Source organism: Jaculus jaculus, chromosome 3 (genome assembly GCF_020740685.1).
Source record: "Jaculus jaculus isolate mJacJac1 chromosome 3, mJacJac1.mat.Y.cur, whole genome shotgun sequence".
NCBI classification, from domain to species: Eukaryota; Metazoa; Chordata; class Mammalia; order Rodentia; family Dipodidae; genus Jaculus; species Jaculus jaculus.
This window is the reverse complement of record NC_059104.1, coordinates 30749683-30893861: the sequence shown is the minus strand read 5'-3', so window position 1 is coordinate 30893861 and position 144179 is coordinate 30749683. Positions and strand designations below refer to the sequence as shown.

Genomic DNA, 144179 nt, shown 5'->3' with positions numbered 1-144179 from the left:
TTGTCTGCAAAGCCAAAGGACCTAGGTTCAATTCACCAGAACACATGTAAGCCAGGTGGCGCATACATTTGCAGTTTGTTTGCAGTAGCTGGAGGTCCTTGCATGCCTAATCTCTATCTGCCTTTTCTTTTCTGTCTCTCAAATAATAATAAATAAAAATAATTTTTAAATGATGTCTTATTAAAACAGCTCCAGTGGACCAAGACAGGTGTGGTGGCAATAGCTTTGTCATTGTCCCTGCTAAGATCTTGTTCCATCAGGGCAGGTCTCCCATTGGAGCAAGACATATTTTAACTTGAACTTCGGGATCTCTTCTTCACATGGACCATTCCCAAGACCTTGAGAGAGACCACAGAAGCTTGAATTTACCTGTTTTATTTCTTTTTTTTTTTTTCACTTTATTTATTTATTTTGTTGTTTTTTTTTTTGAGGTAGCTCCCCGCCCCGCACCTCATTTCTTCTTAATTAGGGCCCTCTTCCCAAACGGCTCAGGCCCTGCACAATCTGGATCCCTGTTTCTCTTCTTACTAAGACATATCCTTATCCTTAACCTCTAAGCCATCTCTTAAGCCCTTTCAAATTCTTTAAAAACTATTTTTATTTATTTATTTATAAGCAGAGAAAGAGAGATGAATGCAGAGAGGGAATAGGTGTATCAGGGCCTCTACCCTGCAAATAAACTCCAGATACACATGACATTTTGTGCATCTGGCTTTACATGGGTACTGGGCAGCAAATCCTGGTCATCAGGCTTTGCAGGCAAGTGCCTTAACAACTGAGCAGCCCCCAAACGTATCTCTATATATTTTTCAAGGTTGAGTCTCGCTCTACTCCAGGCTGACCTGGAACTCACTCTATACTCCCAGGCTGGCCTTGAACTCACAGTGATCCTCCTACTTCTGCCTCCTAAGTGCTGGGATTAAAGGCATGCTTACCATGCCCCGCTTATTTTTTAAAAGTTTTTAAAAATATTTAAAAAAATATTTTATTTGTATTTATTTATTTTATTTATTAGGGAAAGAGGCAGAGCAAAAAGAGAGAGAGAGGGGGGGGGGGGAATGGTCACACTAGGCCTTCCAGCCACTGGAAACAAACTCCAGATGCATGCACCACCTTGTGCATCTGGCTTATGTGGGTCCTGGGAAATCCAACTGAGGTCCTTTAGCTTTGCAGGCAAGTGCCTTAACTGCTAAGCCATCTCTCCAGACCTTTTAAAAGTTTTTAATTAGCATATATATTAATTATACATAATAGAGTTTCATTATGACATTTTAATGCATGTATATGATATACTTTAATCATGTTCACCACCCACCCTCTCTTGTCCCTCTCCTACTAATGATTTTTTTTAACAAATTAAAACAAAATTAAAATTATGTGTGTGTGTGTGTGTGGGTGTGTGTGTGTGTGTGTGTGTGCGTGTGCACTCACTCACATGCGTGTCTTCTACAGCATGTAGGTGAAGGTCAGAAAACAACTTCAGATGTCTGTGTTCTACCTTCTTTGAGACAGGATCTCATGCCTTTGCAACAAAGTGCAAAGTGTCACACTAGCTGGTCCATAAGCAAATTCTCCTTTGCCTCCCATTGTCCCAGGCATGCTGGGATCACAGGTGCATCTGGCTTTGTGTGAGTTCTGGGGAACAGAGCCTGTGGCAGGCACGCTTTTCAAGCAGCGCCTTTAACAGTGGAGCCACCTGTCAACCCTGTGCACCTTCAAGGGCTGGCCCATTTACCCAGCCGCCACAAAGTCCTTTGTGATTCCCAGTTGGCTGCATCTGTAGCTAACGTTCTCAAAACTCACAGAAGTGGAGAACCAACTCTGTGTCTGTATTATAAGTAATACAAACCATGAAGTTTTAATTTTGAGATACCAAAAAGCTCACTCTAGTATCTAGAAGTATACAAACTCAGCATTAATGTGTGTCTTGATGTGATTTCAATTATAGGAAAAATATATTTCTGGATTTTCCATTCTTTTGCATCACATAGGATCCATAATTTTTTACTCCAAACTTCTTGAAAATATACTGTCAAAATTGAAAAATTGCATCCTACTTAGATTTTACAATTCCTAAAAGTAGATGATGTCCATCATTTCTCTCCATACTTATTGCAATATCTAAAATGATTATTTATTCATTTATTTATTTACTGGGGGGATAGGTTCAAGGTAGGTTCTCACTCTAGCCCAGGCTGACCTGGAATTCACTATGTAGTCCCAGGGTGGCCTCTAACTCACAATGATCCTCTTACCTCTGCCTCCTGAGTGCTGGAATTAAAGGTGTGTGCCACCACGCCCGGCTAAAATGATTTTTTTTAAAAATTTAAGTTGTTTAGTACGGTCTCCCCCATATCATCTCCTGCCATTCCCACCTTCACTCCTTATGTTCTACCAACCCTGGAATATTTACAGTTCTCTAGTCCAATTAACTCCAGGGTTAGGGATACAAACTAAATCATACCCCAAACCACATCTCTTCCATAATTCATCTATATGGGCTCTCCAATTGTTAATAATCATACCAATAATTCTAACTTATAAAATAGTGGTTAAGGAGATTTTTAAATTCTAAATGATGTATTACAAGTAATTATAACAATATAATAAAGAGAAACAAATATACTATAAATTGAGGTTACTTATTATTTTAACTACATTTATGGGCCAGGCGTGGTGGCGCATACCTTTAATCCCAGCACTCGGGAGGCAGAGGTAAGAGGATCGCTGTGAGTTCAAGGCCAACCTGAGACTACACCGTGAATTCCAGGTCAGCCTGGGCTACAGTGAGACCCTACCTCAAAAAACCAAAAATGAAAAATAAAATATTTTTTGTGCATTTATTTGCAAGGGGAGAGAGAATGAAAGAGAGAGAAAATGAGCATTCAAGGTCCTCCTGGTGCTGCAAAGGCGTTCCAGACACATGTGCCGCTGTGTGCATCTAGCTTTATATGAGTACTGGGAAATTGAACCTGGGCCAGCAGGCTTTGCAAGTAGGCACCTTTAACCATTGAGCCATCTCTCCAACCCATGAGGTTATTTTTAAATTACTAGTGCAGAATGATACAGATTGGATGCTTCAACTTTGCATGCATTGGTAAAACTTACTCCAGGAAGAGTATTATATGAAAAGCTATGAATAAACAGATCCTAAGTAGGACTCCTAGGATTGCAGCTCTATTCCTTGCGTTTGACAATTACTGATAACATTATTGGGAATCGGAATCTTGACTACCTCATAGGAAATAAGAGCCCCTTGCACTTTTTTTTTTTTTTCCAAACGGCAAGGAAATATTTTAGCTGGGAAACAGAATAGAGAGATAACTTTATATAAATGGTATAAAATCAAATTTACTGATTGAATTTAATTATGGCATGTGTCTGAGTAAAATTTTAAAAAGCCTACTAGAGAAATTACAAAAATAAATAAATAAATGCAGGTAATGACTTCCCCTTTAAAAGGTCACAGAAGAAAAGAGAGGATGAGTCATGAACCAACTCGGCAGAGCTGAAAATTGAGGCAATGAGGCGATTCCCCAGAACTCTGTGTGGAGGATGTGGGGTGGGGGTGGAGAGTGTAATTAGTAAGCAAATCGGCAGCCAGCAACAACAGGGCCTGGCTTAGGGCCGGGCAGGGAGGCTGCCACCAGACAGGAAGTGGTTCTGGCGCTGTAAGAAGCTGAGGGCTCTGTCTGTCCTCGCAGCGCAGGATGGTCTCCTGCCTTCTCATGAACGTTCTGACTGCCTCTCCCTTATTAGTTGGTTTGTTTTTTTTTTTCTTTACTATTTTATTATTTATTTATTTATTTATTTGACAAAGAAAGAGAAGGAGAGAGAGAGAGAGAATGGGCACCTCTGGGCCTCCAACCACTGTAAACAAACCCCAGACTCATGCTCCACATCAGGACCTTGTGTGTCTGGCTTATGTGGGTCTTGGGGAATCAAACTTCGGTTCCCTGGCTTTGCAAGCAATGCTTTAACTGCCAATCCATCCTTCCTGCTTCCAAGTCTACTTTCTGATACCACATGTCTCCATCATCAGTGATTCATATTTTTTAAGATTTTATTTTTATTTATTTATTAGAGATGAAGAGAGAGGGAGTGAGGGAGAGAGACAGACAGAGACAGAGGGAGTGAGACAGAGAGAGAGAGAGAGAGAGAGAGAGAGAATGGGCATGGCAGGGCCTCTAGCCACTGCAAACTCCAGACACATGCACCCCCTTGTGCATCTGGCTAACATGGGGAATCTAACCTGGGTCTTTTGGCTTAGCAGGCAAACACTTTAACTGCTAAGCCATCCCTCCAGCCCTCCTTTGTTAGTTTTAAACAACACTCCAGTTGCCCCAACTCTTCACATTAAGGCAAATCCATCCCCAGTATAATAATGGTATTTGACCAGTTGGAGGGAGGGTCTGGGTGTGTGGTCAGCTGAATGTGAAATGTCCCCCATGGCCTCCTGTGTTTGTGATTAAGCCTTATCATGAATCCTCAGCTGGTGAAGACTTTGCAAGTGGGACCTTGCTGGAGGAGGTGTGTCACTGCAGGCGATCTCCAGGTTTATTGTCTGGCCCACTGGGTATTCAGAGCTCCTCATTTGTCTGTTACTTCTCCATAGCCTAAGTGGCAAGATGCGGTGCCCAGCCTCTGCTCATGTCATGCTTTCCCCACCATGATAAAACGTCTTCTCAGCCTGGTGTGACAGTATAAACCTTTAATCCCAGCACTCGGGAGGCAGAGATCAGATGATTGCTGTGAGTTCAAGGCTTACTAACCTGGGACAACAGAGTGAGTTCCAAGTCAGCCTGGACTAGAGTGAGACTCTTAAAAAGAAAAAAAAAAAAAACAAACAATTCCTCTCAAAACTGTAAGCTAACCCTTTCCTCCCATATAATATGCTTTTATTCCAGCAAAGAGAACGTATCTTAACACAGATGTCTCTAGAACTTACAAAAAGAAAATGTGTGAAGCTTGGGAGATGACTTAGTGGTTTAAGGCACTTGCTTACGAATCCTGAGGACCAGGGTTTGATTCCCCAGTACCCAAGACAGCCTAATGCACAAGGGGGTTCATACATTTGTTTGCAGTGGCTGGAGGCTCTGGTGTGCCCATTCTCTCTCTCTCTTTCTCTGTTTCTCCCTCCTAAATAAATAAATAAAGTGTTAAATTGTTTTAAAAGTAAATTTAATGGCATAAGTGAGGTCAGGGGAAGAGACTGAGTAAAGGAAGGGTGGGAGAGGCAAAATTTAACATGTAGTCGGGCATGGTGGCACACACCTTTAATCCCAGCACACAGGGGGCAGAGGTAGGATTGCTGTGAGTTCAAGGCCACCCTGAGACTACATAGTGAATTCCAGGTCACTCTGGGCTAGAATGAAACCCTACCTCAAAATACAAAAAAAAAAAAAAAAAAAAAAAAAAATTAAGATGTTATAAATAAGCCATATGGAAACCTATTTATTTGGATAATGGCACAGCCAGAAGTCATAGATTGCTACTAGAAAATTTTCAGTGTCAAAGATGGGATACCTTCCAGTGAGTTGTTGGCCATGGAGGTCCTTGATGCCCCTAAGACATTATAGGCCATTGCCAAGTGTGCCGGCCTGCAGCACAAAGGTCGAAACAGACCCCGGAGGAGGGAGTGGGAATGGATCTGAGACAAGAACACAAGGAATGGAGCCAAGACAAGTTCTGATCAAGGCTCGGATTTATTCAGGCAGACACAGGCTTATATACAGAAGACAATGCCCTCATGCCCAGGGCCATGTGGTAACACCCCTTTATCAGGTGCCTATGCCTCATGTTAAATGATGGCTGGCGTTATTTCAGCTGGGCTGCCTTCTCACCTAGGCTGTAAGATAAGAGATTAAAGACCACCTGTAGCTCAAAGTCAAAGAGCAACTGCAGCTCCCCTGCGGCTCCAACAGCCAAGGCCCTTGGTTTCCCACCAGAAATAGATGGCAAGACCCTATTGCTGAAGACTCCACATGCTTCGGCTGCAAGGTCACTGAGAAATCCTTCTGGAGCTGAGCTGAATACCTCCTCCCTGTAGACCAGCTGACAGAAAGCTGGAGAAAGCTATGCTGCATGCAGCCCTATGGGAGAGAAAAGCCATCAGTGGTGATAAACAATAGTGGACACTATAAGCCTTAAGTTTGACAAGCTAGTCCAAATGACCCAGCAGGTGCAATAGTGGCACGTCTGTTATGGGGGAAAACCAGCTGCTCTCTAATTGGACTGGAGGCCTGCTCCACAGGAGGGAATACGTGCCTGGTACTGAAAACCTAGTCAAAAGCCTTTGGTGGGGAAGGTCATGAGCATTAGAAATGTAACGCCTGCTCTTGTCTGGCTAAATGTATATACTATGCTCACCAAACTGCCCTGTAAGCACTTTTCTTGCCCATGTATTAATGCTACCCTCACTTTTAGTTAGAGAAGCTTTTCTTTTCAGAGGGCAGTTACCACTGGGATGACTCAAAAGGCACCATGGTGCTGAGAAGACATGATGGAGCAGTGTTGAGCACTGAAACATCTCTATCACACCTGCTAAGGCTCAGGGTCCATTGCAGAAGAGGTGGCAGAAAGAATGTAAGAGCCAAAGGAAGGGTGGGACTGCTTACAATGCAATTGACCAGACAGAAATTGGTTTTGGTACCCTTGACCTTGCAGTGCCTGACACTACCTACACAAGAACCTCATAATAGGAAGAAAAGATTATGACATCAAAATAAAAGAGAGACTGATTGAGAGGAGGAGATATGACAGAATAGATTTGTGAAGGGGAAAGTGGGGGAAGGGAGGAAATTATCAAGGTTTATTTTCTATAATTATGGAAGTTGTCAAAAAAGTTTAAAAAATAATAATAAAGGAAATGTGTACAGTTAGATCATTTCGGAAGTGGAGGAGGAAAATGCCACTCCAAAGACAGTTTGACAGCTGAAACAGTACAAAGATTTCTGAGTATATGGCTGGTTGTTTGGGAGAAATCTAAAAACCAAAAACAACACAAAACAAAAAGAAAGAAAAACCCTGAGAGAACTACACAAGAATGAGTCGTAATCAAGAAAGGAACTGGGAGAAATCAGTGTGCTGTAATACATTTGCATGGCTGGCACAAAGCACCTCACCGAAAGCAGTTCACAGGAAAGGATTTATTCTGGTTTACATTCTTAAGGGCAAGCTTCATGACAGCAAGGAAAAGATGGTAGAGGCCATCACCTCTGCCCCAGCAGGTGGACAACAGCAGAAGGAGAGTGAGCCAAGTTCTGGCTAGAGAGAGCTGTCTATAGCACCTCTAAGTTCCCCCCAAACATACCTCCTCCAGCAAGGCTACACCTCTCAAGTTGCCACGAGCTGTGGAGCAAGCATTCAGAACACATGAATTAATGGGGGACACCTGATTCAAACCACCACACATGTAATAAAATTTGTCTATCTTCAGTTATAGTGCGCATTTAGGTGCCCCCTAAGGCATAAAACAGTAAATGTGTTTATCATCTCAATAAAGAAATACATCATTTCTGAACCTGAGGAATCAACCAAAAGTTAGATCTCAAATTTAATTTACGGGGATCTTCTGGTATTGGGGAGCTTGAATAATAGAGAAGCAAATCTTTTGTTGGAAGTTATTGTCAGGGGTTGGAGAGATGGTTTAGCACTAAGGTACTTGCCTGCAAAGTCTAATGAACTCAGTTTGATTCCCCAGTACCCACAAAGTGGCATGTGCATAAGGATGGCATTACTTTGCAGTGGCTGGAGGCCCTGGAACACCCACTCTTTCTGTCTGTCCTTCTTCTCTCTTCTCTCTTCTCTCTTCTCTCTTCTCTCTTCTCTCTTCTCTCTTCTCTCTTCTCTCCTCTCTCTCTCCCTCCCTCCCTCCCTCCCTCCCTCTCTCTCTCTCTTTCTCTCTCTCTCTCTCTCTCTGCTTGAAATAAATAAAAATTGAGGCCAGAGAATGTTGCTGTGTATCACCGTGTCTCAAAAGAAAAAAAAAAAAAAAAAACAATCAAAACAACAACAAAAAACATAAAAAGAAAAGAAAAATTTCCCAATCATTATTCTTCCCTAACCTGGGTGCTACCAATGAATATGTTCAATTCATTTCTACAAAGTCAGCTTCTGTGGAAAACTAAGGTTCACAATAATGAAGTTCTCCAAAACATTTTCACAAAGGAATGCCTGCTTGTTGAACACTTGTTTCCTCTTAGTTAGGAGTATGATTCCTTCTAACTCTGAACACTTAAGAGCTAGGTTTCTCAGGATAGCTTGTCTGAGTTCAAGTCCCCACATGACTACTGCCTACTTGGCTAGTACAAATGAACTCAAGAGTGCTGGAGAGACCGCTCAGCAGTTAAAGGCTCTTTTTTTTTAAAAATTATTTATTTATTTATTTGAGAGTGACAGAGAGAGAGAGAAAGAGACAGAGAGAGAGAGATTGAGAACGGGCATGCCAGGGCTTCCAGCCACTGCAAACGAACTCCAGACGCGTGCGCCCCCTTGTGCATCTGGCTAACGTGGGTCCTGGGGAACCGAGCCTCGAACTGGGGTCCTTAGGCTTCACAGGCAAGTGCTTAACCGCTAAGCCATCTCTCCAGCCCTTAAAGGCTCTTGCTTACAAGTAAACTCCAGATGCATGTGTCACTTTGGGCAGCTGGCATTCTGTGGGTACTAGAGAACTGAACCTGGGCCAGCAGGCTTTGTAAGCAAGTGTCTTTAACCAGTGAGCAATCTCTTCAATTCCCAAACTAAGATTTTTGAGTTCTGTAAGTAAGAAAGGTTGCCAATCATTTGTGTTTTGTATTTAGTATACAAATATATACAGATATGCACACATACCTTTTTGTTGTTGTTGTTGTTAGTCAAGGTAGGGTCTCACTCTAGTCCAAACTGACCTGGAATTCACTATGTAGTCTCAGGATGGCCTCGAACTCATGGCTATCCTCCTACCTCTGCCTCCCACGTTGTGGGATTAAAGGCGTGCACCAGCACACTGAGCCATACATAACCTTTTCATTCTTCAAATTCATGGATCATGAGGTATCTCCAAGTTAGTATTTAAGGAATCAAGTTGGCCTATATACATAGATCAACTCTTGCTTTGAGTCAGCCATTTTAAGGTTGCATCACCAATGACTAGCCCAGAAAAAATTATCATCTTCTAATTGACCTTCCTTTCCTACAGCAATGTTTTAAGGACTAAAATGTCATGTGACATAAAGAAAGATGAATGTACTTTTGTAAAGTCTTACCTTTAAAAATTTATTTATTTATTTATTTATTTTTATTTATTTGAGAGTGACAGAGAGAAGGGGAGAGAGAGAATGGGTGTGTCAGGCCTCCAGCCACGGTAAACAAATTCCAGACATGTGCGCCCCCTTGTGCATCTGGCTAACACGGGTCCTGGGGAATCGAGCCTTGAACCGGGTCTTTAGGCTTCACAGGCAAGCGCTTAACCACTAAGCCATCTCTCCAGCCCAAGTCTTACCTTTTATGTAAAAGAAAATTTAAATTTTAGGGTTTTTGGTTTTTTTTGGAAGGGGAATAATTCACTGGTGAGGATTCAAGCCTCGCTGAACACGAGAATGTCCGTGGCATGAAGGACTCCACCATGGAGGAGGTAGAGTGGGACAGGAGACACTGGCTTCGCAGTCGGCGGTGGAGGTGGATGCTCTGGGCGCTGGGCAGGAGCTGGTGGGAGACAAGCCAGCTGTAGCCATGACCTAAGTCGTCTTGTTATCCGTTGCTGCTAATAAGTACAGCCAGGCGTGGTGGTGCACACCTTTAATCCCAACACTCGGGAGGCAGAGATAGGAAGATCACTGTGTGTTCGAGGTCACCCTGAGATTACAGAGTGAATTCCAGATCAGTCTTAGCTAGAGCGAGACCCTACCATGAAAAACAAAACAAACAAAAGTATAAATACAGCAAGATGCTTTGCATCATAAATTGCAAACGGCACTTAAAAAGTATTAGGTCACAATCCTCTCTTCTGATTTGTTCAAGTTCTCACGGAGAGATGTCAGACATAATACATGGTGGTCAGTTACATTTAAATTTCAAATAAAGGTGCTGAAGAGATATGGCTCAGTGGTTAACGTCCTTGCCTGCAATGCCCAAAGACCTGGTTCGAGTTCTCATAACCACTGAAAGCCAGATGCACAAGGTGGAGCGTGCATCTGGAGTTCATCTGCAGCAGCTGGAGGCCCTGACCCGCCCATCCTCTCTGTCTGTCTCTCTCCTATTCTCCCGGCTTGCAAATAAATAAATAAAATTATGTTTTAGAATTTCAGATAACCAAATGCTGCGTTTAAGTATGTCCCCATTACTGTGAAGGACATATTTATTGTAAAAAAAAAAAATCATTACTTGAAATACAAAATTTAGCTGGCTGTCCTGGCAATCTTTCATGAAGAGAAGGACCCAGTTGCACCCAGTGGTAGCGGTCTGGACACAGCCTCTTACCTCCCTAGTGTCCTGTCCCTCCAGTGCGTCACCAAGCAGCCCCACCTCATGATCTTTATCAGTGCTCCCAAGCACTGTGGCTTTTGTTGGGAAGCATCTGGCTTCTTTCTCACCACCGGACTCACTGAGAAATGGGGAGGGGACAAGAACTCCCTCAACCTGGGTCCCCAGCCCTCTCTCTGCAAGCCCCTGTTTCCAGCCTTTCTGCCATTTCCGATGAAGTCCTTTCCTTGCAGGAAGTGCAGGATCTCCGCTCCTGAGTTTAGTCCCTCCACTGAAGTCACTGTCTCCAATTGTCACTTACTGCTGATTTATTTTTTTCCCTTTGGCATCTTTATTGCTTTGGAACAATTAAGGCACTTTGATGTTTAATCAAAGGCTTCTCTTTGGTTTTCTTTCTTTTCTTTTTTTATTTTTTTTCAGTAGGGTCTCAATGTGGTCTAGGCTGACCTAGAATTCACTCTGTAGTCTCCGGGTGGCCTTGAACTCTCAGCGATCCTCCAACCCCTGCCTCCCGAGTGCTGAGATTAAAGGCATCTGCCACCATGCCTGGCTCTCTTTGGCTTTCTGACTGCCATCCTCTGTCCTGCCCACCCCCCTTTTTTCCTTTCTTTTATTTTATTTTTTGGTTTTTCGAAATAGGATTTCATTCTAACCCAGACTGACCTGGAATTCACTATGTCATCTTAGGGTGGTCTCGAACTCACCACGATCCTCCTTCCTGTGCTTCCCAAGTGCTGGGATTAAAGGCATGCACAGTGGGCGCCCAACTCTCTCTCCCCTTTTCTTTGACATTCTATCTCTTTGATAAAGGGGTCTGCACCCCAAACCTGACTTACCACTAACCCTTTTTTTTTTTTTTTTGAGACAGGCTCTCACTGTACAACCCAAACTGGACTCCCAGTTCTCCCGCCTCCACCCCATGAGGGCTGGTATTATAGGCATGGACCACCACACCTGGCCTAATTATTCGCTTTACTGCAAAGTTCTGTTTAAGTGATTACTTTCAAGGACCCTCTCCAGACGTGCTAAGTCCAGGGGAGGTCTGTTCTAAGTTGAGCCACTTCCTTCCTGAGTATCTCTCTATGCTCTGCCTCTGTCTCTGAGCACCCCTTCACTTTCTTGCCTTGGTTCCCATAACCGAGAGTCCTGCGGGGAGCATAGTGGGTCTCTTCAGTTGCCCTGTGCACTTAAGCTGTCCTTCAAGGCTCTCTCTCCCACATGACCCTCCAATACACTGTTGTAAATTTCTTATTTTGTCTTGTCACATTTCTATTTTGAGTTCTTGCCTTCAGGATAAAAAACAAATTCCTTAGCGTGGCCACTCCTAACCATACATCCAAATCACTCATCACTCTTCCCTCAAGAATGCTTAACCACACGTAATTCCTCCAGGCTCTGTTCATTCTTGTTTCTCAGGTTTTATTTGTGCCACTTTGAAGCTCTTCCATGGAATACAGCTTTAGCCCACCTTTTTAGCCCACCCCTTACCCTTAAGATGTAGGAATTAGCAGTGTGCCTGTCTGCCCTTGCCATTGCTCCCAATTTCCTTGAAGGCAGGCAGGGAATTGGATTCATTTTTGTGGCATTTGCTGTATACCACAGGCTCAATAATAGATTGCATAGGGGCTCTTCAAAGGAAGTCTAGATTAAATCACTGAATGATTGAATTAAAAACATGTAGGGGGCTGGAGTGATGGCTCACTACTTAAAGACGCATGCAGGCCTGACAGCCTGGGTTTGATTCCCCAGAACCAATGTAAAGTCAGATGCAAAGTGGCCCAACCATCTCTGGAGTTTGTTTCCAAAGGCCCTGGCATGCCTATGTTTTCTCTGTCAATACCCCTCTCTCAAATAAATAAATAAAACATTAAAAAATAAAATAAAAATATTTGGGGGGATTGTGGAGATGGTTTAAGTGTTAAAGGTGCTGGCTTGCAAAGTCGGCCTGCCCAGGTTCAATCCTCAGCAATCCAGGTAAAGCCGGACGCGACAATTGTCCTAAGTGTCTGACATTCAGTTCACAGTGGCAAGAGACCCTGGCATGCCCTGCCACCAACACGTGTAAGTAAAATAAATACATTTTTTAAAAATTTGAATTCAACATATCATACATCCTGGGAAGCAGCATTAGAATGTAAGTTAAGGGCTGGAGAGATGGCTTAGCGGTTAAGTGCTTGCCTGTGAAGCCTAACGACCCCGGTTCGAGGCTCGGTTCCCCAGGTCCCACGTTAGCCAGATGCACAAGGGGGCACATGCGTCTGGAGTTCGTTTGCAGAGGCTGGAAGCCCTGGCGCGCCCATTCTCTCTCTCTCCCTCGATTTGTCTTTCTCTCTCTGTCTGTCACTCTCAAATAAATAAATTAAAATTTTTTTAAAAAAAGAATGTAAGTTAAAATTTCAAAATTTCCAATATTTTATTTTCAAAAGTCCATTATTTTTTTTACTTGTTTTTTTGAGATAGAGTCTCCCTCTAGCCCAGGCTGACCTGGAATTCACCATGTAGTCTCAGGGTGGCCTTGAGCTCACAGTGATCCTCTTACCTCTGCCTCCCAAGTGCTGGGATTAAAGGTGTGTGCCATCATACCCTGCTCAAAAGGCCACTTTTAAGTCTAATACTTTAAGTTTCATTTCTTTTGGGAAGTGGACAAATTTTCAGAGTTCATAAATTCAGTTTGCAAATGACTTCAGACTAAAACATAAAATATAGTGGGGGACTAGAAATAGGGCTCAACAGTTACAGGCACTTGCTTGCAAAGCCTGAAGGCCTGGGTTTAATTCCCCAGTACCCATGTAAAGCCCTACGTTTAAAGTGGTGCATGTATCTAGAGTTCATTTGCAGTGGCAGGAAATCCCAGCACACCCATAGTCTTTCTCTCTCATACATGGATAAACATGTTATTTATTTATTTATTTTTATTTGAGACAGGCAGAAAGGGAGGGAGAGAGAGAGAGAGAGAGCAAGAATGGGTGTGCCAGGGCTTCTAGCCACTACAAACGAACTCCAAACACATGCGCCACCTGTGTCCCTGGCTCACGTGGGACCTGGAGAATTGGACCTGGGGGTACTTAACCATCAAGCCATCTCTTCAGCTCTGGATATTTATTTTTTAAATGTTATTTATTTATTTTTATTTGAGTCAGACAGAAAGGGAGAGAGAAATGAATAAACATATTTATATAAAAAAAAAAAACTATAACTCAGGTTTATATGCACACTTCATGAAGACCGAGTCTGAATTGAGCTGTTTCTTGCTCTGGTTTTGTTGGGTACCCTTGGCTCATAGGAGTTTCCTTTCTTTATTTTTCTCTTTCCAATGCATACAGTAAATCCGCCCTGTCCCCCATGGAATAGAAAGTCTTCTCTGCCCATCCTTGCTGCTGAACTTTTGTGCTAAGTAGGTCGAAAGTTTCACAATCCATCGTCCCTCCGTTCTTCTGTTGGTACTTCTGACCTGTGAACAGGCTGAGTCAGTTGATTCCCTCCCAACGGAGCAGATATTTATCCACAACCTTTTTATGTTTTCATGATCATTTTGAAAATAATTTTATTAATTTATTTTCAAGCAGAGAGAAAGAAGAGAAACAGAGAGAATGGCACAAGGCCTCTAGCCGCTGCAAATGAACTTCAGGTGCATGCACCACTTTATAGATCTGGCTTTTAATGTGGGAAACGGGGAATTGAACCTGGATTGTTAGGCTTTGCAGGCAAGTGCCTTAACCACGAAGCCCATGATGATTTTTTTAAAACATTTTTAAATTGGTAACTTCCAAGGTTATAGATAATAAACCATGATAATTCCCTTTCCTCCCCACTTTTCCCTTCAAAAATCCACTCTCCCAGCATATCCCCTCCCTCTCTCAGTCTCTCTTTTATTTTGATGTCATCATCTTTTCCTCCTATTATGATGGTCTTGTGCAGGTAGTACTAGGCACTGTGAGGTCTTGAATATTGAGGGCAGTTTGTGTCTGGAAGAGTGCATCGTAAGCAGTCCTACCCTTCGTTTGGCTTTTCCATTCTTTCCACCACCTCTTCTGCAATGGGCCCTGAGCCTTGGAAGGTGTGATAGAGGTGTTTCAGTCCTGAGCACTCCTCTGCGTTCTCCTCTCAGCACCGTGGTGCCTTCGGAGTCATCCCATTGGTCACCAGCATCTGAAAAGACATGCTTCTCTAACCAAAGGTGAGAGTAGCATTAATATGTATGTATGAACATTAACATAAGTGTTTACTGGGCAGTTTGGTGAGCATAAAGTATGCATTTAGCCAGACAATATGAGACCCCTAGGACTCATGACCTCCCCCACCATAGGCTTTCAGTACCAGGCACGTATTCCCTCCTGTGGAGCCGGCCTCCAGTCCAATTAGTGCTTGGTTTCCCCCATGACATATGCCACTGTTGCACTCATTGGGTCATTTGGCTTGGCTGGCTCAATGGAAAACTTGCAGTGTCCACTGTTCTTACTGCTGATGACTTCTGCCTCCCATAGAGCTGCATGCAGCATAGTTTTTTCCAGCTTTCTGTTACAAAAAAAGATGTGAAAACCTTATTCTTCCAGATATGCTGGGATTTACTTGTGCATTCACACTGGATTTGCAAACAAGTATACTAAATATATATATATATTTTGAGGTAGGAACTCACTTTAGCCCAGGCTGACCTGGAATTCACTATGTAGTCCCAGGCTGGCCTCCAACTCACAGTGATCCTCCTACCTCTGCCTCCCGAGTGCTGGGATTAAAGGTGTGCACCACCATACCTGGCCAAGTGTACTAAATCTTTATTAACCTATTTTGTCTTGTCCTTTATACAAAAGGCTTGTTTTCTGTTGCAAATTGTACTTTTTTCCCTCCAGTTTTTTATTGTGCTAAAAGACGTGTAACATACAATTTACCATACTAAGTGTAGAGTTCAATGGTCTTAAGTACATTCGTATTGTGCAACTATCACCACCATCCTTCAGCAGAACTTGTTACACAGCCAGGCTCTATTCTAATGAATAATAACTCCCTTCCCCTTCTCTCCCTGCCACTCCTGGCAGCTGCCATGGCCCTCTGTCTCTATGACTTTGACTACTTTACCTCATATAAATGGAATCATGCAGTATTTGTCTTTTCATGTGTGACTGATTTCACTTAGCGTCTTGTGCTCAGTGTTCAACCATGTTGTAGCATGTGACAGAATTTTCTTCCCTTCAGGCTGTGTAATATTGCAGCATGTATTTGTATATATGAAATGTATCTGTACACAATATGGAGGAATATATTTGAATTTTGCTGTCTTGAACATAGGTGTAGGTTCTGCTTTCATTTCTTTTGAGTATATACCGAGGATTGCATAATATGAACATTGTATTTTTAATTTTCGAGAAGCTGTATACTGTTTGCCACAGCAAGCTGTTCTACTTTCTCATCCCAGCAGTAACACACAAGTGATCCAATGTCTCCTAATCCTGGCTAAGATTTGTTATTTTTGTTTTGTTTTAAAATTATATGAATATCCGTTTTTATTACCAAATACTTTTGCATACAGAACATTCTCTAGTTTTTAACAGGTAAGGTAGGTAGGTGTTCCCTAAGGTGTCAGTGGGTTATGTGCCATTTTCTTTTTCTGCCATTTCCCACTGGTGAACTGTGCCTTGTGCTGCTAGCTGCATTTTCTCCAGTTTCTCCAGAGTCAAAGATTGTAAGGGCAAAAGTTTGCGTTAACACATCACCATTGTGGTTACATCTCCCACAGACAACTGCCCTTGTTTTGGAAGAACTTCCTGGAACATTGACCTCACTCCTGCCATATGTAGACTGTTGGATATAGCACTTTTTCCTGAAAACTCTGGTCTTTTTCTTGCAGCATTTAGAATCCAACTTGGATTATCAGGATGATTGAGATCTTGACTCCAACCTACAGAGGGAACTCTCTGGGCAACTTGGGTGCAGAGAGCACCCTGGGGTGTAGACCACGGAGACTATTCTCACCTCCTAGCTATCACTCTTTGTTTTATTTTTATAGTAGCCATGCTGATGAATAGCTTGATTTAATTTGCTTTTTTTCCCCTTACAATTACTTGGCCTAGCGATTAAAGTCATATGAGAGGTGGAGAGATGGTTCCACAGTTAAAAGGCTCTTGTTTGCAAAACCTGGAAGTCTGGGTTTGATTGCCCAGTACCCACATAAAGCCAGATGCACAAAGTGGTACATGCATCTGGAGTTCATTTGCAGTAGCAGGAGGCCCTGGTGTACCCATACTCTCTCTCTCTCTCTCAAATAAATAAATATAAATAAAGCTATATGAAAGTATTATTGCTTTTATTGATATTTTGTAGTTTGTTTCTAAGAGAATTTGGAGGTTAGTAAATAATAGGTAAAACATATTGCTCTCTTATTCTTTTTTTAATATATTGTTAATTTATTTTTGAGCACAAAGAGAGAAAGAGAGGGAAATAGAGAGAGAGCAGGCATGCCAGGGCCTCTTGATCAACTATAGATGCATATAGCACTTGGTGCATCTGGCTTTATGTGGGTACTGGGGAAATCAAACCCAGACTGACAGGGTTTCCCAGCAGTGTCTTTAAATGCTGATCCATCTTACCAGGCCAGTCTACTTCTAACAAGTTTCAAATGTCTTAAATCAGAAAGATGTTTCTTGCCAGGCTGGAAAGATAGGTATGCATTTAAGGCACTTGCCTGTGAAGCCTAAAGACCCAGGTTTAATTCCCCAGTGCCCACGTAAGGCAGATGCACAATAGGGTGCATGATTTTGAAGTTCATTTGCAGCAGTTGGATGTCCTGATGTGCATATTCTCTCTATCTGCCTCTCTCTCACTTTCTCTCCCAAAATGGATAAATAAAATAAATATAAAAATGAATATTTTTTAAAAGAATGATATTTATTATAAATTCTAGCTATTAGTACTATAAAGTATATTTAAAAATTCTTTTGGCTCATATTGGTATTTTATATTATAGACATTCTAAATTTAATTTGTCTTAATAGTTCATTCAAAAGAGAAAGGAAGGGAGGAGGGTACTTAGTAGGTTGATATTGTAGATACGTAAGTACAATGATTGAGATGGGGAGATAATATGAGAGAGAATGGAATTTCAAAGGGGAAAGGGTTGGGGGGAGGGAGGGAATTACCATGGGATTTTTTTTATAATCATGGAAAATGCTAATAAAAATTTTAAAAAATTCTGAAAAGTTTGGCCATTTATTTTCCCAATTAGTTTAATTTGTTCAAGCCCCTCGTGGACCAATCAGTCTCTTATGGCCTTGGTGGTCAGCATTTGTGCAGGTCCTTGGGTGGGAGTAGCAGAGTGTGGTACCAGTCTCCTATGACCTTGGAGGTCAGCATTTGTGCAGGTCCTTAGGTGGGGGTAGCAGAGTATGGTATCAGCCTCCTATGACCTTGGTGGTTTGAGGCAGGCTGCTACAGCTTATGGTGCGAGCTACTAAGGCTTACGGTGTGGGCTATTAAGGCTTATGGTGCAAGCTATTTATAGAAACCAAATAAGTGGTTCACTTCATTACTCATTTCCCATCCTTGAGGGCTATCTCATGCCCTTTTTACCTAGTTTTATATTAGGAGCGGGCTCTGATATAATGAGAAGAGGGATTCTTTACTTGCTTCCAACAGAGAGTAAAGCCTGGAGTTTGAGGTATGCAGGGGCCCGCTTAAGCTCCCTTTGGAGCGTGATAGTATTTCTGGGCTTCTGAATTCTTGGGCCTTTCACATCCATATTTCTTTCTTTTTTTTTTTACTTTTTATTAGCATTTTCCATGATTATAAAAAAAAAATCTCATGTTAATTCCCTCCCTCCCCCCCACACTTTCTCCTTTGAAATTCCATTCTATGTCCATATGTCTTATTTGTTATTTGCTAGACAAAGAGAAACATTTTTCTCCAAAGAGGCAGAGCATCAACATTCCATAAAAACAGACTTTTGAACTGATATTTTAACTTCTCTGAGGTTGGCAAATAGATTGTGGGTGGAAGAAAAAGTACATGTTTCACAAATTTTCCCTGTCTTCCTTCAATGACTTTTAGTAGTTCAGAAACCAAAAATAACTTTGAATTATGTCATATATATTTGACCTAAGATGACTTTTCACAAAACAAGAGACATATTGCATCCATTACTCTGGGTGTCTTCTGAGGTGTATGGAACAAATTCTTTTAAAAAAGATATTTATTTGGTTTGGAGAGATGGCTCATCATTAAGGCACTTGTCTGCAAAGCCTTCGACCTGGTTTCAAATCCCCAGGACCCAAGTAAGCCAGATACACAAAGGACACATACATCTTGAGTCCATTGGCAGTGGCTGGAGGCCCTGGAGCACCCATACTCACTCTCTCTCTCTGCTTGCAAATAAACTTTTTAAAAAAAAAAAAAAATTTATTTATTTGAGAGAATAAATGGACATACCAAGGCCTATTGTCTCTGCAAATTAACTCCAGATGCATGTACCGCTTTGTTCATCTGGCTTTATGTGGGTGGGTACTGGGGAATCAAACCTGGGCCAGTGTAGGAGACAGCCTCAGGTCACCTTAATGAACCTCCAGACCAGACACAGTTTATGGGAGGAAGATGGATTTGAAGCTTACAGATTCAGGGGAAGTTCCATAATGACAGAGTTCCCCGCCCCCCACCCCTTTTCAGATTCAAGCAGAGAGAAAAAGCCAACATGAAAAGACAAGCAAGCCCTTTTCAGGAACTCCAGGCAAAGCACAAGCATTTTGCATATCTTTAGAGTGGAATTCCAGATTCATCCCCACACCTTAGGGTTGGACCCTAGGACCCACCCTCAGTGACACCTCCTCCAGCCAGGCAGCTGGATTTCCAAATCACAAGCTTTACCCCTAAATCAACTGGGGGACATCCATTCAAAGGACCATAGTCAGCTTTGCTCCTTTAACAGCTGAACCATTTTCCAGCTTCATGAACAAATTCTTGGAAAATCTGCTATTAACAGGAATTTTTTTTGTTATTTTATTTCTTCAAGGCAGGGTCTCACTCTAGCCACAGGCTGACCATAAACTCACTCTATCTCTATAGTACCAAATGTACCTCAAACTCCTGGCAATCCTCTTTTTTTAATTTTTTATTAATTAGTTTTGTATTCAGCAAATACAGTCAATTTGGTACCATTATTAGGCTCATCCGTGACCTCCCCTCTCCCCTTGGCCCCTCCTTGTTGAGGTATATGGGTCATGCATTGTGGAGTTAGCCCACAGTTATGGGTAGGAGAAATGTCTCTGCATATCATGACCCAACATGTGACTTTAACATTCTTTCCGCCCCCCTCTTCCGCAAAATTTCCCTGAGCCATGTTGGGTTCATTTTTGGTCTGCTTCAGTGATGAGGTGTTGGGGGCCTCTGGGTCTCTGGCCCTCTGATTTGGTAGGAATTGATTTTTCTCTGTGTTGATCTTCACCTTTGTGCTGGTACCGGTTCACCAGGAAAACAGCACCCTTGCTTGTTTCACTAATTGTTCTTAGTTTCAGCTGGGGCCCTTTTGAGGTATGATGGGGTGGTTCTCTCCTTAGAATCTAGATCTTCTCCAACAGAGAGTAAGTTAGCACCAGGACAAATGAGATAACCCTTACTTTTTTTTTTATATATAGAGAATTTAATAGGTGTAGGCCCTCCTGTAGCCCACGATTGATGGTAGCTTGGAGAGCAAGCTTATGTTTGGATATGGTTCTGACTTGTTTCCCAGCTCCAGCTATGGTTCCTGTACCACTGAGGGGATCAGTTTGCTGAATCAAGAGCAGTTGGTTCCCCACCATGGCTGTTTGCCAGTATTGCACTTGTGTGGGCATCACAAGTTATTTGCTGCTAAGTAGGGTGGACCATGAATTGCTTGGACAGATATTGGTCATTTCCCCCAGTTGCTCATGTAGCACCTTCTGGCACTGGATGCGCTGACTGTCTGGGGACTGACTCTCTGCCAGCTTCCAGCCATGCCTGGCAATCCTCTTATCTCAGTCTTCCAGTCTTGGGATTAAAGGCTTGCACCACCAAGCCTTGCCACAGGAATTTTTTTTTTTTAATTTTTTGATTGACAACTTCCAGAAATATAAACAATGTCATAATTCCCTCTCACTATCCTTATTTCCACTCCCCTTCCAAAATCTCCTATACAATAAATCCCTTCTTTCCAATTAGTCTATTTTCTATTTTGAAGCCATCATTTTTTCCCCTTCTATTATGTAAGATTTGTGTAGGTAGTAGCATCAACCACTTTGAGGTCGTGAATATCTAATCCACTGTGCCTGGAAAACAGTATTGTCAGCACTGCTCCCCTTCCTTTGGCCGGGAGCCTGGGAGGGTTTGATAGAGATGTCTCATTTGGTGTGTGTAGCAGACAGCTTCAGGTTCACTAAGATGAACTTCCAGACCAGGCACAGTTATGGAGGAAAGGATATTTATTGAAGCTTATAGATCCAGGGAAAGTTCCATAATGGCAGAAGAAGCTGGCCTGCCTTCACAGGACCAAGCAGAGAGAGAGAGAAGTACTTTTAAAGGCCAAAAGCCACAGCACACTTTAGGAACTCCAGCTAGCACACTTTGCATATCTTTAGATTGAAATCTGAAACCCACCACCACATATAAAGATCCACCCAGTGACATTGCCTCCAGCCAAGTAGCCAGCAGATGCAAACTACAAACAATAAAGAACTGAATTACTGGGGGCCATCTATTCAAACCACCACAGTGTGGAACACTCCACTATCACTTCTCAGCACTTTGGTGAGTGTTGATTTGCTCCGTTGGTCACCACCATCTGAAAGAGAAGCCTCTTTTACCAAAAGTGAGAGTAGGGCTGGAGAGATGGCTTAGTGGTTAAGCACATGCCTGTGAAGCCTATGGACCCAGGCTCGAGGCTCAATTCCCCAGGACCCACGTTAGCCAGATGCACAAGGGGGCGCACGCGTCTGGAGTTCGTTTGCAGAGGCTGGAAGCCCTGGCGCGCCCATTCTCTCTCTCTCCTTCTCTGCCTCTTTCTCTCTCTCTGTCTGTTGCTGTCGAATAAATAAATAAACAAAAAAATTTTTTTTTAAAAAAGACATTTTTTTTTAAAAGTGAGAGTAGAAGCTGGCGGTGGTGGTGCACGCCTTCCCAGCACTCAGGAGGCAGAGGCGGGAGGATCGCTGTGAGTTCAAGGTCAACCTGAGACTATGCAATGAATTCCAGGTCAGCCTTGGCTACAGCAAGACCCTACCTTGAAAAAAAATGACAGTAGAATTAGTATATAGGCACATTGTTGCAGTCAGGTTCACATTGCTGGCAGAAATCAGCCAACTAAGAGCAGCTTGTGGGGAAAAAAGGGTTTATTTTTGGCTTACAGGCTCAAGGGGAAGCTCCATGATGGCAGAGGAAATGACGGCATGAGCAGAGGGTGGACATCACCCCCTGGCCAACATAAGGTGCACAACAGGAGCAGGAGTATGTGCCAAACACTAGCAGGGAGGAGCTGGCTATAACACCCATAAGCCCGCCCCCAACAATACACCGCCTCCAGGAGGCATTAATTCCCAAATCTCCATCAGCTAGGAACCTAGCATTCAGAACACGTGTTTATGGGGGACACCTGAATCAAACCACCACATACAAACATACATATTCAGAGGGTAGTTTCTTGGGAAGAATATATCCATTTAGCCAGGCAACAGTAATAGTTTCTCCCCTGTGACTTATGTCCTCCCAAGCCATAGGATTTTTTTTTTTTTTTAGGTTTTCTCTTCTATGCATGTATTCCTTCCTATGGATGGAGCCTCAAATCCAACAGTTTTTTTCCCCCATAACAGACATGCCACCATTGTGCCAGTTGGTACATTTGGCCTGGCTGGCAAGCTATAGAGCTTGAAGGATCCAGTGCTGGAAAAGATTGTTGATGATTTTTCTTCCCCAACAAGCTGTATACATCTTTGCAGCATCTTGATAGCTAGCCAGCAGAGAGGAAGCTTCCAGCTCAGCCCCAGCTTGATTTCTCAGAGACCTGCTGCTCAGGCATATAGAATCTTCTGCAATATGGTCTTACTATCTAGCTCTGGTGGGCATCCAAGAGCCTTGACAATAGCCTGAAATGTTTTGGGGTCATCAAGGAAAACTCACTGGAAGTTATCTCACCACTGCAACTGAAACAACTTAAAGGTGTTTTTTTTTGGGGGGGGTGGGTTTCTGCGGTAGGGTCTCGCTCCATCCCAGGCTGACCTCTAATTCACATGTAGTCTCAGGGTGGCATCAAACTCATGGCGATCCTTCTACCTCTGCCTCCCAAGTGCTGGGATTAAAGGTGTACGCCACCATGCTTGGCTGGTATTTTTTCTACTAATAATTAATGGTCTCTGGGCACAACATTATGGACCTCCTCAGGGTATGTGGTAGTTTGAATGTACGTCCCCCATAGACTCAGGTGTTTTATCAAAGCCTGTAACTTGGGTCTTCAGTTACTTGGCTGAAAGAGGTAACATTGGGGGTGGATCCTGGGAATGGGCCCAGAGGTGTTAATGGGGGTGGATCTGAGTTCCAGCCCAAAGGTATGCAGAGAGGTTTGAGCTCTGGGGGTCCGCCTTGCTGCTGGTTCGTGCTTGCTGTCCTTTGGTGTTTGCTGGCTGTTTAGTGTGATGGTGCATGCCTTTAATCCCAGCACTCTGGAGGCAGAGGTAGGAGCTTTGCTGTGAATTCAAGGCCAGCCTGGAACTGCAGTGAGTTCCAGCTCAACCTGGGCTAGAGTGAGACTCTACCTCAAAAACCAGAAATAAGGGCTGGAGAGATGGCTTAGCGGTTAAGCGCTTGCCTGTGAAGCCTAAGGACCCCGGTTCGAGGCTCGGTTCCCCAGGTCCCACGTTAGCCAGATGCACAAGGGGGCGCACGCGTCTGGAGTTCGTTTGCAGAGGCTGGAAGCCCTGGCGCGCCCATTCTCTCTCTCTCCCTCTATCTGTCTTTCTCTCTGTGTCTGTCGCTCTCAAATAAATAAAAAAAAAATTATTAAAAAAAAAAAAAAAAAACCAGAAATAAAATCTTGTCAGAGACCATGACCTGGCTGCCCTGGGACAAAAAGAAAAGCAGTCCTTGTGCGGCTCCTCCCCTGAGAACAAACGACTGCTCTGAGAAATGTTACAAGATGTTACAATCCGAGAGAAGCCACAGGCTGTTCCAGAAGATTACGGCCAGGTGGCCTTATCTCCTCCTTTCCTTGTGCCCCCCTGCTTGATCCCCCTGCTTGCTGGTTGATTATAAAAGAGCTAAAAAATCCAACATTAAACGAGACCTTGACAAAACCTCTGCTTGGTCTCCTTCTTTTCCGCCCGTTCTTTACAGGTTGCAGCCCTCCTCGACCACCCCACGTAATATTGGCCCTGCAGGTTGGGGGCAAAATCTTATATATATATATATGTTTTATAATATGAATTTTGAAAATGTTATGGTTTCTGAAATAAGCCAATGCAAGAGAATAAATATTGTATAATTTTATCCATATGACATATCTTCATCTGTCAAAATCATATAGGTAGGAAAGCAGAAAGGTGGCTTCCAGCTACTAGGAGAAGCAAGAAAGTAGAGTTTGTGTTCAACAAGAACACTGCTTTAGTTTGCCGTGATGGAAACCTCTAGAGGTAGGGTTGGGAAGATGGCTTAGTGGTTACAGGCACTTGGCTTGCAAAGCTGGCCCACCTGGGTTCAATTCCCAAGCTGCCCATGTAAGTTGGACACAAAATATGGTGCAAGCATTGGGTGTTTATTTGCACAGAGGTAAAGGCCCTTGTATACACACACACAAACACACACACACACACACACACACACACACACACACACACAAACAGGTACAAATAAATAAAAATTTAAAAGAAGTTCTAGAGCTGAGTGGTGATGGTGACCAAACAATGTGATTGTACTTAATGCCAGTGAGTTTCCCTCTTAAAATGGTTACCATGGCAAATTTCATATCAATTATATTTTATTACAATTAAAAAGTCATCCATGACAACTTTAGTTGTCTTTAGTCCATTATAGAACCAAACCTTTGCTGATGATCCTAAGAAGCTATCTGCAATAATAAGTGAAAATGGAAAGAAGATGTTACTGGAGTTCTTAAGGTCAGAGCCCTAATTACCCCCCACACACACACACACCAACCAGGTTTGGCCACCTATCTTCAATAAGCCCATTAAAAGAGACAACATTGGCTGGAGAGATGGCTCAGCAGCTAAAGTACTTGCCTGCAGAGCCTAATGACCCAAGTTTGATTCCCCAGTACCCATGTAGAACCAGATGCACAAAGTGGTGCATGCATCTGGAGTCCGTTTGTATTAAGTAGAGGCCCTGTGTACTCATTCTCTCTGTCTGTCTGTCTTCTATCTCTCTCTACTTACAAATAAATTTTTTTTTTAAAAAAAGAGCTAAATTAGCTGGGCATAGTAGCGTATGTCTTTAATCCCACCACTCAGGAGGACCACCATGAGTTAGAGACCACCCTGAGACTACACAGTGAATTCCAGGTCAGCCTGGGCTACAGTGAGGCCCTACTTTGAAAAACCAAGAGAAAAAAGTAGGGCCAAATTAACAGTAAAAAGCAGAAAAAGATTTATGCAATGTGGCCACACTTGGAGCAGTAATTAAGTGGTGAATGGTAAAAGAGTAGACCTCTCCAAGTCCATCTTTGGGATCCTGACATCAGGTTCATGTTTAAGTAGAAGGCCAGGTATGCATAGTAAGCAAGGCACTCTGGTCAAAGGAGTGGTCTTGCCCCCCATTGTCTTGCCTCCTGTCTCTCCTGCAAGGTGGTCTGTTCAGTTGCTAACACTGTGTGGAATCTCTTTCTGGATGAGACAAGTTTCCACTCTGACACGAAGTTTCAACCTTTTCTTTCTCACAGCTTGAGGTTTCTGGGGAAATTTCAATTTCCTAGGGTTCATTGTATCATTAGTTTAATAACCAAAGGGAAGGGCACATGTGTTCTCAGTAGAATATCTTCTTTTCTGTGAGGCTGATTATAGAGATTATTAATAAGATGATAATTAAATAGTCAGACCTAGGTTTTTAAAAATATTTTTATTTATTTGTGTGTGTGTGAGAGAGAGAGAAAGAGAGAAAGAGAAAAAATTGGTATGCCTACGCCTCCAACCACTGAAAACAAAACCCAGACGCATGTGCCACCTTGTGCATATGGTTTACGTGAGTCCTGTGGAACTGAACCTGGGTCCTTTGGCTTTGTAGGCAAGTGCCTTAACCACTAAGCCATCTCTCCAACTCAAGACCCTGTTTACATCTTAGAAAATCCAGGAAGAATTCATGAAGACCTATTAGAAGTTTCTTAAGTGTCATTTGTAGAATCTAATACTATTTTAAAAATATTTTATTCATTTATTTGAGAGCAAGACATGGGCATTCCAGAGCCTCCAACCACTGCAAATGAACTTCAGACTCATGAGCCTCCTTGTGCATCTGGCTCTACATAGGCCCAGGGGAATCAAACCTGTGTCCTTTGGCTTTATTGCAAGTGCCTTAACTACTAAGCCATCTCTCTAGCCCTATAATACTATTTTTAACTTCTTCAAATGTTTCCTTGTTGAGATAAGAAAATTCTTAAGAAGTATAAAATAGCATTTTACATTATTTCTACATGGTGATGGAATGGGAACTTTAATGAATTATAGTCAAGAAATTTAAACATGAAGTCAGGTGGAGTAGCATGTGCCTTTAATCCCAGCACCTAGGGAGCAGAGGTAGGAGGATCGCTGTGAGTTCAAGGCCACCCTGATACTACATAGTGAATTCTAGGTCAGCCTGGGTTAGAGTGAGACTCTACCTCAAAAAACGAAAAAAAAAAAATTAAATATGTGCTGCTCTGTGCAGTACTCATGAGAATGGATACATTCAATTTGCAGTCAGAGCTGGATGGGAGAAGCAAGCCCACCTCACCCCAAAATGGTACATTCCAGAAGTGAGCAGGTATTGCAGTCAGTTTCTCAATTCTGTGAGAAAACACCTGACTAAGAGCAGCCTGTGGGAGGAAAGGGTACACTTTGGCTTACAGACTTGAGGGGAAACTCCATGATGGCAGGGGGAAATGATGGCATGAGCAGAGGGTGGAAGTGATCTTCCTGGCCAACATCAGGTGGACAACATCAGCAGGAGAGTGTGCCAAACACTGGCAAGGGGAAGCTGGCTATAATACCCATAAGGCCATCCCCAATAATACACTGCCTCCAGGAGGCTCCAATTCCCAAATTGCTACCAGCTGGGGACCTAGCATTCAGAACACATAAGTTAATTGGGAACACCTAAATCAAACCACTTCAGTAGTCAAATAGCTACCACGTTCTATAGGGAATTACGCAAGTAATAGGCAGGGTCTTCATGCTGGCTCATACACTTTCATCACATCAAATTCAACACATCAAATGAAAAGGGCGGCTTTTTAACATTCTTTTCTTGTGTTAGTTTTTTTGTTTTTCAAGGGTCTCACTCTAGCCCAGGCTGACCTGGGATTCACTATGTAGTCTCAGGGTGGCCTTGAACTCACAGCAATCCTCCTACCTCTGCCTCCCGAGTGCTGGAATTAAAGACGTGCGCCACCACACCTGGCTCGTGATAGTTTTTGAGACAGGGTCATGCTCTGTAATCCAGGCTGACCTGAGCTCACTATGAAGACCAGGCTAACCTTGAACTCATGATTATCTGCCTCACTGCTGAAACTATAGGTGTGAGCCACCATTTCTGGCCAACATAGCTCTTCAAATAGATCATCTGTTGATGTGTGGTTCTGAAAGGCCCAAGAATTCAGAAGCTCAGAAATACTATCACGCTCCAAGGGGAGCTTAAGCGGGCCACCTGCATACCTCAAACTCCAGGTTTTACTCTCTGTCAGAAGCAAGTAAAGAATCCCTCTTCTCATTGTATCAGAGCCCACTCCTAATATAAAACTAGGTAAAAGGGCATGAGATAGCCCTCAAGGATGGGAAATGAGTAATGAAGTGAACCACTTATTTGGTTTCTGTAAATAGCCTGCACCATAAGCCTTAATAGCCCACACTGTAAGCCTTAGTAGCCTACACTGTAAGCCTTAGTAACTCGCACCATAGGCTGTAGCAGCCTGCCTCAGACCACCAAGGTCATAGGAGGCTGATACCATACTCTGTTACCCCCACCTAAGGAATTGCACAAGTGCTGACCTCCAAGGTCACAGGAGACTGATACCACACTCTGCTACTCCCACCCAAGGACCTGCGCAAACACTGACCACCAAGGTCATAGTCATAAGAGAGTGATTGGTCCATGAGGGGCTTGAGCAAAGTAAACTAATTGGCTTAGAAACTGTGGGGTGGCACAAACTGACTGGCTAACACCCTGCAGGGGCTCCTGATATTAAATAATGATTGGTCTAATACACAGGCTTTGTTAGAAACCCTATAAAAACTACCCCATTCCTGCATTCGGGGCTCTGCAGTCCTCTACCCCTGTGCGGTGTACGACTGTGGGCCCCAGCGCGCTTGGAATAAAATCCTCTTGCAGTTTGCATCAAGACCGCTTCTCGTGAGTGAGTGATTTGGGGTGTCGCCTTATCCGGGCAGAGCGTGGGGACCCCCTGTGGGGGTTTTTTCCTACAGTTCCACACCTATTTATTCTTCCAGAAGCATCTAAAAGGGAGGTCAACTTTATTAACTACCAAGAAAAATCATGAGCTACAATAGTCTCATAAGAATGGCTTAAGTGGGGGGCTGGAGAGATGGCTTAGCGGTTAAGCGCTTGCCTGTGAAGCCTAAGGACCCCAGTTCAAGGCTCGGTTCCCCAGGTCCCACGTTAGCCAGATGCACAAGGGGGCACACGCGTCTGGAGTTTGTTTGCAGAGGCTGGAAGCCCTGGCGCGCCCATTCTCTCTCTCTCCCTCTATCTGTCTTTCTCTCTGTGTCTGTCACTCTCAAATAAATAATTAAAAAAAAAAAAAAAAGAATGGCTTCAGTGAGCTGGGCTTGGTGGCATACGCCTTTAATCCTGCACTCGGGAGGCAGAGGTAGGAGGATCGCTGTGAGTTCAAGGCCACCCTGAGACTCCATAGTGAATTCCAGGTCAGCCCGGCCTAGAGTGAAACCCTACCTCGAAAAACCAAAAAAAAAAAAGAAAAAAAAAAAAAGAATGGTTTAAGTTAAAAGAAAAAAAAAAAAAAAGAGGGCTGGAGAGATGGCTTAGTGGTTAAGCACTTGCCTGTGAAGCCCAAGGACCCCGGTTAGAGGCTTAATTCCCCAGGACTCACGTTAGCCAGGTGCACAAGGGGGTGCACACGCCTGGAGTTCGTTTTCAGTGGCTGGAGGCCCTGGTGCACCCAATCTCTCTCTCTCTGCCTCTTTCTCTTTCTCTCTCTCTGTCGCTCTCAAATAAATAAAACAAAAAATATAATAGAAAAATGAGCCAGGTGTGGTGGCACACGCCTTTAATCCCACCACTGGGGAATCCAAGGTAGGAGGATTGCCATGAGTTCAAGGCCACCCTGAGACTATATAGTGAATTCCAGGTCAGCCTAGGCTAGAGTGAGACCCTACCTCAGAAAACAAAACAACAACAACAACAACATTGTCTGTAAGTCTGTGGCTCAGTTTTAATTCTCACACCCTGTAGCAGTTACCTTCTCATTGCTGGGATGAAACGCCAGAGCAGAAGCAGGGCAGAAAGGGTTTATTGGTTTACAGTTTGGAGGAAAATTTCATGATGGCTGAGACGGCATCTCCCCTTGTCACAGCGGCAGGAGGGAAACAGTCTGAGCCAGCTAAGTCTGAACTCCCGGTGGGCTGGACCAGTCAACCCCAAGGTCCCTCCCCCAGTGACACACCTCCTCCAGCAACCACCTCCCAAAGACTCCACAACTTTCCCGGTTGCCACCAGCCAGGGAAATAAGTATTCAAAACCCATGAGGCAATGGGAAACATTTCACATTTAAACCACCACATACACTGATGAGGACAGAAAAAAAAATTTTTTTTTTTGGCCTGGCGTGGTGGCACACACCTTTAATCCCAGCACTTGGGAGGCAGAGGCAGGCGGATCGCCATGAGTTCGAGGCCACCCTGAGACTACATGGTGAATTCCAGGTCAGCCTGACCTAGAGTGAGACCCTACCTTGAAAAACCAAAAGAATAAAAAATAAAAATAAACATTTTGGCTTCCTCTTGGGGCAAGATGGCGGGGGGTGAGGTTGGAGTGACTCTTGGGCAGCCGCACCTTTCCCGACAGGATCTTGCTACTTTGGATGTTACGAAGTTAACGCCACTTTCACATGAAGTTATCAGCAGACAAGCTACGATTAACATAGGTACAATTGGTCACGTAGCACATGGGAAATCTACTGTTGTAAAAGCCATTTCCGGTGTTCACACGGTCAGATTCAAAACTGAACTTGAAAGGAACATTACAATCAAGCTTGGATATGCTAATGCTAAGATTTATAAACTTGATGACCCAAGTTGTCCTCGGCCAGAATGTTATAGGTCTTGTGGAAGTGGAACACCTGATGAGTTTCCTACAGATATTCCAGGAACTAAAGGAAACTTCAAATTAGTCAGGCATGTGTCCTTTGTTGACTGTCCTGGCCATGATATTTTGATGGCTACAATGCTGAACGGTGCAGCAGTGATGGATGCAGCTCTTCTATTAATAGCTGGTAATGAATCTTGCCCTCAGCCTCAGACTTCAGAACACCTAGCTGCAATAGAAATCATGAAACTCAAGCATATTTTGATCCTACAGAATAAAATTGATTTAGTAAAAGAAAGTCAGGCTAAAGAACAACATGAACAAATTCTTGCATTTGTACAAGGAACAGTGGCAGAAGGAGCTCCAATTATTCCAATTTCTGCTCAACTTAAATACAATATTGAAGTTGTCTGTGAGTACATAGTAAAGAAAATTCCAGTACCCCCACGAGACTTTACTTCAGAACCTCGACTCATTGTTATTAGGTCATTTGATGTCAACAAACCTGGCTGTGAAGTTGATGACCTTAAGGGTGGTGTGGCTGGTGGTAGTATTCTAAAAGGAGTATTAAAGGTGGGCCAGGAGATAGAAGTGCGACCCGGTATTGTTTCCAAAGATAGTGAAGGGAAACTTATGTGTAAACCAATCTTTTCCAAAATTGTATCACTTTTTGCGGAGCATAATGATCTTCAGTATGCTGCTCCAGGAGGTCTTATTGGAGTTGGAACAAAAATTGACCCTACTCTGTGCCGGGCTGACAGAATGGTGGGACAAGTGCTTGGTGCTGTTGGAGCTTTACCTGAGATATTCACTGAGTTAGAAATTTCCTATTTCCTACTGAGACGCCTTCTAGGTGTCCGCACTGAAGGAGACAAGAAAGCAGCAAAGGTCCAAAAGCTATCTAAGAATGAAGTGCTTATGGTCAACATCGGATCCTTGTCAACAGGAGGGAGAGTTAGTGCTGTGAAGGCTGATTTGGGCAAAATTGTTTTGACTAATCCTGTGTGCACAGAAGTAGGAGAAAAAATTGCCCTTAGCCGAAGAGTTGAGAAACATTGGCGCTTAATTGGTTGGGGTCAGATAAGAAGAGGAGTGACAATCAAGCCAACCGTAGATGATGACTGAAAACTCCCAGCTACACAAAACATTTGGAAGAGTTAGAACTTCTTTTAACAACTTAGAGGTATATTTTCAAAGCAATATTAGAGGAATAATTTCACAGCTCCTTCATTTGATAGGTAGCTGTAAGTTTATTCTCATTTTTGCATGATGAAAAGCTAACCGCCAGAACAATATAGGGTCTATGATAAGTGTAAAAATTGGTATACAATTAGATTGAACCTACATTCTCACAGAGGTTAAAGCATTCCAAAATGTCTAATTTATACAGTCAGGATGTTTAAAATAACCTATCATAGAATTTATCTGAAATGAATTTTTTCTTTTTTATGAATTCTCTTTCAGTAGCTCAACAATAAAGGACTTTTCTAGTAAAAACTGATAGATACAAATTTTCCTTGAAGACTAGCTCCTTTTTGTTTGACTCTCATATTTTGTATTATTATGTCTTTAAAATTTTGAGCAAAAACAATACAAACAGGCTCACAGGAGGTTGACTCCTAGAATATGAGTGCTCATTCCCATGGGCCTGAAGTTAGTCTTCCCAACTAGTATGCCAGATGATTTTAATGAACTCGTCAGGCTCTTTCCAGGATTTACTCTCTGGTGGATTTTGTTTTAGTGGAACTGGGGATGGAGCCCTGGGCCTCTTGGCTGCTATAAGCACTCTACTGTCTTCACCCCAACCTTGGGTATTGTTAGTTGATATGGTAATGACATCTGTAGACTGTAATACATGTTAATCTTTGGCTTTGGACCTTGCAAAAGGTGAAAGATGTTCAAAAAATTGAGTGAGCCCTTTTGATTTTTATATATCATTCTCCATGCCCCTGAACTTTTCTTACACTGTGCTTTTAAGTTTTTACTTATGTTTTCTGCTTTGCTACTCTGGTAGAACAATGATTCTCAATTCCAGATGACATGAGAATTGTTAGGGTAAGCTTTTACAAAACAGGGGGAAAAGTTGCTTTGATGTAGTGTTCAGATATTGATTCTATTAAAAACAAGTTTTTAAAAGAAACAAGTTTAGAAAGTTAAGTAGGCATATTAAGTAATGAATTCTACTGAGGTTTAGTAATTTGGTAATCTTTAATTTGCTTTAAATTTTCATTGAGAGGGGAATTTATACTACAGTTAATAGTGTTCTCTTTCAGATATTGATGCTGCCTTACAGGAGTTTAGAAGCTGTGGCTATAGGTCATTATTTAAATTTAAATGTTTTGAGGTTGAATACTGACATGTACTTGATAAACTTTGAAGGGTTGTATTGTAGCATGAAGACATTTACATAAAATAAATTCTTAACCAAACATTAATTTTTTAAAATCTAATCTCACCAGAATTGAAAATAAATGTCTTACAATTCATTTTAAGCAGCCATGTGAATTTCAGCAGTTTTGTAAAGCACTGTGCTTAATGTAATGGTTATCCACAGGAGTGAATGAAAACAATGTACCTTATGGTTGTGGTTGTCAACAGAAGATGTTATTTTATTGAGAAAGTGCTCATTAATTGATGTTACTGATGAAATTAAATTGCAAATATAAATTTTCTTGTCTCTAAAAATAAAAAAAATAAAAAAAATAAACATTTTGGAAAATCGCTTGGCAGCATCTACTAAGGTTGAGTGCACGTGCACATACACACTTTATAATCCAACATATCCTTTTTAATAATATACTCATCAAAATGAGTACATCTGCTTTGCAAAAACATATGATAATTTTTTTAGCAGTATTGTTCATAATGTCTCTGATGGCTTGATTTTATTTTTTTTATCCCTCCTCAAATTCCCATGTTGCAGTTCTGGACTGAGAAGTTGACCTTTAGGAACAAGGGTTGTTACAAATATTAGTAGTTAAGCTGAAATCAGACAGTACCATGGGCTCCTAATCTGCTACAACTGATGACACTGTAGAATGGACAAATATTGACATACATATACACACGCACACACACACACACCCCATCCCAGAAAATGTCATGGAACAATGAAAACAAAGGTTGAGCAAAACATTCTCTAGGAAGGATTGCAAACAAACCACTAGGAACTGTTATGGTCCATCAAACAGATTCTTACTCATGTCTGTCTGAAGGAACTAAACCTTCTGATATTCTAACCTTAAACTTCTAACCTATAGAACTGTGAGACTGTCTCTGTTCTTTGAAAAATATACTTTTAATTTGGCTTGAAAGTTTGCTCAGTGGTTAGGGCAAGGCCTAGCAACCCAAGTTCAATTCCCCAGTACCCATGTACTGCAAAAAGTGGCACATGCATCTGGAGTTGGTGTTAGTGTCTAGAGGCCTTGGTTGTGCCTATTCTGTCTGTCTGTCTTTCTTGTATCTCTCTGCTTGCAAATAAATATATATATTTTAAAATATTTTTATTTATTTGTTATTTGTAAGAGAGAAGAAGGGGAGAGAAAGAGAGAGAGGGAGGGAGGGAGGGAGGGAGAGAATGGGTACACCAGGGCTTCTTGCCACTGCAAACGAACTCCAGGCACATGGGCCACTTTGTGCATCTGGCTTTATATGGGTACTGGGGAATCAAACCAGGGCCACTAGGCTTTGCAAGCAAGTGCCTTCAACTGCTGAGCCATCTCTCCAGGGCCCCCTAGGCAATTGTATTGGCTTAAAAAGTCATTAGGGTCAAAAGAACCTGGCAAATCACCCTTCTCTTAAATAGTACTTGCTCTGTATGTTCATCGTGAAAATACAGTGAGGTGATATATATGGAACACTTAGCAGAATTGCCAGCAATATGTGATAACTGTTAGCTATTATTACCACAATCATAATTGATAAATATGGTATGTAATAGTTTTCTTCCTGGTAAACAACAACTGACATATTTTATTTTCTTTCTTTCTTTTTTTTTTTTCAAGGTAGGGTCTCACACTAGCTCAGGCTGACCTGGAATTCACTATGTAGTCTCAGGGTGGCCTTGAACTCATGGTGATCCTCCTACTTCTGCCTCCCGAGTGCTGGGATTAAAGGCACCACCATGCTTGGTTTAAATAAAATATATTTTTTTAATTTATTTTTATTTATTTGACAGAGAAAGAGGAGAGAGAGTGAGAATGGGCACACCAGGGCCTCCAGCCACTCTAAGTGAACTCCAGATGGGTGTGCCCCCTTGTGCATCTGGCTAACGTAAGTCCTGGGGAATCAAACCTGGCTCCTTTGGCTTTGCAGGCAAATGCCTTAACCGCTAAGCCATCCCTCCAGTCCCTGATGTATTTTCTATAGTTGCACATACTGAGGTCTATTAGTTACTTTATGATAAGTTGTTATATAGAATATAAGCCCAGTCACTTGATTGACAAAGAATTATGATGTGGTCAAGTTGGGAGACCTAATTGGCTTCAGTGTTTGTCGAAGTTACCTTCTCACTGCTGGGACAAAATACTCGACCAAAAGCAGCTGCTGGGAGGAAACTTGTTTATTTTGGCCTATGGTCTTGCGGGGAAGCTTCCTGATGGCCGGGGCAGCGTGGCGTGGGTAGAGGCGGGACTTCCCCTCTGCCACAGCAGGTGGAAACAGCAGCAGGAGAGTGAGCTCACTAACACGGCAAAGTGGGAGCTAATAAGTTTCAAAGTCCACCCCCAGTGGCATACTTCCTCCAGCAAGCTCCTCCTCCCAAAAGCCACCAGCTGAGGTGCAAGCACTCAGAACACATGAGTTCATGGGGTTCCTGGGGAATCGAACCTGGGTTCTTTGGCTTTGCAGGCAAATGACTCAAACCTCCACAGTGTTCTATGAGGATTACCATATTTATCCCACATTTTAAGTGCAAATATTTCAACACTCCTTTTTTTTTTTTTCTGGCAGCCACTGAAAGATTAAAGGTATGAAAAGGGCCTCCAGGAATAATAGTCCTTTATATTTGCATGGCTACATTTTCATTTCAGCTTCACAAGAACCTTTATGACAGGTAGGGATGGAGTTTTTCAGATAGTAAAGAGGAGCAAACCAGCTTAGCAGGTTAAGTGACTTATCCAGAGGCCCCATTGCAGAGTTGAGACCAAGGTCATTACAAAATTATTCTAATTCAGGAAGTGAAGGTGAGTAATAAGAAAATGTTTTCTTAAACAATAATGTCCAGTGGACATTTCTGTGACGCAAGTGTCCTGAATCTACAGTGACCAATATAGTAGCCACTAGACACATAACAACTGACCACTTGAAATGAGTTCAGCGGACTAAGGAAAAAAATTCCCAATATTATTTAATCTATTTTTTTGTAATATTAATTTATTTGAGAAAGAGAGAGAAAGGCAGATAGAGAGAAAAAATGGACATGTCAGAGCCTCTAGTCACCATAAACAAACTCCAGATGTATGCACCACCTTGTGCATCTGGTTTACGTGGGTACTGGGGAATTGAACCTGAATCCTTAGGTATAAAGGCAATTGGCTTAACCACTAAGACATCTCTCCAGCCCTCTTTTCTTTTTCAATATACACGTTTTAGTTTTAAAGCATTTTTATTTTTTATTTACTATGAGAGAGGGAGAGAGACAGAAAGAAAATGGTGCACCAGGACCTCTATCCACTGCAAATGAACTCCAGATGCATGCAGCACTTTGCATATCTGGCTTACATGGGTTCTAGGGAACTGAACTTGGGTCCTCTGGCTTTGCGGACTAGTGTCTTAAGTGCTAAGCCATTCTTCCAGTCCATTTCTCCAGCCCTCTAACGTGTATTTAAAGGGCCATATATGACAAGGGACTACTGTATCAGTTAGAGGGGCTAGATTGTTTCAGCAATAATGTCAAAATCCTGTGTGGAGAGGAGGCTGTGCCAAGGAAGACAGAATCTTATTCACCCTGTATGTTTAAGTTGTCTTACACCCTCAACTTTATATGGATGGAGATGTAGGTATGAAGTTGGGATTGTGTGATGTTTAATTCTGAATACATAGAACTAATGTTAGCTATCCACTACGTTTACAAAGACTATGTATGTGGGGAACACATTTTATTGTATGTACTTTACTTACTCCAAAACAGAAACCCCAGAGAGGTTTCACAGCTATTTTAGCATTGTTTTGGTAGCAATACATTTTTGTCATATTTTTTTCCAAAAAGATTTTGACATATTTCGTGATTGTTGGAGCTCTACATTTTTTTGCTTATTATAGTAATAATGTTTTGGAGGGCTGTTTTTAGTTAGAAGTGATGGAAACAGCCAAAAGTAAGTTGGGTTAAAAAATTTTTTTTAATGAGTTACCACAATTGAGCAAAGCTGGAAGAGGAGTGGTGGTTGTTCCACAGATATAACTTTAAGTGTCTGAGTGTCAGCTTTTTATCTTTATTATTTTTAAAATATTTTATTTATTTATTTATTTGAGAGAGAGAAAGATCTGGGGGAGGGCCTCAGCCACTGCAAATAAACTCCAGATGCATACGCCCCCCTGTGCATCTGGCTTATGTGGGTGCTGGAGGGTCTAACCAGGACCCTATGGCTTTGCAGGCAAATGCCTTAACCACTAAGCCATCTCTCCAGCCCTTATCTTTGCCTTTATTTTATTTGTATATATTTATTTGAGAGGGCAGGGGAGAGAGGAAGAGGCAGATAGAAAGAATGGGCACTCCAAGGCCTTCAGCTGCTGCAAACAAACTCCAGATGCACACATCACCTTGTGCATCTGGGTCCTTTGGCTTTTCAGGTAAGCACATTAACTGCTAAGCCATCTCTATGTCCCAGTTTTTTTTTTTTTTTTTTTTTTTTTTTTTAGGTTGGATTTCATGCTAGCCCAAGCTGGCCTGGAATTCACTATGGAGTCTCAGGGTGGCCTTGAACTCACTGTGATCCTCCTACCTCTGCCTCCCGAGTGTTGGGATTGAGGCCTGTGCCACCATGCCCGGCTCCAGTTTTTTTTTTTTTTTAAATATATTTAAAATGAACCTGTTGGTCTAAGTGATCTTTAATCTTTGTGGTGAATACACAAATGCTATAGTTTTATAGCTTTATAAAACAGTTGGCTTCTCTGTTTTCTAGATAATTGGGTTCCAGGGAAGTTTTGTGGTCATCCAAATCGTCTGCAACATTAGAAATGATGAAGGTTTGATTTGCTACTGTACATGCTGTATCTGTGCATGCATGTGCATTACATATATTTCACAGAACATATTAGTGACCTTAATGGATGTGGTGTAAAATTTTTATTATTCCAGTGTGTAATGGTCAGACATAAAAACATTTTCCTTCTTGTCACTCTTCCTTCCTTTGGCTGTCAGGTCACTAGCTCCTTCCTTATTCATGTATTAAGTTGAGGAAATGGGTTTGAGCTTTTTCTTAAATTTTTATTTATTTATTTGCCAGCAGACAGAGAGAGAAGACACACACAGAGAGAGAGAGAGGGAGAGAGAGAGAGAAGAAGAGAGAGAGAGAGAGAGAGTAAATGGGTGCATCAGGGTCTCCTTCCAGCCACTGCAAACAACTCCAAATGCATGAGCCTCTCTGTGCATCTGGCTTTTCATGGGTATTGGGAAATCAAACACAGATCATTAGGCTTTGCAGACAGGTACCTTAACTGCTGAGCCATCTCTTCAGCCTCCTTTTTCTTAGTTCTGAAAGGCAGTACCAGGAAAGTCATTTGGTCTGATGATCCTAGTCATTTTATCTTTCCTGAAAACAAACATCCTTTATCCTCAGTACGGAAACCAAGCAACCTTCTTACTTGGTGATCTCTTATTGATGTTGTGTGATATAAACAGTGGACTGACATCAGACTATGAGACACAAGTTCTGTTGTGGAAGAGAAAGGTCGGTGTTCATCAATATGCTCACACAATCTGACTTGCAGGAGACACTTTTATCTCATAGTGTTTTACACACCCTGCCCCCATTATATTCTCACATAAAGATCACATGTTAGCCAGTCAAGGGCAACCTATCACAATAGGCAATATGCTCAAGGGAAGTCCTGCTTTTCCGTGGTGACAGGGATTGACATGCAAGGAGACACATTACATCTCTACTTTAGAATGGCCAAAGGACAGCTACCCATATGCAAAGTAAAGCAGCATCATTTTGATATCTTACATGCTACTCAGTTCTAAACTTGAAATCCCTGAGGCAAAATGACTATTGAGGGACTGGAGATGGCTCAGTCATTAAGGCTCTTGCCTGCAAAGCCTAATGACCTTGTTTCAATTCCCTAGTACCCACATAAAACCAGATGCACAAAGTGGCACATGCATCTGGAGTTCATTTGCAGCAGCTAGAGGCCCTGGTGTGCCCATTCTCTCTGTCTCTCTTCAGTATCTCTCTACTTGCAAGTAAATAAAAAAAAAAATTAAGGGCTGGTGGTATGGCTTAGTGGTTAAGGCGTTTGCCTGAAAAGCCAAAGGGCCCAGGTTTGATTCCCCAGGACCCATGTTAGCCAGATGCACAAGGGGCGCATGTGTCTGGAGTTTGTTTGCAATGGCTGGTGGCCCTGGTGTGCCCATTCTCTCTCTTTCTCTCCCTCTTTCTCTGTCAAATAAATAAATAAAAATAATAATTTTTTTGGGGTTTTTTTGAGGTAGGGTCTTACACTAGCCCAGGCTGACCTGGAATTCACCATGTAGTCTCAGGGTGGCCTTGAACTCATGGCAATCCTCCTAACTGTGCCACCTGAGTGCTGGGATTAAAGGTGTGCACCACCACATCTGGCAAAAAATAAAATGTTTTTTAAAAATTAAAAATGAATACTGATTTGCCCACATTTGTTTTCCATGACCATACAAGGGAAAACAATGTTAAATATAAATATTATTATTAAGTCTGACATTGCTAATCAGAGTTAAAACCCTTTCTAATAATTTCCTAATGATGCTTTCTAATATAACTATACACACATATATGTGGTATGAAGCTAGAGATAAAGATAAATAGAGAAAAATTATCTTTATAGATTAGCTAACTTTCTTTTTAAATATTTTATTTATATATTTATTAGAGAGATAAAGAGGCAGGGAGAGAGAAAGAGGGAGAGAGAGAGAGAGAGAGAGAGAGAGAGAGACAGAGAGAGAGAGAGAGAGACAGAGAGAGATTGTGTTCCAGGGCCTCCAGCCACTGCAAACAAACTCCAGATGCATGTGCCACCTTGTGCATCTAGTTTATGTGGGTCCTGGAGAATCAAACTGGGATCCTTTGGCTTTGTAGGCAAATGCCTTAAGCACTAAGCCATCTCTCCAGCCCAATTAGCTAACTTTCTAAAAGCTAATTTCCCATTCTTTCCCCCCCATTAATCCTTTATTTTTATTCGAAAGAGACAATTGTTTTTTGTTGTTGTTGTTTTTGAGGTGGGGTCTCACTCTAGCCCAGCCTGCCCTGACACTCACTGTGGAGTCTCAGGGTGAGACTCTAACTCACAGCTAGTCTCCTGCCTCTGCCTCCAGAGTGCTGGAGTTAAAAATGTGTACCACCACACTCAGTAAGAACATTTTATGTTGTGTTTAAATGAACCTGTGATGTCAGGCCAGTGTTCCCACGTGACTAAGGTATAGTCCTAATTACCAGTAAACACAGCATTGTTGTGATGGCAGTTTCAGCTTGATTAAAGTCCCAAATCACTTGCCTGTAGGTGAAGATTATCTTCTATAATGTGAGTGGGCATGATATAATCCATTAAGCATGGTTAAAAGCAGAACTAAGGCTTCCCCAAGGAAGAATTTCTACCTGAGACAGAAATATCTGCTCCTGCTAGAATGGCAGAATTTTAGACTTTCAATTTGTCTGGCCAGTGTCTAAAATTGCATGAGCCAATTTCTTTTGTTAAATATTTTCAAAAATATTTTATTTATTTGTAAGGAGAGAAAGAATGAATATGGGTGTGTCAGGGCCTCTTGCCACTACTAATGAACTTCAGATCCATGCACCACTTGTGGCTTTATGTAGGTTCTGAGGAATTGAACTCAGGCTGTCAGGTTTTGCAAGCAGATGCCTTTAACTGCTGAGCCATCTCCCCAGTCTTGAACCAACTTCTTTCAAATATTCTTTTCCTTTTTTTAACATATATTTTTATTTTATTAAGAGTGCCCAGCCAATTTACTTGTTTCCTTCCTTCCCCCCTTCCTTCCTTCCTTCCTTCCTTCCTTCCTTCCTTCCTTCCTTCCTTCCTTCCTTCCTTCCTTCCTTCTCTCTTTTGTTTGAGGCAGGGTCTCACTCTAGTCAAGGTTGGTCTTGAACTCACAGTGATCCTCCTGCCTCTGCCTCCTGAGTGCTAGAACTAAAGGCATGCACTGCCATACATGGCAAATAAACATTCTTTTTTTTTTTAATTTTTTTAAATTTATTTATTTGAGTGCGACAGACACAGAGAGAAAGACAGATAGAGGGAGAGAGAGAATGGGTGCGCCAGGGCTTCCAGCCTCTGCAAATGAACTCCAGACGCATGCGCCCCCTTGTGCATCTGGCTAACGTGGGACCTGGGGAACCGAGCCTCGAACCGGAGTCCTTAGGCTTCACAGGCAAGTGCTTAACCACTAAGCCATCTCTCCAGCCCGGCAAATAAACATTCTTAAAATTATTCATTTTATTTTTATTTATTTATTTGAGAGACAGACAGAAACAACATACACATTGAGTGAGAGAGAGAGAGGGGGGGGGGAGAGATGGAGACAGAGAGAATGGGTATGCCAGAGCCTTTAGCCACTGCAAACAAACTCCAGATGCACATGCTACCTACCTTGTGAAGCTGGCTTACAAGGGTCCTGGAGAATCGAACCTGGACCCTTTGGCTTTCCAGGCAAGCGCCTTAACTGATAAGCCATCCCTTAAACCCTAAACATTCTTAATGTGTATCTTCTACTGCTTCTGTTTCTCTAGTGGAATTCTGACTGGTGGAAAACTAGCTGAGCTTTAGATTCTTCCAAAGTACTGAAAGTGAGGAGAGGGTAAGGAAGCGCGTGCCACGTTGACAGCTTACTTACTTTGCATTTCTTCTCTACAACTATAGAGCTGAACAGATGACAGGAATCCCAGAGCCAGTTAAATAAGGAACAAAATGTGAAGCTAAATTAAGACTCAACTCTCCAAAATGCCTTAAGGATTAATATACATGGTAGTAATGAAAAACTTTGGAGCAACAAATGTGCTTATTTTCATTTGCTAAAGTGAAAAGTAATAGTTTCTTTTATTGCTTAAGATGTATTTTAAAATTCAATGTTCAGAAAATGATGATTAGTGAATTTTAATTAGGTATAGATACAAATCTTCAGAAAAAGAATTATACTACCTCCCGTCATTCTGTAGATAAATAAACTAGACATATGGACATTCCTACAATTAAATCTGGGTCACACACATGGATATCCATGACTTCACAGTGCCTGAAACTTCCTACACAGGACCTGCATAATGGGAGGAAAAGCTGAAGGTGTCAAAATAAAAGAGACTAATTGGAAGTGGGAGGGGATTCAGTGGAGGGCCGATTTGAGAGGGGGAGAATGGGAGGGGAGGGAGGGAATTATCATGGTTTTATTGTCTATACTTATTGTCTATACTTATATGCTTTCAATAGTAAGTTAAAAAAAATAAGATCTGGGATGGAGAGATAGCTTAGCAGTTAAGGTACTTGTGGACAAAGCCAAAGGACCCAGGTTCAATTCCCCAGTAGCTGTGTAAAGCTGATACACAAGGTTGTGCATGTGTCTGGAGTTTGTTTGCAGTGGCTGGAGGCCACTGATGCTCCTATTCTCTATCTGCCCCCCCACCTCTCTCTCAAATAAATAAATATTTTAAAGAATATCTGTGTCACACTAAGCTCTAGAAGCTACTCTGAGGAGTGCTTATATATTCTATTCTGCAGAGGAAATGACAGCAAACTAAAAATAACCAGTCAGGGAACTTTGGACCCCTTGCCAATTTGTGATACAAGCCTATGCAGACGGTCCTCTGCATGCAATGGTATCTCTAGTTGCTCTTTAACTGATGGGAGATTCAATTAACATAATATCTATCTATCTATCTATCTATCTATCTATCTATCTATCTATCTCAACATTTCTGACTAGGAGAAATGATGGTGGATAATAAGAGAGTAGTTTTTCCCCTGGAGGGAATAGCTCTGCTTCTGGGCAGGTGCTGAAAGACCCAGTAACTAAATTAATGCCATGAAGGGATTCAGTAAGGTGCTGCCCTGGCTGGGCCTAACTTTCAGGTTTTCTGTTTAGGCAGAAGGCAACCACCTTGACATATGGTTAGGGAAGGTGCCCACCCAAAGGCCGGAGTCACCCCTAGCCTAGACATGCCCAGGACATGCCTGAGGCCTGTCCTCTCTGCTCTTTCTGCTCCAGCCAATCACAATGAAGACTACCTCATCTGCCTGGGGTTCCCCTAGCTCCTACCTCCATCCTGCCCCCAACCTTGCCCGCCAAAATCTTCCTGCCTCCATCCTGCCCCCAATTTTGCCTGCCGAAATCCCAAGCCAATCAGAAGAATAGTGTTTAAATCATCCAATCATGTATCTATCCCCTACCTCCTTGTTCAAATTTCTATATAAAACCTACCCTCTTGCTACTTGAGGCTCTTGTACGGATCCACTGCGTTGGTGAGGTCAAGAGACCAAGCTTAAGCCTGAAATAAAGCTCCTTGCCCTTGCATATGTATTTGGTTCTCCTTGGTGGTCAATGGGGGTGCTGAGAACTGGGCATAACAGTGCCAATGGAAAGTAAATCTCACAGATTTCACCTTGTTACACTACTCAACATTAAAGCCATTCTTAATGTGAAGGGTGAAGGTATAACAGACATATCAGTAAGAGAAAATGCTAAGGCAGAGTACTGAGGTAGGGTTATGTGTTATGGACTCAAAACACCAACCACACTAAATGATAGTTGTAGTTTTTTAACACAATTTCTTTAAAGGCATGCACCACCATGCCTAAGTTTTTAAATTTTTTTAGCAATTTATTTATTTATTTGAGAGAGAGAAAGAGGGAGAAGGAGAGAGAGAGAATGAGAGAGAGAGAATGAGAGAGAGAGAAGAGAGAGAATGGGCATGCCAGGGCCTCTAATCCTTGAACAGGACCTCCAGGCACATATGCCACCTTGTGCAGATGGCTTACATGGGGACGACTGGGGAATCAAACCTGGGTCCATAGGATTTGCAGTCAAGTGCCTTATTCGCTAAGCCATCTCTCCAGATCTTATACAATTTTATAATATTAACAATGTTCTCTCACTTTCTATGTTGGTACTTGTCTATGCTGGGTTTTCCAGGATTCAGATTCTTATATAAAATGAATCATGTAAAAGATTCACTGAGGAGCCACAAGTATGAAGGACAAAAGGATTGATTGGGCAGGAAGAACTGCCAGACATGCTGTCAAATTGACATTCTCTACCTGCTCAACAGGGAGCTCCCGAGCGAGCACTGTTTGTCCTTTCAGGAGATCCACTGGTCAGGCAAGCACAGCTGGAACCTCATCCAACTGCCTTGCTCATTAAATGGCTGGATGCCACCCGAAAAACGTGTGACCCCATGTAAAAGCTGACAAAGCCAACAGCTGGGCAGGGCTGGCCGTCCGCATTCCTTAGAGCTGTGCAGACTGGGCTTTTGTGGAAGAGAATGTGGGGCACCCTCTCTACCCCAGTGCTGCAATGCCAGCATTTGTAAACGTTTGGGTGGTTGTAGGTGGGGATGAAATTTGATTAGACTGGAGCAAGAAGTACCGGTCAAGTGTAGTGAAATTCTACTATTCTACTTGAGGTAGCTTAAAGTGTATACCACTGGCAATACTTTCAAAAGAAGCAACTATGAGTCATCACCATAAGATCAAGCGTTGAAAATGATTGATATTAAGACTTCTAAACAATATTGTTATTTTTACTTTATATACAAGGAGCTGCTTCCAGGAGGATAAGTGATTACTTCTGCTTGTGACGATCATATGTCACACTGGCTTGGTTGAAATGGGCAAAAGGAGATTGCAAGGGGCTGGAGAGATGGCTCAGCAGTTAAGGAGTTTGCCTGCAAAGCCAAAACACCCAGGTTCGATTCCCCAGGACCCCCGGAAGCCAGATGCACAAGGAGGTGCATGCGAATGGAGTTCATTTGCAGTGGCTGGGGGTCTTTATGTAGCCATTCTCTCTCTCTCTCTCTCAAAATAAGTAAAATAAATAAATATTTTTTTAAAAGAGAGCACATGTCTCTTTTGGGAATGATGAGAAAATTTCATTATTTTATACAGATGAAGAAGGTGGGACTGAAAGAAGTCAAACTGGCTCTTTGTGATGTATCATTATCTTCTTTTTTTGTTAATTTTTTTTTTATTTATTTGAGAGCGACAGACACAGAGAGAAAGACAGATAGAGGGAGAGAGAGAGAATGGGCGCCCCAGGGCTTCCAGCCTCTGCAAACGAACTCTAGATGCGTGCGCCCCCTTGTGCATCTGGCTAACGTGGGACCTGCGGAACCGAGCCTCGAACTGGGGTCCTTAGGCTTCACAGGCAAGCGCTTAACCGCTAAGCCATCTCTCCAGCCCTTTTTTTGTTTGTTTTTCCAGGTAAGGTCTCATTTTAGCCCAGGCTGACTTGTGACTCACTCTGTACTCCCAGGCTGGCCTCGAATTTACAGTGATTCTTCGACCTCAGCCCCCAGTGCTGGGATTAAAGGCGAGCTGGCCACACCCAACTTCATTATGCTTTTCTATCTTCTGTGGAATTTTACAGTAGTGATGGTCAAGAAAAGGAAAGAACTAAGGTCTCTTCTTCTTTGGAAGGTGGATTAGATAGCCTGGCACTTAATACAGTGGAGGCTCTGGAGTCCATCACCACTTACTCGTGACTTGGAATTGACAAAGTTCCTCAGCCTCTCTGTGTCTTGGTTTCTTCCTCTGTTAAGTGGGACAACAATCATGACTACATCATGGAGTTGTGGTGAGGCTAAAGTAACATGCTCAGTGCCTGGATTAAGAGTGCAGCATGCCATTGTTCTATTATTATTATTCTATTTTGTTTTTCCTCTTATACCTCCTCACTGAAAATGTTTTCCAGTTGAATTGTGTCCCTTGCTCTGTTAGATTAGCAGAGAACTTGAAAGGGAGTAAAACTAAAGAATCCGCTATACACACAGGATTCAGGATGTCTGCTTTGGGTCATGTCTCCGATTTTCAAAGTTTTTTTCTTTTTAATATTTTATTTATTTATTTATTTGAGAGAGAGAAAGAGACAGATACAGAGAATGGGCACACCAGGGCCTAGCCAAGGCAAACAAGCTCCAGACGCATGTGCCTCCTTGTGCATCTGGCTTAAGTGGGTCCTGGGGAATCGAACTGGGGTCCTTAGGCTTTGGAGGCAAGAACCTTAACCATTAAGCCATTTCCCCAGCCCTCAAAGGTCTTTTTGAGAAGCATTCTCTGTTAACTTTCTCTCTCTCTTTTGTTTTTGTTTTACGTGGCAGAGTCTCACTCTAGCTCAAGCTGACCTGTAATTCACTCTGTAGTGGCCTGAAACTCATGGTGATCCTCCTACCTCTACCTCTCTCTGGAGTGCTGGGATTAAAGGCATGCACCACCACACCTGGCATGCATTCTCTTTTAGAAACAAGTGAACATAGACGTGGTTAATGAAAACACAAACACAAATATAATTTAATCCTGAATCACATTTATAGATGACAAGTAATGTAGGAATCTAACTTTATTTTGCTAACACTGGCTACTGTTTTAATCACTGAGAGGTAATACCATTTGGGGTGCTATTGTGAGAGTGAGCTCTTATGATACAAATAGAAATGCTTAGGCATTATCTGGCATATCATATTAGAATTCGTGGAAGCAAGTTTAAAGAAAACTAAGTATGATGACACCATTTTTATTATTGTTAGCATGGTTTACTACTATTATATAGTTCAAGGTGGCCCAAATAGGGAGCTCAGGAATGCTTTGAAAGAAATATCAGGGAGGCTTAAATGTTTTAGTTGATGATCTCCCAATAAGTTTCCATTTTTATTATATCTTGCTACCTAAACCAGCTGGTCAGGCTCATCCAGTGGCCTCCTTCATCCCAGGACTGTGCCCTGCACATTCATGAGCCTAAGTATAATGAGAGGGGCTCCAGGTTCCTCTTTTCTCTCCTTCAGGGTCTCCACTGTAAAATGAATTATGGAGAAATGGCTTGGCTGTCATAAAAAAGAGAGAGCTGAGCTACATCATGTGGGATTGATTTTCAGGGTCCAAAAACTGGTGTTTGGGTTAAAATGAACCTTCTGGGATTGGACAGATGGCTCAGCAGTTAAAGGTGCTTACTTGCAAAGCCTGACAGCCTGGGCTTAATTCCCCAGTACCCACATAAAGCCAGATGCACAAAGTGGTGCATGTATCTGGAATTCATTTGCAGTGGCAGGAGGCCCTGGTGTACCCATTTTTTCCCCTCTCTGCTTGTGAATATAAATTAAAAAAAAACATTTAAATGAACCTTCTACAGCTCCAACATACTTTTCTGCTTGCTTTGAACCTTATGTGAGAGATGCATACATAGTGGGTTGTGTGGCTAGCCAAAGGTCATATGCTTTACAGAAACTGATTCCTTGATGTTACCAAGTTTTCTAACTTGTATATTAACAAAATAATCTTCATTTCATCATTTACATTTACTTTTATTTTATTTATTAACTTGAGATGGGGGAGGGAGAGGGGGAGGATGGAGAGGGAGAAAAAATGAGTGTGCCAGGACCTCCCACCACTGCAAATGAACTCTAGATGCATGTGCCACCTTGTATTTCTGGATTAATGTGGTTCCTGGGGAATGGAACCTGGGTCCTTTGGCTTTGTAGGCAAGTGCCTTAGCTGCTGAGCCATCTCTCCAGCCCTCATTTTTTTCTATCCTTTTCATTTCCTATTTCTAGAGCTTTCTCTGCAAGACATAGGAATATGTTGGAAGAGTGTGATAGATTCTTAAATCTCCACCAAGAAGGGGTAATTAAAACGTGTGTGCGTGTGTGTGTGCGTGCATATTTATGACACATTGCCAGAAGCCCTAGAATGTCGAACACCAGGAAGGAACCATAATGCAATCTATGGACTCTTTAAGTGACAATTGTGTGTCAGTGTGAGTTCATCAGCGTTGACAAAGGTACCTATTTGGAGGGGGCCGAGCTATGCAGCTATGGTATCTTGTTCCTCCCTGTCAATTTTGCTGCGGATATAAAGGTGCTCTATAAATAATCCTTTTTTTTTTTTCCCCCTAAAAAATTCTTGACCTCACTACTGACTCTGAGCGTTTTAAGCATGCACAGAAGATATTCTTGCGAAATTCAAGGCAGGGCAACAGGAGGAAGCGCCGGGTACCAGGGAGACCTGTGGGTGCTCAGGTGCTCCAGGAACGCGTCCTGTCCCCTCGACATCCGTGCCTGGGAGGTGACTGTGCCCTCGCTGGTCCCGGATGCCAAGCCTGCGCACACACGGAGGGGGGAAAAAAAGAAAAAGAAAAACAAACAAAACACCAAGGACAGCTTATTTCTTTCCTTATTACGCGATCGCTCCCGCTCCTCCCGCCACCGCCCACTCTCGACACTCGGCTGACGTCGCCGTCACCTCCCACCCGAGCCCCCGCAGCAGCCGGCCGGCGGGCGGGCGACGGCGCGCCGCAGGAGCCAGCGCGCATGCGCGCCCGCCCCGAGCATGCTCAGTAGCGCGCGCGGCGCCGGGGAGCTGCGCCGAGCGGCGGCGAGCGACGCGGAGCTGTCGGCCGAGGCCCGGCGAGCGACAGGAAGTGCAGCGGCGCCCGAGCGCGGCGGCGGCGGCGGAACCCGGGGCGGCGGAAGGGGCTCGGCGGAACCCGGCGCCCCTCGGAAGCCGGATCCCCAGGCGGGCAGCATGGAGCACCACCAGCTGGGCACGGGCCGCTACCAGGTGGTGAGTTTCCATGGCGGGAACCCTCGGACCAGCCCTGGGGCGGCGGGGCTTGCGGGACGACGGGGCCGGCGGGCTGACGGCGGCTCCTCGCCCTTCCCGGTGGGACTCGGCCTCACCTCCACCCACACCTCCCCTCCCCCCGTTCTTCCCTCGTTCCCCCCTCCGCCACCACCATGTCGCACCACGTCCCCCTGAGCACGTCACCCCAAAACTTGTCACTCCATCATTTCCGTGTCGCCTGACTCACTCACCCCCGAGACAGTCCACGGTCGTCTGAAAATGGGGCTGAGTCCACATTACCTGGACAGGAGAGGTGTTAGCACAAAATGATCTTCATCTCATCGTTAAAAAAATTTATTTTTATTAATTTGAGAGGGAGGGGGGGTAGAGGGAGGTATGCAAGCCAGGTAGTGTGGGTGGGATGCAGCTTTGATTATTAAAAAATAAATTAGCATTAAGACTTGTGCAACTGTAGAGAAGTGCTGATTGATGTTGCCTCTGTTCCATTTAACCTTGTGATTTTGTGTCCTTTTCAGTTATGTTTCTTTCCTTCCTTCCTTCTTTCTTTCTTTTTTTTTTTTTTTTGCCATTAAAAATGATCCCAGGGCCTTTGCAATGCTAAACTCACACAGGCAACAGTGGTTTCCTGCACTAGATTGAGGCCTGTCAAGGTTCCTTCGTGGAATGGGCTGGGACTGTCTGAGCCCCACTCCTTCCAGAGGAGCTGCGGCCAGGTAATGGTTGCTGGGGGATGGGAGTCCACGTTTCTGAAGTGGTGTAGCCACCCATAAGTTAACCTGCTGTCCACTGAAGAATCCCCCACCAAGGCTCAGGCAGGCAACCTTTGTGGTAACTCAGTGGGCCACGAGGAGAAAAAACCAAAAAAGTCGAAAGTAGGAAGGGGATTAGTCAGGAGGAGTGGCAGGGGATAAGAGAGATAATTGGGGGGGGGGTGAATATAATCAAAATAACATCATACATGTATGACATTATCAAAAATAAAGTTTAAGCCGGGCGTGGTGGCGCACGCCTTTAATCCCAGCACTCGGGAGGCAGAGGTAGGAGGATCGCCGTGAGTTCGAGGCCACCCTGAGACTACATAGTGAATTCCAGGTCAGCCTGAGCCAGAGTGAGACCCTACCTTGAAAAACCAAAAAAAAAAAAAAAAAAAAAAAAAAGTTTAAAATTCAGATGTCCGAAAAAAACGACTCCCCATTTGTATGTGGTTTGGCAATAGGTGAAACGATTTGTAAGGTAAAAATTTTGATATTCGGGCTGCAGATACAGCTTAGCCGTTAAGGCACTTGCTTGTAAAACCTGATGACCCAGGTTTGATTCTCCAGCACCCACGTAAGGCAAATTGACTAGGTGGTCCATGCATCTGGAGTTCATGTGCAGTGGCTAGTGGCCCTGGTGTACCCATTCTGTCTGTATGTGCCTCCTCCCCCTCAAATAAATAAACAAAATATTGGGAAAAAGTGATATTTTAAAAATTAGTTCAATACTTTTATTTAATTTATTTTTGTTTTTTTTGTTTTTATTTATTTGACAAAGAGGGAGAGAGAGAGAGAGAGAGAGAGAGAGAGAGAGAGGGTGGGAGGGAGGGAGAATGGGCGCACCAAGGCCTCCAGCCACTGCAAACAAACTCCAGATGCTTGCACCCCCTTGTGCATCTGGCTAATGTGGGTCCTGGGGAACTGAACCTGGGTCCTTTGGCTTTGCAGGCAAATGCCTTAACCACTAAGCCATCTCTCCAGTCCTATTTATTTATTTAACAACATTTATTATTTGAAAGAGACGGAGACAGAGTGGGTACGCCTTAACCACTGAGCCATCTCTCCAGTCCTCGTTTAATTCATTCATCACAAGACTTTACCACTTAATATTATAAACTTCTGTAACTATGTTTAAATGAGTGAAACATGACTTGTTTTTTCGTTCTTCTTCTTTTATTTATTTATTTTTGTGTTTTTTAAGGTAGGGTTTTGCTCTAGCTCAGGCTGACCTGGAATTCACTCTATGGTCTCAGGCTGGCCTCAAACTCACAGCGATCCTCCTACCTCTGCCTCCTGAGTGCTGGGATTAAAGGTGTGTGCTACCATGCCCGGCTTGTCCTGTATTTTCTTTGCCAATTTTTCCTACCTTATTTTTCCTTTATATATTAATTATAGAGGTGTCATTGGAGATGGTAATTGTAAATCTTTTAAGCAGCAATAGTTGACTATTTTGTTGCAGCTAGATAACATGTTCACTTACAAACTTTCAGATAGTTTATAGTTTAACCTATTTACTGAGGGAGAGTAGAACTCTGATGGTGCAGTTTATTTTAGTTTATAAAATTTGATACTAGTACCAGATTTCACTTTACATACCTATTTGCATATGTGTTGTGATTCAACAAGCTTTGCACCTTGTGCATTTTTGGCAAATATGAAGGATTTTGAAAGATAGGAGCCGATCCGTATGTATGTATATATGTGTGTATATATATAAATTTTTTCATTTTTCTATGTGGTACAAGTTTGTGATACTTCCATTGCCATCTGTTTTACATCCTGTTACTTGGTTCAAATTATTACTTTTCTGAAAATTTATCACTATTTTCATATGGCTTAGAAAAAATGGTTGCCTGAATATAGAAGGTGTTTTTCGAGTTGTCAGTTTATACATTTTGGGGACTTAAAAAAATTTTTTTTGTGTGTGTGTTAGCAATATAACACAAAGATAAATATTGAATAATATTATCAATGTTACTCATTTCATTTTTCTTCTTTCCTGTCCCTGTTTATTTCTCACTGATATGAGCTGATTTGAATTCTTTGGACACTTCTGCTTATTGGTCTCTACCACGATAAAACAGATGTCACTATTCAAAACCATCTTTTTAACTCATGTAGTCGCTCCTTAAAAATAATTTATTATGATATTTTCTTTGCTTTCAACAGCTACAATTAATTGAGACTGGTTTTTAAAATCTCTCCAAACAAAAGTTGGAATTTGCTCTTTCAGGGTTAATCTCTAAAATTTCTTTCAAGATAAGCAGGCAATATCACATTTGAAAATTTTTTCCCCTTCCATACTCAAGCTGTGTCCCTATATAGACTTTGAATGGGGGGAGGATTCCATGAGAGCAGAGGGCAGAAATCAAACATTCTAAAGATAATACTCCCTGTAGGTCTGCTCCCAGTTTGTTTTCCTTGTAAGGAGAGTATTAGAGAATTTTGGTACAATTTAAAGTTGTATTTTAATTTCTTTCTTTCTTTTTCTTTTTTTTTTTTTTTGGTTTTTCTAGGTAGGATTTCACTCTAGCTCAGGCTGACCTGGGATTTACTATATAATCTCAGGGTGGCTTTGAACTCACGGTGATCCTCCTACCTCTGCCTCCGAGTGCTGGGATTAAAGGCGTGCGCCACCACGCCTGGCTTTAATTTCTTTTATTTGTGCAATTACATAGTAATTTCATCTTTCTAGAATAACTCTTGGTCCTGTTGAGAATGGGCTCATAATTATATCTAGTCTAGGTACATGGCATAGAAACGCTGCGTGTAACTTCCAAGTAGACTGTAGCTGGCTACCAATCTGCATCTCTGGCTTATATGATGAACATGACTTTTTTGTTGTTGTTTTTATTTTTATTTATTTATTTAGTGTTTTGAGGCAGGGTCTTATTGTAGCCCAGGCTGACCTGGAATTTACTCTGTAGCTCCAGGCTGTCCTTGGATTCATGATGATCCTCCTACCTCAGCCTCTTCTGTGCTGGGATTAAAGATGTTTGTGACCACACCCAGCTTTGAACATGACTATTTTCTGGCTGCTTTTGGCTCGGATGTCTTGTTAACTTTGGAATGATTAATAAACAGTTTTGTGCGTTAAAAGATGATTAAGTCAAGAAGGTAGGCAGACATATCTAGGGATTTATTATTTTTAAGAGTTAAAATTCAGCTCTGTACTGGTGGTGCCTAAGACCCAAATTACTTATTAACTAATGTGCATACTTAACCTAGAAATTGCCTTTTTTGGTTTTGTTTTCTTATTTATTTATTTATGGGGTGGGGGTGTGCAGAGTTTCTTGCTGTTTTGCTGGTACAGATGAATGTCAGATGCTTGTAAGTTGCTTTTTTTCTTTTTTAAAAATATGGCATGAAAGCCGGGCGTGGTGGCGCACGCCTTTAATCCCAGCACTCCGGAGGCAGAGGTAGGAGGATCGCCGTGAGTTCGAGGCCACCCTGAGGCTACATAGTGAATTCCAGGTCAGCCTGAGCCAGAGTGAGACCCTACCTCAAAAAAAAAAAAAAAAAAAAATATGGCATGCTTCTGAATTTGCGTTCCATTCTTGCCCAGGGGCCATGCTGTTCTTCTCTCTATCTTGGCACATGTGCTACCTGGTAAACACTATGAAGCAGGTTTTCTATGGAACATGATTGAAGTATTTATACTGTAGAGATCTGAGTTCTTTGCTGTAGTATTTGAAGAATTAGTGTTGCCCTTGACAGATCAGCTGGGTAAGGAAGCTGGACAGTTAATGGTAACGACGAGCTCTTGGGGCTTGGGATGCAGCTCCGTGGCTGAGCTGTTGCCCAGCAAGTGTGAGGGCAAAGCTCTGATTTCATCCCCAGCAACGCAAAAGTGAAAACAAAACAGGTTTTAACACCATCTGGGCTTATATTTAGGTTGCTCTCTGTGTAGTACTTGAGACCTCAGCTTAGTAACTTCACATCGTAAAGCCTCAGTGGCCTCAACTAGTGCCACCTCATAAAGATTATTGTAAGAATTACATACTCTACGTAAAATATGGAGGCTGACACATGACTCTGTTTACAAGCTAGTGAGCTAGTCTTAATATTTCATGGTTGCTGGCAGAAAACAGGAGACTCCCATGTCAGAGACAAATGGCATTACTCATAGCTCACTATGCAACATGAAGAGCAGAATATTTGAGTAGGTTTTCCTTGTTACCAAGTTCTAGAGGTTAATGAGCATTCAGATGTACATGAGCAATGGGTTTGTATCACAGCCCAGGAACCCAGGGCCAAAGATGTAGCACTTGTTTTTTTCTTTTTCTCTTTCCTTCCTTCCTTCCTTCCTTCCTTCCTTCCTTCCTTCCTTCCTTCCTTCCTTCCTGTCTCTCTGTCTCTCTCTCTCTCTCTCTCTCTCTCTCTTTCTTTTTCTTGAAGCAGCCAATGCTAGCTAACAGCAAACCTGCTAGTTTGTTTCTCCCTGGGAAGGCAGATCTTGCGTTTGCCGTACTCTTTGTATAACATGCAACATCAGGGTAGATCAGTCGTCAGGAAATGGAAACTCTGCCTAGGACAGCATAGTCAGCAAAAATGCGTAGCCATGACTACAGGCCTAGGCTGAGCCTTACCTGGTGGTTATGGGTGAATTTTCAGAGAAGACATTTGTTTTCATTTGCCATCTTAACAAAATGTTGTAGCCTTTTATGTAATTCCCTAGTTATCTATCACCTTATCTTCTTGGCCTCCTGATTCTCCTGACCCTCATTTATTGCTTTGGAATTATCAATATACTTACCTGGCTTATGCTCTTACCACATCTTTTACATAACCAAGCTTGCCTAGTTGCATAATCTAATTCGTTTCAGTTCTTGTCTTGCTTAAGTTCTTTATATGGACCCTGAGCTTTGCCCTTGAAACTCCTTCCTTATTTTATTTTATCTCTGTGTGTGTGGTGTGCGTACTCGCTGTGCCCATGCTGAGCCCCATGTGCTTGCTGAGGTGGGGTGCACTCATCCGCAGTGGCTGGAGCAGAATGTTGGGAGTCTGTCCTGTCACTCTTCTGCCTGTTCTTATTGAGCTGGAGTCTTACCAGTTCCTCCTTACTAACAAGCTTCCTACCTCTTGATATCTCTGGTGTTTCTTCTGTGTATGAACTCTTTGTACCTACTGTCCTTTAAATGTTGGTGCTTTCTATGTCATGAAATAGTTACCACTGTCTCCTCTTTTCCAGCTGTCCTTCAGTTTATTGTTAGATGGCATGAGTCATATTTTTTAAATAGAAATTTGATTTTTATTTATTTGCTTAAAATCTTTATTGATTTCTTACTAAATCCTTACCCCACAATTGATAACATTCAGTACTAATACATTCAGATATACAAAAAGCTGGAGGCTGGACAGGTGGCTCAGTAGTTAAAGGCACTTGCTTGCAAAGCGTGCCGGCGCAGGTTTGATTCTCCAGTATCCCCCAGGTGTCTGGATTTCATATATACAGGCAAGAGGCCCTGGTGCACCCATTCTCTCTTTCTTGCCATCTCTCTCTTTTGCAAATAATTAAAAAATATTTTTAATGGCTTATTATTATACTTCTCAAGGTAGGTCTCACTCTAGCCCAGGCTGACTGTGTAGTCTCAGGGTGGCCTCAAATTCACAGCAATCCTCCTGCCTCTGTCTCCCAAATGCTGGGATTAAAGGCATGCACCACCATGCTCAGCCTTAATGGCTTATTTTGTATATTTTATTTATTTGAGAGATAGAGAAAGAAGGAGAAAGAGAAAGGGAGAGAGAGAAATTGCACACCAGGGCCAGTACAATGAACTCCAGACACGTGCCACCTTGTGCATCTGGCTTACATGGGTACTGGGGAATCAAACCCTGGGCCCTTTGGCTTTATAGGCAAGTGCCTAAGCCATCTCTTCAGCCCATAAAAATATTTTTTTAAAGTTGGAAGAATTATACAGTTAACTCCTTATAGCTTCTACAAAATTGTAGAGTCTACAGTTTACAGGTCGTTACATTTGCTTTTATGTTTATCTTCAATCCATTTCACATATTATTTGCTATTTCCATGTGTGCGCATGAATGATGCTTTCCTTAAAGGAGCTTCGTGGTTCTCTGAGTAAATGTTTATTTTAATCTTTCAAATAAACTTTTAAACAACTGTAGTAGAGAAAATTCACGATCAGATTTTTGTGTAGTTCCCGAAGCTGTACAACTTGCAAATAGTAGTACATCAGTACTCTGATGTGTTGTTTACCACGTTATAGACAGCTTGAGGACCAGTATCCTGTTCATTTGTGTTGCCAGAATAAGTTGTTTTGAAGTGGACCACAGATTAAAATTTCTATTGCTATCTCTCGCTCTCTCTCTCTCTCTTTTTTTTTTTTTTTTGAGGTAGGGTCTTGCTCTGGCCCAGGCTGACTTGGAATTCGAATTCACGATGTCTCAGGCTGCACTTGAACTCACGGCAATTCTCCTACCTCTGCCTCCCAGAGTGCTGGGACTAAAGGCATGCACCACCACGCCTGGCTTCTGTTGCTTTTTCTGTGCATGTAATAACAACTATAAATGCATCATTGATTTGAATCATTGTTCTCTTTTTTCTTGGAGCAAAGCAAAAGTCGATTTTTTAGGAGTTAGTGACAAGGACTCCAGAGAGTGGGAGGGATCCTCAAGAGAGAGGGTTACCACTGAGTTGCCTGGTCTCCCCCCGCCCCCCGTTTTTTTAACTTTTATTTTTTTAGGTAGGGTTTCACTCTAGTCCAGTCTGACCTGGAATTCACTAATCTTTGCCTTTTTTGTGACTCAGGAGAACTGGCTAGAGATGAAACAATCCTTACTGAGATTGTCTGGTCTCCTTTTGCAGATTTTGAGATCAATGGAGTCTCTCCAGGCTCTTGTCAGGCTTGGCTTAGGGCCTAGAAGACCGGACAGTCAACAGTTATTTACTAAAACAAGCTGGTGGCTCTCAAGTTTATTGTCTTGTGACCTGCAAGGAATGTTGAGTATAGGTATGGTAGACAAGCGTGCTAGACAGTGTTTATAGGAAAAACAGTGAAAAACAGGAAAGCTCCTGAGCTGGGAGGGGTCCTAAGTTACTAGTCCTTCAAACTATCCAAATGGATAAATTATTTCAGTACACTTTAGCAATGCTGAATCAGATGCTGAATTGGCTTTAGTACCTCACTACCTGCCACACTCTATTCTAGGTGCTGGTAAGTAAAGCACTGCAGTATTTGTCCTCATGGCCCTTGCTCTGGTGGAGAGGAGGAAAACAAATACGCATAACTTCAGATCATAATTGATTTCCAGAATATGGACAGTAAATGTTTTCTCAATGAAGTAGAAATAATGATAATCACTTGGATTATATAAAAAAAATGCTGAGAACACTTCTAAATATTCTACCCATATTGGCACATTTAATCCTCAGAATACCTTAGATGTTATAGTCTTTATTTTACAAATGAAAAGCACAAATACAAAGAAATTAAAGGCTCAGTGTGATGGAGCTGATATTAGACTTTGGTTCTTTAAGTATATTTGTTGCTGTTCAAGGAAATGCTTAGAACCTCAGCATGTTACTGGCTTTCAGGATTCCATAACCTGGTTAGCATAGTGCTCAACTGCCTGGGTTGAAAGGTTCCAAAGGGCTCACTTCCTTGGCTGGCAGTTAATGTTTACTGTAGTGTGGGAGCTCCGCTGGGATTGTTGACAGGAATGTCCCAGTTCTCTTGGTGCACTCCCCGTGTCATCTTCATGTGTTCTCCTAGTATGTCCATGGCTTTGCATAGCATAAGAGGTAGAGGAGGAGGTCATTTTTCTTGAGCTCTGGGCCTAAAAGTTCAGGATGCCAGCCATTTCTCCTATATCCTTTTTGTCAAAAATTTTGGAACACCAGCTGTGGTGGTTTGAGTCAGGTGTCCCCCATATACTTAGGTGTTCTGAATGCTAGGTTCCCAGCTGATGGAGATTTGGGAATTAACGCCTCCTGGAGGGAGTGTATTGTTGGGGGTGGGCTTATGGGTATTATAGCCAGTTTCTCCATGCCAGTGTTTGGCACACCCTCCTGTTGCTGTGGTCCACCTTATGTTGGCCAGGGGGTGATGTCCACCCTCTGCTTATGCCATCGTTTTCCCCTGCCATCGTGGAGCTTCCTCTCGAGCATGTAAGCCAAAATAAATTTCTTTTTCCCAGAAGCTGCTCTTGGTTGGGTGATTTCTAACAGCAATGCAAACCGGACTGCAACACCAGCCCAGATGCAAAAGAAGGGAATCAGCTGTCACTTTATCTCACTCAGCTCATGCTGGCCTTGAACTTGAGGCAGTTCTCATGACCGAGCCTCCTGAGTGCTGGCATTATAGGCGTGAGCCACCATGCTTGGTTAAACTACATTTCTCATTGGGAGAGAGGGATGCACTTACATGGAGGAAGGATATTTATGCTGGCCTGGTTATTTTTGACTCAGTTTGATTCCTTAGTATATGCTTGGACTCTCCATCCTCTCTAAAGGTTTAACAGTCAGGCTGAGATTTGACTGGAATAAGATTTAGTTCTAGTTGATGACGATTGCAAGTATGATCATGGCTTGGGGTAGAAATGAGTTTGCTTTAAGAAATTGGAAAAAAAAAGCTGTATGGCTTGTGTGAGATGAAGGGGATGGATGAGACAAAACAGAATAACTTGTATGCTGAGTTTGATAGGAAAGGAGAACTCTAATTTATGCCTGCAGATTATCTACTTTTTTATTTTTAAAGAATTTTAAAAAAATATTTATTTATTTGGAAGGAAAGAGAGAGAGAGAGGATGGACACACACCAGGGCCTCTAGCACCTGCAAATGAACTCCAGATGCACGAGCTACTTTGTGCATCTGGCTTTACATGAGTATTGGGGAAGTGAACCTGGGTCCTTAAGTTTTTCAGGCAAGCACCTTAACCGCTGAGCCATCTCTACAGCTCTAATTATTTTTTGAGATAGGGTCTCATGTAGCCCAGGCTGGCCTGGAACTCACCCTGTTGCCAAGGATGACCTTGAACTTCTGATCCATTTGCCTCTGCTTCCTGAGTGCTGGGATTATGGGTGTATGCTACCACACCTGGTTTATGCGGTACTGGGGATTAAACCAAGGGCCTCACATATGTTGGGTAAGAATTTACTATTTCTAGCTCTGCTGTTCATAGTTTGGTTTCTTGAAAGCAGTTAGGTCCGGCTACCCAATTCACAAGATCCAAGGTCATAAGAAAATGTGAGACTTTGGTCTGAAGGGTATGGGGATTGATCTCCCTGTAATTTGTCCCAGTGTGTGACAGAAAGACCTCTAAGGTCCAAGGGATTCAGCTGAATCAGCAGTCAGTTGGCTCCTCTAATTTGCTGACTGTGTCAAGGTGATATCAGCTTGAGAGAGAGATGGCTACTGCCGTGTGCCTGCTTACAGGGCGAAGATGGGAGTCAAACAAGGGTGCAGCTGACTACTAACCCTTCCTGGGAAGATAGCTGGTTATGAGCTGCTATTGCAAGTCAGTCATCTGAGTCACTGTATAAAACCCAGATTCAAAGAGAAGATCAAGGATTTTGAGACAGTGACCACAGAGTGTTAAACCCCAGTCACTGCTGGGTGGGTGGTATACCCTATAATCCTAGCATAGGAGAAGGTGTGGCAGGAAGATCATAATCTCCAGGCCAGTTATATACCGAGTCTCTGAAGAACAGAAACATAGCCAGGCACGGTGGCTCACACCTTGAATCCCAGCACTCGGAGGTTGAGGTTGGAGGACTGGTATGAGTTGAGGCCACCCTGGGTTACAGAGTAGTTTCAAGTTAGCCTGGGCTCAAGGGAGACCTTGCCACAAAACACTCCCCCCCCCAAAAAAAAATACAAATAAAATCCCCTCAATCCCAGGGCCTTTTACAGTAGGGTTACTGCAGTGAACATGTGCCTATACAAAAGGCTCTGAAAGCAGTCTCACTGAGATGGCGGTAGTAATGACCAGAATTCAAAGCTCATTCTGTAAAGGGCTAGAGAGTAAATATGTTGGGCTTTGCAGGTCATGTGATTTCTTTTACAGCTGCTCTAAGCTGTGCTTATACTGCAGTAGTATATGTACCAAATAGGAAAATGAATGTTCCTGCGTTTCAGTAAGCTTTATTACAAACCCGATGATTTGGCCTTCTGGCTGCAGTTTGCTAACTCTCATGTCAGTGATATAGCAGTACAGTCTTGTAGACTGGTTGAAGTTTGGTCTGCTGAAGGATGCTTCTGAGAAATGAAGGTTTTATTTTTCTAGTTTCTGTATCCTTAGGGATGCAGCAAGATTGTTTTTTTGCCTTTTACTTGTATCTGGTCATCAGGTATGAGCCTGCCTCTAGAATTGGGTGGAGATAAAGGATTCATAGAATAGAATAAAAACAGAGAATGGGGAAGACAAGTTTCTCAAGTCTGGTAGACTAGTTGTTATGCCTGAGTGGTCAACTTACTGAGACCATTGTTGGCCACTCTGTAAAATCACCATGTGCTCTTTGACATTCTCCTTGTCCTCATTACCCTGTTCTTATTCATAGAACTGTCATCTGTTACTCCAGACATTTTGCATAACTCTTTCCTACCTTTCTTCTTCCAGATGGAAACATCACACACAGGGCAGAGAAATGTTTTTCCCACTGCTATGTCTTTCCATACTTGGTATATGGCAACCATTCAATGTTTCATAGGAATGAATGATTGCATATTTTTAGCTCAAGACCATGCTTATGATATTGTTTTTAAAAATTATTATTATTTTTTTTTTAAATTTTTTTTATTTATTTATTTGAGAGTGACAGACACAGAGAGAAAGACAGATAGAGGGAGAGAGAGAGAGAGAATGGGCGCGCCAGGGCTTCCAGCCTCTGCAAACAAACTCCAGACACGTGCACCCCCTTGTGCATCTGGCTAACGTGGGACCTGGGGAACCAAGCCTCGAACCGGGGTCCTTAGGCTTCACAGGCAAGCGCTTAACCGCTAAGCCATCTCTCCAGCCCTTAAAAATTATTTTTATTTATTTACTTGATAAAGTGAGAGAGGGAAAGAGAGGAGAGAGAGAGAGAGAGAGAGAATATGAATGGGTACACCAGGGCCTCCAGCCACTAGAAACGAACTTCAGACACGTGCCCCTTTGAGCATCTGGCTTATGTGGGTCCTGGGAATCGAACCAGGGTCCTTTGGCTTTGCAGGCAAAGGCCTTGACCGCTAAACCATCCCTATTCTTTTAAAAATCTTTTTTATGCTGGGCATGGTGGCGCACGCCTTTAATCCCAGCACTCGGTGGTAGAGGTAGGTAGGATCGCTGTGAATTCGAGGCCACCCTGAGACTACATACTGAATTCCAGGTCAGCCTGGGATAGAGGGAGACCCTACTTCGAAAAACCAAAAAAAAATTTTTTTATTTAGCCAGGCTTGGTGGTTCATGCCTTTAATTCCAGCACTTGGGAGGTAGATGTAGGAGGATCACCATGAGTTGGAGGCCACCGTGAGACTACATAGTTAATTCCAGGTCAGCCTGGACTAGAGTGAAACCCTACCTCAAAAAAACAAAACAAAAAATTTATTTATATATGTATTTATTTGAGAGAGAGAAAGAAGCAGATGGGGGAGGGGCAGATTGGGCTCACCAGCGCCTTCAGCTGCTGCAAACAAACTCCAGATACATGTGTCACCTTGTGCATTTGGCTTTTATGGGTCCTGGAGAGTTGAACCTGGGTCCTTTGGGTAAGCCATCTCTCCAGCCCGCTTTTTTTAAAAAAAATATTTTTATTTATTTATTTGCAAGCAGAGGGACATAGAGAAAGAGAGAGAATGGGCGCAACAAGGCCTTCAGCCATTGCAAATGAACTCCAGCTGTATGTGTCACTGTGTATCTGGCTTTATGTGGGTACTGGGGAATCCAACCTGCGTTGATAGACTTTGAAGGCAAGTGCCTTAAATGCAAAGCCATGATATTCTTTTTATTTTTTTTAAACTTTTTATTGACAGCTTCCATAAATACAGATGATATACCATGTGTTATTTATTTATTTTATCATTGGTGCCATTTGGGATTGCTAAAGTGGTGTTTAAAGCTGGGCATGGTGGCGCACACCTTTAATCCCAACACTCACGAGGCAGATATAGGAGGATCATTGTGAGTTCGAGGCCACTCTGAGACTACATAGTGAATTCCAGGTCAGCCTGGGCCAGAGTGAGACCCTACCTTGAAAAACCAAAACAACAACAACAAAAAAAGGTGCTTTACATTCTCATTTAGTTTAACACCTACTACTTAATTTCTCTCCCTGTCCTCTTCTTCCTCCTGCTCTGTCAAATTCTCTTCCGTTCTCCCCTTCCCTTCCTTTCTCTCTCTCTCTCTCTCTCTGAATAGTGTTCCCTACAGTTGATCTGTAAGTATTACATGAAGTCATAATGTGTTGACTCTGCTTAATGCTTTCATTAACTGTGAAGTTGTGGGCATTGATCTGATTTTCCATACCTGTTTTTATTGATTACGTAGCAACTATGCTCTTTTTATTTTTTACTTAGTATCTGTTGCAGTCAGGTTTGCATTGCTGGCAGAAATCACCCGACCAAGAGCAGCTTGTGGGGAAAAAAAGGTTTATTTTGGCTTACAGGCTTGGGGGGGGAAGCACCATGATGGCAGGGAAAATGACGACATAAGCAGGGGGTAGACATTACTTCCTGGCCAATATCAGGTGGACAATAGGAACAGGAGAGTGTGTCAAAACACTAGTAAGGGGGAGCTGGCTATAACACCCATAAGCCCGCCCCCAACAATACACTGTCTCCAGGAGGCATTAATTCTCAAATCTCCATCAGCTGGGAATCTAGCATTCAGAATACCTAAATTTATGGGGGACACTTGAATTAAACCACCACAGTGTCTGACCCACATTCTAAAATATTGTTGTATGTGTTGACAACACATTATTTTAGCATTCTGTTAGTATTCTATATAGAGAATGCTAATGTGCCCTTAAATGACTATGAAATATTAGTGTACTGATATGATCATTGTAATTAAGGCTGGCCTACCTTCTATAAGATTGTAAGTCACCATCATCTCTGTGTTCTCAGGCTAGGCTGTTATGGCTTCCTTTAAAGTTTGATTACTTAGCTAAAATTAAGGCGTGGGTAAAATTCTTGCCAAGTGCAAGTTGGGAAATGCTGTAATAGTTTAAGATTTACTATCAGATTATTTCAAGGTTTTGACTTGCTTATTTTTGAAGATTTGTTTGAACATGAACAACTTAATAATTTGAGTTCAGGAATGTGCTGTGTTTTAGTTTGCCTGTGATGTTTCTGCAGTTATACATAACATCATATAAAGAAATTGTGCTACTTAGTCAATTTGAGCATAAGGAAATAAACTAGAGTTTATGTATAAAACAGTCTTTTAATATGATGGCGTTAACCCTTTGGTAACTTCTGGAGCCTTTTGGATTTTGGAATGAAGAAATACAGTAATGACAGTTTTGTAGTTCCCTTTTCCATGGGAGACCTGTCATCTATGTAAGATGACCTTTTGTGTTTTCCCCAAAAGGCATGGGTCTTGAAATAAATGTTGAAAGAGTAGATTTGTCTGTAATCTTGACGAGCAAAATGATCAGGTTTACCTCACCCCTGCTTAGTTTGTTACTGGGTCGCTAATGTCAGTCGTGTTTTCTTTCAAGTGTAACGTTCTTCTTACCCTCTGTCTTGATCACTGCCCTGAACCATGATGTCTTTTGCCTTCTGACTTTTGAACAAACACCTTTTTTTTTTTCTCTCCTTTGCAGGACTAATTCCTATTTTATACTTCTGTCTACATTTGAAAGTGACTTTCTTCAGAAAACACTCCTTCACTTTCTGTTTCCCTATTACTTTTTGCTTCCAGGTTCTGTGTTTGCTTTAACCCTGTGCACTTAGACCTGTTGCAGTGTGTTTCCACACTTGGTGATATACTTCCTGGCAAGTAGGATTTAGACCACTCTTGCTTATCTCCTGTATACTGCATTGTTCTGGACCTCTTTATTATAGGGACAAAATAAATAGGAAAGAAATAAATGAGCTGGGTGTGGAGGACCCACCTGAAATCTCAACATTCAGGAAGCTGAAGCAGGGAGAATGTAAGCTGAGGCCAATCAGGGCTTCCCTATCTCAAGTAACCAAGGCCAGCAAGCAGAAGATGAAGATAAATACCTGTATGCCTTTTCTGAATGGTCCCAGTGTATACATGAGTATGCGTATGTATAGTAGTTATGAAGCATATAGCTTTACAGAGTTTTGTACTGAAAACTAATCATACACTATACAAACTACATAGTATTAATATTGTTGATGTTCATAATTAGGGTATGCAGTTTGCTTTTATAATATTGCTAATAACTTTTTTAGATGAATTCTGGTGGTTTTCACAAAGTACCATTTGCAAGATAGTAACCATGATAATAGATTATTTGTTCTACCCATGAAAACGATACAAATTGTCTCAGAGCTAGGGAGATGGCTCAGTGGTTCAAAGCACTTGCTTCTAAAGCCTGCTAGTGGAGTTCAGTTCCCTGGCATCCACATGAAGCCTGATGCAGAAGGGGTGCATATATCTGGCATTTGTTTGCAGTGGTAAGAGACCCTAGTGTGCCCCCCCCTCCCGTCCCCACGTAAATAAATAAAATTTAAATACTGTCTCTCCCCATTGTGGAAGGAGAGGCATGCATTGATTGTGTTCTTCAGCTTTCCTGCTTGACAGAAGCTTGTGTGAAAGAGCTTCTGTTCAAGGTTGTTCAACTAAGCTTGGAGGACAGATTTGTTACTTGTAATTATATTGACAGAATTAAAATAGGTCAAAGATGTTGATAAACAGAATTTTCATTATAGTTACCTTTCTATTCATGAGCCAACTTAATCTGGTATTCATAGAATGCTTATACACAACAACTTAGGAATCTCTATTACAGGTACATAGTATGTACCACCGTGATGAGTACAGTAAGCACCAAAACTGACTCACATTCAAAAGGGATGAAATCACTCAGTGCGTTCCCATTCACAGCGAGAGTATAGTGTAAGAGTCTCACAACAAAGTGGACACAGCTAATTGTATAGATCTTGCGGTCTAGAAACATTCAGTGAGCTGGCTTCAGCTTGTGCTAAGTTTTCTGTAACAGTCATAGTAAACAAATGAACAAGCAAACAAAAATCAAACAGTGTATGTATATAGTTTAAAAAATAATGAGATGACCTAGGTGTGGTGGTACACACCTTTAATCCCAGCACTTGAGAGGCAGAAGTTGGAGGATCACTGAGTTCGAGGCTAGTCTTAGACTACAAAGTGAGTTTCAGGTACCCTGGCCTAGAGTGAGACCCTACCTCAAAAAACCAAAGCAACAACAATAAACCCATCAAACAAAAAAGGAGAAATAGCCATCTTTCTTCCCACCTTTTCTCTTTGAAGTTTTTCTTTTCAAAAGAAAACAGCCTTTGGGGCTGGAAAGATGCTCACTGGCTAAGGCACATGCCTACAAAGCCAAAGGACCCAGGCTTGATTCCCTAGGATCTATGTAAATCAGATGCATAAAGGACACATGCATCTGGAGTTCGTTTGCTGCAGCTGGAGCCCCTGGTGTGCCCATTCTCTCTCTCTCTCTCTCTCTCAAAAAAAGAAAAAAAAAAGAGAGAAAAATAAAAAGTAATTTAAAAAAGGAAGAAAACAGCCTTTAACTCTATGGGCTGCTTTATTTATTCAACTTTATTTTTAACAATAGCATATTCAGCACTTTGCTAATTCCTTTTAACAGGTATACAAAGATCTTCCTTTTGTATATTTATAATAATAAGGATCTACATTGCTATTTTTGTCTTGAATAACTAGTTTTTCTGTTAATTTTATTTCAAAACATCACTTTTGACTTTGTTAAAATTTTGTTTTACTATTCTATTTCACTATTTTCAGTTCTTTACTTACTATTTTCTTTGTTCATTTATTATATAATTGCCTTTTTAAATAGGTTGTAATGATAGAGTTTTGATTTTAGACTTTACTTCTACGTAAACATTTAGAGGTTTATGTTCCCCTTGAAAGGTGCTTTTACTATGGACAATAAGTTTTTATATGTTGTGTTTTTATCAGATGTTTAAAAATTTGCCTTATTCTCTTTTGAACTATACATTATTGGGAATTCATCTATATCCCATGGTTTTCCTAGATATATCTTAAAAAAACCTTCAGGGCTGGAGAGATGGCTTAGAGGTTAAGCAGTTGTCTGTGAAGCCGAAGGACCCCGGTTCGAGGCTCGACTCCCCGGGACCCACGTTAGCCAGATGCACAAGGGGGCGCATGCGTCTGGAGTTCGTTTGCAGAGGCTGAAGGCCCTGGTGTGCCCATTCTCTCTATCTCTTCTCGATCTCTTTCTGTCTGTGTAGTTGCAAATAAAATAAAATATTAAAAATTTCATTCTGTGGATGGGAATGCACTGAGTGATTTCATTCCTTTTGAATTTATGTCAGTTTTGGTGCTTACTATATTCATTTTGGTGCTACATACTATGTACATTTTATAGATATTCTAAAGTTGTGTGTAGCGTTCTATGAATACCAGATTAAGTTGACTCATAGTATTAGCATTTTTTGTTTGTTTTGATTTTCTTTTGGCAGTGCTAGGGTTTTGGTGGTTCATAATGTTCTGATCTTCCATATTTTTATTGATTTTTCTTTCTGTTGTCCTAGTTGCCAAGCAAGGGAGATTAAAATCTGATTACATAATTATAGCATTGTTACCCTTTAATTGTCTCAATTTCTTGCTGTTGTATTTTAGGCTCCAGTATTAGTGCCCCATTTTATCCTGGTCGTGTTTTTTTGCTTTCAAGTCTTTTCTTACTTCTTACTTCTTTACTTACTTTCAGCCTTCTTGTGTTGTTTGGTTGCATGAGTTCTCTGTTTACTTTCAACCTGTTGGGAAATCCTCTTACTTGAAGTATATAATCGTTCTTCCTCTTAATAGCCTCTAGCTTTCATTGAAATGTTTGCATTTGATGTGATTATTAATATTGTTGCTTTATTTTTACCATTTTGTTTTCTATTTTAGTCTCTGATTTTTTGTTTGTTCCTCCTTTCACTTTTTTCTGCCATCTTTGGTATCACTTCAGTTAAAAAAATTACGGTCTTTCTATTGCTGTTTTAGCTTTTTATTTTTTGGGGGGCTGCTTTATGATTTCAACAAGTGAGTGACAGATTAGGAATATGTTTTTAACACTAATGCATCACTTCATATAAAATGTAAAGCTGTGTTACCACATAGGTCTGTTTACTGCACCATATACTACAGATCTTTGTTTTCACTGCTAGGGATCAAACTTAGGGTTGTGTGCACTCTGCTATCAAGCCCTCATTCATAGATTATTCTTAGTTTATAGCTGTATAGCTCAATGGTAGAGTTTGTCTAGCATGTATGAGACCCTGGGATCAATCCTAATTCAGCAGGAAAAAAAATAAAATAGAAAGAGATATTAGTTTGTAAGCATAAAGTCCACAATGTTGCTATCCTTTTCACATCTGTACAAAGATCTATGGTCTGCCTTTCTTTTTTACATTTATAATATTGAGGGTCTGCATTACTATTTTTGTCTTGAATAAGTAGTTTGTCTGTTAATTTTATTTCAAAACATCTTAGCTTAGGTCAGGTGCTGGGATTATTAATATGTACCACTAGGCTCAGTACCCACTGCTAATCCTAGTATTACAGTTGTCATATGTACTACATTGAAAATTCTTAACACAATTTTTCCTTTGAATTGTAGTATAAAAAGGAAAAACAAAAAGATTTTCTATTGGCCATTCCTTATGGCTTTTTTCTTTGGTAGTGATAGAGGAATTCGGCATCTGGCATATGCTAGCGTACAAGCTGTGCCACTGAGCTCTGTCCCCAATTCTTGATTTGTTTTTGAGATAGGGCTTTGCTATGTGACCTAGGCTGGCCTTGGACCTATTATCAACCTCAGGCTGGTCTCCATCTTGCAGATCCTCTAGTTTTGGCCTCTTGAATTTGGATTACAAATGTGAGCCACCATGCCTGACTGTTGTTCATTCTTGAATAAATAAATTTTTCTTTTTTCAAGTTTTATCAGCCTAAAGAACTCCTTTAGCATTAAAGTGCCAGTCATTTGCTAATCAACTCTCTTTAGCTTGACTTCATGAGGGAAAAAAAAAAAATTCTTTGTTTTTTCAAGGTAGGGTCTTGCTCTAGCTCAGGCTGACTTGGAACTCACCATGTTGTCTCAGGATGATCTTGACTCACCGTGATCCTCCTACCTCTGCCTCCCAAATGCTGGGATTAAAGGCGTGGGCCACCATGCCCAGTGCAAAATTGTTTTATTTTGCTTGAATTCTGCCAGGGCCTCTTGTCATTGCTAATAAACTCAAGATGCCTGTGCCACTTTGTGTGGTTGGCCTTACGTGGTTACTGGGGGATTGAACCTGGGCCAGCAAATTTTGCAAGCAGGTGTATTTCTTCAATTTTTTCCTTTCTTTTTATTTTTTTAATTTTTTATTAATTTTTATTAGCATTTTCCATGATTGTAAAAAAAAATCCCATGTTAATTTCCCCTCACACACTTTCTCCTTTTTTTCCCTTTCTTATTTTCTCATTTCTTGCAAGCCTCAGATTTCACTTAACAGAGACATTTTAAGGCTGGGGAGATGGCTCACTGGTTGTTTAAGGCACTCGGCTACAAAACCTAAGGACCCAGATTTGATTCCCCAATATCCATAAAAGCCAGATGCACAAGGTGGCACATGCGTCTGGAGTTTGTTTTCAGTGGCTGGAGACTCTGGCATGCCCATTCTCTCCCCTCTGCAAATAAATATAAAGTGAAATAAAAATAAAAATATATTAACAACCATATTTTAAGGATTTAAAGTCCATATGGCTACTTCTGTTTCACAGACTTTTTTAAAAAAATAAGTGGTTAATTCTGTTTCAGTTGTTTATCTTCATCATGCCATTGACCCTTTCTAGTGAATTTATTTCACATTTTTGAACCTTTTTTTATTTATTTGATAATTCCCGTTTTCATAATTCCAAGGCAGTTTTGCTTTACTTTCTCAATGTAGTTATATAGCTACTGCTTGTTTTGTGTTTGGTGACTGCCCTGAGTGAGTCATCTTGGGTTTGGCACATAGCGATTGCCTTTATACTGAAGAATGGTTTATGTTTTCCTATATTTTTTAATAATTTTGGATTTTATTCTAGGTGACCTGTTGGATATTAGTATTTTTGTTTTAGTAGTGGTCAGTCTATAGAGATTTGAGTTGCAAACATTGTCTCATACCATGCTTGAAGTGATTCAAATCTTAACTTGGTTGCTTGGATCTTCAGTAAACCTACTTTGAATCATCCTACATATGCATAGTTTGAGGGTTAATGGTCTCCCCTGTCTCATGCTTTGGGCTTTCAGAGCTCCATTTCACTAACGTGTGTCAAGAATCTCAAAGATTCTGCTTGGGTTTTAACAGCTCAAGTCTCTTACACAACTTGAATTCTGCCAGTAAAAAGAATAAGGAGAAGGAAGGGAATGTAGCTATTGTGGTTGCTTCTTGAAGCTTTGGCTTTGCTTTAAATCCCAGAGTATTTTCTATACTATTTGGATTACCTAGTTTTAAAAATTATTTAATTAATTTATTTCAGAGAGAGAGAGAAAGAGGCAAATATAATGGGCACACCAGGGCCTCTAACCATTGCTAAAGAACACCAGATGCAAACGCCTGGATGCATCTGGCTTTATGTGGGTACTGGGGAATCAACACAGGTTAAGCCTTGCAGGCAAGTGCTTTAACTGCTACGCCATCTCTCCAGCCTCATAGACTGCCTAGTTTTTGTTTGTTTTTTTTTTTAATTTGTTGTCCTTTTAAAAATATTTTGTCCTGAGTTTATAGGTACAGGAATCAACAGTAAGTCTTTGGATTAGCCTGTAAGTGACCACTGCCATGCTGAGTAAGCGTCAACAATAGCTTCTTGAGGCTTTCTTCTTCCTGTATTTAACTTTTCTCCTCACATTTTCCTTTCCTTTCCCTTCCTTTCCTTTCCTTTCCTTTTCCTTTTCCTTTTCCTTTTCCTTTTCCTTTTCCTTTTCCTTTCCCTTTCCTTTCCTTTCCTTCTTTCCTCCCACCCCCTCCCTTCTTCCTTCCCTCCCTCCTTCCCTCCCTTCCTTCCTTTTGAGAGAGACAGAGAGGGAGAGATGAGATAGAGCCTGGTCACAGCCACTGCAATCAAACTCCAGATGCTTCCGCCACCTAGTGGACATGTGTGACCTTGCACTTGCCTCACCTTTGTGCGCTGGCTAACATGGGATCTGGAGAGTCAATCCTGGGTCCTTAGGCTTTGTGGGCAAGAGCCTTGACTGCTAAGCCATCTCTCCAACCCCCTTTTCTTTAACATTGTAGCTTTATATGTTTTAAAATTTATTTTCTCTTTCCTTCTCTTACCCCCAGGAGTTTCTTTTAAGTATGGGCATCCCTTCTGTGCCTGTTAAAGTCCTGTAAGTTGTGTTTGTTTTTCTTTGTTGCTCTATGGTTTCAGAGTTGTGTCATTTCTTGGTGAGCCAACTTAGGGCTTCCAAATGTCAGTGTCTGTCATTTAGGAAGCAATGACAGGTATACAGCTACAGTTAGATAAAAATAAGTTCTGCTGCAGCCAGTTAAGCCAACTGGGTTCCTTTCCTCATGGTGGCCCAGTGTGCAATGGCTGCAAACAGCAGCCTACTTGCAGTGTATGTAACCTGTTGCTTGTACAGGTGGCCCTAAGGGACCTTGGAGACAGTCTTCTGGTGGACATCCATATTGCTGATCTCATGTTATTCCCAATCTAGGCTCTAGACAGATATACAAGGTGCTTTTGAGAAACCTCAGGGCACACTGGTCAAGGTTCATTTTGGCCAGGTCATCATGTCATCTGCACCAAGTTTCAGAATAAAGAGCACATGATTGAGGCCCTGTGCAGAGCCAAGTTCAAGATCCACTTGTCAAAGAAGTAGTGCTTTTCCAAGTTCAATGCAGATGCATTTGAAGGTACGGTAGCTGAGAAGCAGCTCATCCCTGATGGCTGTGGGGTCAAATATATCCCCAGTCATGGTCCCCTGGACAAGTGGTGGACTCTGCACTCATAAGAGCTTCCACTGCTGAATACCTTACCAACTATGCTCACTTAATAAATCCCAGAACACACACACACACACACAAATTCTGTAGCAAAAAGAATGGATTTTTTTTTTTTTCTTTTGGTTTTTCGAGGCATGGTCTCAGTCTAGCCCAGGCTGACCTGAAATTCACTATGTAGTTTCAGGGTGGCCTCGAACTCACGGCGATCCTACTACTTCTGCCTCCTAAGTGCTAAGGTGTGCGCTGCCACACTCGGCTTAGGATTTTGTATTTTGTATCCCTGACCACGGTAGTAGACAGCTAGTACAAATATCCAGCCAGCCAGTGTCAAACAGAGTTTATGGGAGGAAGGGATTTATTTCAAGCTTACAGACCCAGGGGGAAGTTCCATCAATGACAGAAGCAGAAGTATATATCCAAGCAGAGAAAAAGATTCAGACAACTAGAAAACACCAAAAAGCAGCAAGCACAAACCTACAACAAGGCTGGACCCCCAGAGCTCAAACCTCTCTGCACACCTTTGGGCTGGAATTCAGCTCCACCCCAAATATACCTTAGGGCTGGACCCCAGGGTCATTCCCAGTGACACCTCCTCCAGTCACATAGCTGGAGACCCAAGTTACATAAGTTTAATTTTTTTTAGACATTTTTATTTATTTATTAGAGACACAGAGTGGGAGAGAGACAGAGAGTGACTGAGAATGGGCACTCCAGGGCCTCTAGCCACTGCAAACCAACTCCAGACGCATACACCACCATGTGCATCTGGCTTACGTGGGACTTGGAGAGTCGATCCTGGTTCCTTAGGCTTTGTAGGCAAATGCTTTAATTGCTAAGTCATCTTTCCAGCCCCACAAGTGTAATTTTTAACACCTGAGTTAATAGGGGATGTACATTCAAACTACCTCAACCACAAAAAAGATAAATGCTTCAAGTGATAAGAAAATTGCCAAAGTACTACTGAAATACAAGTAGCAGCTGCTGGGCATGATGGTGCACTCCTTTAATCCCAGTATTTGAGAGGCTGTGGTAGAATGATCACTGAGTTTGAGGCCAGCCTAAAACCACATAGCGAATTTCAGGTCAGCCAGGGATAGTGCAAGACCCTACCTTGAAAAAATAAATAAATAAACGTAAGGATATGAAATTAATATTCAGAAGCCAATTGTCTTCCTATATATTAGCAATGTACAAGTAGAATTTGAAAGCTAATAGCTTAATCCCATTTGTAATCACATGCCCCCAAAAGAACGCTATAGTATAAAGCTAACAAAATAACATCATCTGTAAAAGGAAAATAATGGTACTTTGATGAAAGAAGTAACAACAAGAAGGGAAGGTATCCCATTTTCATGGATAAGTAGAAACACTACTGTAAAGGGGACAGTTCTTCACAACTTAATATGTAGATCTCATGAGTTCCCAGTGAAATCTATATGACACAGTATTAATAGAAAACAAAGGATGGAGTACTGATACTACATGACTTCAAGACTTACTGAAATAAACTATCACGACAATGTAATATATGTGAAAAAAATAGACAAATGGATCAGTGGAACAGAATAAAGTCCAGAAATTGAACTGCATAGTTATAGTAACTGGTCTTGACAAAAGAGCAAAGGCAATATGTCAGAGCAAAGATAGTCTTAGATAGTCTTCTTAACATGGTAATGGGACAGCTAGATATCCTCATGCACAAAGAGTGGTGCTCATCATAAAAATTAGCTCAAATAGATCACAGACCTAAATGTTTTGAAAGCAGAACTTAAATAATGCTCAGAAGTCACAAAGGAGGATATCTTAAGTTTTGGTTTGGTTATGATGTTCCAGGTGCAATATCAAAGGCACAATTTATGAAAGAAGTAATTGATGATTTGGAATTAAGTTAATAAAAAAAGCAAACACAACTCTGAGAAGGATACAGCCATGTATCCACAGACTATGAAAAGATACTTGCGGAAGACATATCTGAAGAAAGACTGCTATCCAAAATATACAAAACCATCTCAAATTCAACTACAAGAAAACACAACCCTATGAAACAATGGCCTAATCAGTTTCAGTGGCATGTGCTTATAGTCTCAGCCACTCTGGAGATTGCGACTAGATGATTACTTGAGCACAGGGATTTAAGGCCAACACGGGCAGCATAGCAAGAACACACAATTCCAAAGACCATATCAGACATCATTTTAAGGAAGATACATAAACATTAAAGAGTGTTTATTACTACCTTTACAAGCCTATTAGAATGGTCCAAATCCAAAACAGTAATAAGAGATGCTGGTGAGAATATGAAACAAGAATTTTTATTCATTGCTGATGAGAATACAAAATGGCACAGCTACTTTGGAGGATGGCTTGGTGGTTTCTTAACATTAAAATACTCTTACCATATTTAGTAGCCACACACTTTACTCAACAGAATTGAAAACCTGGAACTCACAAAAAAAAAAAAAATGCACGTATGTTTACAGCAGTTGTAATCATAGTTTTCCATACTGAAGCAACCCAGATGTGTTTTACTGGTGATTGGATAAATAAACTAATACCTTCACTGTGGAATATTATTTGAACTAAAATGAGCTATACAGATATCAAAATACATAGAGGAAGGTATGAATGCATATTTTGGAAGTGAAAGGAGCCAGCCTGACAAATTTACACAATACATGATCCAGCTATGTGACATTCTGGAAAACAAAATTGGAAAGAGTTAAAGAAAAAGAAAAAGTAATCTTTCCTCTGTGGTAGTGGGGGGAAAGGGATGAATATGTGGAGCATAGAGGAGTTTTAGTGCCATGAAGCTTCTCTGTATAGTACTGTGAGGATGGATTAGAGGTCACTGAACATGTACCAAAGGATATAGAACTGAATTAACATAAAAACTGAACTGTGGCACTCGGGAGGCAGAGGTAGGAGGGTCACCGTGAGTTCAAGGCCACCCTGAGACTACATAGAGAATTCCAGGTCAGCCTGAGCTAAAGTGAGACCCTTCCTCATAAAACCAAAAAAAAAAAAAAAAAAAGGAAGGAAAATTAAAAAAAAACTGAACTATGATAATGATGTACCACTGTTGGTTTATCAGTTATAACAGTATCATTGTACTGGGGAATATTGATAATGGGATAGGCTTTGCATGGGGAAGGGAAAGGTTATATGGGAAGTCACCTTACCTTATGCTGATGACTTTTGGTGTGAACCTAAATCTATAAAAAATAGACTTAATTATTAAAAGTATTTTATGGTGAATCACTATTAGGGGTATATGATTGCTAACTTTGAGGGAAAGACAGAGTGAATCATAGTGAATGTTTACAAGTTGTCTTCTCATAGTCTAAAGCTACTTAGCTTATGTGTTGAGGCTTCACCAACTTTTTTTACTTTTGCATATAGTACTTTGATGAATCAACTTTTACCTGTTGTCTGTAATGGTATCTTGGTACTTGCTTTCTGCATAAGTGATCAATAACTGCATGTCTTAGCTACCTGTGCCACTGTATTTAGCTTCGCTTGAGGATTCTGTCCTTAATGTCTCAGGTTTAGGGAAGAATACAACTGTCCATGAAGAAAGTTGGTATGTTGGGCATGGTCTTTGCTGGTCATAGTTCTTGACTTTATGATACTTCAATACATACTTGCCCTAAAGCACCATAGACATAAGATACAGGTATTAGGTATGAATGAGATTTATACCTATTTTTCTTTTCCCTCTCCCCCTTTTATTTTCTCTTGAAGCAGGGTCTCATTATAACTCAAGCTGACCTGGAAATCACTTTTACAGCCCCAGGTTGCCCTTAAACTCAGGCAATCTCCTACCCCAGCTGGGATTAAAGGTGTGTGCCACTGCACCTGGCTTTGTACCTACTTCCTATATCAGTATTATACTGGTAACAAATTAGATATGTTATAAATGTTGGTTGAATGACTGTGGACTAATTGACTAGATGAAAATGCATGAATCACAGAAACAAAAAGAGGCTTTAAGAGGTTAATAACGCAGTCAAAGTCACATAGCTAGTAGGAAGTCCATATCTTAAATTTGGATCTCCTGATGTCAGATTATGTTCTTTTTAACTTATTTATTTAGCAACATCCCAATCTTCTTAAAGTATTTGAAATCAAATCAGATAGAACATCATGCTATCTTTAAAATTCAAATGTTTGTAACTTTACATGTAGTAGTACATGGGGTTAGTTGCTTAATGCTCTTGTAAATAAACTAAACCAATTAATAGTATCTAGGCTCAGTCCAGTCTCTGTGTGTCAGACAGTATTCGTTGCTCTAGACCAGTTTTATAGTCTTTCAGCTGGCAGAAGAAAATAATAAGGGCCACTACAGGATAATTAGAATGGAAGTGATGGAAAAGCCAAGAGGTAGGTAGCCTTTAATAGGCAATTAGGGACAGAAGCCTATATAGAGGACAAGGGGAAGCCATCTGCCCATCCTGGCAAAAAGATGTTGCTAGCAGCACTCTCCAGCACAAACTTCCTGCTTTATCCTCAGCTCATCCTCTCTGGGTCAGTTCCCTGAGTCCACAAACCAATCAGGTTTTGGCCCCCCCACCCTTGAGTCCAGAAACTCATCGGGTCCTCTTATACACCTGATTATAATATCCTAATTGGACATCTGAGCTACATAAAGGAAGTTAGCCACATGGGCAAGGTTTCTCTTTTTTCCTTCCTCTTATCTTGCCTCAGCAAGTGGGGCAGTCTGTCTCTCCCCTTCCTACCCAGGCTGGGAAAGGGAGAGTACGTCTTTCAACCTGAGTGTTTTCTTGCTTGCCTTTTCTTGTTTCTTCTTTAGGGTACTTTCTCACTTTGATTGCATGTAGGATTTTTCTTGACCTCTGACAAACATCTGACCAGAAGCAGCTTATGGGAAGAAAGGGTTTATTTCAGGATTACAAATTGCAGGAGAAGCTCCATCATGGTGGAAGAAGCTGGCTTATTTCAGCATCCACAGTAGAGAGATAGGAAACACCACCAGCAAGCACCAACAGCCAAAGCTCAAACTGTCTTCATGCACATTAGGGCCTGAATAAAACATCTGCCCTCAGGCTGGAGAGATGGCTTAATGGTTAAGGCACTTATCTGCAAAGACAAAGGATCCAAGTTCGATTTCCCAGGACCTATGTAAGTCAGATGCACAAGGTGGCACATGCATCTGGAGTTTATTTGCAGTGGCTGGAGGCCCTAGCACACCCATTCTCTCCATCTGCCTCTATCTCTCTATCTCACTCTCAAATAAATACATTATAAAAAAAGATCTGCCCTCTGTGACACCTCCTGCAGCAGACTGTTGGAGACTTTAAGTTGCAAGCTTAATCAAAAACACCTCAGGCTGGGGAGAGTGGCATATCATTCACCTTCAAACCACCACATTCTGTCCCTGGCCCCAATATCCTTTACTGAATTTAACATTGTTCAGAAGTCTTAAAATCTCATCTGAGATTCAAGACTGTCTCTTTACTGTAAGCCATATATGTTAAACACAATTTATATAATTCCAGCACATAATAGCACAGAGTAAATATTCCCATTGGAAAAAGTCATAACAAGGAGACACTGGACCAACACAGAATTAATAACCAGCAGGTAAACATGAAACATGCAGAGTTTCAAGTCCAAAATCCATAGCTGGTAGTGAACATCTTTGGATTTCAATTCTGCTCCTTTAGCTGGCTGAGCAGCTCAAGGAAGAATCCATCCTGAGCCAGTAGCACTCCAGAATCCTGGTATATCAAAAACATCTTCGGGTCTACACTGAAAACTACAGTTCATCTTCACAGCTCTAGACAGTGGTCTCCACATGGTAAGGTAATTTCAGCCCTGTTTTTCATTGTTGCATCTCAGTGGCCAAACTGGTTCATCTTCATGCAGTGGCTTAACTGGGTCTCCATACAAGGATTTCTTTCCTGCTTCACATGCCTAGGGCTTATTTCCAAACAACAAAACTGGGTTGCACATTCGGTGACCCACTTCTTTCCATTTTTTATGCTTCTAAAGTAGTACCAGGTGTGTAGCCTAGTCAAATTTATAAACCCAGGTGATGAATCAACCTTGATTTTGAAGAGCAGGTTACTCTTTTAGAATTTTTCCTTCAAGCTCCCACTTTGCAAGGGAATTTGCATTTTTGCTAGCTTGAGCCTTCTTTGGGTAGATTTCATCCTCAGGCATCGTTTCCATTGTCCCAATACAAAGCAGTTGGCCCATCCTTAATGGTTGTGATCAACTCAACAATTTCAGCTTAAGTAACACAAAACCAGTCTTTGTGTGTATAACCTCAAACTTGTTTGAATTTTTATTATGATAAGCTGATCATCTTTAAATCTGTTTGTTCTGTACCTTCTGCCACACATACCAGTCCATTTGTTTTCAATTTAACTTTGATCAGACTCTCAGGACATGGGCAGAGGAATGTATCCAGACTTTTTGCCAGTGGCTTAGTTCCAACAAGTTTCTGTCTTTCCTCTTTAAATATTATAAGCTGAAGCCGGGCATGGTGGCGCATGCCTTTAATCCCAGCACTTGGGAAGCAGAGGTAGGAGGATTGCCATGAGTTCAAGGCCACCCTGAGATGACAGAGTTAATTCCAGGTCAGCCTGGACCAGAGTGAGACCCTACCTCAAAAAAAACAAAAAAAAGAATCATAAGCTGAGCTTTGTGTAGTAGCACACACCTTTAATTCTAGGACTCGTGAGACAGAATTTATCCTTAGCTCAACTTGTAATAAATTTATAATATATAATAATATAATATAACACAATATAATAATTTATATAAATTTATAATTTATCCTTCTTAGAGTCTATTTCACAGTTCTTAGTTAAAATAACCAAGAACCCAAATGTTGGGGTTCATAGGCCTGGGGGACCTCTTGGGCCCCCAAGCCCTGCATGTGTATAAAGTAAGAAAACTAGATGGGAATTGTTTAGAATGCAGAGAAAATGTAATTAGAAGTATGGTCAGGTGTGTTCAGTGTATTGGAGATTTTTAACCAGGCTGATGAGTTCGTTGCTTTTCTTGATGCTGTGACCAAATACCTGGCAAGAAAAGAAAGAAATTGAGCTGTAATGCTTCAAGGCCTGCCCCAAATCACCTCCTTCCTGTATCAGTGCTCCTCCTCCTCCAACAACACAACCATCTGTGGATTGACTGTTCAAACACATGAGCCTACATGGGACATTTTATATTCAGATTACAACCACTCAGGACTGAAAATAAGCTTCAGATTGAACATGTAGAGGTAATTTTCTTAGCAAGGATGTTTGTGCCCCCGACCCGCGGGACCAATCAAACATGGGGTGGTCGAGGAGGGCTGCAACCTGAAAGAAACGGGCGAGAAAGAAGAAGGAGACCAAGTGGAGGATCTGTCAAGGTCTTGTTTAATGTTTGATTTTTTAGCTCTTTTATAATCAACCAGCAAGCAGGGGGATCAAGCAGGGGGGCACAAGGAAAGGAGGAGATAAGGCCACCTGGCCATAATCTTCTGGAGCATCCTGTGGCTTCACTCGGATTGTAACATCTTGTAACATTTCTCAGAGCAGCTGTTTGTTCTTGGGGGAGGAGCCGCACGAGGGCTGCTTTTCTTTTTTTGTCCCAGGGCAGCCAGGTCATGGTCTCTGACATGTTTGAAAGCTAGATAGTAATGGATTAGGGTAGAAATAAGATTATAACTGCAGAGAAGAAGGCATACCTTTTTATTTTCTGTTTTCATAATGTTCATGTTTGAAGGAAAGAAGGATTAGATAAATAGTTCAAAAAGCAAGAAAAAAAGTCCTTATTTTAAATTGGACCAGGTATTTTAAAACTATTTTTATATTTTATATTTATTTATTTATTTGAGAGTGTAGGGAGGTGTCGCGAGCACTCTCAAAGATGATTGGTTGAGAGGATTCCGCCGGCGAAGGCCAATGATACTCAGACACTGGTATACTTGCAAAGGAGTTTACTGGGATGAAAGTCACGCACAAGCAAGTCCAAATGATCACAAATAATATTATAGCTAAAATAATACATAACCAAGGTATATTCATCGCTACATTACTAACACAAGAATAGTTTTAACGAGTCTAACATGTATACGACCTGACAATGCGAGGTTCGAGTTGCGACGTTTTATGACCTGACCAACGCGAGGTTCGAGCTGCGACGTTTTCGCTCCAAGCCGAGTCTTGGTCCGCTGGCGTAAGCTAGTGCTCTGGCTTACGGATGACCATTCGGACAGAGTGTCGGGCTGATGAATTCGGATCAGTGATGTGTCTCGCGGGGGTCTCAGTCAGGACTGCTGAGTAACCTTTCAGTCAGTCATAGTGTCGGGGAGACTGAGACAATGGTTGCTGAGCAGCTGGGGTTTTTATACCTTCCAATACTTATCTAATAGTTTCACACACACATCTGCTAATCTCTACTACATCACTGCACACAGTTAGTCTTAGTTTTGCTTACAAGCTTTGACTTTGCATTTTTTACTCTCACAACAAACTTGTTTATCCTAAATTGGCCCTGGACCATATGCTGGTCCTTACATGCTCATAACAGGAGGCAAGGCAGATAGAGAGAATGGGAGCACTAGGGTCTCTAGCCACCGCAACCAAACTCCAGACACGTGCCACCTTGTGCATCTGGCTTATGTGGGTACTGGGGAATCGAACTTGGGTCCTCAGGCTTCTCAGGCAAGCACCTTAACAACTGAGTTGTCTCTTTAGTAAGCCACAATAATTCCAACCCACCACCTACTTTTCCCCCTCCCAAATTCCCCCTCCATTGAATCTCTTCTTTCCAATTAGTTTCTCTTCTATTTTGGTGTCATCAGTTTTTCTTCCTATCATGAAAGTCTTACGTAGCTAGCTAGTATCAGGCACTGTGAGGTCAATGAATATCATGGCCATTTTGTGTCTTGAAGATAGCATTGTAAGCAGTGCTACCCTTCCTTTGGCGCTTACATTCTTTCTGCCATCTTTTCTGCAATGACCCTGAGCCTTGGACGGTGTGATAGAGATGCCTCAGTGCTGAACACTCCTCTGTCACTTTTTCTCAGCACTATGGTAACTGGTAACTTTTTTTCCCCCCCGGTGGGGTCATTTTAGCTCAGGCTGACCTGGAATTCACTATGTAGTCTCAGGGTGGCCTTGAATTCTCAGCTGTCCTCCTGCCTCTGCCTCCCAAGTGCTGGGATTTGATTAAAGGCATGTGCCACCATGCTTGGCCTATGATGACTTCTGAGTCACCCCAATGGTCCCTGCTATCTGAAAAGGGAAGTTTCTCTAACCAAAAGTGAGAGCAGTATTAATATATGGGCATAAGCATAAACATAAACAAAAGTGCTTAGAAGTCATTTTAGTGGGCATAATATATGTATTTAGCCAGACAACATCATTTGTTACTCCCATAGGGCTTATGACCCCTCCCAGGCATAGGCTTTTTTAAAATTAGAGAATAAGATAGGGGTGGGGAGAGGGAGTGCATGAGGGCCTTCTGTTGCTGCAAATGAAGTCCAGACACATGAGCCACTCTGTGGTTGGGTACTGGGGAGTTGAATCCCAGCCATCAGGCTTTGCAAGCAAGCTCTTTTAACTGCTGAACCATTTGTCTAGTCCTAGTCATAGGCTTTTGATGAGGTTTTAGGTACCAGATATGTATTTCCTCTGGATCAGGCCTCCAATCCAATCAGAGAGCCATTGGTTTCCCTCATAACAGACATACCATTCTTGAACCAGTTGGCACATTTAGCTTGGCTGGCTAGCCATAAGGCTTGCAGTCTCCACTGCTGTTTAACACCATTGATGGCTTCTCTTTCTCAAAAGGCTGCATGCTTTATAGTTCTTTCCAGCATTCTTACAGCCAGCCTACAGGGAGGAGTTTTCCAGCTCGGGTCCAGCTTGATTTCTGAGTCAATTTACAGCACAAATGTGTGAAGTCTTCAGCAATAGGATCTTACCATCTAGTTCTGGTGGGCAACCAAGAGCCTTGGCAATGGCCTCTGATGTTTTAGGAGAATCAGGGTCTTCCCTGGTGAACAATTCATTGGAAGGTATCCCAACCCTGGAATATGTTTTAATAACAGTCTATGACTTCTTGGTACACCATTATCCATCCATAGTATCTTCTCTCCTCTCTACACCCTTTTCCTCCCCTCTCTTCCCCTCCCCTCCAAGGTCTTTAAGAAGGACTTCTTAGGTGTGGCTGGGATCTTGATTTACATTACAGAAAGGAGTTTCAGGTCAAGTCTTCATAAAGCAAAGTTGGAGTTTATTAAGCAAAGGAGAGTTCATATAAAGAGAGTGGAGGACCCAAAGATGTGGCTTGAATGTCTTATCTGTACCTATGCATGTAATTTTTGTGGCTTCTGAAGTTTGTTTAGAGATTTAACATAACCAAGATTAAAGATTAAATAATGCTTAAAGACTTAGTGGGGGGAACAAAAGAAATAATGTTTAAAGCTAAGTGTCAGAATGAATAGGTTTATTTTATCTAAAGAATTGTTTAAATGAGATTCTACTATGGCTTATGAGGCTGACTGCTAAGGTTTATAGATTAGAAAGGTGTGCTGATACGATTAAAACTCAAAAATCACAAGGGTGGGCTAGAGATTGGGTAGCAGTTAAGTCATTTGCCTGTAAAGCCTAAGGACCCAGGTTCAATCTTGCAGGAAGCACATAAGCCAGAGGTATAAGGTCACACATGTGTCTGGAGTTCTTTTGCAGTGGCTAAAGGCCCTGGCATGCCCTTTCTGTCTCTTCTTCCCCCTTCTTCTTTCTCCCAAAAGTTGGGTTTAAAGGTGTGAAACACCAGGTCACGTAGAGGGAGAATGGGTGCACTAGGGTCTCTAGCTACTGCAAACAAACTAGTGATACATGTGCTATTTTGTGAATCTGGCTTTATGTGGGTACCGGGGAATCAGACTCTGGTCATTAGGTTTTATGAGCAACCATCTTAACCACTAAGCCATCTCTCCAGCCTGCATTAGCTTTTTTTAAAATTTTTTTTTGTTTATTTTTATTTATTTATTTGAGATTGACAGCGAACGAGGAAGATAGAGAGAGAGAGAATAGGTGCACCAGAGCCTCCAGCCACTGTGAACAGACTCCAAATGCACGTGCCCCCTTATGCATCTGTCTTACATAGAACTAATTGCCCCCAAACCTTTCTTGGTTATGCTTAAAGGAGCCTGTGAGTTCCTCTCGAAGTCATCATTTTGTATGAACAAGGGTTGCATTTGATTAGTCTACAATTACATTTATATATCCTTGATTGGTTGGGGCCGAGAGGCCTTGATTTTACAAGAAGTGACTCAGCTTTTCTCTGGCCAGGATAGTCACAGATTAATGGCCCTTTGTTCTAATTTTAGGCCTAGCCAAGGAGGTGTTTTGCTGAAGCCTATCATGGCGTCATTTTAGTTCTTTCACATATTGTCTTGGCATCAGTCTAGTCAGTTGTGTTGAAATTCTGACTCAGCCACTGATACTTTAACCAACTGCAGGGGAATGAGGGTCTCTTTTCTCATGTTCTGTTAATTTCCTTATCTTTTTGTCATGCCTCAAAAGGGTATGTCAACCTGTGGACCTTGAAGATGTGAGTTGCACTATCCCAACAACTGTCTTGCTCATCAGGTTCAGGAGAGGGGCAGGAGGAATAGCATTGTTATTTGAGTGGGCTCAGAGTGTTGGTAGTTTGAATATATGGCCCCCCAATGTATTCGGTTTTTTATTAGTTTGTAGTTTGCATCTGTAGCCACTTGGCTGAAGGTGGTGTCACTGGGTGGATCTTAGGGTCCAGCCCTAAGGTGTGGTGGTAGGTTTGAGATTCCAATCTAAAGGTAGGCAAAGTGGGCCTAGCTGAAGTTCCTGAAGTGTGCGGTGTGGTGTGGGTTTTGGTTTTTGGCTTTTGACTTGTGCTTCTCTCTTTGCTTGGACCTGTGAAGGGGACAGCTTCTTCTGCCATTATAGAACTTCCCCTGGACCTGTAAACTTCAATAAATATCCCTTCCTCCATAACTTTGCTTGGTCTGAAAGTTCATCTCAGTGAACCTGAAGCTGTCTGCTACAGAATTTGGTACCAGAAGTGGGGTGAGATGAACCTAACAATGTATATTTTGGTCTTTTGAAACTTGTGTTTTGGAGGAATGCGCATGGACCTGGTGCTTGCAACTGAAGATGCCTTCTGGAGTAGTAAGCCAAGTTTTATGGGCTATTCTGATGAGAGTTTGAGAATGCTGTGTGCACACAATATTTAACTTTGAGGCTTGGCTTATGAGCATTCTGAGGGGAAGGAAAGACTGCAGAGGACTTTGTTGGAACTGGGCTTCTGGCATAAGGGCTGGCTGTGTCCTGCTGCCCTGGCCCAGAGAGTTTGATCAAGGTTAAATTTGTAATGGACTGATATGCTTGGCTAGAGATAATGGACTAAAAGATTTAAGATTTTAAGTTAGAGAACCTCAAACAAGTTAAAATTACAGGCACTGAGACTAGTTTTAGGTTTCTGAAGCTGCTATTGTGAAATACAATAGCAATCTTAAGGAAGGTGGCCCAAAAGCTTTACATTAAAACAATGGAGAGGGTGTCTGAGGAAAGACTGATAGAAATGCAAATTATTTTTAGAAAGAGTTGACTGGAGAAGCAGCCTGCTTTTCAAAGTTAGGATTTATTTTGTCCCTGAGTTAAGTATATGCCTGTGTCCTTCACACTTGGTAATAGTGTCGGAAGCAAAAAAAATGTGTGGGGTGGTCATGTATTGCACATGGTTACAAGAGTCGCTGCTGAGATGCAGCATGAGGCAGGGCATCATGACCCTGATAGGCTGGAGGAGCCTTTGGAAGAGAAGCCTGTATAATGTTCTTTGGTTTCACTCTATTTTTGGGTTTTAAGACCATGCATGTAGCCCAAATTTAATTAGATATTGTAGTTTGGAAGGTCAGTTGTGCCTGGGATGAGCTCTATGGCTTTTTCAGCATTTTGTGTCATATGTTTGGATGAGTCAGGGCTGTTTTGACCATGTGGCTTCCCTTGGAAGCATTCCTCTGTTTTGATTCTCTTCTTGAAGAATGTATGCTGAAGTCCAATCTCTGGGTCTTGGTGTCTTCCCTGACCAAGAATCCGTGATCTGTGGGCAGGGGACACAATAGTGGTTGACCTTTTAGTTCTGGCGTCCCCAGTAGGCTTTGGCTGTTATATATGGTTATTAAATGTTCAGAAGGACAGTCCGGTCTTGGGGAAAAGTGTGGGGCTATAGTGCACATCTCATCACCTTAGTCATTTTTCCTTGTTTTTTATTTTTAAATATTAATTGGGGGGGCAGGGCCTCCTGCTGCTGAAAAAGAGCACCAGAAGTATGTGTTTCTTTGTACACCTGTGTATACATCATCATCTTAGTCTTAATCAATACAGATTTAGTCAAAAATGATTTAAAAAAAAAGCTTGAAATTGGGGCTGGGGAGATGGCTCAGTGGTTCAAGGTGCTTTCTTGCAAGGCTTTTGTCCTGGATTCAATTCCCAAGTACACACAGAAAGCCAGATGTACAAAGTGATACACTGTCTGGAGTTCTTTGCAGTGGCAAGAGGCCCTGGTGCAGTAGTGTCTCTCACCTGTGAACAAATTGGAAAAGTCATTTAAAAAAAAAGAAAAGCTTTGACCCTTGTGTGGTGGCTTACACCTTTAATTCCCAGCAATCTGGAGGCAGAGGTAGGTGGATTGCTATGAGTTGGAGGTCACCCTGAGATTGCATAGTAAATTCCAGGTCAGCCTGGGCTAGAGAGTAAGATGCTACCTTGAAAAACAAAACAAAACAAAACAAAAACAAAAATGCTTGGGCTGGAGAGATGGTTTAGCTGTGGCGCTTGCCTGTGTGGTTCCCCAGTACCTATGGAAAGCCAGATGCACAGGTGGCACATGCCTCTGGAACTCATTTACAGTGCCTAGAGACCCTGGTATGCCAGTGCTTCTCTATTTGCCACTTTCTTTCTCTAACACACTGTCTGAAATAAATAAATCAATAAAATACTTTAAAAATCTTAAAGTTATTCTGACATTTAAGTTAGTTGCCTGGTGACATAGTAAGCTATTACTAGAATATGGAAAGCCTGTATGTGGTAGCTGTGAGTATAGGCAACACATGTTAACTGCTATGAAAACAGTTTTCGTATTAATTGATCTGATAAAGATCAAGTAAACATCCAGAAATTGTGTCAGAAAAAAAACAAAAAACCAAGGCAGTATAAAGTGTTTGAAATCCTTGTTTTGGTTAATTTGTATACCTTTAAGATAAGCTGTCCAGCTTGGGAAAGCTGGAAGCAGAGATAATTTAACTTTCAGTTTTTAGGAATAGTAAAGCTCAAGATCGTTTCTCTCATATGAAGACTGTTGTTTGAGTGTGAAACTATATTCTGAAGTAGGATATTATCAGAACTGAAACAGACACTTAAATAAAAACTTAAGACTATATGATTACATACATACATACATACATACATACATATATGTTTTTTTTGGGGGGGGGTTCGAGGTAGGGTCTCACTGTAGCCCAGGCTGACCTGGAATTCACTAGGTTATCTAAGGGTGGTCTTGAACTCATGGCGATCCTCCTACCACTGCCTCCCAAGTGCTGGGATTAAAGGTGTGCACCATTACGCCTGGCTTGATTATATATGTATTAATAGAAGTAAAACAGAACCTGGTTATTTATTGATTAAAATACCTTGGTTTTAAAAAAACTTTTTGTCTAAATTAGACAAAATACAACTCTTGGTAACTTTTCTTTGAAAGAGAAAACACACTAGACAAGTAGTGTTCTTTGCTTATTCTGATACTCTCTATAGCAATTAATCTGATATACATTAGAGGTACTTTTTAGCAATTTTTTTAGCAATTTAATTTTTTACCCATAAATATTAAAATAGATAAAGCAAAGCTTAGACAGGATACCCAACAGTTTGTCTCTCAGGGTGCCCTTGAACTCACGGTAATCCTCCTACCTCTGCCTCCCAAGTGCTGGCATTAAAGCTGTGCACCACCACACCTGTCTCAATTTCTATTTGGTAGTTTTTAATGTAACAAGTTCCAGTGTTACAACTTGGAGTCAGCTCATTTTAACTCAAGAATCTGGCATGGGGTGCTTCAACGTGGTTTTAAGGAGACACAGGAGTTACTCATACATGGAATTTTCTTTGTTTCTTTAAGAACAAAAAGACACAATGACTGAAACCAGATTGCTTATTTTATAAAACCTAAGTGAGAGACCCAGTGATAATCATTTGGCAAAATTGGCATGCAGAAGACAGTAAATTAACTATCCTTATAGTTAGAGTGTTCTCAGATATGGTCATTAAATATAGTCTTATAAAATAAACATCAGCAACCAATGATTAAACATTGATCTTAGACTTAATTTTCCCAGTAATTAAAAGCTTGGTAGAGAACATAGCTAGCCTGATTCAACACTTCAAATACAGTTTTTATAACTGTTATCATGAACAAACTGTCATTAATGAACTGAGTTTTAGCCTTCATATCATGAGGCATGGTGACATAAACAGATTTATAACCTGAATAATATGACATTTTGTAACATACTAGGATTACCTGTTTTAACCTGGTATAAACTTTAGGCAAGCCTGTAGTTGTTCTCTGTACTTTAAAGAGTTTGTACTCATTCTATTCTTTGAACAGAAATCTAAGAACTGCATTTTAGCAAGGAATAACTTTAGTGACACGACAGATATATGTCTTAAGTAACCAAAGGCAAGAGAGAAAATATAGCTGTATATTGCCCTTGTGCTGTTTATTCTCCCTTTCCTGTCATTCAGCAGGGGACAACTCTGTTTCATAAGGAGGAAATGTTTTTAATAGTTGATTTCCCAAATTTTAATATTTTTATTCATTTATTAGAGAGAGAGAGAATATGAGGATGAGAATAGGCATGTCAGGGCCTCTTCAGATGAACTCCAGATGCATGTGCCACTTTGCATCTGGCATTATGTGGATACTGGGGAATCAGACCCAAGTTGGCAGGCTTTGCAAGCAAGCACATGTAACCACTGAGCCATCTCCCCAGCCTAATGAGGAGGAAATCATGGAGGAATATATGGTTTAAATCAGCTTGTATCTGAGAGGGAGGAACACTTGATTCTGAACTCAGCCAGCTTTTAACATGTTCAAACAGCACATGGCAGTCTACTAATACAATTTTTTTCCTTTTTTTTTTTTTTTAAAGATTTTGGGACAGATTAAAAAAAATTTTTTTTTGTCCATTTTTATTTATTTGAGAGTGACATACAGAGGGGGGGGGGGGAGGGAGGGAGGGAGGGAGAGGATGGGCACGTCAGGGCTTCCAGCCACTGCAAAGGAACTCCAGATATGTGCATCCTCTTGTACATCTGGCTAACGTGGGTCCTAGGGAATCGAGCCTTGAACCAGGGTTCTTAGGCTTCACAGGCAAGTGCTTAACCGCTAAACCATCTCTCCAGCCCTACTAATACAATTTATACTACCATGAGCAAGAAAAAGTTATAGAATGGAAAATCAAATAGGCTAGAGCATCAACCTTGTAACTACAGTCTTGAACATAAAGGCATTTGTTCTCCTGGAGAACTAGAAGAGGTAGCAAATGGTTGGTCTGTGATAATCTGCAGGCCTGTTAAGCAGTAGAACAGAGAGAGGTTAAGCGTCTTCTTTAGGCTTTGAGGATCAAAGGAATCTCAAGTTTTTAGAATATGTGTTTTGGGCTGAGGCCGGAAAAATGTGTATAATTAGCTGGGCAGTGAGTGAGAGGATAAAAGGCATTAAACATAGAGACCTGGATTTTTTTAAATGTCTTTGTGAAAAACAGATTAGTAAAGGGATATACCTGTCTGAAGCTCAGGAAATAGCCTAGTCTGGAAGTATAAAGATGATTTTCTGTTCTGTAATTGCTTCATTTCCCTATTATGCCTTCCCTTTCATTTTCTTAAAATAAGTACTATTTTTGATTTGCATTGCTTAAATATATTTCTGCTTAGTTACACTACAGTTCCAGATTATATTATTGTATCTTTTTTTTTGTAGTAGGGTTTCACTCTGGCTCAGACTGACCTGGAATTCACTATGTAGTCTCAGGGTGGCCTTGAACTCATAGAAATCCTCCTACCTCTGCCTCCCCAGTGCTGGGACTTAAGGTGTGCGCCACCATGCCCGGCTTTTTTATTTTCATGTACATAAGTCTAATGGAGCTATTGTGATGATGCTATGTCATATTATATTAAATAAAAATTTTATTTATTTACAAGGAGAGAGCGGGGGTGGGGGAGAGGCAGAGAGAGAGAATGGGCACACCAGGGCCTCTAGCTGATGCAGAGAAACTCCAGACGTGTGTGTCACTTGGTGCATCTGGCTTTACATGAATTCGGGGGAATTAAATTTATATAATTATAATTACTAGATCTCATTTCCAATTCTGCCTTTGGGTACAGGGTATAGTAATAATTTGGTAGTATCGGTTCTGTAGGGTCCCTTTTACAACTTTTCCAACAAAAATTATAGTTTTTCTGCTATGGTGAAAAAAAAATTTTTTTTTGAGGCAAGCCCAATAGACTGGCCTTTTTTTTTTTTTTTGTGATTTTTGTTTTTTGTTTTTCCAGGTAGGGTCTCACTCTGACCCAGGCTGACCTGGAATTCACTACGTAGTCTCAGGGTGACCTCAAACTCACGGTGATCCTACCTCTGTCTCCTGAGTGCTGGGATTAAAGGCTTGTGCTACCACATCTGGATACTGGACTTTATTTTTAAATATGTGTGGGGGGTGGGGTGGGGGGGTAGACGGGAGAGTTGGTGCACCAGAGCCTACAGCCATTGCAGTTGAACTCCTGAGACATGCGACCCCTTGTGTGCATATGTGACATTGAACACTTATGTGGGACCTGGAGAGTCAAACATGAAGATTCTTTAGGCTTCACAGGCAAGCGCCTTAACCGCTAAGGGATCTCTGTAGCCCTGCTATAGTAAATTTAAATCAGGAACTGGAGAGATGGCTTTGTGGTTGAGGCACTTGCTTGCAAAGCCAGAGACCAGGTTTGAATCCCCAGGACCCACATAAGCCATATGCACAGGTGGCACACATGAGTCTGGAGTTGGTTTGCAGCAGCTGGAGGCTCTGGCATACTCCATTCTCTCTCCAAATATATCTGTCTCTTTCTCTTTTTCTCTCCCTCCCTCTCTCAAATAAATCAATTAATTAAAAATTTAGATCAGAAAAATGATATGAGAAAACAAATGAGGAAAAAAGCCTCAGCCTTCCCCACACCCCTGCCTGATACTGCAGCTGGCCAACCCTCCAAGCTGTGCTGTAGGCTCCCTGTCTGGGCATTGGCTCTCTTCCAGAGTCCAGCCAGGTCTCTCCGTGTTCTTTGTCTGCAGCATATGGTATCTTCAGCAATAGGGGCTTAGCTTTTGCCTCAGGTGGGTAATCAAGTACTTTGACAGAAGCCTGTCTTGTTTTGGGGACCACACAGGTCTCTCTCGATTAATATCTCATTGTGGGTAGCAACCAATCGCTGGAACTGGGAGTAACAGGCCGGGGGTGGGGGGTGGGGGTGGGAATTAAGCTCAGGCTTCATCCCGCCCTCTCCAGGGCCCTTCTTTTCAGGTCCTCCCCCCTTACTCCTGTTGATGGTTGCATCTTTTAAGTCTGTCTCCAAGGATAAAGGTGTCTGTGGTTCAGTTCATTTTGGATTTAGTTTTGTGTTCTTTTTCCCCCACCCTCCCTTCCCCCTCCTCCTAAACCCTTCCATCCCTATTGTCTGGGCCCTGTTGTCTATCAGGTGTGTCCGCAACTCAAGCTGGCCCAGGTTAGGAACTGCAGATAAGTAAGACCATGTGCCGTTTGTCTTTCTGTGATCCTGTGAGTTTGCTGAGTATGATCTGTTCTAACTCTGTTCATTTTTCTTTTTTCTATTTTTTATTTTTAATGTTTATTATTATTATTAACAAGATGTTTCATATGGATACGTCATGTGTTGATATCTCTTTTCCCTCATCCTTTCCCTCATTCATTTGGGGAGCCTCCTTAGTAGGGTTGCAGGTATTCCTTGTGGGGTTGTGGTTTATGCATTGTGGGAGCAGTACTCAGTTATTTTGTGGGGGGAGGGGATGTCTCTGGGCACGATGTCTGACCTGTGGCTCTTAAAATCTTTCTACCCCCTTTTCTGCAAAATTCCCTGAGCCAGGGTGGGTGAATTTTAAGTCTACTTCAGTGATGAGCTTTTAGGAGCCTCTGGGTCTCAACTTTGGTAGGTGTTGAGTATCCTCAGAGTCTGTCTCCTTCACCCTGGCACTGATTATCAGGCTCACCATGGAAGCAGCGCTCTTGCTCATCTCCCCAGTTCCTCTGTGGATTCAGCTGTGGCTTGGCTGAAGTGCGAGGTCTGGTTTCTCTCCTCTGGTCTCACATCTTCTGAAAAAGAACAGATTCTCCAGTGGAGAGTGAGGTCAGCAAAGTTTGAATGGGATAAACATTAATTTAGGGAGGGTTTGATGTATGTAACCCCCCCGCCTTTTAGCCAAAGACTAGTGAGAGCTTAGCACTGGAGAACATAATCTTTGTCACCATAGGATTCTGATCTGGTTCCCAATTCCAGATATGGGTTCCTTTTTACTGGATGGATCTCATTGCTAATCAGAAAGCTATTGGTTACCCACTGAGGCTGTGTGCCACTATTGCACTGACATGAACATCCTGTCAGGTTGTTTGCTTCTAAGTAGCTTAGACCTTTGGTTGCTCAGACTATTGTTGGCCATTTTCTCCTAGTAGCTCATGTAGTGCTTTCCAGCACTAGACAGGCTAACTGTTTGGGGACTGGCTTTCTTCTGAATTCTAGCCAGGTCTCTGTGACAGCAGCGTATGGTATCTTGAGCATTAGGATCTTAGCTTTTGCCTCAGGCAGGTTTAAGTGCTTTGACAGAAAGCTGTCTTTGTTTCGGGACCTCCCCTATAGGTCTCTGTGAACAACAGCTCAATGTAGCAAGTTTCTAGCACTGGGAGTTTCTGGTCAGAGAGAAAAGAAATTTTTTCTTTTAAGCTTAGGTTTCATCCCCCCCTCACCAGCGCACTATTTTTCATGAACTCCCCCCCTTACTCCTTTGAGGGTTGTATCTTTTAGGCTATCTCTAAGGATGAAAGTTTCTATGTTATCAGCTCATTTTGTATTTAATTTTGTATTTGTTTTCCCCTTTATCTCCCCTCTCCCCAAAACCTTCCATCCCTTTTGTCTGGGCCTTGAGTTGCCTATCAGGTATGTCAACAACTTGAGCAGGTCCAGGTTAGGAACCACAGACAAGTGAGACCATGCAGTGTTTGTCTTCCTGTGATTGTGTGAGTTTGCTGAGTATGATTTGTTCCAAGTCTGTCCAATTTTGTACAAATTTGGCTGTATTATTTTGTCTTACTGCTGAGTAGAATTCCATTGTGTATCTGTACCAGTACTTCATTATCCATTCATTCAGTGATGGGCCTCTGTGTTGATTCCAGTTCTTGACTATAATGAATTGAATAGCTACAAACATGATTGAGCAAATACCTCTGTGATGAAGTGTGGTGCATTTAGGATAGATGCCAGTAAGGGAATAACTGGGTCTGTTGGTACCTCTGTGTTCATCCTTTCCAGGAATCTCCATATTGAATTGCATAGTGTTTGTACAAGTTTACATTCCCACCAACAGTGGATAAGGGTTCCTCTTTCCCCACATCCTCACCAATATTTGTTTGATTTTTTAATGATTGCCATTCTTAGTAATGTGGAGTCTCTTAGTTATTTTAATTTGCATTTTCTTGATGGTTAGGGTCGTTGAACATTTTCTTAAGTGTGTGTAAGGCATTTGTATTTCTTCTCCTGAAAACTCCCTGTTCAGTTCTCTGCCCCATTTTTGGAGTGGGTTCTTTGATTTTTTTTTTTTTTAATTGTTTAGGTTTTTGAGTTCTTTGTAGATTCTAGGCATTAGCTTTCTGTTAGTGGTATTGCTGGCAAAATTTTTCTCCCTTTCAGTGGGTAATCTATTGGCTCTGCTTATGGTATGTTTGTGCAAAAGCATTTTAAGTTCATGAGATCCCATTCGTTGAGTGATAGTTTAATTTCCTGGGCTACTGGGGTTTTGCTCAGGAAGTCCTTCCCCATTCCTACATCATGGAGAGTGCCTCCTGTTTTTCTTCCAGTAGGGGAAGAGTTTCAGGTCATATATTGAGGTCTTTAGTCCATTTGGACTTGATTTTTGTGTATGATGATATGAGAAGGTCTAATTTCATTTTTCTACATATGGTTATCCAATTTTCACCAATTACTTTTTTATCTTACTTACTTAGTTTTGGGAGTATCATGGTAGAAGGAGGTGGGACATTAGTTATTGAGTTAAAATTTGGATAGTACTTGTTTTGGTTAGCACTGTATACGAGTTAATCTTTCCCTTCCCCTGCCCTGTTCCTGTTTCTGCAATTTAGGTAATTGTTAGGAATGTAAAATAGAATACTGGACAGTGAAGTTATGGAAAACTCAAAATGGCTTTGTTTAATTTGATAAGCATGTAATTTGATTTGAACCTACATAAGGCTTTACTTAAAAGGCAGGTACAGCAGGTTAATTTATAGGACCAATTTCATTGCTTTTAAAAATGCAAAATTATAATGGTGCATTTAATGTACATTGGAAGCTGTATGCGACAGTAGGTAGAACTTGTTAACTGTCATTGGCTTTTATTGTTGCTGCATAGAAATTTTCATTGCATATCATAATCTTGTAAATAACATTATAGGTGCTAGGTAGGTTGTTGAAATAAATTAAGACATATTTTATATGTTCCAAGGCCTTATTCCAGAACCATATGTAAAAGTGCTTGAAGTTAGTTCTTTTCACTGTAGTTACTTATGCAAACTTTGACAGGCTGGTCATTGTGGGAAGTACACTGTGTCTTGTGCTGGGTGTGATAAGGAGTGTAATAGCTAAGAATAGAACTGGAGGAGACCTGATGCTCATGTTTTTATCTTTAGTAAAGTTCATTGTAACTACTGTGTGGAAAGGAGATTTTCTCTTTTTGACACCTTCATTGTTGTTTAGCTGTTTTCTTTTGCCTTACCTCATTCATCTGACATTTTTGCTCTAAAAGTGTCATGAGTCTGACTAACTGGGGAATTCTCCCAGGCAGCCTGTGGCGGGACAGAATGAGCAGTGCTCCAGGTACAGGACAGGCTGGAGGCTGACATGGAAAAGCGCTGCACATCAGTGTCGAGCACATTCAGATTCACGTTATGACTATTTCAGCTTAAAATTCAGCTTCTCTGAATTGATGTTATTAGTTTTGGTGCTATGATATTGGTGGGAAGAATTAATTGCCTTAACAACTTGAGAAATTATTTTAGTTACATTTATGATAGTTGTATTAAAAGTTACACACTTGCTACCTTATATCAATCTTTTCCTAGTGTGTGCATTGTATAAACAGCTTTGTAGCAAATTGCCTCATTTGCATATTTTTATGTTTCAGAGGCAAGTTAGTGACTACTTATTGTAATGAGAGTACCTCATAATTTCTGTTTTGAGTTCATAAAATAAGGCTTATGAATTACAAAGGATAGAGTGGGGTTACTAGTACTTTAAAAAATAAATGTCTTCTTTGTGATAGTTCTTTTTTATATTTATTTATTTATTTGATAGAAAGAGAGAGACAGAGAATTGGTGCGTCAGGGCCTCTGCCACTATAAACAGACTGCAGACACATGTGCTACTTTGTGCATCTGATCTTACATGGATACTGGGAAATCGAACCCAGGCCAGAAGACTTTGCCAGTAAGTGCCTCTAACTGCTAAGTCATCCATCCAGCCCCTCTATGATAGCTCTGATGCTAGATGGCTTATAACCCGTGAGGGCTTAGCTGCATTCAGAACTTGTAGGTGAATGAGGCCCAGAGAAGGAAGTTGACCAAAGTTCCTCAAAGGTAGAACGAGAATTTACACATAATTTTTCTAAATTCCAGGGTCCATGTTTGTTGATTTGTATTGTTGTATCACAACCGTCACCTCATGTGTACTAGCTCATGATAAATCTTCGTGGATTGGGTTTCTTAAAAAATTTTTGTGTGCGTGCGTGCGCGCGCGTGTGTGTATGTATGGGCAGGGTCTCTTACTGTGCAAACAAATGCCAAATGCCCATCTGGTTCTATATGGGCGGCTGGGGAATTGAACCTGAGCTGGTAGGTTTTGCAAGCAAGATCTTTAACCATGGAGCCATCTCCCCAGCTCCTGAATAACTTAAAAATAGTGAGTGAATTAAGATATGAAAATTGAATAATATTAAAACCTGTAGTTTTTACACTGAGGCACTAGGATAGAAGTTTCTCAAAATATTCTAGTAAGGCCTCTTGTGTAAATATTTAGGGATCAATTATAGTGCCTCCTTGATGAATCACTTTTTAAAAAATTTTTTTTGTTTATTTTTACTTATTTGAGAGCGACAGAGAGAGAGAGAAAGAGGCAGACATAGAGAATGGGTGCACCAGGGCCTCCAGCCACTGCAAACCGAACTCCAGATGTGTGTGCCCCCTTGTGCATCTGGCTAATGTGGGTCCTGGAGAATCGAGCCTCGAACTGGGGTCCTCAGGCTTCACAGGCAAGCGCTTAACCACTAAGCCATCTCTCCAGCCCGATGAATCACTTTTTATGGTACTGATACTTTTGACTTCCCCTATACTGTAAGTGTGCCTATGTGTCCCTATCAATTTCTAAAAGAATGATCCTTTTAAGTTGAACATGGAGGCTTACTCCTTTAATCCCAGCACATGGGAGAATTGCCATGAATTTGAGACCAGCCTGGGATGCACAGTGAATTCCTGGATTAGAATGAGACTCTGCTTATAAAAAAAAAGATCCTTTTGAAGGGTGTTATAAATGAAGTAATAGGGGCTGGAGAGATGCTTAGCGGTTAAGCGCTTGCCTGTGAAGCCTAAGGACCCCGGTTCCAAGGCTGGATTCCCCAGGACCCACGTTAGCCAGATGCACAAGGTGGCGCACGTGTGTGGAGTTCGCAGTGGCTGGAAGCCCTGGCGCTCCCATTCTCTCTCTCTTTCTCTATCTGCCTCTTTCTCTCTCTGTCACTTTCAAATAAATAAATAAAAATAAACAAAAATTAAAACAAAATAAATGAAGTAATAGGTCTGAAGTCATAATGCTTGGGTTTAACCAACTTTACCCTTCCCAGTAGTTGTAATGTTTGGCAAGTTACTTTAGGTCATTTTATGCTCATGGTTGGTTTCTGTTTGTTTTAGTCATTGGGAGATAATATATCTCATAGATTTCTTGTAAGGATTAAAGGAGTTAAATGACCTCAATATAATTATTCCTACTTGCTAAACTGTCAATAAATTGGTTGTTACAGTATTTTTACAATTTTCTTATTCATTGACCTATTTAGCTTTAATAAGAACTATTTTTTTATACTTGAGAAAACCTATTTAAGACAATTGCATATTTCTAGAACACTTATACAATATTGGTCATTTCATTAATTCAGTATCCATTACCAGTTGATTCAAATGTAACAGAGGTAGTATTGAAACTGTTTTTAGGACTGTGCTTTCATTTGCGACATGTGCATTAGTAATAATACATGGTAGACAGTTAACTCCCCACATTAGGTTTACATGAATTCAAATGCATTTTGAATCATAAAACTTACTTTGGAAGCTTGTGACACTTTTAAACTGCATGTTTATTTTAAAGAAACTATCAAAATTCTGAACTTAATAGCTGAAGCTCTTTAACATTTTCTTTTACTTTATTCACTCAAAAATAATCCTGGGGCTGGAGAGATGGCTTAGCGGTTAAGCGCTTGCCTGTGAAGCCTAAGGACCCCGGTTCGAGGCTCGGTTCCCCAGGTCCCACGTTAGCCAGATGCACAAGGGGCCGCACGCGTCTGGAGTTCGTTTGCAGAGGCTGGAAGCCCTGGCGCGCCCATTCTCTCCCTCTATCTGTCTTTCTCTCTGTCTGTGGCTCTCAAATAAATAAATAAAATTAAAAAAAAATAATCCTGGAGCTGGAGAGATGGTGCAGTGGCACTTGCTTGCAAAGCCTGATGGCCTGTGTTTGACTCCCCATTACCCACATAAAGCCAGATGCACAAAGTGGCAGCTGCATCTGATCTTTGTTTGCAGTGGCAGGAGGCCCAGGTTTGCCCATGCTCCCCCCCCCCCCCGCTCTCTTAAATAAATAAAAAAAATATAAAAACGTGTTCCTGGGCTGGAGCGGTGGTTCATTGGTTAATGGCACTTGCTTGCAAAGTCTGATACTCTGGGTTCAATTCCCCAGTACCATGTAAACATGTAAATACAGATGCCCAAAGCGGCACATGCATATGGAAAGTGTTCGCAGTGGCAAGAGGCCCTAGGATACCTATTTTCATTCTCTTTCCCCCATCTCTCTGTGCTTATAAATAAATAAATGAATGAATGAGAAAAGGAAGCTTCTTTGCCTGAAAATTGCATAAGTTAAAAGAAAGTAATAAATAGGATCATACTGTATTTCCTTTTCCTATTTTCCTCAGCTTCATAATGAAGAGGACAACTCAGAGGCATCTGCTGGAGAGCAGCCGTCTTCCTCCAGTGTAGCACCAGGTTCAGTGCAGGCGGCGGCGCCTTCAGCACCAGCACCTGAAACTGACCCGTCCCCACCACCTTACAGTAGCATTACTGTGGAAGTCCCTACAACTTCAGGTATGAGATGACAGTGGCTTCACTAGTTCTTCTTCTTCTTTTTTTTTTTTAACAGTATAATTTTGTGTGATGATCAGACTTTCAGTGGGATGTTTTGTTTTGGAGACCATGTCTCATCATGTGGCCTAGGCTGACCTGCAGCTCATTATGCTGGACCTCAGATTCACACTCTTCTGCTTCAGCTTCCAAAGTATTGGAGGTGTTGGTATGTGTTACTGTGCCCAGCTTGTTAGTGGACTATTTTTATTTTTTTTTGAGGTATGGGCTCCTCTAGCACAGGCTGACTTGGAATTCACTATGTAGTCTCAGGGTGGCCTCAAATTCATGGTGATTCTCCTACCTCTGCCTCCCAAGTGCCGAGTGCTGGGATTAAAGGTGTGCGCTGTGCCACCACGACTACTTTTTTTTTTTTTTTAGGCAGGATCTCCCTGTATTCCAGGCTGACCTGAAGTCACTTTGTAGTTCCACTGGTTTGAGTTTATAGCAGTCCTTTAACTTCAGCTTTCATGTACTGAGATTAAAGGAGTGAGCCTCTACGACCAGCTGCTAAGGGACTTTTAAACACACATGTGTATATGCATGCATACATAGATCTTAATGTATATATGCTTATGTTGTCTTATAACAATGTTGTCATGGAAAGGTTCATGATGAGAATGGATAGGAATGTGGTGGGTATGTGTGACCAGAGGTAAAGGATGTGCATAGTGTTGTACCATATTCATGATGTATTAGTTAACTTCCCTTGCTGCTGCAACAAACCTGCAAGCAAGTTAAGGAAGGAGGAGCTCATTTTGGTTCACAGTTGAGGACAGAGTACACTATGGTAGGGAAGTCATGGTTGCTGGAGCTTGATGTGGCTGCCCACATTGGACACAGGCTAGGAACAGAGAGAGATGACTGCTGCTGTTCACCCAACTCTGTTTCTTTTTATTTAGTCTAGGATACTCATCGTAGGATGGTACCAGCCACTTTTAGGATGGGTTTTTGTACCTCAATCAACCTAGAATCTTACTCATAAACATGCTCAGAGGTTTGTCTCCTTGGTGATTCTAGATCCTGTCAAATTGAATATTAACCATCATAAGTCCACCCCTTGTCAACTTGAAACCCCAGCATAATGCTTTTAAGCCATAGCCTACAGCTTAATCCCTGTTGGCTCATGGTCATCTCCAAAGGCAAAATCCATTCAGTCTAACTCATAGTCTTTAACAGTTGCAGCACTGTCCAAAAGTGTAAGTACAGATTCTCTTCTGAGACTCAGTCTTTGCTCCTATAACATAAAAATAAGTTACATACTTCCAACATCCAATGGCACAGAGTAAACAGTCCCATTCCCAAGAGAGGAATGGGGGCATAGCAAGGAAAGGTCAGATCAAAGCAAGACCAAAACACATCCAGGCAAACACCAAATACTGCAGGAACATGTCTGGCATCTGTGATGGAATCTTCCAGCTCAAAGGCCATAAGTATTCCTGCATTTTCATCTCCACAGTCTGCAGCAGATAGCCTTTCTGTTGGAGTGATTAAATTTCATGCATGAAACTCTCCTAGGGGGATGTCTTATGCTCCTAGTATCCCTAGTGTACTGGGTTCTCCATTATAACTTAGGCTTCTTCATGCAGCAGCCCCTGAGGACCTCTATGCAGGGAATCTGACCCTGCCACACCTTACCTGGTCTCAACAGCCTTTTGGAACCTTGGCACATGTTTGTGTAAAACATATGTGGTACATTATGAGTGTCAAATGCTCATGTGTGTGCAGATGTTGTGCATGCTATACAGATGCTTGTAGAGGCCAGAGGAGAACATCACATCCCTGTCTTGATTGAAGAATTGTGCAGTTCTTTGAGATGAGATCTCTTTCTCAACCCAGAGATGCTGTTTTCAGTCAGTGAGCATCAAGGGCTCTCTGGTTTCTTTCCCCTGTTACAGATGTTCGTGGCCTACCTTTTTATGTAGGCATGGGGGAGTCGAACTTGGCAGTCTTCAGCTGTCTCAGGTCCTCACTGTGGCATCTCTCCAGCCCTCTTGTTCATTTTCTTTCTTTCTTTCTTTTTTTGTTCATTTTCTTTAGGTAGAGTTTCACTCTAGCCAGGCTGACCTGGAATTCACTCTGTAGTCTCAGGGTGGCCTCAAACGCACAGCAATCTGGCTACCATTGCCTCCTAAGTGCTGGGATTAAAGCTGTGTGTCACCATGTCTGGCTCTTGTTCATTTTTTTTAAATTTAATTTTACTTATTTATTTGCGAGCGGGGGGAGGGGAGGAGGGAGAGAGGGAGGGAGGAAGGGAGAAGACAGACAGAGAATGGTCACACCAGTGCCTGTAGCCACAGCGAACGAACTCCAGATACATGTGCTCCTTGTGCATCTGGATTATGTGGGTACTGGGGAGTTTGAAATTGGGTCCTTTGGCTTTGCAGGCAAGCCATCTCTCCAGCCCTCTTGTTGATATTTTAATGTAGTTTTTGAAAGTCATCTCCAAGGAGACCTCATTAGTTAAATCATAAATGCATATTTGTTTATAATCTTTATTTGATTTATATGTTTGTTTAGTATCCAGTGTCACGCAGAGGGTGTGTGTGTGTGTGCGCGTGCATGTGCTGTTCATTTGTTTTGTTTTGGTGGTGTAGTGCCTTGTGTATACCAGGCCAGCAGTATTCCCTTCTTTCTTCATGTACTTTTGTCTTTTTTTTTTTTTTTCTTCTTTTTTGGTTTTTCAAGGTAGGGCCTCACTCTAGCCCAGGCTGACCTGGAATTCACTATGTAGTCTCAGGGTGGCCTCGAACTCACACAGTCCTCTGCCTTCCAAGTGCTGGATTAAAGGTGTGTGCTGAGGACCGAACCCAAGTGCTCATCTACTGAGCAAAATCCCCATCCCTACTTCATGCAGTTTTGATATTGATTTCTCTTTCTTACTTGTTTTCACTTTAAGATTTAGCAGTTGGTTTGTTCATTAAATTTTATTATATACTAAATTTTCTTCAGTTGTTTTCAAGTTTCCAGACTATGCTATGTGCTAATTAATTTCCTATCCTAAATTTGAAAAACTTAATTTTGGTTTGGGACTATAGCTCAGTGGGAGCCTCTGGGTTCAATATTCAAACCACAAAAATAAAAGGAGATGCTTTTCTTGTTACATATATCTGAATAATGAAGAGATTAACTTTAAGAGTGCAAAGTGATCTCTTTGTTGTGGCTGCCAGTATTGCCACAGAAAGCTCTTAGGGTTACAGAGGATCCCAAAGCTCAGAGAGCAAAGTCGCAGTTATTTCTTTTTATTCATTTTAGAGTAGAGTGAGCTCAACTATGTTGTTATGTCCCGGGTCTCATGTGATCTTTGATGGTAGCTGGGGCTGAATCCTCCCTTTTTCTCATGCGAAGTGGTAGATGCTGGCTTCAATTAGGACTTCCACTGAGCTACTGCTCAGAGCATCTGCATTTGGTCTCTGGTGTAGAGTGTATCTGCCCCTCCCTGCATGGTGGCTGGGTTCCAAGTGCAGGCATTGAGAGAAGCTAGATGGAAGCTGTATCGCCCACTCTGGTACTGCCTCAAAAGTCTGTCATCTTGGTTTTGAGAGGGTAGGTGTATGTCTCTGAGCTCAGTCCTTTAGGAGAAAAAGAATTAGTCTCCACTTAAAAAAAAGTTAGCATATATTACTTGTAAAACATGGTAGGCTTCTTGTTGACATTTCCACATGTGTATATAATAGGCTCTGTTTCTCTTTGCTTATTCAGATCGTTCATTTTTTTTTTTTTTTTTTTTTTTTGGTAACAGGTTCTTGAGCTGCCCTGGAACTTGCTACCTGGTCCAGAGGAGTCTCAAACTCCTAATGCTTTTGTCTTTTGTCTCTCAGAGCTGCACCACCAAGTCACACCTATCTCTACTACCTAAAAAAATTTCATTGTATGTGTTCATAGTACATGGCACTGTATAAGGATGCTTTAACATAATATACATTGTTCATTGAGCTCATTTCTCCCTATACCCTTACCTAACCCTTTCTCCCCTCTCTTGCCCATTAATCCTCTTAGTTCAGTACACAGTTGTTGATAAGACCAATTTCAAAGAACTTGGCTTTTTGCCTTACTGGCTTTTTAAAAATTTATTTTTGAGGGAGAAAAAGAGGGAGGGGGAGAGAGAGAGAGAGAGAGAATGGACGCACCAGGGCCTTCAGCCACTGTGAACGAATTCTAACCGTGTGTGCCTCCTTGTGGCACATGTGTGACATTGTGTGCTTGCCTCACTGGGCATGTAGCTGTGTGGGACCTGGGGATTTAAACATGAGTTCTTAGGTTTTGCAGGCAAGCTCCTTAAATGCTAAGCCAATCTCTTCAGCCCTCTTACTGCTTTTGAAGCTACTGTAGCTACATACTTTTTCCTGTTATATCAAGCCTCCTCTCTGAAATCTTCCCATTTCAGTAAATGACAACAGTAGGCCAGAAACCATTTTGTACTTAATCATAAAATTACACATAGTTTTTCTCCTTCTTCTTTTTTTTTTTTTTTTTTTAACAAGGTAGACTCTTACTCTAGCCCAGGCTGACCTGGAATTCACTGCGTTGTCTGAGGCTTCCTTCGAATTAGGTTGATCCTCCTACCTCTGTCCTGAGTGCTGGGAGTAAAGGTGTAAGCCACCATGCCCAGCTCTTCTTCAACTTTTGTTGTATCAAAATAAATTGTTAGTAGATTTTCCATCCTTACATTTGGGAATGAATTGCCATGTCATGTTCTCATCTCTTCTGGATTTAGAGTGTTAGTATTTTGTTCAGCAGAATCTATCTGTGCTGCTTTTGTTTCTATACCAAGCAAATAAAACAATTGAGAAACATTCCATTTTCTGTTATCTGGAAATATAGCATATCATTTTTAAGATTACATAAATTTCAATGATAAAAGTAGCAGAGCCTGCTGTCTAGATGTGCATTTATTGCTGGAATCTCTTGTGGAGGGGAGACTTTTTTTGTTTGTTTGTTTTGTTTTGTTTTTTTGAGGTAGTGTCTCACTGTAGCCCAGACTGATCTAGAATTCACTGTAGTCTCAAGGTGCCCTTGTACACAACGATGATCCTCCTACCTCCCAAGTGCTGGGATGAAAGATGTGCACCACCATGCCTAGCTGGAGCCTTTTTCTTTTTTTTAATCTTTTCTTTTTTTATTCAAGGTACAAGGTAGGGTCTCACTCTAGCCCAGGCTCACCTGGAATTCACTGTGTAGTCTCAGGGTGGCCTCCAACTCACAGTGATCCTCCTACTCTGCCTCCTGAGTGCTGGGATTAAAGGTGTGTACCACCACACTTGCATCCTTTTTATTTTTTTCTTTGTCAGCCCCTAATTCTTACTTTGTTTTGTAACTCATGACTTTGAGTCATTCTAGGATTTGAGGTTTCTGTTTAGTGGAAACTATTGCTGTTACTTTTCTTCTTGCTGATCATCAGCAGTGCATGACAGCTTGTGTGTCTCATAAATACATTCCTTCTGCTCCTTCCTGCAATAGCAGGTAGTAGTGTTCACTTTATGAGTGAGGAAATGGACCGTCAACTCATTCTCAAGTAAACCTTAGGTATATCTACCTTTAGATGGTACTTGTCAGTCTTTTCTCTTTATACAGATATAAGATTATTTAGTTTTGACAGTATTTTATATTCATTCTAGCCTACTAGATAGGGCTTTAATTAGTGTCCTGCTATAAATTATGAAAGTATACTCATGGCTATAAAATTATATTGTTTTTAAAGGTTATCCTTTAAAAATTCTTTTTCTTCAGCGACTGAAGTTTACAGTGAGTTTTACCCTGTGCCACCTCCCTACAGCGTTGCTACCTCGCTGCCGACCTACGATGAAGCGGAGAAGGCCAAAGCTGCCGCGATGGCAGCTGCTGCAGCAGAGGCATCTCAGCGAGTAAGCAAGCTTGTTTCTTTGCAGAAGTACTATTTTTGTGAATTTATGTACACTTGATATTAGCAAAAATAGTTCCCTGCATTCAAGAGAGGGAGGGAGGGCTGGGGAAATGGCTCAGTGTGTGCATACCCACACACACACACACACACACACATGAAGAAATGTATGGATGTATATATCTGTATATACATCTACATATATATGTGTGTGTGTATGTGTAAATATATATATATGCTTCTTTCTCAAATAAATAAAGAAATAAAATATTTTAAAAAGAAGAGAGGGACAGTGTGTGTATGTGTGTTATTTTTTTCTGCTTATGTTTGTCAGATTTGGTGAAACTGACACTCTTTTAGTGAAATTCATTGTCCTTCATTGCTTGGCTTCCTCATTTCTATTGCTCTTCCTTGTTGTTCACCACAGTTTGTATCATCTTAGGCCTTATTTTTACTCATAGATTGACCTCATGCTAGTTTCTTGAAGTCACTGTGATTCTCCCACCCTGACAGTTCTTTTCTTCCATCTGGACCTCATGTCCACTGACCTGTTGATGTACTTAGGTATTCTCCTAACAGAGTTTCTAACAAAACAGGTACAAGCCATTTTTTCTACTTACGTTAAATGAGCATAACCAGTTAGTAACTCTATGAAAATCTTAAGATAGGGTAAAATTCATAGAGAACTAAGTTATAAGGGTGTCAAATGATTTTTTTTTTCAACTAACTTCTTTTTTTTTTTTGTTTTGAGATAGGGTCTCCTTCACTACAGACTGGTATTCATTATGTAGGCAGGCTCAAACTCATGGCAGTTCTCCTCCTGCCTCAGTCTCTTGTTGGGATTACAGGCTTTTCCTGTTTAATCTATTTCATCCTAGAATTTTGAAAAAATAGAAATAATAGTCATGGGGAATTCCGTCTGTCCCCTCTCCATTCATGTCAGTCATGAAGGCAGTGAAAGCAGTGTGTGCTAGGCTTTCTCTGTGAGAAGAGTCTCAGCTGTGGAGCCGAGATGTGCGTGCTCTTCTGCAGCCAGGTGGAAGGCAGGAGGTACTGCGTCTTACTGTGACAAGAGCAAGACTATAGTTATTTCACCTATTTCCTTCAAACTTTAGGATGTTATTTCAGATTCCTGGGTTCATTCCATGTGGTTCAGAAGGAAGACTCAAAAATATTACCTTACCTAGGAAAGCGAGAATTAGGTGAGAGTGAATGGAGTTAGAAGTGCTTACCTGTACGACATTGTTTTCTTGCTACCTTGAACCCAGAGTCCAAAGAGTAGATTCTTTGGGAAGTGGGTATGATCCCAGCATGGGCTTCATTCAGTAGCTACCTCCCTTTCCATAGTTATTCTGCTCTCATCCTCCAGTATACCCAGAGGTGAACACCGATACCTAAAGCAAGTTAGGTAAAGATAGAAAATCCTGTATTCGTTTTTCATATCTTCTTTCCTCTTAGAGGGGAAAGTAAGTCTATTTTAAGACAGTAATAGAATGAGTCCATTAAGGAGTTTTGATTTTGTGAGGGAGAACCATCCCATAAAGGACGGTCTTCCTGTCAGTGTGGATCCTCATTTGCTTGGAGTGTATAGACATAATCTCCCTTTCATAGCAAAGGCCTTTGTATTATACACATTTGAACATCTACTGCCCTTTGTTCCATAACTCCTATTTATTTATTTTAGAGAGAGTGATAGGAGAGAGAGGGAATTGGCATGCTAGGGCCTCAGCCACTGAAATCCAACTCTAGACACTTGCACCACCTAGTGGGCATGTGTGACTTTGTGCTTGCCTCACCTTTCTGTGTCTGGCTCATATGTGATCTGGAGAGTTGAACATGGGTCCTTAGGCTTCGCAGGCAAGTGCCTTAACCACTAAGCCATCTCTCCAACCTGAGGGTAGAACTCATAATATGAAGTAGGAAACATTAAGTCTTTCTGGGCTCCAAAGAATGTATAGAGCTTGTTTTATCCCTGTTGGAGAGAGAAATTCTGGAGTGTTACTAATCCAGTCCATCACTGTCATTGTTTCTAGGGCCTTGTTTTATAAAAGTGTGATTCCCCGCCTGAATTAGAACATGTCCACAAAGGAAAGGCCTATGTTTTCACTAGATTCCAATGTCCAGTTGTAGAAGATTCCATAAATTTATAATTGTTTTTTTTACTCTTGTCCCAAAATACCCTTATTTTGTAAAGTTGTATAAATATATGAGCATTTGTAAGTCTTCTTGCCTAATTCAAATTATAAAAATAAGTCTAAGCTGGGCGTAGTGGTGCACACCTTTAATCCCAGCACTTGGGAGGCAGAGGTAGGAGGATGGCCATGAGTTCGAGGCTATCCTGAGACTACATAGTGAATTCCAGGTCAGCCTGAGCTAGACTGTGACCCTACTTCAAAAAAAAAAAAAAAAAAAAAAAACAAGAGTCTGCTCTGCAAAGATGGCTCAATGGTTAAAGGTGCTTGTTTACAAAGCCTGTTGGCCTGGATTCAGTTCTTCAGTGCTCTTGACAAGTCAGATGCACATAGTGGTGCATACATCTGGAGTTCATTTGCTGTAGCAAAAAGTCCTGGCATGCCTGCCTGTTCTCATTCTCTCTGTCTCCCTTTCCTTGTAAATAAATAAAATAATTTTTTAAAGTAAAAAAATACAAATTTTAAGATTTATAAAATAAAATTTTATGGCATTAAAATTATGACACAAGTGCCAGGATTAAAAAATTTTTTTTTTCATCCCCCCCCCCCCCCGAGTTAGGGTCTCACTGTAGCCCAGGCTGACCTGGAATTAACTATGTAGTCTCAGGGTGGCCTCATACTCATGGTAATCCTCCTACCTCTGCCTCCCAAGTGCTGGGATTAAAGTCATGCATTACTACATCCAGCTCAGTTTTTTTTTTTTTTTAAATTTTAAATTCTTCTTTACAAAAAAATTATCTAGTGAAATTCAATGGAATTTTTATGCTGTTAAAATTTAGTGGACATTGTATTTCAGTGAGCTAATGGTTTTATATGTTTATGTGTATTTCCCTTGGTGCTAATAAAACAGTCACCTTCATCGTATGTCTCTGTCTTCTACTGTTCTTTGATAAAATAGCTTGGCCACTGTAGCATTGTGACTGTTGACTCTGTAGCGCTTCTGAACTTCCTTCTTGCTTCGCTCCTTTTACCCTTCTCTGTCTCCTCTCACTCCTCCCTCTGCTTTCTGTGTAGTATTTATCTACACTTCCAGTATTCACCTAAAGAGCATTGTCATGTCTTGTTTTATTGTATGTCTCCATGTGACTGAAGTACAGGCACCAAGAGCAAAGGCTTTAATTGGTTAGTTAATGTATTTTTATATTCAAAATATATTGTATTATATAAACTATTTTCATTTAATATTCCTTTCCTTCTTCCCTCCCTCCCTCCTCCCTTCCTTCCATCTACCTCCCACCCTCCTTCTACCCCTCCTTCCCTTTCTCTTTCTTTCTTACTTTTTCATCCTCTTCTTCCTTCTTTCTCCCTCCCTGCCTCCCTTTCTCTCTCTCTTTTGCTGGGTGTGGTGACACACACCTTTATGAGAAAGAAAGAGAAGTGACAGAATTGGCTCACCAGGGCCTCCAGCCATTGCAGTCGAACTCCAGATGCGTGTGTCATCTTGTGTGCATGTATATTGTTGTGTGCTTGCATCACCTTGTGGGTCTGGCTTATGTGGGACGAGGAGAATGGAACATGGATCCTTAGGCTTCACAGGAAGTGCCTTAACTGTTAAGCCATCTCTCTAGCCTTAGCGCTCTCTCTGTCTCTCTCTCTGTCTCTCTCTCTGTCTGTCTGTCTCCCTCCCTCCCTCCCTCCCTCCCTCCCTCCCCCCCCCCCCCTCTCTCTCTTTCTTTCTTTTCTGTTTTTTCAAGTAGGGTCTCACTCTAGTTCAGGCTGACCTGGAATTCACTATGTAGTCTCAGGGTGGCCTCGAACTCATGGCCATCCTCCTATCTCTGCCTCCCAAGTGCTGGGATTAAAAGGCATGCGCCACCATGCCCAGCTTACTCTCTTTCTTAAGGAAGAGTCTCTAACTCAAGTTGATCTAGAGCTCACTCTGTAGTTCTAGGCTGGCCTCAAACTCATGACAATCCTCTACCTTAGCCTTCCAAATGCTTGGACTCAAGGTGGGCACCACTATTAACAATGTTTTTAAAATTTAGTTTAGGCTGGGCATGGTGGCACATACCTTTAATCTCAGCATTTGTGAGGGGAAAGTAGGAGTATCCCTAGAGTTCAAGACTACCATGAGACTCCATAGTGAATTCCAGGGCAGTGAGACCCTACCTCAAAAAACAAACAAAAGCTCCTCTTCACAAGAGACTGTAGCAATAAATGCACATCTAGACAGCAAGCTCAGCTAGTTATACAGTAGAAATTTATGTAACCTTAAAAATGATATGCTATATTATATTTTCAGAGAGCTGGCTTAGCAGCTAGGTGCTTGCCTACAAAGTATAAGGACCCCAGTTTGATTCCCCAGTATCCATGTAAGCCAGATGCACAAGGTAGTGCATGCATCTGGAGTGGCTGGAGGCCCTGTTGTACCCATTCTTTCTCTATCTGCTTCTTTCTCTCTCTCTCAGTAAATAATAAATAAAATACTTAAAATGTTTTTTTTTGTTTGTTACTTTACACTGATTTTTGAGTTGTATAGGCTAAGCAGTAGTTTATTTTGCCAGTCTATCTATAACTTCCTGAGTTTTTAACTAGCTTGGAGACTGATTATTCATTTATGAGTTTCCTGGAAGCTAATAGAAAGCGGGAGTCTGCTTGGTACATAGACAAAGACTTCACAATTCACAGGAGGCAGTGATGGCCTTCTCCTTCCAGTTTCCCTAAGGTAGCACCCCTCTGTGAATCAAAGTCATTGGGAGAAGAGTGAGAAAGGAAGGATCCCCCATGTTGGTAAGGGTCAGTAAGAACGCCTGCACCTTTGCTCTGATGGGATACTCCCCTTTCTTCCAAAGTGCTCTACTTAATGAACATAAGACAGTGTTTCTGACACTATAACCTTTTATAAGAGCAAAATTGAAAAACAATTAAAAAATAGTGTTCCTTTGTGGAAGTTATGAAGAAACATGAGGGACCTGTGGAGACTTATCTCCCTACAGAGTTCACTCTTGATGGGCATTAGATTGTGTATGTCCTATTGCTCTTTTTCACATCACTGCAGTAATTGTTTTCAATACTTCATTTCTTGTAAGTGGAAATTTGTATATATATATATATATATATATATATATATATATATATATATATATATATTACAATATATATAGTATACATAGTAAATGACTGGACTAGAGGTTATGTACGTGCCCTTTTATTTTTTTAAATATTGCCATTGGCAAGCAAAGGTTTTGCTAATTTATATTCTATCACTGATTTTGAAAGTTCCTGTTTTCCCATTTGACATTAATGTAATGGTGTCATCTGTCTTGAATTTGTTATTCAACTCATTTTTAAATTACCTTTAAAGTTACTCAGTGCTATCTATGAAAAAGTAACATTTGCTAACATGTTTTCAGTTTTCAGCACCAGTGTCATTATTTCATTTTGTCTTTATGAGAAGTTGAGAACATTAGATGTTATTAAAGTTCTTCAAGATAATAATGGCATTTTAATGAGATTGTGTGATGCATATTTTACAGAATCAGGAGGAAGAGTGTCCACCAAGAGATGACTTCAGTGATGCAGACCAACGTAGAGTGGGCAATGATGGCATGTTTATGTTGGCATTTTTCAGTAAGTGAACTTTCCATTATATATTATTTTGGGGGTTGGGTGAAGGAATTTGGAGCAGTGTCTCATTTTAGCCCAGACTGACATGAAACTCACTCTCAGGGTCTCATTTTAGCCCAGACTGACATGAAACTCACTCTGTAGTCCAGGCTGGACTCGAACCCAGTTATCCTCCTGCTTCAGCCTCCTCATCAAAGGCAAGCCCCACCACATCAAGCCTTCTATACTATCTTCAAAAATATATTAGTTAAGTACATATTTATAGTAACATGTTAAAAAAGAAAATACTACTACACGTGTCTGCCTTAAAATGCAATTTGTTCTAGACTAATGGATCCTAAAATGCAAACTGTTTTTAGATAACTAAGCATGGTAGTCATTAAGATCCATTCTGCTCTAGAGGCATAATAAACATTTTTCAGCTAAGTCAGGTTCTGTTAAGAGAAATGCTGCTTTCTTACCTTCTTGGATAGAATGCTGACTTAATTCACCTTGTCTGTAAGGTTTATTTTGATGACAAAACTGAGAAATAATTTACTTATTTAAGGTAAAATCATACTTCATATATTTGAACTACTTTATTATTATTAGTTTGGGTTTTCAAGGTAGGGTCTGGCTCTAGCCCAGGCTGCTCTCATATAGCGATCCTCCTGCCTTGGCCTCCCAAGTGCTGCGATTAAAGGCATGTGCTATCACGCCCAGTGAACCTCACTTTTCATCTTGGTTTTATTTATTTATTTATTCGTTCCTTCATCTTAATCTTGAATTTTTTAACTTTTTTTTTTTTTTTTACATGAAAGAGAGGCCTCCAGCCACTGCAACTGAACTCCAGACTCATGTGCCACGTTGTGTGAATGCATGACCTTGTGCTTGTATCACCTTGTACATCTGGCTTACGTGGGACCTGGGAATTGAACATGGGCCCTAAGCGCCTGTAACTGCTAAGCTATCTCTCCAGCCCTTTTTGTAGGGAGGATTGAGGTAGGGTTTCTCTCTAGCCCAGGCTGGCCTGGAATTCACTATGTAGTAGTCTCAGGCTGGCCTCAAACTTACAGTGGTGATCCTCCTACCTCAACCTCCTGAGTGCTGGGATTAAAGGTGTGTACCACCATGCCCAGAAAACTTAGTTTTTCAGCTTAAATATTGTTTGTTTGTTTGTTTATTTATTTATTTATCGGGGGGGGCAGGTAGAAAGACAGGGAGTAGGTACCCTAGGGCCTCTAGCCATGGCAAATGAACTCCACATATATGCACCATTTTGTGTATTTGGCTTTATGTGGGAATCAAACCCAGGTTGCTAGCCTTTGATGGCAAGTACCTTAACAGCTGAGCCATCTTTCCAGTTCTTATCTTAGATTTTTTGCTAAACTTTTCTATTAATAAACTCCTCAAATATTTTGTTCATATAAAGAATAGCTTAAGCCATAATTCCTTACATGGTTGCTTTTAAAGAAATCTTTATTAGGAAAGATTGTTTATATATTATCCTATTTGTATGATAAATTGACTGGTTTGATACCGTCTAATTACTTAACTCTAAGCGTAGTTATATCTCTTTGTTCACTAACCCCAATATTTCCTCTTTAATCTTTATCTTCTAGATTTTAAAACACTTCACTATGTAAATGTTATAAATGCATAGAAACTTAGACATGCTAGATAATTTTATATTAAACATTAATTATACATATATAGAACCAGATGCAATATAAATTGTGTAGCTTTTACTAAATTTTACCAAGCTATGATTCCACAACTTATTTTTTAATACTTTCAGTTTTTCCAATATTTCAAATTGTAAGAGTGAAATTATTATTATTATTATTTCCATTTATTCCCTATTTTCTGGTAGTTTTTAGGCCTAGAGTGTGCTTTGATAAATTGATTTATTTGTAATTACTGCCACCTTGTGGCTGTTTCTAAAATTGCAACTTGCTATATTTTCTATGCTTAAACTGGTAACTGCTGTTGCTTAAAAGAAAAAAAAAGAAAAGTAACAGTGTTTGTAAAGTAGACATTTTGGCATATACTTTAATCCCAACACTCAGAAAGGAGGCTGAGTAAGGAAGATTTCCATGAGTTCAAGGGCAGCCTGGATTACAGAATGAGTTACAGATCAACCTGAGCTAGAGTAAGACCCTGTTTCAAAACAAACAAACAAACAAACAAAACCAAACATAAGTTGGGCATGGTGGCGCATGTCTTTAATCCCAGTACTCGGGAGGCAGAGATAGGAGGATTGATGTGAGTTCGAGGCCACCCTGAGACGACATACTGAATTCCAGGTCAGCCTGCAAAACCCTACCTTGAAAACAAATAAAACAAATCAAAAACAAACAAAAATATATTCTTTTATTCTTTAATATAGTTTATATAATTTTAGGTTGTGTTTGTACAGATAAAAGTGAATATTAATAAGTATATTTTATTTAAACTTTTCATAAGTTTAATTCTTGCCTTCTCTATTATTACTTGTGTTTCAGTCTTTTACCTCATGTAACCCTAGCAGAAGTTTATACTTACATTGGTAATGGGCTGGAGAGATTGCTCGTGGTTAAGGCATTTGCCTACAAAATCTACAACCTGGGTTCAATTTCCCAGTACTCATGTAAAGCTGGATCTACAAAGTGGCATATGTATTTGGAATTTGTTTGTGCTGACTAGAGGCCCTGGCATGCCCATCGTCTCTCTTTTTCCTTTAAAGTTAAATAAAATTAAAATTAAAAAAATTAAATTTGGTAATAATTGCATATTCTTGTTCAAAATATATAAAGGAGGAAAATGAAGTGGTACTGGATAATTTTTCATTTTTATTATTTTCTTTAAAACTATTTATTTCCAAGGAGAGAGAGAGAAGCAGCAAATGAATGGGTGCACCAGGGCCTTTAACTACTGCAAATGAACTCCAGATGCATGTACTACTTTGTGCATCTGGACTTATACGGGTACTGGGGAATCAAACCTGGGTTGTTAGGCATTGCAAGCAAGCACCTTAACAGCCCAGGTTTTTTTTTGCTTCTTTTAATCTGTTGTTATAAAGTTCCTCATATATATATGCCGAACCTGAATGAATCTCATCTTTCTTTTAAGATTTTTTAATAAAAAGATTGTACTGGGGCTGGAGAGATGGCTTAGCGGTTAAGCGCTTGCCTGTGAAGCCTAAGGACCCCGGTTCGAGGCTCGATTCCCCAGGTCCCACGTTAGCCAGATGCACAAGGGGGCGCACGCGTCTGGAGTTCGTTTGCAGAGGCTGGAAGCCCTGGCGTGCCCATTCTCTCTCCCTCTATCTGTCTTTCTCTCTGTGTCTGTCGCTCTCAAATAAATAAAAAATTTAAAAAAATATTTAAAAAAGATTGTACTGGAGTATGCTTGACAGTATCTTCAGTGTTAGAAATTAATCCGGTGGAACAATGGGCTGTGTGCTCTAAAATGTAATATGTTATTTGGCTCTGTTAGAAACCTTTTCTTCTAAGTTTTAGCCACTTGTACCATGTGCATGAGAATTTTCATGTCAGTATGCTTCAGTTATAATTAATTATCGGATTATTGTTATTTTAGACTTCAGGAAAACATTAAGGTACTTGTACCTTAAAAAGAATCAAAAGAATGTTCTGAACTGTAAATTCTGCCTTGTAAGAAGTTGCCAGGCTACCTTCCAAAGTGACTGCTGCCCCATATCTTTTGATTCTCATCAGCAATTGCTATGGACTTTTTGTTTTAATTTTAGACATTCTTGTAGGTATGTAGCTGTATCTAATTATGGTTTTAGTTTGCTTTTCTGTCATTATTTAACTGAGTATCTTTATTCCATGTATTCCTTTGAGAGTCTCCTTATATACAAGTTAAAGGATACAGTTCCTCAAATGGTGATATAATCTCCACACATAATGAAAACAAACTTGGTCTGTGTATATAAAGCTGTCACATATACTCTTTAGATAACATACATATTATAAGAAATAGCTAAGAATTTTAACTGTAAGAAGCCTATGGAAGTATTTGTATTCCATATCATTGTTCGTGTTTCCATTTGAACAAAAGGTTTTGTTGACTGATCATTAGGGGGTCACACTCCACAGGAGCTACATTATGGGCTAGTTTTTATATGGTTTCAAATATAATTTCATTCCAGGCCAGACATCATGGCTCACACCCATAATTTCTGCACCTGAGAGGCTGAGTTAGGAGACCATTTGAGGCCAACTGGGGGCTGCAGAGCGAATTCCAGATCAACTTGGCTTAGAGTAAAACTTGCTTCTAAAAACAAACAAAACATACATAGTTTTGAGTGTGAGTTTCAAGAGTGAGGATGACAGGAAGGAAAAAAACAAACATTCTATGTTTTCTACGGCATACAGAGCCTAGATTTAAATATATAGACAAAAATAAACGTATATTGCATGAATATGTATAATGTATATATATATATATATATAGTGTACATGTACATACATATGAGAAATTATGTATGTATGTATATATCTATATGAGAAAGAGACATGAAAACAGGCACTATCTGGAGGAGGAAGGAGACCAGCAGGAGGGGTAGAGAGGACAAGGAAGAGTAATGGGGATGACAAATATGACTTAATACGATGATATACATGTATGAAAATGTCAAAGAAACTGATTGGTGTACATACTAAAAACAAATAAAAATTTGAATTCGTGAATAAAAATGTAGCTTTGCATACTCGTGATAAGCTTTAACGGATTGATATCCGCTGACCAAACTGACAGGAAACTGAGTTTACCAGCTTGTTGATTTACAGTAATATGGTGTATAAGGACAGCTGAGTTGGTAGAGTTCCAGCAAAGAAACTGCTGCTTCACCTGAGCAATGAAGTGTTGCTAATGCTGTCTGTTCTTTTTAGTGGCGTTTATCTTCAACTGGCTTGGGTTTTGCTTATCCTTCTGCATCACCAATACCATTGCTGGACGGTATGGCGCCATCTGTGGATTTGGCCTTTCATTGATCAAGTGGATCCTTATCGTCAGGGTGGGTGTCTTCACAACATAGAGCTCTCATCTTGAAGTGAAAAAATGACATTGTGCAGTTCATAAATGTTTATACAAATGAATTCATCTAATTCAGGACTTATATTTCTATTATAGTAATCTAGTATGAAGGTCTTATAATTTTTATATGAAAGGTTGTTAATGTAGAGGAAAAAATGAAATCAGAAAATATTGAATTTGAATTCATCTTTTTGATGTCTATGTTATTTAATTATTTAAACATTTTATTTATTTATTGGCAGAGAAAGGGGGAGAGAGAGAGATTGAATGGGCACGCCAAGGCCTCCAGCCACTGCAGATGAACTCCAGTTGCATGTGCCCCATTGTGCATCTGGCTAATGTGGGTCCTGGGGAATTGAACCTGGGTCCTTTGGCTTGGCAGGCAAACGCCTTAACTGCTAAGCCATCCCTCCAAGCCCAGTTTAAATTATTTAAGTAGTATATACATTAGTTTCTTCGTGATAAGCTAATAAAAAGCTGCATTACAGAATTTTTTTGAGTATGGAAAGTAAACTATCTTTCACAGTTACTAAACCCATGTATGTGGTCATCAGTTCATTGATACGATTCTGATATAGCACAATGCGTCTAAAATCATAAAAAAATCTAGAACTTTCTTTTATTTAGTAAGTTATTTACATAAATGTCTTCTGAGGTGGTTTTGTAAATGTCCTTCTGATCTCAAGTGTGGTCAAAGGGATCTCAAGATCACCAAAAATAACAGAAGTTGCCAAGGACTTGTTTAAAAGTGTTCCAAGTCTGACCGAGAACTCTGACATTTAGAAATAGATAAGGGCTGGGGATGTAACTTAGTTTGCAGAATGCTTGTCTAAAAATAGATAAGAAGATATGGATATTTAAACTGCTTTAAAAATAGGGATGGAGAGATGGCTTAGTGATTAAGGCTCTTGCCTATGAAGCCTAAGGACCCATGTTCAACTCTCTAGACGTACAAGGTGACGCATGCTCAAGGTCGCAATGGCTCAAGTTGGCCCATGTGTCTGGAGTTGAGTTACAGTGGGTGGAGGCCCTGGCGTGCCAATTCTGTCTCTCATTTAAAAAAAAACAAACAAACAGTCTCTTGGCCTTGCCTCAAAAAATTTTTTAAAAATAAAAAACTTATCTCTCTTTATAACCTTTACAGTTCAAAAGTAAAGGTCTATGAAGTGATTCAGAACACGTCTTTACTGAGTTTATTTAAAAATAACGGCCATCATGGTATATTGTCTATATTTGTGGAAATTGTCAATAAAAAAATTTTTTTTAAAGTGAAGGCTTATGAAGTGGCTGTCAGATCCCGTCACTACTGAGTTTGGTAGTGTAGGTCTGCAGGCTGGAGTGGGAAGATCATGAGCTCAAAGCAAGTCTGGGCTCCATTGTGCTGTTTCCAATCATTTAAAGAATAGCATTTAAGAAGACAATGAAATGTCTTTCTCTTTCTTGTCTCAACATTTCTTGTCCTGAGAGAGTTTTCCACTTAGATTGCTTATTTATTAGTACTGTTAGATGTAGATGACCCCTCCTGAGCCCTGTGGCCTTCTTTTTATAAAAGGCTGAAGAGGATAATATAAAAAATGGCTTTAATTTAAATAATGCCTTTAGTCCCAGCACTCGCAATGCACAGGTAGGAGGATTGCTGTGAGTTAAGGCCAGGCTGGAACTACAGAGACCAGGTCAGCATAGGCTAGGGCGAGTCCCTACCTCAGAAATTAAAAAAACAGAATGACTGTATTTGTTGTTAGAAGTCTTCTGAAGGGTTATCCACAAGAGTTGTAGATGCTGTTATACAGTTCCTAAAGTACATAAAGTATGCAAATCATATTCACCTAAATTTTGCTTTCTAATTCTAAGAGCTGTCTTCCTAAGGTTTTCAGTAGGCTTAATGTGTTAGTGTCTCTTAAATGCATCAGTATTATTAAGTTGATTGGAAACTACCCATTGCACAAATGTGATTACTGTTGAGGTGACGCTGTAGGCAGAAATAATATCTGAATTCTGAGCTAAAGGTGTGTTAACAAATCTTAGATTCCACTGTGGCTTCGAAACAAAAAAGAAAGCATGATTAAAATACTAATTACATAATAAAGGAAAAGGGCAGACTGCTCAGAGAAACCTTCCTCTCAAATCAATCCCGATCAATAATTTATTGCTTGGAGCATATAATGGAAGTTAGAGTAGCTAATCTGAAATTCCCTTTAGTAACACACGCGGGCCTTGAACTCAGTGATTCTCTCGTCCGCATCCTAAGGGCTGGGATTGGAGGCGTGCACAACATGGCTAAAATCTCTGTCCTTTTTATGTAGTAAATGTTCCTCTCTGATTTCAAGTGAAGCTGGTTATATTCCTTACTTGGAAGTGAATAAAAAATAGTTTTATGGAAAATATGTTTAGTGAAGAATGATTCTGGTACTGGTTTTTCTGGTTGTTTTTCTTGGATGTCATTATGTAGAAAGTTGAAAAATGAATTTTTGTTCTTTACCTTTTTTTAAATCCTCTAAAGCCTATATGAAGCCTTTTATTTTGAATTCTTAGTCATTTGATTAAAAATGATATAGTACAATTCTTGTGTAAGTCCAGTTTCAGGTTCTCCCCTTATAATACTTCTGTGTTGTTTTGTTTTCACTCTAGCCCAGGCTGACCTGGAACTCACTATGCAATCCCAGGCTGGCCTCAAACTCATAATCCTTCCTTCTATCTTTGCCTCCTGAGTGTGGGAGTGCTGGGATCAAAGGCATACACCACCATGTCTGACTTTATTGCACATTTTCCAAGGTGTTGGGTGTATATAGAATTTGCATCTTAATACATTCCAAAGTACTTGGAAATTTTAAATCTCTGGAATTTTTACAACTTTTAAGAATTTATATTATAGCTGATTTATTAATTGAAAAGCATTCCAAAGAAAGAACTTCAAGAGCTTTTCAAACGCATTTCAGTACTTAGTTGATACACTTCTCAAATGGTGACATTATGTGTAATTTGTAAATATTTGTATTATTGCCAATAATACAATAAAGAAAGCTATAGGATTTTAAGTTTTTATGGAAATTATCAACAAATAGTTGAAAATACTTTTTACTTTTGGATTCAAGCACAAGTCTGCATTTAATAAATAATTTTAAGTAAATTAGATTCAATTTTGAGACCAGTAGTAAGAAATCATTGAAAATGTTAAGTTTTTCACTTTAGAGTAGGTTAAATGAAGACTTATGAAAAATAATTATTTGGAGACATTTTAGATGCTAAACTAAGAGGTAAGGAATAGGAAAAAATAGGGCAACTGATAAAAACTAGATTGATTAAAAAAACTTGTTAAAATGAATAAAGTGTGTTGTGTAGAACCTACCAGTGGGAAAGATACCTGTGTCTGATGCATGAAACCCTGCCTTCCCTTGCTTGTCTGTGTTCCCACATCACAGATAGGATAGGAAACTACCATGGCCACTACGAGGAACTGTTGAAATGCTGCTTCAAGGTTCATTTAGCCGTTCTCAGCTCACTGCTGGGAACTGAATGCTCAGCATCTACTTTGAAAATGAAATGGCTCTAATGAGTTGGGGGTCTTTATGCACCTACTATTTTCAGCAGTGATTAACAGTAGGGGGTGTACAGAAGGTCAAAAGCTCTTCTTTTTGGAGGTCACCAGAACATCCCCATCTGATAAGATTAAACTAATGTGGCTTTTGGTGTTAATATCCAAAGCAGCGGGTTGCTGCAGTGTGTCTGAGATGATAGTTGTGGCTTTGAGAGATTATGAAAAAAGACCTGACATGTGATTTCTTTAATAAGAAGATGTTTGATTCTAACATAGAGTTTAAGCATTTACTTTTGTTTCAGGCAAACAGTTTAAAACTTTTGTGTATGAAATATTTTAATACATAAATCTGCTATTGTGTTAGAGATTTTTATCTCATATATATGTATATCCTTAAGTATTTTGCCTTTGTTTTCTCTTGTGTTGTTTTAAAGTGCTCAGATCACTTGGGAAATTATTCTGTGACTGAGTACAATTTTCAGATTTAGTTACATGAATATGGTTAATATATTTATGTTCACTCCATAGTTTTCTGATTATTTTGCTGGATATTTCAATGGACAGTATTGGCTGTGGTGGATATTTCTTGTACTTGGTAAGTTTATTGTTAATGAATTTAATTTACTAATTTTAGCTTATCTTTGGTATTTCCTAAGATCACAAGATGGAAATGTTGTGTTACTATATGTGTGAAAAGTATCTTGCTATAAACATCTTCTATTTAAACACATCTCAGCTTTTCACTTATTCTATAACATTGCAGCTTTCTTAGATTTAAAATGTAGAGGCTGTCAGCATAAAAAAAAAAATCAATGATTGAATGATAAGTGAATACCACAGACTTTGAAGGTTTCAACATAATTAAAGCATAATTATCTTCAGTATTGATCTTAGAGAATTTGTATGCGTAGTTTTGTTTAATAATCTTAGGACATTTGAGAGTAGGGGAGTTTAGGTGTTCAATTCTTTCTCTCATTTCTGGATCATGGAAGCATTCTTTGTGCTTTTGAAATGTGCCCTATATTAATCATTAATCAGCTGGAGTAGGAAAAGGTTTCATGCTTGGTGATCACAGTACTCTTGTTTAGTTGTCTTCTTATAAGGTATGCCTTTTTATTACTACTAGTGAATTTTATGAATTTAAATTTATATATGATAAGTTAATCTTAAAATCACATGCTTTCAATTCATGTTTTAAGTGTCTTTGTTGACATTATAAATATACTTTGATCCTACTGAAAATAATTGCACCAAAAAATAATAGCATTTCAGTAGGTGGCAGTCTTCTCTTTAAGTTTTTATTTAGTTATGCTAGTGTATCTTTAGGATTTTTGGAAAGCAATTATTGGTGGCTAGGTCAGGTCACTAAATTCTGTAAAAAATTATATTCTAATGTTATGTCTTGAGTTGGATTTATGTAAGGTTTAAAGACAGTTTTATATATTGTGAATTATATTGTGAAATTGATTAAATATTTAAACATTTTAAGGAGTTGAAATGTATGTTGTTAACAGACTGATGAAATTTCAAGGTGATATAACTATGAGGCAGAATAGAATGCACAGAATACTACCCATTCCAAATCCAAGCTGTAATCTAGCCTTTACTTATGCTTACTTGTGCTTGCATCTAGTCAGGAGCAAGGACATGGTTCTCCCATACTCATATCAATGCTAAATGTTTTGTGTGGTATTAAGCAACAATGGTCACAGAGTGATTGGGCTTTAGAAATGAACTGACTTTCTTTAGAAAATAAACAGAAGAGCCAGGCGTGGTGGCGTACGCCTTTAATCCCAGCACTCGGGAGGCAGAGGTAGGAGGATTGCCATGAGTTCAAGGCCCCCTGAGATGACAGAGTTAATTCCAGGTCAGCCTGGACCAGAGTGAGAACCTACCTCGAAAAACCAAAAAAAAAAAAAAAAAAGAAATAAAATAAACAGAAGAAAGTCTTAGAAATAGCAGCTTCATAGAAAAAAGAAGAGATCTTGCAAATAATTTGGGTTGCAATTTTTCAGTAATATGTTGACAACAATACCTTTGATAACATCAGGAAGGACATGAGAGTGGACGTCAGCGAGAGAGAGGCAGAGGCAGAGACATGGAAAGAGTAGACGACAACAGCAGACGAGAGTGGGGTTAGATAAACGTATACCCCTTGCCTAGTCATGGCCTGTGTATTTCTTGTATTTCTCCTCTGCAGTCTGTTTCAAACATGCTTCCTTCTGTAGTGCTTCAGTTCCTGACTTGTAGCAGGGGCAGATTTGCTTAGGACTTTGAATTTTAAATTTATAAACACTTTTCTTCCTAGTTAAGGAAGTTGTGTATGTGCACCACATGCACACCGGCACACACATCTTCTGTTTTTGTTGGTTCCCTACCTGCCCCCATTTTCTGGTTATAAATTTACCTGAGTTAATAAATGTTTGCTAAGAATTACATGCTTAAATATTTCAAAGAGTTATGCTAATGCTTTTATACTTATCTAGTATTTTTCATCTGAAACTTTGAAACATTTCACAGGCATTGCTTTTTCAATTAATTCAAAACATCTGTGATATAAATGGTTATTATTTTAAAATACTATTTTACTAAGGAAAATGCTTAGAGAGCTATCTCCGCTTCTAATCACAAAGAAATCACTAGAGTAACTGCTTTCCAAGGCTTTCCTCTCTTCTTGCTTCAGTTTTTATTATATATTAGTGTTAGTACTTGAAAATAAAAACTCATAATTAAAAAGGTATTGGCCTCCAGATGGATTCCACAGATGAGAAGCACTTGACGTTGCCAGCCAGGCCAATTGTCCTGGGCAGTTTGCATCTACACACACGTATTCTACCCTTAGTGCTTTAAAATACGTCTCTTGATTTGCTCAGTAGTTGCCGTAACTGATAACTTTCATAAAAATAAGATTCCTGTGAGTGGATCCATTTTAAACCCATGAAGTAACTTTGTTGCTTAAAGAACGAATGTAACAAATGTACACTTTTGTGTGATTTGATTTTCTTGGTAGATTTGCTTTGCTTTCATTTTGTTACGTTTAGGGCTGACAACTTGAAAGAATATGCTTGTCAGTAAATTTTTCTTTTATTTTCTCAAGATGGGGATAGTATAAAAATGTGATAGGATAAATGAAATTTTGCAGATGTACTTCCGTGAGCCAAAGACCATGTTTATGATCATGTAGCTTAAACATAGCATGCTCCCCTTATGTCTAAGAACATACTGTATGTGTGTTATTTCAATCTTCTCAGGCCTGCTCCTTTTCCTCAGAGGATTTGTTAATTATCTCAAAATCAGAAACATGTCTGAAAGTATGGCAGCAGCTCATAGAGTAAGATATTTCTACTTACTATAGAGGTAAGAAATGTTTTAGTACGTGGTTTGTTTATTCACTTTATGTCTTCACATTTATCAGATATATTCTGAGTACTTAATGTATACTTACAGTTTGTTCTTCAAAGTTAGCAGATTCCATATATTTTATACTGACACTTGCCTTTTGAAATTTAATAAGCTACACACCTTTTAAACTTAGATTTTGTTTTGTTGAATTTAAATTTTTATTGTCAACTTCCATAATTATAAACAATATCCCAAGGTAATTTCCTTGCGCCTCCCACTTTCACCTTTGAAACTCTACTCTCCATCCTATCCCCTCCCCCTCAATCAGTCTCCTTTTATTTTGATGTCATGATCTTTTCCTCCTGTTATGATGGTCTTGTGTAGGTAGTGTCAGGCACTGTGAGGTCATGGATATCCAGGCCATTCTGTGTCTGAAGGAGCACGTTGTCAGGAGTCCTACCCTTCCTTTGGCTCCTACATTCTTTCTGCCACCTCTTCTGCAATGGACCCTGAGCCTTGGAAGGTGTGCTAGAGATGTTTCTGTGCTGAGCACTCCTCTGTCACTTCTCAGCACAATGAACTTAGATTTTTAAAATTGAATTTTATTAATTTTAATTTTTATTTGATGTACATATAAGATAGGCATTCCAAGGCCTCTAGCCACTCACTGCAAACAAACTCCAAAAGCATGTACCATCTTGTGCATTTGGTTTACATGGGTACTGGGGAATTGAACCTGGGTCGTTAGGCTTTGCAGACAAGAGCCTTAACTGCTAGGCAATCTCTCCAGCCCTAATGTTAATTTTTAAAAAGTATTTATTTTCATGTATGTGGTGGGACTTCAGGGCCTCTTGAAGCTGCAAGTGCAAACCAGACACTGCCTATGCCTTTTTATTGTGTGTATATATGTCTGCCCTATGTGTATGGCTTGGGAATTGAACCCAAGTCAGCAGGTTTTTGCAAGCAAGCACCTTTAGCCATTGAGCCATTTTCCTAGCCTAATAATTTAAATTTTAAATAATAAATCAATGCATTTTGTGGTACCAAATCTCATGTTTTGTACATACTAGACAAGTGCTTTACCACTGAACTGCATGCCCAGCTCATGATTCTCCAGGACTCATGTAAGCCAGCAGCACAAGGTGGCACATACATCTGGAGTTTGTTTGCAGTGGCTGGAGGCTCTGGTGTGCCCATTCTCTCTCTCTGTCAAATAAATAGATAAAATATATTAAAAAAAAGCTGGACATGGTGGCGCACGTCTTTAATCCCAGCACTTGGGAGGCAGAGGTAGGAGGATTGCCATGAGTTTGAGGCCACCCTGAGAATGCAGAGGAATTCCAGGACAGCCTGAGCTAGAGTGAGACCCTATCTTGAAAAACAGAAACAAAACAAACAAAAAAAGAATGTGTCAGTATTAACCATAAGATAAAAGGCAGAATATTTTTGCTAATTTGAGTGGTGTTACCTGAGTAAGATTATCTCTTGTAAGTATAATGTAAGTAAATAGCCAAAAGTCTCATAATGAAGCTTTTTTAAACCATTTAATCAATAATTTTATACATGTGTATAATGTATTTTGACCATATGAGCCTCCCATTATCTTCCTGGGTGCCCTTCCCTCACTCATTGGACTCCTTCCGCATCATGTTGTCTTCTTTTCTGTGTGACCTCCTAAGTTTAATTAAGCTTGTTTTGATTTTTTGAGGTAGAGTCTTGCTCTAGCCCAGGCTGACCTGGAATTCACTGTGTAGTCTCAGGGTGGCCTTGAACTCATGGCGATCCCCTTACCTTTGCCTCCTAAGTGCTGGGATTAAAGGCATGTGCCACCATGCCTAGCACTTGACTAGGTTTTCAGTACCAGGCATGAATTCTCTTTCATAGAGTGGGCCTCAGGTCCAATCAGAAAGCAAGAGTTACTCTCATAATAGTCATATCACTGTCATGGCGGTGGTCACACCTTACCTGGCTGGTCAGTGGTTTAGCACCAGGCTCCCCTTAGGTAAGACTGTTACAACTTTTCTCCCCAGCAGCCCGCAAAGCACCTCCCAACACTATGTAAGCTAGCCTGCAGGGAAGGGTTATCCAGCTGATTTCCAGCTTGATTTCTCTGTATCTTACAACTGGAACATGTGCAGCTATACATTTTAGAATAGATTCTGATACATACTAGTTTGTGGAATCTTTATCAAAAAAATCATTATGTACTTGATGTCATACTGCTATAAAATGTGTTTTATTCTGATTTAAATAAGTGCAATTTACTACATTTTAAGACTAATTCTTTCTTTGTCTCTAGACTGCATCAACCCAACATTCCTTTCTTATACCAATGTGAAATTTCCACATCATCTGTAAATCGACAACTTTAGGATAGAAGACTACTAATAATGGAAGAAAAATTAGTAAAAGGTGGAGCTACAAAATTAAGTGTCAGGGTGGTTTAACCTTAAAAGCCATTTCTGTTAAGTCCTTAATTATTAGTATTTTATTTGTTTTGCACATTTGCATATACTTGAAAGAAACTGTCAAATTGGAGCAGTAAAGTACAGTCATGTGTGGTTAATCAGTGTTTGATAGAGTTGAAAGGGTGGAGTGGTGAATAGTCTTCCAGCATGTAAATGCTTCTGACTCTACCATTCGTATAATAAAATTACACTATTAATCTTGTCAAATCCTTTAGTTTTTGGCTCTTAGATTCATCTAGTAATTCTATACATGAAATATTCTTTGTTATATATAAAGTTTATTAAAACCAGTGCTGATTGTGGGACAGAATTTGTCAGATTTTAGAGTGTAATATTATTTAGGAAAGCTCTGTAAATAACCATGCATAAGTTCCTTTTGACATTGTCTTCTTAGAAATTGTGTCTAGATACATGTTCCTTAATTTTAAATTAAGTAAACTAAACGCATATATATAGATTCATTGAGTGTTAAAGATAGAATGATTTAGGATGAACTTTAAGCCAATGTAGGTAATACCAAATGTCCTTGATAAGAAAAAAAATTAAGGGGCTACTGATTTTAAGAGTTTTCAAATGAGAAGCTTGATTTTTTTTTTTATGATTATTCATCTTAGAGAGTCTTGCAGGAAGAGATTGTATTAGATACTATATTTATTTCATCTAAGGCAATTTAAAAATTAATTTTTTCAAATAAGATATTCTCATTTACATTTGTCTTTTACAAAGCCAATAAAGGTATCTTTCAATATCACTGTAATAATTTTTCTTAAATGTTTAATGTGTTCAGCTTAGCAAATAAAATCTTGTCCTGTTAATAGCTCCTTGCTTTATGATTGTACAATTAATTTGTAAGACACAACCTGAAGTGAGATGTTTGAAATACCTGCTTTCACATTATGGAACTGTATCTGGAAGATAAGTGTGAGGTGTGTATGTGGTAAGAGTGTGTTGACATCACTCCAACTGGAATCTGCTTTTACATCCATAAGCTACTATATTTTGCGTATCATCTATTTTTTTTAGCTTATGTTTGCTTTTAAATGCCAGCATTAGAAATGATGGAAATTACTTTATTGCTTAAACGTAAAAAATCATTTAATATAGCTATATAGAACATAAAACATTAATCATTAGACAACGATTATTGCTAAAAGGTACATCTAACTATTCAAGGCCATTTTTCCACTTTTGAAAAAAATAAAATTTATGTTTTATTACCTCTTTTGTATTTCTCTATATTTTATAATTTTTTCATTGTCTTTTATAAATAAAGCATGCAGTTTTGTTTGCTAATTGAGCTTCCTATATTTTGTTTTTTCCTAATTCACTTGCTTCCCTTCATAGAATTTTTACTGTTGTCTAAACCTGTTGTTGTGTTAAACCCCTTGAAGTAAAACAATATCATGGGGTAAAGAAAACAGAATATTTTTAATTTAGTTCCCTCATTTGGATAATGTACTAACATATAGAAACTTGTACGGAATTTATATTTCCTGTTCATTTTTTATAGACCTCTATTTTTTTCTTTTAATAATTTTAAATGAAATTAAGCTTTGCTACTTGGTGGTTTGAGATGACAAGGATGCTCAGCTATCAAACATCAATTTATTAAAATTTTAGTTTTTACAGTGTTTGTATTTGGTTTATGAATATGGATGTGCCACTTCTGAGCTAGTATAACAGCTTCATTTTTTGTTTGGATTTTTCTCCTAAATCTGTAAGGTTCACGTGTTTGTTACCTTATCCTCTGTAATTGTTATAATTTAATAGTAGCCTTGAATCTTATGATCCAACCAGGTCACAAAAATATTTTCAGAAACTTAGCATTCCCTTCCAGATTGGTCAAGTCCTGTGTACTTCTCATTTCTTATGAACTTGAGCAGCTGTTGTGCTTTTGGGAAGGCACCTTTGCAACCTGCCTTAAAGATACAAAATCAAAACCCGTATCAGGTTGTCCAAACAGCTTTGAAAGAATATGACCTGGGGCCTGGAAGTTAATGCAAAAGTGTCTTAAGTAGTTTTTAATTGCATTTGAATAAGCTAGTTATATGAAGGATAATCCAGTTTATATAGTTATGCAATAGATGTTTATGGCAAAATAAGTTTTCTTATAGTATATTAGGATTGAGTATAAATTAAAAATTGAAATATGAATCCTTTTACATGAAATTAAACTAAAAGTCTCTGATTCATAGCAAAAACACTTATCTTCAGCCTATTATTTTGAGACTATAAGTCAAGATATATCCCAGCTTAGAAATGTCTTTAAAGTAGTTCATAAATGTAAGTTGTTAAGGTGATAATCACAAGTATTTTCTGTTTCTTTTCTTTTTACAGTACTGCAATATAAACTGGGAATTGGACCTACAACCTCATTTTTAGACTTGTCCAACAAACTTTTCCAGTTAACCCACTCATAACAGGAAACAGAGAGTCCAGAATATCCAGTTGTAGAAAAATTCAGGTTTCTTAATATTATTACCCCAAATGGTACTTACTACTTGAAAAAGCACAAAAGTAGTAACAGTGAATCTGATATTCTGTGTACCTAAAGTGACATATCTTGAATTTACCCAGATCAGCCTTGGCTGTTCTTGTTTTCTCAGCTTAAGTAGTGTTTCCTCTCCCTATCCAAAGTGTAATTTTGAAGATAAGTTACATGACCACCCTAAATACCACAACTGTTCACTCTACTGAAAACTGAGCACTGAGCACTTTAACTCACTATCTTTGAGAGATAAACTGGGTTAGGAGCAGGAACCAGATATTGCTGTCCCATTCTTTTTTTTTTTTTTAAAGATTTATATTTATTTATTTATTTATTAGAAACAGAGAAGGGATGAGGGAGAGAGAGAGAGGGCACACCAGGGCCTCTAACCACTTCAAACGAACTCTAGATAGATGCATGCGCCACCATGTGCATCTGGCTTACATGGGACCTGGAGAATTGAACTTGGGTCCTTAGGTTCTGCAGGCAAGCGCCTTAACCGCTAAGCCATCTCTCCAGCCCAGCTGTCCTATTCTTAACCATGTGTCTGGCCTACAAAAAAAGGCATTGTAATTTATTTGTTTATTTGGTTGTTTTTTTTGAGGTAGAGAGTTTTGCTTTAGCCCAGGCTGACCTGGAACTCACTATGTAGTCTCAGGGTAGCCTCAAACTCCCGTCAATCCTCCTACCTTTGCCTCCCAAGTGCTGATATTAAAGGTGTGTCCACTATGCCTGGCTTTGTAATTGATCTATTAAAAATACTTATTTATTTGGGAGAGAGCAATAGAGAGAGAGAGAGAGGAGAAAATAGGCGCATCAGATCCTCTTGCCACTGCCAACGAATTCCAAGTGGATGTGGTACTTTGTGTATGTCTGGTTCTACATGGTGCTGTGAATCAAACCTAGGACATCAGGTTTTGCAAGCAAGTGCCTTTAACTGCTAAGCCATCTCTCCAGCCCCTACAGTAATTGATTTTTAAAAGAAGTCATTTAAAATAGTAATAGATTTGGGGGAGGGGGCTGAGGGATGGTTCATGGTCAAAGGTACTTGCTGGTCCTGTTCCAATTCTCCAGTACCCACGTTAAGACAGATGTACAAAGTGGTGCATACATCTGAAGTCTGTTTGCAGTGGCAAGAAGCCCTACTGCACATACTCTCCCTGCTTCACTTTCTGCTCACAAATAAGTAAAAGTATTTTTTAGAAAAGAAACAATAAAAAGTTTTTATATTTGAATGATTCCAGATTATGGTATATAGTAAACAATTGATTTTTATAGTTTTTAACTGCTGTTGGGTCATTTTAATTACTAGTCAATTCAAATAGTCATGAAATAGTACATTATTATTTTAAAGATATTCTTAATAAAGCTCAAGTGTTACATGATAATGTGCCATTCATTTTTTTAGGGATGTCCATACCAGTATAGAAAAAATTCTGTTACATATTTTGTTAATAAAATTGTATAGGTGGAAATGTCAACCTGCTATATGCATTGTTTTGAAAGCCAGTTTATTCAATGTACATTATCACCATGTTGGCCTCATGGACATGTTTATATTGTAGATTTTTCAAGATTTGAGATCAAAGTAACTGTGGCTAGAATTAGGTTGGAGTGTGCAGCATCATTCAACTTGTCACAGTTATTTGTTAGGAAATAGATTGCAGCTTAATAAATGCAAAGAAAAAAAAACCCAAGACTCAACTTTTTGAAAATAACGTTTTTTCTTTTTGAGGTAGGGTCTTGCTGTAGCCCGGCTGACCTCAAACTCACAGCAATCTTCTTACCTTTGCCTCCTAAGTGCTGGGATTAAAAGTGTACACTACCATACCCGGCTGAATATATTCATTTCTCATTTGCAACAAATAAAAGTGGCCATCATAGGTCAGACCTGCTTATGGGGTTTGTGTTTTATTTGGGATATGTGACCTAAAGTGCAAAAACACTTCCAATTATTAAGAAAAAATTAAACAGAAACCCCTCATTTCATATTGTTTAAATATTAAAAAGTAAAACATTTATTTTTAGCGCTACACATGTCCTTTTTCTTTCCTTTTGGTACTGGGATTGAGTGCAGGGCCTCACACCTGCGACCACTGAGCTCCACTCCAAGCCCGTGCTCTGGAGTCTAGTGCCTTCAGCCTAGACTCAGTTTTGTTGCTTTTGTCCTGAGAAGTTGAGCTATCTGCTTCTAAAAAGAAAAAAGTCCATCTGTTTGTAATGAAAATTAAAGACCCCCCTTTCCAGGGTCTGAGGAGATGACTCAGTCAGTAGAGCACCTGAGTTTGGTTTCCCAGCACCACGTGCCGCGCCTGCCTGCAACCCCAGTGTTGGGGAGGTGGAGACAGACCGTGAGTCCTGGTTCAGTGAGAGACCCTGTCTCGGTAAATAAGGTGGAGAGTGATTGAGGATGACACTGATGTCAACCTCTTGCCTCTGCATGCAATCTCACACATGTACACTCATGCCTACACGTGCATCCCCACATGTAGGAATACCGCACGTGCATGCATGTGTGCAAAAAAACCCAAACCAAACAAAATCCAACCCAGTACTTAAATATACAAGGGATAGGGCATTATGCTAAGTACCTGAGGCTTTAGATGAGACAGAATCATGATTTGGGTTGTAGAGGTTGTTTTTCTATCTCTTCAGGCTTACACGGAGCCTTTTATAATGTTCCCATGCCTTTTGTATGTGTTCACTTTTATTAAATCAGCACTTTACTCTCCAAGACAAGAAGCTTAGTTTCTCTCGACTTTACCGGAGATGTTCAGCAAGAAAAATAGAAACTTACCCAAAAATGAAATCCGAGGAACAACCACTGCCTTTAGGATATGCAAACGCCTCAGAGATATAATGCATGAGCATACCTTCCGTGTGTGGAAACATCTGTGCTCTTTCTTTTCTGCCACATTTAGGTTTTCGTCCATCTGAATTCTGGCATGGTGGTTTGGGTTTGGCTGTGCAAGCTATGTGATTTGGGCTGGAAAATTATAATTCTCATCTTACTAATTCGGTGAGATGACCTAAAGATTCTTAATTGCTACCAAGCATTGGTGATCAGTCGTCTTGATAAAATAGGTTCTGATGGCATGAGTATAAAGCATCACTTCCTAAGTCTAATTGTTAAGTAATACACAACACTGGAAAAAGACAGCATGAGTTCACTGAAATGTGGGAACTTTCTTAAGCTACTTAAAATATTTAATCAAAGATATTGTAAATGAATTTTATACTTATTTTGAGACTTTTTTCATAAATTATAAAAAGGGTTTTGATTGACTTATGAAGATCTTTGAAATGGTATCTGAATCTTACGTTGTCCCTATCCTATTGGAACTGCAGAAATGAATTTTCGTTTGATTGTTACAAGACCTCTCCAGTACAGTGATTGTTACTCAGTGTCAGGTATCATAAAACATCAGCTGAAAGTTGGTATGTGTGTTGAGAGGACCACCTCAGATGTCGGTCCGTGCCTTCCACCTTGTTAGAAGCGGGGTTTATGGTTCACTGCTAGCCGGCAGACTTCCCCAGAGGTTTTCTGTCTCTGGATCTCAGCTTGTCAGCTGTTGGGACTGCAGATGTCTGCGACAGAATCCAGCTTTTGACATGGGTTCTAGGGATCCAAACTTGGGGACTCAGACTTGTGCAGCAAATGCTATCCACTGAGCCATCTCTCCAGTCTGCTGAAGTGTTTGAGTTCTTGCCTTCTGACCACTGAATGAGGGCCCCTCTAGTTTTAATGCCTGCTACCAACAACATGGCCCTGCAGGGTCAGATCGCCAAGGCACTGGCAGTGTTGTGACAGAAAGGAACCTTGTGTTCAGATAGCAGCTCTGTAAACAAGCAGAAGTGGATTACTCTGTCATACAGTTGAATTTTCTTTTCTCAACAAATACAATTTTTTTTTTTTTTTTTGCCCTAACAATTTCTATCCCCCATCCTGGAGAAGAGACATCTTTGTGTAACAAAGGATGGGTTTGGGAGTACATGGACCCTAGTATCAACTCCCAGACAAGTTGCTTACCTGAAGCCTCACTTCTTTCTGCTATTAGGAGGCACCATTCTGAACTTGAGGAGACAAGACAGCCACTGTCAGTGTATGTGTGTGTGTGTGTGTGTGTGTTTCCTGACTTAGCTGCTTGTTAGTCTTATGTTTGTTGAAATACACTCCTGCTTGATGTTACAGTATCTAAGCAGGGTGGTTAGGATCATGTTAGCCTATTGTTTCTCTTCCCTGCCATATGTGGAAGTAAAGCCAAATTTCCTATTAGTGGTTTGCCTATTTATATTTTATTTTAAAGGACTCAATTAAACATGGAAGCACTAAAGCATTCCAACCTCTAGCTGAAGTGGAAGAGGAAGTTCAGATCCCTCAGAGAAGCCGGGACAACCCTGAGGCTGGGCTGCACAGTGCACTGTAGATTATGATGTCAGTTTATTGCTGGTGGCTAATGTCAGTGATGTGAAGTTCTGATTTGGGGGTGATGAGGACATTATCAGGCTGTTTCTGATTCCAGGATAAATGCTTTCAGCAGCATTCTCCTCTGATCATGGCTTATCAGTGGATTGTTTTTGAAGGACTTCTGTTACTTCAAAAAGGGCATGCTTAAGTAGGTAACTCCCTTTAGCCTCTACCATGATGATAATTTGTGTCATGTAAATATTTTCTTTTTTATATTATGAGAGAGAGAAAAAGGCAGAGAGAGAGTGATAGAGTGCACCAGGGACTCCAACCATTGCAAACAAACTGCAGATGCATGCACCACCTCGTGTGTCTGGCTTTATGTGGGAACTAGGGAGTCGGACCGAGGTTTCTAGGCTTTGCAAGCATTAACCGCTGAGCCATCTCTGCAGCCCCATCATGTAAATATTTTCAAGTGTACTTGTTTATAGTTTTTGAAGGGATAATGATTTTTCTTGTGCAAAAAAACTCCTCCATCTTGTATTTTATCCCTTACTTTACCTTTAAAAAGAGCTTAATTAAATACTATTTCTTAGGGGGATCTTTGTTTTTTTTTTCTTTTATCCTGTTCTGACTTTGGTCCTTATAGCACTTGCTTCTCACTACTAAGACAAAACACCAACCAGAAACAGCTTCTGGAAAGGAGTTATTTGGCTTACATTCTAAACAGAGAAGTTTCACCAGTATCACATCTTGCCACACCAGCTGGGCTGAAGCAGCAGTGAGCTTGCTAGGACTAGCAACCAGAGCTGGACTGTGAATCCCAAGGCCTGCCCCAGTGACAGGCCTCCACCAGTAAGGCTCCACTCCCAGAGACTCTACCTTCCTTCCTTCCTTCCTTCCTTCCCTCCCTCTTTCCCTCTTTCCCTCCTTCCTTCCTTCCTTCTTCCTTCCCTTTCTTCCTTCCCTTCCTCCCTCCCTCCTTCCCTCCTTCCTCCTTCCTTCCCTCCTCCCTTCCCTCCTCCCTTCCCTCCTCCCTTCCCTCCTCCCCTCCCTCCCCCCCCTCCCTCCTCCCTTCCCTCCTCCCCTCCCTCCTCCCCTCCCACCTCCCCTCCCTCCTCCCCTCCCTCCTTCCTTCCCTCCTCCCCTCCCTCCTTCCTTCCCTCCTCCCCTCCCACCTCCCCTCCCTCTTCCCCTCCCTCCTCCCCTCCTCCCCTCCCTCCTCCCTCCCCTCCTCCCCTCCCTCCTTCCTTCCCTCCTCCCTTCCCACCTCCCCTCCCTCTTCCCCTCCCTCCTCCCCTCCCTCCTCCCCTCCCTCCTCTCCCTCCTCCCCTCCCTCCTCCCCTCCCTCCTTCCTTCCCTCCTCCCCTCCCTCCTTCCTTCCCTCCTTCCCTCCCACCTCCCCTCCCTCTTCCCCTCCCTCCTCCCCTCCTCCCTCCTCCCCTCCCTCCTCCCTCCCCTCCTCCCCTCCCTCCTTCCTTCCCTCCTCCCTTCCCACCTCCCCTCCCTCTTCCCCTCCCTCTTCCCCTCCCTCCTCCCCTCCCTCCTCCCTCCCCTCCTCCCCTCCCTCCTCCCCTCCCCCCTCCCTCCCCTCCCTCCTCCCTCCCCTCCCTCCTCCCCTCCCTCCTCCCCTCCTCCCCTCCCTCCTCCCCTCCTTCCTTCCTATCAGCTCTCCTGTTGTTCCAAGTGCAGAGTAGCTGGCCCATCCTCAATGGTGCTCATTTCTTAAATAACTGCAGCTGAAGTCAATGCAGTCGTTGGCACCCAAAACTGTTCACGCTTCCTCCTCGGCCAAACTTTATTACATCTTTCATATCCTTTTGCTTGTATTTTCCTCCACCAGACACCAGACCATTACATTAAATTTAACTTTGCCAAAGTTTGGAACACAGAATATAGCCAGCATATCATCTGAACTGCCTTTAGGCCAGTTTGTGATAGAGTCCTTTCTTTGCCCTCTGGAACCTTGTAAACTGAGCCTCTGCAGTACACACTTTTCTGCATTTTTCGGTAAATCTCCAGTCCAGACTTAAAAACCTTTCCATATTCCTCCAGTTGAGAGAGAAAACAGGTCAGTTCAGGCTTATTGCAGCAATGGTCCCACTTCTGGCGCCAATTCTCTGTAGCAGTTACCTTCTTATTACTAGGAAAGGGCACCTGGTGAGAAGCAGCTGATGAGAGGAAAGGGTTTTTTTCCAGCTTGCAGCCTCGATTTTCATTGTGGTGAGGAAAGCATGGCAGGAATACGCGGCAGCATGATATCTTGTCACAGCAGCTGGGGGAAGTGGCAAACACAAGCCTGGCCAGCACTGGCAAGTGGGGCTGGTGGGTTGTAAACTATTATACTATAAATATGCATGTGCTATATTATATAATATACAAACAAACTATAAAACATGACACCTCCAGCAGCAAGAAATTAATCACAAATGAGCCTATGGCAACATTTTATATTGAAACTGCCTTAGTCCTCTTGGCTCTCAGCCCAAGTCCTTGGTGAATATATCTTCAATTTTGTTTTCTTCCCCAATACCACAGAGCTCAAAATTCAAAATGGATGGATGGAATTGATAGATGCTGGAAGTGTGTTTGACTTTTGTGTGGATGCTGGAGAATTAAACCCGGGCTGACAGGACTTAAAAGCAAGCACCTTTAGTTACTGAGCCATTTCCCCAGCCTGCCCTTTAGCTCTTGAGTTTAATGGATGAAGATTTGCAAATAGGAAAGGGGGGGGGGTTATGTTGACATAGAAGTAAATTAATTAAATTAAATTTAAATTATGAATCAGAACAGTTGAATTCTTGGGGAATCAAGAAACCTTTCACTATAGAAATGGCACTAGAACTAGATTTTTAAAAATAAAAGCTGAGTGTGGTGGCAAATAGCTTTAGTCCTAGCACTTGGGGGGCGGGGCTGAGGTAGGAGGATTGCCATGAGTTCAAGGCCAGCTTGGACTAAAGTGAGTGCCAGGTCAACCTGGGCTAGAGTAAGACCCCGTCTCAAAAAAGGAATAGAAGCTGGCTGTGGTGCCGCACGCCTTTAATACCAGCACTTGGGAGACAGAGGTAGGAGGATCGCAGTGAGTTCAAGGCCACCCTGAGGATACAGAGTGAATTCCAGGCCAGCCTGGGCTAGAGGGAGACCCTACCTCAAAAAACAACAAAAACAAAATAAATAAAAGGAATAAAAAGTGTCCAGTATGCATGTTTGTTCAAGCACTTCATAATTAAAATTTATTACATCTTTTAAAAATTAATATATAAAGTAATAGGTTTTGGGGTATGGATTTTTTTTACATAATTTTTAAAGTCTTCCTCCTTCTCCCCACCCCTGGCCCTCCTTGTACTCTTTCACTCCCAGTATTTTTTCCATTTCTTGCACCATGTTCGGCCTCCCTTGATCCTCCTCAGAAGGAAGTAATTATCTTTCCAGTTCTCATAACACTTCATCTGTGCATGTTTATTAAACCACTTTCTACTGTGTGTCACAGTAATTGTATTCATGCCTCATCACTCTGCTTGAGGGCAGGATCTATGCGGTGTAATGTCAGAGCCTCCCGTATATCTCATACATAGCCGACACCATGAAAGATCAAGTCCAAAATAATCAACTTGTTACTGTGAGCAACTCACTTGCCACTGAGGATATTTCTAGCTTCAGAAGTCATCACTAGTATCGACATCCCTCTTTTCCAGATACACCAGTGCAAGAAATACCATCTCCTCATGCCATCTCCCTTCCCAGAATAAGCCACTGTTAGCAATGAAATACTCTTACAGACTTTTCCCACATAAACGTTTTACTGGGACGATTCTGTGCTCTGTGATGTTAGCATAACTAATGGTTTGATAAAATCATGAGACGATCCCAGGGACAGTGTTCAGAGATGTCTTCCTTTGCATTCTAGGAGACAGATCCACTGCTTCTTCCTGCAAACATAGTTTATTTCTCTTGAAAACCCAAGGCTTATTATTTTTTTTTTAATTTATTTATATTTATTTATTTGAGAGCGACAGACACAGAGAGCAAGACAGATAGAGGGAGAGAGAGAATGGGCGCGCCAGGGCTTCCAGCCTCCGCAAACGAACTCCAGACGCGTGCGCCCCCTTGTGCATCTGGCTAACGTGGGACCTGGGGAACCGAGCCTCGAACCGGGGTCCTTAGGCTTCACAGGCAAGCGCTTAACCGCTAGGCCATCTCCCCAGCCCCCAAGGCTTATTTTTGGTCATTGGTCTCTAGTCTCCAGATGTGGTATCAAGGCCTTTGGGAGCTGCACTATTTCAAAATCTGATATTTGTAGCATTTGAATGTCTTGCTTTATGACCTTATATTTGGTAAGTTTTCTGGAACCAGGTTGTTTGGAAGAAAGGGCCCTAGAGTGAACTTAAAAAAAAAAAAAATTCCAGCCTGGGAAGCTTAGAGCAAAACCATTCTGGGTTTAAAAAGAGTTCCGACTGGGAAGATTGCTCAGTGCTTGAAGAGGCTTTTTTGCACAGCCTGCTTGCCCTGGTTCACTTCCCAAGCCATCCATGTAAGCCAGATACGAAAGTCACAAGTATCTGATGTTCATTTTTAAGGCAAGAATCCCTGGTGTACCATCCACATGCACACCAGTTGTTCCCTTTGTTTTAGAACCAGAGATGTGTCAGTCACTGCTCTTTGGCTAATGTTGACACACTTAGAATCCTTCTGTAATGGAACACTTCGGAGAGGCAGACTCAAGATGTGTGGGTACATGCATATGCCCACCTAGAAATTTATTTTGGGAAACAATTCATTTGTTTGTGGAGGCCAAGATGCCCCCCATCTGCAGTCTGCAAACTAGAAAACCAGGAAAGAAACCATGTGATGTAATTCACTATGAGTCTCATGACCCGAAAACTAACGGTGCACTCTCTGAATACAAAGGGGGGGAGGTGCTGGAATGAGTGGACGCCTTGCAATCTGGTATCTGGGGGTAGACAGACGGAAGACAAGACAAGTATGAATATATGAATGAGAACCCGTCTTTATTTCATCATGTTCGAGCTGCCAGCGAATTTCATCAATGCCCGTGCACAGGAGTGAGAGTGGGTGTTTAGCCAGCCAGCTCCTCAAATGTTAATCTCTTATGAATGCATCTTTACACCTGTGACACACACGGTTACTTTACTTCACAGCTGTTAGCTTTAGCAAGTCCCATGAAGCTACACCACCTTGCCTCTTCAGCTCTTCTCAAGTTTAATGACATTGGGAGCTGAGACAGGACTCAGGTAACCCGTTTCAGTAGTGTACTGATTCTTGCTCGGAACTTAGCTGAAGTCAGTAAAAGCTTCACAGCCAAGTGAGCGGCTCACAGTGACCTGGAACATCCTCCACCTGAAATTTTAAAGGGCGACCGTGCTGTTCTTTCCGTAGAGCTCACAGGATAGCTGCTGAGACCACAAGTTGTACCTTTCACAAGGTCACTGGCTATCCAGACTCCTTACACCTGGTGTAAGCAAGTCAACTAACTACAGTGGCAACATGTAAGTCTGAGCTTAGCTCCGTTCCACTTTCACCCTTCCCTCTCACATCCTCCAGCTGGGAGTCCCATCCATGAAGAACTTCCCAGCTGCTTCAGAAAAGGCTTAGTGAAAACAGCAGCAGCCACAGTTCAGTAACTGCTGTGGAGAGTTCTCAATGTTACCCACCCCTATGCCTAGCAAGACTCTGCCAAGGGCACTGGGCACCATTTTTCAGTCTGTCTTTAGTAGAACAAATGAGTAGGCCAGGTGCTCCCTTTCATGGAAATCCAACTCCCAAATGTCGGATTTGAGTTATTTTCAGAAATGAATGTTAAGCCTGATTCTTCTTTTGAGTCCAGGTGAATTCTAGGTAAAGACCATATTATTTGTGTGGACAATTTCCACCTTTCCCCTAACCTCACTACCTAGTCTTTGCTTCCACCTGTTCCAAGTCCTGCCCTTTTGTCTATTGCAAGGTGAATGACCTTGACACCCATTGAGTGTACACACTGGGGAAGTCTGTTATTAACTCCCTACAATGAGTCCATAATCACCACAAATCTGTGTGCTGCTTTCCTCACTCCTTTAAGATACCGAGCTTAGGCTGGTTGCTTAGCGGTTAAGGCACTTGCCTACAAAGCTAAAGGACTTCAGTTTGATTCCCCAGTACCCACGTAAGCCAGATGCAGAAGGTGGCACATGCATCTGGAGTTCATTTGCATTGGCTGGAAGCCCTAGTGTCCCCATTCCTTCGCTTTCTGTCTCATTCTTTCTCTGCCTCTTTCCCTCTCTCAAATAAAAAAATGTTTTTAAAGATACTGAGCTTAAGGTACATATGTCTCTACTGCAAATTCTATTCCCTCTGACAAGGGCAAGTTTTTCTCAGAGAAGAGTTGGGGCTGAAAGTGTAGTGAAGTTCTACAGAGGTATATTTCTCTTGCCTAATAAGGTTCCAGATTTTAAAATTGATATTTTTTCCATCTTGGATGGAGATTTATAGAAAAAGTTTGGGACCATTTATTTGGACATGTTAATAATCATTACTGTCCCCCCGCCACACACAATAATTTCTCTCTTTTTTTCTTTGTTTCCAACTTCCCTTGCTGTCCTTTCTTCTCTTTCCCCTCCTTCCTCTCTTACCATTTATTTGCTAACATAAACCTGGTTTATCATTGTCTGAAGGCTAGAGTAGAGCTCAAATATGAAAAATTCAGAAAGAGAATCAAAAGAAATTAACCATAATATGGCTGCACCATCTTCGGCTGTTTCTGCATATTTTCAAATCTCTTGCTTCTCAAATTTTGGGAAAATCTTAACCATAGTCTTTCATGTCAATGAGCTGGAGTTTATGTTGCTGTTGCTACAAGGAGATGTAGAGTGATCCCCTCCCCCCCACTTTCAATGTCTACTCCATATGGAAGGATTGTACTCAGTGGGATTTGTGACTTTGCCCCATCTCTTTATTCGCTTTTCCCCAGGGCAATCATTTATATGACAGGCAAATCTGAAATGCAAACTCATGGGAATGCACTATCACCGATTCTTCTTCCTCAGGGCGTTCCACCTGTGTCTGTTCGCCCACCAAGGTGTCTAAGGAAGCTGGTTTCAGCTTGGGTCAGAGGTCAGAGTGCACAATTCCGAGGCTCATTTAGCTAAGTGTTTCCCTCCAATCTACTTTCCCCAATAATGAAAATGATATTTTGGTTCTCCAGGTGACACTGCTTTGCTTCATTACTTCTCAAAGCTGATGTCAGGTGGGAAGGAAAGGGGATCCTCAGAGACTCCGTGTACACGTCACAAGATCTGCCATTCTCTAGTGGCCCCATTAGCTACCTTCCATATAGATGACTCAAATGAAGACTATCTGAGCCCTTATATTTGAAGTCTCTGGGAAGTCTTTTTCCTTTTGTAAGATCATCAGATCCTGTCTGTCTTGTAAGCCTTTTAAAAGTAACCCAGTGTTTCACACAATGCTGTGGTCAACGGAACCAATACACAGTCAATTTACTTGGCTGTCTAATTTCTGCAGTCATTTGTACTGGAGATGCCCAACAGTCAGTCTGTCCCATGGTGCCATTTGCATTCTGCTGTTCCTTGTGCCACATGTGCCATGCTGTTGGCAAGAGCTCTGTCTCCAGCCTCTTGAAGGAGAAGGTGCTTGCGTTTGTTTCCTCTCCTCTTCTTTACCTATCTCTTGGATCTTCATTGATTAATGCTTTGCTTTCTAGCATGTGATAGTTATTTCTGTTTTGTTTTTAATTTTTATTTATTGATAGAAAAAGAGAGGTGGGGGAGGTGGGGAAGCAGCAGGTAGATAAGGCAGACCAGCACCAGTAGCCACTGCAAATGAACTCCAGATGCATGTGGCACTTTGTGCATCTGGCTTATATGGATCCTGGGGAATTGAACCCAGGTCCTTTGGCTTTGCAGGCAGAGCTTTAACTGCTAAGATATCTCTCCAGCCCTAGTTCTGGGTTTAAAAAAATATTTTATTTTATTTGAGAAAGAGAGAGAGAGAGAGGGTACTCCAGGCCCTTCAGCTCTTGCAAATGAACTGATACATGCAGCACCATGTGCATCTGCCTTTGTGTGAGTACTGGGGAATCAAATCTGGATCCTTTGACTTTGCAGACAAGCACCTTAACCACTAACTAGCCATCCCTCCAGCCCATTTGTGCTTTTGTTTTTCTTTTAATGATTTCAGTTTTATTGAGAACTTCAGTATATGGACCTATTGAAAATTGGTTATATTCCCATTGGGTTAAGCTCTTATGCCCACTCTCCCATCCTCATTCCATTGAGTTCCCTTGTTTCTCCTCCTCCTCCTTCTTCTCTTTCTCCTCTTTCTCCTTATTTTAAGGGTAGAGTCTCACTCTAGTCCAGTGCTGATCTGGAACTTCCCAGGCTGGCCTCAAACTCATAGCAATCTTTCTACCTCTGTATTCCCTTAAATTATGTAATATTTCTCATCAGTAATTGTGTTGGAGAAGAGCAGGGAGTGTATACAGAGGAAGGTAGAAGGAGAACCCAGAGGGAGAGTGGGAGGAAAGCAAGCCCGCATTCCAGTGTCTTTTAATATGTAACCAGAAAGAACTTTGTTGGCAGTGGCAAGGGGTCCTCGTATATCCTTTCTCTCTCTCTCTCTCTTTCTTTTTTAAATTTATTTATTTATTTTATTAATTAGTTTTGTACTCAGTGAATACAGTCAAGTTGGTACTATTATTAGGCTCGTCCATGTCCTAGCCCCTCCCCCGTCCCCTCCTTGTTGAGGCATATGGGTCATGCATTGTGGAGTTATCCCACAGTTTTGGGTAGGTCTCTCTCTTTCTTTGCAAAAAACAAATACATAAAAAGAATATAACCAGAAAAAATATAATAATTTGTGCCTTGAGTTTGATACTGTACTAAATATGTAAGAGATACTGTGACAAAAGTTGGAAGGGGGAATGACATGAAGAAAGTCAATCAGAGCAGGAAGTAGTAGTCCTAAGTTAGGAAACGAAAGCATTCAGAATGGACAGATGGCTCAGTGGTTAAAGATGCTTGCAATGCCTGCTGGCCTGGGTTCATCTCCCTAGTACCCACAGAAAGCCAGATGGACAAGGTGCACATGCATCTGAAATTCATTTGTAATGAACAGAATTCCTAGTGGTCTATTCGTTCTATCTCTCTTCTTCCTCCTTCTCCCCAATAAATGAAATAAAATTTAAAGCATCCAGATGAAAATAGTACCTGTATATTTGGATTTTTTTTTCTGGAAATATTGGAAAATTCAAGCTAGTGAGATTTCTAGAAGGATTAATATTTTTAGGTTTTCCTAGAGTAGGTTTTTATATTTTTCCTAAATACACACATCATCTATTGGCTGCCCATGTTAGTAGAAATTGAAAGTGCTGCTTGAAAAAAACCTGAATCATTTTCATGGTTAGTGCACATTGCTGCTGATGTTCCACATTGGGATGAATTTTGAAAAAGAAATTTAGAACAAGATGACATTAAGAAAAATATCCTGCTAATTTTATAATGTAATTGATACTCCTCTGCCCCCAGGCATGCCACTCTTTGCTATCACATGTCTATAAAAGTACATGAGGAATGAATTGTGTGTTTGATTATGTAGCTACACTTTCTGAAGAAGCAGGAGGGAGATTTGATGTATTTGGATGTTCATGGAATGGCTGGGTGAGTAGATGGAGAAGTGGTTTGTAGATGCTTTGGGATATCCGTAGTGTTTTCAGTCTGCCAGGGATGGTCTATAAATCCTTCAGTGCCCTTCTCAGGACCAGCCTTCCTGAATTCACCATAAACCTTTTTTCAAATTTATGGACAACTTCCATACATATACACAATATATCATGATCATAGTGCCCTCTCACTACCCTTCCTTCCCCCCTCCCAAATCCCTTCTCCACTGAATCCTTACTTCTTTCCAAATACTCTCTTTTCTGTATTTTTTTTAATTTTTAAAAATATTTTTATTTATTTGAGAGAGAGAAAGAGGCAGAGAGAGGAACTCCAGCTGCTACAAACAAACTCCAGATGCATGTGCTGCCTTGTGCATCTGGCTTATGTGGGTCCTGGGGAATCGAACCTTTGTCCTTTGGCTTTGCAGGCATGTGCCTTCACCACTAAGCCATTTCTCCAGCCCCTCTCTTCTATTTTGATGTCATCATTTCTTCTCCTCTTATGTGGGTCTTGTATGGGTATTGTCAGCCACTGTAAAGTCATGAATTTTAAGGCCATTTTGTGTCTGGAGGACAGTAATATAAGTACTCCTCTCCTTTCTTTTGCTGTAACATTATTTCTGTCACCTCTTCTATGATGGACCCTGAGCCTTGGAGGGTATGATAGAGATGTCTCACTTAGTGCTGAACACTCCACTGTCACTTCTTCTCAACACTTTGCTGAGTTTTGAGTCTCCCCAGTGGTCATCGCTATCTGAAGAGAAGCGTCTCTAACCAAAAGTGAGAGTAGCACTAATACATGGGTATAAACATAAGCATAAACATATTTAGAGGGCAGTTTAGTGGGCATTATATATGCATTTAGCCAGACAACAGTAGTAGTTTCCCCTTAGGACTTATGACTACCCAACCCTTAGGCTTTTCATTAGGTTGTCAGCACCTGGAGGAATTCCTTCCTATGGAGCAGGCCTCAAGTCCAATCAGAGCAGTTGGTTTCCCCATAACAGACATGCCACCATTGCACCAGTTGGTACATTTGGCCTAGCTGGACAGCTGTAAAGCTTAGCTGCTGGTTAAGACTGTTGATGACTTTTCTCACTAAACAAGCTGCATAGCTCTTTCCATAGGTCACAGGGACAGAAGTATATTTAGGGCCACTGCAGAAATGGATGGACATTCAATCCTAATCTCAAACCAAAATTCATGAAACATTTTTTTAAGTCAGCTGCTCAAACAGCAGTGTTTATGAATCAAACATCAAAGCACAACATAATCCAAAGATAAACTAATTTGATGCTCACCTATTGAGGAATGATAGTAGGAAAATATTAAATGTTTTTGCTTTTTTTAATGAAACCATCATGTTTACACAAGAGCAGAAAACTTTATGTGTACAGTCCAAACACTGCGTTCCATAGCATATAGAATCTGAGCGAAAGCATTTCTGGCAATGTCTGTTGGTATTGTGTGGTGTGATGTCCTGCATAGTCCAAAGTGCACATGCTGCGTGTTCAGAACCAAGGTGAATGCGAATGAAGTCATGTGGTGTAACATTGGTGAGCGCTGCTAGAGATGCCTCAGATTCATTGCATGTTTGAGTTTGAATTAGGTTTTTAGTCATAGTGTGTCCAGACCTTTTACTGGTGCCAACTTTTTTGTGATTCCCACTTTCAGTAATACAATCCATGTGGCGTTGTGATCCACAATTTAAGAAACTGCTTTAGCCTATGTAGATTTTTTTAAATTTAAAGTAAAAGCTTCTTATTGAACGCTAGAGGCTGCCTAATTATTGAAGTAAGAGTAACATAACATATAATGACTCTTGGAAGCAATAATAAGTCATCTTTATTTTACAAATAAAGGAAACATCTTATTCTCTTGTACACACAAAGAAAGACCACTTCAATTTTAATGTTATTTCCTTCTTATTGTTTGTCCTTCCTCTGGAATTAGATTAAAATCTGAATGAATGAGGACTAAAACATGAAAATATTACTATCCATGTGCCTAATTGCCAGTCAGTTGTTATTAAATCCCCAACTGGGCATAGTTGGGAGAAAGAGGAATACATTACAAATAGGTTGGTTTCTTTTTGTTACTGTCCCAAATATGAAACCTCAAGCAAACAATGTGAGTACAGTTTATGTCATTAAAGCTGAAGGCTCTGAAGAAAGACTAATTTTTTTTCATAGACTCTTTAAAGAATAAGTTATTGCTTATTCAATGAGAAACTAACATGCCCCTATACTTAGGAAATGCCAGTGGTCTTTTTAAAAATTCCATCAAAATTTAACAGTATTTTATAAACATTGAAAGAAAAAAGAAGCCAGTCATAATCCCATTATATTGGTACAATTTTCACTTTGGCATAGTCCTTTCAAGTCTTGACCACAAACACAGTTATTGTTATTTTCCAGACAAACTCATATTTTATTTTTTAAAGCAGTGTTTTATCCTAAATCTCACTTTATACAATTGTCATAATTATCACTTGGAAGAGTTTTAATAATCTCATTTATGGGAATTTATCACATGGAAAAAATTCAGCAGAATAGAAGTATTCTGTAAAGATGTTCATGGTAGTGAATCCAGTCATTGTCCAGCAGTGGTAAATCATAGCCTATAAACTGGATGAAATATGACATTAGTGCTTTTGACAGTAGCCAAAAGAGTGGAGATTCTAATCATGGCTGCTTGGTCAGCTCAGGGGTTTCACATCTCCAGCGGAGATTCACAGCAGGGTAAGTTACTGTGCAGTGTTTTCTCTCTTCTGTCTCTTGTAAAATATCTTACCTGGCTGGGAATGGTAGTGCAGGCCTTTAGTACCATCACTTGGGAGACAGAAGTAGGAGGGTTTCTGTGAGTTTGAGGCCACGTGGAGACTACCTATTGAATCCCAGGCCAGCCTGGACTAGAGCGAGACCCTACCTTAAAAGAGAATAATATCATTCATAAAAGGAAGAAATTCATTTTGGAATACAAAAGGTATTTTCAAGGCCTGAATTTGTAGCCTGTGAGAGCCTACAAGTCGCTGCATAGCTATTAGTCTAAGATCCTTTTCAAAAATTATATCAGAACCTTACATACTCAAGTAAAACAAGGGTCTTATATACATATAAAAATTTAACTATCAACCTTCAGTGGGAAGGTTTTCACTTAATTGATTTTATAAAAATTTAGCAAAAAAAATTTTAAATGGGCTGAAGAGATTTCTTAGTAGTTAGAACACTTGCCTACAAAGGACCCAGATTTTAGTCCCCAGAAGCCATATAAGTCAGATGCACAAGGTGACACATGAATCGGGAGTTCATTTGCAGTGTCTGGAGGCCCTGGTGCAACCATTCCCTCCCTCTCTCTGTCTCTCTCAAATAAATTTTAAAAAATTAATATATTTGGGAAGAGTTCCTACTATTACTCAGAAACATTCTTGTGAAATAAATACCAGTGCTGTAACTATAGTTGAAGAAAAAAAAATTGTAACAGACAAATAAAGCTGGGTATGGTGGCTCATGCCTTTAATTCTAGCACGCAGGAGGTAGGAGGATTGATTCCCATGAGTTCGAGGCCAGCCTGGTCTATAGAGTAAGTTCCAGGTCAGCCTGGGATAGGGTGATACCCTGCCTCAAAAAAAAAAAAAAGTATTTTTTGGAAGCAAGTCTTGCTGTGTAGCCTAGGCTGGCTTAGAACTTGAGGTCATCCTCTTGCTTCAGCCTTTGAAGTGCTGGTGTTCCTGGCATGTTCCACCATACCTGGCCTAAAAGTAAATTTAAGTGAGGATCTTGATAGGTTAGAGTGGCATTTTTCTCTCCTTTGTGGGCAAGTCTATGTCCTCAATATTGGGTCTTTGTTCAGCTGTTTCTTTGACTCTTTAAAGAATCTCTAGGGAAACCCAAAGATAGCAGACAAATAACATTAGAGCAATCCTGCCTTTGACATCTCTTTCCTGGGTCAGTTTCTGGAAAAACGATCCCTATGTAAAGGATTATAACTTATTCTAACAAGACAAGGCACAAGACTTTACAAAAGTAGGCCAAGTTCAGGCCTCTTAGAAGGAGAGCAGTGAGGGAGAAGGGGGAGACTGCCACACAACCCCACAGAACTGTGGTGGGTGTCAAGTGATGTGAGAGGAGAGAATTAACAAAATAAACATTAGATTGAGAACCATAAGGTTTACAACAGGGCTACTTCCCCACAAACTTCCATCTTACCAGTTTTAAAGGATAGCTATATATGTTCTGTTCTTAAGAACCTCCAATATTTGAAACAGGCCTTGTACAACACTGTCCAGGATCCAGTGGGATCCAGGACTAATTGGCATTGAGAAATAAGTTCCCATAATTGAGGGATGGCTAAGTGGGCAAAAGTGCTTGCTGAGAAAGCATGGATGGACACAGTCTGGATCTGTAAAAGCCATGTTCAGTAATTAGCACCTGTCACCCCAGCCCTCCTAAGGCAAGAGGGAAGACAGGTGCGAGAGTCACAGAAGCTCACAGGCCAGCCAGCCTGGTGAACACAACGGTGAGCGAGAGAGCCTGCCTCAGACAAGGCGGAAGCTGAGGAGTGACACCCCAAGGTGTTCTCAGACCTGCCCGTGTGCTCAGTGGCACGTGCGCACCAGCGCTCACACACAAACGCATACGGCATACACCCGCACACAGAGGGCCCCGTGCCTTCTGCTGCTTCCTAATGAACGTTGCTGGCACTATATGAAATTTGGACACTGAGATAGTAAACAAAATGTTCTGTTCCTTTTTGTGTCATTGGAAAAATAAAACTGAGGAGGGAATTTCATAAGATACTCAGGAGGATGAAGTTTCCAAAAGTGAGTATCTGCTCTTTAAACAAACATGGTTAAATTATTTGAAAACCAGCTTTGAGGTTAGCTATATAAGGCAGAGGAACAATAGAGAATAGCTGACATCCTTTGGCCTTTGCACACATGTGCATAGGGCACACACATCTGCACACATGCATACACCAGACACAAACATACCACATGCTATACACAGACACCAAAAAAAATTTGTTACTTAAAAAAATTTTTTTTGTAGGCCTGGAGAGATGGCTAAGCAGTTAAGTCACTTGTCTGCAAAGCCAAAGAACCCAGGTTTGATTCCGCAGGACCCACATAAGCCAGATGCTCAAGGTGGCGCATGTGTCTGGAGTTTGTTTGCAGTGGCTGAAGACCCTGATATACCTGCTCTGTCTAGCTCGCTTGCTCTCAAATAAGTATAAATGAAGTAAATAAAATACTTTTTAAAAATTTTGTCATTTTTTATGAGAAAGAAAGAGAAAGAGAGAGGGAGGGAGAGAATGGGCATACCAGAGCTTCCAGCCCCTGCAACCAAACTCCAGACGTGTGTGCCCCCGTGCACATGTGAGACCTGGCACGCATGCATCACCTTGTGCATATATGGAACCTGGAGAGTCAAACACGGGTCCTTAGGCTTCACAGGCAAGCACTTTACCCACTAAACGATCTTTCCAGCATGAGTTTGTTACTTTTAAATATATATTATATTTACTGAGTGACTTTATATCATGACAAGAGAATTTAAAAAATTTATTTGTTTAGACATATGTGTATGTGTGGGCATATTGGGACTGCTTGCCACTCCAAAGGAACATCAGACACTTGCAGCTCTTTTTGTTTCTGGCTTTAAGTGGGTGGCTTGGAAATTGAAGCCTGGGTAGGCAAGCTTTGCAACCAAGTACCTTTCACAGGTGAGCCATCTTCCCAGGCCCCAGAAAGTTTTGATATATGTCTTTTACATTAAACTAATAGTATAAAACCACAAAGCATTTTAATATAAGATGAATGAGTGAAAACTTTAAAAAATATTTATTTATTTATTTGAGGGAGAGAGAGAGAGCTAGAGAGGCACATAGAGAGAATGAATGTGCCAGGGACTCCAGCCACTGCAAATGAACTCCAGATACATGCACCATCTTGTGCATCTGCCTTATGTGGGTACTGGAGGATTGAACCTGGGTCCTTGGGCTTCATAGGCAAGCACCTTAACCACTAAGCCATCACTCTGGCTCAAGAATGTAATTTAAAAAATTTTTTATTTAGTTAT

General features: G+C 40.9%; 2 protein-coding genes, 1 non-coding gene and 2 pseudogenes across 3 annotated transcripts; 3 read left to right on the top strand and 2 right to left on the bottom strand.

Annotated features, from left to right (window-relative positions):
• Positions 1–16046: 16046 nt before the first annotated feature.
• On the bottom strand, positions 16047–16250 carry LOC101617361 (annotated as a pseudogene).
• A 13376-nt stretch (positions 16251–29626) lies between these two features.
• LOC105943869 (eukaryotic translation initiation factor 2 subunit 3, X-linked-like) lies at positions 29627–32381 on the top strand. Its single transcript, XM_045146352.1, has one exon. It carries the CDS (start codon positions 29638–29640, stop codon positions 31054–31056), a length of 1419 nt encoding a protein of 472 aa, XP_045002287.1. The 5' UTR covers positions 29627–29637; the 3' UTR covers positions 31057–32381.
• A 14533-nt stretch (positions 32382–46914) lies between these two features.
• Ndfip2 (Nedd4 family interacting protein 2) lies at positions 46915–122750 on the top strand. The gene is made up of 9 exons (XM_045146023.1): positions 46915–46959; positions 47590–47898; positions 95346–95514; positions 101281–101414; positions 107079–107172; positions 112044–112168; positions 116252–116318; positions 118975–119080; positions 121365–122750. The coding sequence occupies exons 1-8, from the start codon at positions 46915–46917 to the stop codon at positions 119076–119078; spliced, it is 1047 nt and encodes a 348-aa protein (XP_045001958.1). The 3' UTR covers positions 119079–119080; positions 121365–122750.
• LOC123459745 lies at positions 52196–52291 on the bottom strand (annotated as a pseudogene).
• LOC123459927 lies at positions 69322–69455 on the top strand. Its single transcript, XR_006636662.1, has one exon. It is a non-coding gene; the product is annotated as a small nucleolar RNA SNORA70 (small nucleolar RNA).
• Positions 122751–144179: the final 21429 nt, after the last annotated feature.

Bases quoted from the DNA above. Each gene is read 5' to 3' on its own strand.
- LOC105943869 (XM_045146352.1), top strand. From the start codon at position 29,638: ATGGCGGGGGGTGAGGTTGGAGTGACTCTTGGGCAGCCGCACCTTTCC.
- Ndfip2 (XM_045146023.1), top strand. From the start codon at position 46,915: ATGTTGGAAGAGTGTGATAGATTCTTAAATCTCCACCAAGAAGGG. The intron at 46,960-47,589 runs GTAATTAAAACG...CTCCCACCCGAG, and splicing joins TAAATCTCCACCAAGAAGGG to CCCCCGCAGCAGCCGGCCGG. The intron at 107,173-112,043 runs GTAAGTGAACTT...TGTTCTTTTTAG, and splicing joins GTTTATGTTGGCATTTTTCA to TGGCGTTTATCTTCAACTGG.